At 48.9% G+C, this 143,786-nt stretch overlaps 1 protein-coding gene across 2 annotated transcripts; it reads right to left on the bottom strand.

The window, feature by feature from the left end:
- Positions 1–25,176: 25,176 nt before the first annotated feature.
- Positions 25,177–134,490, bottom strand: COL15A1 (collagen type XV alpha 1 chain). Of its 2 annotated transcripts, XM_058523629.1 has the most exons (41): positions 134,231–134,490; positions 134,067–134,152; positions 97,362–97,909; positions 96,143–96,217; positions 94,531–94,611; positions 89,907–90,096; positions 86,594–86,703; positions 83,945–84,100; positions 82,438–82,590; positions 80,187–80,336; positions 79,551–79,694; positions 73,723–73,782; positions 72,443–72,538; positions 71,132–71,257; positions 70,518–70,580; positions 64,688–64,723; positions 64,122–64,262; positions 63,872–63,940; positions 63,018–63,053; positions 62,829–62,912; positions 61,304–61,369; positions 59,255–59,290; positions 57,306–57,368; positions 54,803–54,871; positions 54,658–54,693; positions 51,955–52,008; positions 51,796–51,855; positions 50,245–50,313; positions 50,082–50,123; positions 47,222–47,267; positions 44,828–44,908; positions 44,343–44,392; positions 44,140–44,241; positions 43,079–43,223; positions 39,407–39,471; positions 37,938–38,066; positions 37,731–37,790; positions 36,936–36,995; positions 33,012–33,197; positions 27,322–27,437; positions 25,177–26,263 (listed from the first exon to the last, which is right to left on the bottom strand). In XM_058523629.1, exons 1-41 carry the CDS (start codon positions 134,239–134,241, stop codon positions 26,050–26,052), a joined length of 4,164 nt encoding a protein of 1,387 aa, XP_058379612.1. In that variant the 5' UTR covers positions 134,242–134,490; the 3' UTR covers positions 25,177–26,049. The 2 variants fall into 2 exon arrangements, with proteins under 2 accessions (XP_058379612.1, XP_058379613.1); XM_058523630.1 differs by lacking the exon at positions 64,688–64,723.
- Positions 134,491–143,786: the final 9,296 nt, after the last annotated feature.

The following is a 143,786-nucleotide window of genomic DNA, read 5'->3' as shown; positions in this document are numbered from 1 at the left end:
ATGTCCTCTGAGAAACAGCTGGCTGTAGTGCTCCAGTTCCCCCGCTGAGTTCCTCTGTTCACGAGGTGTTTTGGTCTGAGAATCTCTTACTCTCTTGCCAGCTCATAAATGCACCTAGAAAGATATATTTCCCCTGCATTTTGGCTTTTTTACCTGAGAGGGTCAATCCACCAGTCATCAGGAATGAAACTCCTACAACCTAATCTCCTCCATTACACAGACATCTTACAAATCACCATTGGGTTTTCTGTTGCAGCAGAATACAGCTGTAACTGTTACAAGTATCAAAGGGGATTCGAGCAAAAGCTATTTTGCCAATAAAGTACCAGAGAGATTCAGCTTCTGGCATTGTCTCTGCTGCTTCTCAAACATTAAAAATATGCTCACAGGCTGTCTATCCCCACTCGCCTCTGTCAAGCTGATTTCCCCAAATGCTTGGATTACTCTAAGAAAATGTTTTGTTTTGTGTTTTGTATTGTTTTGTTTTTGCTTAGACTTGTATTATGAATGTCTGATTTTAAACACACTATGGATAAAGAATTTGTCCTACGAATAAATGCTTTCTCTGCTTTGGGGAATTTATCAATTATTTTTTGATTAATTTTATAAATGTCCCACGGAGACTGGAAGACAGAAGCGGATTCTTTTGTGCATGTGAATTTGTGAGTGTATGTGTATGTGTGTGTATATTTAACCCTGGTAGTTCATCTTTATTTTTGACTGCTTGATCTGCAAAGTCAGATAGAGGTGATTAAGCTCTCCCCACTGCTTTCCCCGTTTCCCCGGAGACACATCCTCTGGCCTTCACCACCCTCCTTACCTCATCCTAGAGCTAAAAAGTAACACTGACTTCCTGGCCCCTGTGAGTTAGGGTTGAGGGCTAGCAGGGTTGGGCAGATTCTCTCTGATCCCGAGAAGCAGTCCCCCAGCTAAAGACTGTGGCTCTGTCTGCGCCAGTCTTGCCCTCAGACAGCTGGATGTTAAGCAGTCCCAGCCTCCCTCTCTGGGACTCAGCCTCGGGTGGGCTGACAACTAGGTTCTGCCTTGTTCCCGCATCCAGGCTGCTGCACTGGTCCCCCGTGTTGTCCACAATTCCTCCGCCTGATCCCGGTCCCTTTTATCATCCCCCTTCAAGACTGGAACCTCTGGCCCAGACTGAGCCCAGTGGAGGAGTGTTTGCTCCACACAAAGCTCCTAAAGTGGCTGTCTCTGCTCTTCAAGTGCCCACCGCTGCTCTTTGTCTGCTGAAACATCTTGCTCCTCGTTGGAGTCTCCAAGGCTGTCTGCCTGCATGTCATCTGTCACTCTTCCCTTGGTTGCCGCCTGCCCGACTAGACTCAGTGCCTCGTTAAGGTCCTGTACCGTTCCTCCAGGCTGGTCTGCCCTACCCAGTCGCCTCGTCGCAGGGGAGCCTTGCTTTTCCCCTGGGCAGCCAGGAAGAGTCCCTTGTGGTCAAGACAAATTGAGAGTTTTCAATAGGCTGCCACTGACTCACTCCCCCTTCTCCTTGGCTCAAATTTCCCTTTAATCACATGTTCTGAAAAAGCACAAAGGAAAAAAAAAAGGCGCAGAAGATATGGAGCGCACGCCCATGTGGCCTGTTTGTAGGAGACCTGTACAAGTTTAATTTTATACACACACATGCGCGCGTGCACGCACACACACGTTCACATGCAGATTTAGAGTTCTCCATCCAAAACAACAGCATCCACATTTGATGAGAGAATTCAACAGAAACACAGCCACCCTGGGGAGAGCTCAATCCAGATCTCTTTGGCAGATCAAGCAGTCTAAAAACAAGCAAGGATGACTACCAAGATTAACGATGCACACACATACACACATTCTCACACACATACGCACACTCTCACACACAGATTCACATGCACAAAAAGCAGAATCCACTTCTGTTTTCCAGTATCCATGAGACATTTGAAAAATTGATCATAAATTAAGAAACCTCGAGAAATTCCTCCAAAGCAGAAACGGTAGAGGATAAATCCTGTGTCCCTGGTGTGTTTAAAGTCGGCCATTCATAACAAAAGTTGAAGTGAAAACAAACAAAACGAAATATTCGAAAATAGTAAAAAAAAATTTCTAAAGTAACCCAAGCATGTGGAGAAATCAGCTGGAGAGGGAGGAGGAGAGACAGCCTGTGAGCATATTCTCACAGTTGGAGAAGTGAAGATAACACCAGAAGCCGTATTTCTCATGTGCTGTATTGCCAGTAGCTTTTGTTTGAATTTCCTTCGATACCTACAACAATTAAAACTGTATTTTACTACAAGAAAACACTGCCAGTGACTTTTCAGTTTGTCTGTGTAATGGGCAGGGAGGTGGAGAATGGGAAGGTGGGGGGCAGGGTGGATCACGGACATTGCAGAGGATCAGGTCTCCATCCGCTCCTGGTGAAGGGTAGCTCTTAGAGGCAAGCAGATTCCCCATCGCCGCCAGTGCAGCCTCCACTTGCCTAAGTGAGGCAAGCACCAGCCTTGCATAAGTCCTTCCTACCTACAGGGGAAGGGCGAAGGATCTCATGTTCATCTAATTATAGTGTCCTGGCCACAAGGAGCCTCTAAAAATTCTCTGGGCCAGAGACAGATGCCAACTATCTCCTGATGGTCTTTTGAGGAGGACATGGGAGATCCTAGAGAGGTGTTATACTACCCAAACTGAAAAAACTAGGAAGAAGGAGAGTGAGCCTTAGCAGGCTTGAAATCCTCTGCCCTTTAGTTTGGGTGCCCTGTGCTCCCAGTTCATCTGAATATCCCACTTTTTAAGTTAAACCAGCAGGATCTAGGAAGCCATGGTGGCCCAGACCAGCTTGAGAGTTCCCAGAGGACGTGAACCTCCCCTTTGTGTATCTCAATATGGCCCCAAGTGCCAAATGGCACACTAAGGACATAAGGCACCCCCTCTCCAATGAGAGGAGCTTACAGTTGATTTCATGAAATGAGAGTAGGCTGTTCCTTCTGAGCTCTGAGGCAGGAGACCTCTCTTCTAGTCCCGTCTCTGTCACTAATCTGCTGTGTGACCCATCTCTGGACCTCTTTCCTTATTTGTAGAAAGTATAAAGGGATGTTTGGGAAGAATATGGGAGAGTTCAAGCTGATTTCAATATCTGGATCCCCTGTATGAGCGGCCAGGGAGGAGGAACATTGCCTCCTGAAGCCTCAGGGTAGTCGAGATGCTTTGAATTACAAGAGAAAGAAACCCAACTCAAAAGATCTTAAGCAACAAAAAGAAAAAGAAAAAGAGGAAACTGGCAGCCACAACAGAAAAGACAGGGGCAGATGAAGTCATGACTCTCTTGCGTCTCTGTCTCCATCTCCCATCTCAGCCTTCTCTCTGCAGGCCTGTGCTTTCCTTCAGACATCTTCTCGCATGTGTTAGGGGTAGAGGGATAGCCTAGACCTTCTCCTGCCAGACATTCTTTTTTTTTTTTAATTTTTATTTATTTATTTTTTCCCCCAAAGCCCCAGTAGATAGTTGTATGTCATAGCTGCACATCCTTCTAGTTGCTGTACGTGGGACGCGGCCTCAGCATGGCTGGAGAAGCGGTGCGTCAGTGCGCGCCCAGGATCCGAACCCGGGCCGCCAGCAGCGGAGCACGTGCACTCAACCGCTAAGCCACGGGGCCGGCCTGTGCCAGACATTCTTAAAATCCCGGGGACAGACTCTGATTGGCCCCGCTGGGGTCAGGCGCCCATCCTTTGGTTGGGGTTTCTCAACAGAGAAGCCACTGGCCTTTTGAGGAGGACAATTCTTTGTTACAGGGCACTGTCCAGGGCGTTGCCGATGTTTGGCACCCCTGGCCACTAAATGCCAGAAGTGCTCCCCAACATTGTAACGACTACAACAACAAAACTGCATCCTTTCCCCCATTTCCAAGGCCAGGAGTGTGGGGTACAGGACCGCCTTATGTGGCAAATCTCTGCCGTGTATCAGTCGCCGAAGCCAGGGTCCCGAGGCACTGTGATTGCCTAGCCCTCGGCCATCTGCCCTCTCCTATGGTGGAGATCAGGACAGATAGGGCACCATGTTTGGCACCGCCCCCAGACCCCGGTGATTGGGGAGAAAGTCATTTCTCAAAGGAACTATCACCAGGCTCCTGTGGCCAGAAGTGATGCTGCTCAGACAAAGATGACAGCTATTGATCGCAGGCCTCTGCCCTCATCCCTGAGGGGAAAAGGGAGTGTTCCCAATGGGAGGGAAGGATTACCACCCTCCTCCCACCACCAGGCCCCCAGGCCTCAGCCGTTCAGCATCCTCAATCTCAGGGCTCCAGCTCAAAACCCATCCCCCTTCACCTGGCCTCGAGGCCCTCCTGACCCCTGTGTTTTTGACCCCCACACATGCTCCCTGGACTTTGACTTCTAAGAGGGTCAAGGCTCCCTATCCCCAGTCAGCACCAACAGTCAGCTGGACTGAACTTGCTGGTCCAAACAAGAGCCAGGAGGGAGGTTCTGTGGGCTAATAGCACCCAGGGCAAGTGCTGTTTCCCACGCAGGAACCTATCAGAACGAAGTCACGTGGCGCTTCCAGGAGAGCAGAGAGGCCCAGAGCCCCAGCCGCCTTCTGAGTTCTGAGAAAAAGGGAAGGCAGGGCTGTTTCTTCAAGAATCCTAGTGTCTTCATGGCTCCACAGCTGAGCTGAGCTGAGCGGATGAGGCACGAGGCTGCAGGAGTCAGGTTCTGGGAAGCATCTCACATGAATCAAAAATGAAGGTGAGGACACATGTTTAGGAGAGATCTCAGAGCACTGCTCAGGTAGAGGCAGACCATGCCAGCATCACCAGCTCTGCCCCCTGAGTCGTCACACCCAGCCCTCAGAGCACAGTTCTTGACTCCTCCTGCAGGCTCCAAAATGTAACCAAACTCCTTCCTTATTTCCAGTAAGATAGTTGAGACATTTAGATATTTTCCAAAGGAATTTAACTATGAAGCTAAGAGAAATGAAAGAAGAAAATGCCGTAAGTCCACCAAACTTATAGAATCTGTGTGTCTCAGCTTCTGGAAGGTTCTGCTCCAGAACTCTATTTGAGAATTCCATTTAGGCATGAGTCCATATTGTTCTGAGGTGAGTTCCTTCCTCCCAATTCCAACAAAAGCCAGTGTGGGGTCAGGCTCCCTTGAGGCACTGCTATCTCTCTCCCAGCCCTCATGGGCAGGGTTGAGGGAGGAGGGCAGGTGCCCTTGGAGGGGAGGGACAAGACTACAGCATGAGATCTTTCCACTCAACTGTTCTTCTTTCCTCCCTCCAACATGAGGAGGTCACCTCCTCTCTGCCTAGCTCTTTTTTTTCTTCTAGGAGCTCACAGTTTAGTGAGGGAGATGGTTGCATACAGTTAATTACCTATTGTGGTATTGTAACCCCAATATAACTGGGCCACCTCCTAGCCCCCTCATCGTAATGTTTCATCAAAAGGAACAATGGTTTGACTTCCCCAAAACACAAGAAAAGGTCATATAAGTTTTTACTGAAAAGAATAATTTTAATGGTACCAGAAGGATTACATTGAAATCTCTTAAATGTGGCCTGTGCCACCTCATCCTCTTCCTTCCTTCTGAGAGGCCCTCTATCCATTCTAACGTATATCCAGTTAGCTTTTTCTCCCTCCACTTCTCCCACTACCCAGATCTCCATCACAAAAGTCCTGGGAGTCTGGCAGGCGAATGTGGACCAGGTCTTGGCAGGCTGCCAGAGAGGGCGGTAGGGACTAGTGCTCCTGTCTGTGTCCGCCACGATGCAACAGGACCAGTCTCCTCTCTTACCGCTTTTTCCTCTGTCCATCCCCAGACATTATTGCTCCCCGGGGTCTGTCCCAGGTCTTCTCACTTTGACTCAATTTACGCCTCTTCCTGGACAGCCTCAAATGCTCCCCTGGCATGTACATGCTGATGACACCCAAATCCCCGTTACCCCCGGAATTCAGCCTCCTAAGTGCCCAGGTTCTTCCAAAATGTAAACTACACCTTGGGGGAACATAGAGCTTGAGAGAGACATGTGGTCTCCTACAAAGCTCTCTTCAGGGCAACAAAACCATGACTTTTATAAGTAGGTTATTGATGATGTAACTTGGAAATTAGCCTGTGTCTTATTTGTTTGGTTTTTGGTCTCTCCTCCCTCCCCAGCAAGTTCTGGCCTGGGATGGGGGTGGGGTGGACAGTGAATAGCCTTTTTGTGTTTCAGACCAGACTGGGCATCTCCGAAGCGTTTATTTGTAAGGTTTCCAGGTCCATCAAAGGATTTAGTTGGATTCTCTAACAGACAGATCCCTAACTCACTGGGTTATGTGTCCCCTGCACTGTGGCCAGGGAGTGACATGTCCTGATTGGTCTAGGCCTAGGATTTCTGCCCATCCCTGAAACAATCATGGTGGCAACTGGTTGAGGTTATGGTAATGGTTTAGGTCAGTCATGGACATTCCTAGACCCCATCTAAACCACAAGGCTATCCCACTGTGGGGATAGACAGAATAGATAGCAGGTGAGTAAGCAGCCAATGTCTCCTGCAAAGTTCCTCTTGAGCAGTGGCTTGCAAACATTTTTTGGAACATAATCCATAGTAAGAAATACATTTTAAATTGGGACTCAGTACACACACACACACACACACACACACAACTGGAACAAAACTTTCACAAAACAATATTTCTCCTTTGCCACTGGGAACACATGCTGATATTTTGTAGTGTTGGCTTCTTGACCAGGTAATGCTCAATTCTATTTCAACATTTTTAAATCCTTGTCTGAAACTAGGAGATTGACCTCACAATTCATTAATGGGTCACAGCCCACAGTTTGAAAAATGCCACTCTTAATGTTTGCACAAACTGCTTGCACTGTTTAAATGGTTGTTAAAATGTGTCATAAATTCTCCAGGAATTTAAGAGGGAAGTGTGTAAGGAAGTGGAAGTTGGGTTAATGGAGAGTACAAGGTCGTTAAGCGTATAGGGGTGGTACTTGCCACTTGTAACTTAGAAAGAAGGCCTTGAGAGAAGACACTTTTGAGCTCCGAAGTGGGACTCCAGCTTCAGGTAGTAAGGCAGTCTAGCAGGGCTTTCCCCCTGAATAGATTAGATTTGTGTCTACCAAGGACTCCACTGGAGCGGCAGTATAGGCATGCAGGACAGCTGGGTGCACTGAGATGTTTTGTTCTGTGATTTTTGCTACCTAGAACCCAATTCCTACCTCTGATCAGACTTCTTCAACCCTTTAGAGATCTTAGTGAGCATGCTACAGCCAGGCTGGCCCAGGCACCTCTTGTGCACAGGGCAGTGTCTGTCTAAGTAGAGGGTGTCAGGGAGGGGAATGAGGATAAATAGGCCAAGTACCCATTTATGTAAAGTTAATGATATACATGAGCAAGTAATATATTTTTAAGGATACATTCATATGATAAAGACAAAATTCAGAATAGTGGTTAGGGATTGAGAGAAAGATACAGGGCAGGGAAGCAGAGGGGCCTTCAACAGTTATGGTAACATTTTATTTCCTAATCTAAGTGGTGGATACATGGCTGGTTGTTTTATTATTTACTAAACATTAAAGAAGCAATGTAGCCACCCATATACACACACATATACCTATTGGTATGTAAGGCAAAAAATATAAGTCATGGACTCTATGCTTAATGAGCTCATAGACTCAAGTGGAAGACAGACAGAATCACAACTAATATATTACACAATGAGATCATAAGAAATATAAAGAAGCAATTCATTCTGGCTAGTTATATGACCTTGGGTAAGTCATTTTATTTCTCAAAGTCTCAGGCTCTTCAGATACATCTTATAGATGATAGATAAACAGATAATATGATAGATAATCGATAATATACATACACACATACATAATAGGTTTATTGTGAGAATCGATTGATATGTAATGCAAGGGAAAATGTCTGACAAACTGTGAAACACTGCAAAAAATATGAGATAATATTATCACTTTGGGCATCTTTGCAACTGTCTATTTCTTCTGTGAAACTGCTGTCCCACAGTTTTGTGCTCAAGTGGCAATCTGAAGGAAGCAGGTTGTAAGTGACTGTAAGTTATTCTCAATCTAACATATTTCATGTCTAGCACAATGAGGGATAGAAATAAAGAAGACACCGGCTACTACTGAATAGCTTGTGATTCTTAGAACAGGGACTTGGAGCTTAAGAGACTCGTGGGATGGCCAGACTAAGGGGACGAGGCCTTTGGACTAGCGGGCTATTGGGAGGGTTCCCCTTCCCTAAGGGCTCTCTCCCTCCAGTCAGCAGACGCCCACTGCCATTATCACCCTGGGCCCTGGCAGGCGCTGCTCCTCTGGCCTAAACATGGACATGAATCCCTTCCCCCAGCTCTCGTCCACCTAAGAAAGCACAGGAACACTCTAGGGCTTCTGATGCTGCCAGAGTAGGCTCTTATTTGGGATTGCCAGACCCTGTTCTTGCCCCTCTGCTGTATGAGACACCTAACTCTGGTCCAGACAGCCAGCACAGCTCCGCAGGCTCCTTGCTCAAGGTCCTGATTTCTGGCTCTTTGCCATCTTCAGGCGAGGAGTTCCACCTCAAGATTTCAGAGGCTTGTTCTCAGGAATAAGGTAAGAATTCGTCACTAACACTTAGGAGTCCAGGGTCAAGGACCCTGCAGAGAAACTGTCTCCTGAACTGAGGCTCCGAAGATTCTCTTGGGATAGACTATGTCTCAGAGCCTGGGGGAGACAGAGACCTCGGGTTGGAAGTCAGGTAGTTTATCAGCCAGATTTCCAGCTGAACAGGTGGCATGCTCAAATGGGGTAATTCAATGAGACTTTAATAAAAGGACTATTTTCAAAGGGATGGCAGGGTATGGAGAAACCACAAGGGAGAAGGCAGAACCCCAAAGGGCTCGTGGAGGCACTAGTAGTGGCAGGTGCCTCCCCAGCCCAGGCCTGACTACACGAGGAGAGAAGGAGCTACTGGTACCTGGAGAGAGAGTCTTGTGAAGGGAGCTGCTTGACAGGGGCTGAGCTTTTCAATGGAGGGATGCAGTCAGACCTTGGAGAGCCCATAGTCAGGGAACCCAGCAAATAAATACCCCGACTTCACTCTCCTCCCTCACTCTCATCTCCAGCTGGTGGCCTAACCTAACTGGGAGCCAAAGGGCAAAGGAACCCACTGCTGTAGTCCAGAGAGATGAGGTTGCAGGGCACAGAGCCAGATGGGTCTGGAGGAGCAACCAACCTACAGCCTCACTGTGAAAGTGGAGGGTAGACTGACAGGGGCCAATCTTGAGCAGCACAGCCCCACAGGCAAGATGGGGAAACCCAAAGGGTACCAGAGATGACAAAAACACAGTCCAGCAATCCATTCTGGAAGACCACCTCAGACCACAGGAACTCAGAGACAGAAAAGGCCACCGGGAGGCGAAGACATGTCCTTGATGGCTGAATTCAAATGTTCTGTGTTTAAACCAGGACAAAGTCACATCTTTGCAGAGATATTTTTGGCATGCAAGAATCGAATTCATATAGCAATTTCACTTGTAGCAGCACTGAAATTTCCCATCAACTGCTTTCAAGGACATTTAGAAGCAAATTTGTAGCACACTCTACTATTTACATTATTAAGCATCCTTGAGTGACTTAATGGAAAAATCTTTGTGCAACAATTCAGAAGACCACAGTGTTAGACGTCTCTCTGCCTCATTGGGTCCTTCAAATCACTCCTTTCCCCTCTCTGGCCCTTAATTTCCTTCTCTATAGTGTGAGAGTGTTGGCTGTGATCTCTAGGATCCTTTCTGATTCTGGCATGCTAAGATTTTAATAGAAACTATATGATCACAACAAGTCTTGACACATTGGTCTTGGCAATGATTTTTTACATAGGAAACCAGAAGCTCAGGCAACAAGAGCAAAAATAAACAAGTGGGACTACATCATACTCAAAAGCTTCTGCACAGTAAAGGAAACAATCAACAAAACGAAAATGAATAAAATGAACCTATGAAATAGGAGAAAATATTTGCAAATCATATATCTGATAAGGGGTTAATATCCACAATGTATAAGAAACTCATACAACTCAATAGCCAAAAAAAAAAAACCAATTTTAAAAATGGGCAAAGGACCTGACTAGACATTTTTCCAAAAAAGACATACGAATGGCCAACAGATACATGAAAAGATGCTCAACAACACTAATCATCAGGGAAATGCAAATCAAAACCACAATGAGATATCACCTCGCAACTGTTAGAATGGCTATTATCAAAAAGACAAAAGATAACTAGTATTGGAGATGTAAAGAAAAGGGAACCCTTGTATACTGTTGGTGGGAATGTAAATTGGTACAGTCATTATGGAAATAGTATGGAGGTTCCTCAAAAAATTAAAAATAGAAGTATCATATGATCCAGTAATCCCTCTTTTGGGTATATATCTGAAGGAAATGAAATCAGTACCTCGAAGATATATCTGCACTCCCATGTTCATTGCAGCACTATTCACAATAGCCAAGATATGGAAACAGTCTAAGTGCCTGTCAATGGATGAATGGATAAAGAAATTATTGTGTGTGTGTATATACATATATACATATAAATATATATACACATACAATGGAATATTATTCAGTCTTAAAAAAAGGAGATCCTGCCATTTGCAACAATATAGATGAACCTGGAAGACATTATGCTAAGTGGAATAAGCCAGACAGGAAAAAAAATACTGCATGATCTCACTTATATGTGGAATCTAAAAAAGTCAAATTCATAGAAGCAGAGGAGAGTAGAATGGTGATTACCAGGGGCGGGGAGGTGGGAGAAATGGAGAGATGTTGGTCAAGGGGTACAAAGTTGCAGTTATATAGCAGGAACAAGTTCTAGAGGTCTACTGTACAGCGTGGTGACTATAGTTAATAACACTGTATTGCATACTGGAAATTTGCTAGGAGAGTAGATTTCAGGTGCTCTTACCTCACACATACACACACACACACACACATAAATAGTAACTATGTAGAGAGGTGGATATGTTAATTAGGTTGACTGTAGTAATCACTTCATTATGTATATATATATATAAATATGTTGTACACCTTAAATATATACAATTTTTATTTAAAAAAAAGAACCAGTCATGACATATTACCACAGCCAACTTGGCAGTCACTATGTGATTCCATTTTGTAAGCTACGAAATTGTTTCTTTGAAATCTCCCTTTAAAATTGCTCCATTTCTCTGATGCAGCAAAGAGGCAAGAAAAAAATAATTGCTTTCTAGTGGACTCATGCCCATGAAAACAAACCCAAGTGTACCGCTGCTAAAAAGAATCCAGTCTGCCACACTTCCTATTTATTTGGCTTTGGAGAATTGGACAGAGGAGAATTGAGGAAGGCGAGATGCACCGCAGTGAGTCATCCCCTGAATTGGTGCTCATTTCCCAGAGCCTCCTGCAGGCCCGGCAGCGGAGGTAGAGCTAACCGGTACCACCTCCCCCACAGTTCATTTCTCCACTGAGGAAGACGTTGTGCTCACTTCCTCATTACGATTCCTGCCCACAAAGTTCATTTCTTGTTTGAGTTAGAAAAGAAAACAAAGCCAGCCTTGAATGCACACTCTTTCTTTGATTCCTGGCATTAAAGCTGACTTCCTGTAGAGGGATCAGTCATGTTTGCCTGACCAGTCCCTCCTTCCTCCTTTCTTAACAGGAACAGCACTCTCACCGTCTTCCCTTAGAGATCTGCCCCTCCCCTTCAACAGCCCTGGGGTTGATTCCAGTGGTGCTGCCAATCACAGATTCCTGACCCCTGGCCACAAAGATGACGAGGCAACCTAAGCCTGACCCATCATGGAACCCCACCGCCAGCCTGGAGACTGACCAAAGCTGGGCCAGTCAGCTGGGACTTCTATCCAGCAAAGCAGGGGGGAGGAGAGGGAAGCCTTCTCAGTGCCTCCGCATAGCTGAGCTAATAATATAAGCCAGGAGCTTCTGGTGGCCATGCCTCCTGTGCCTGTCCTTGCCAGGATGGAGTGATCCCAAGTAAGAGAAAATGAGGCCTGTGCACAGAGAAAAGTCAGGATGAGTGATGGAGGGATAGGGATGGGAGTAGGAAGGTGACAATATTATTCACTTATCTGGATATCGTGATCCCAATGCCAAGCCCATCCTTTTTACAAGAGCCAATAACTCTCCTTTTTCAGTTGAGTTAGGTTTACTTGAATTTCTGTCTTATGATCAAAGAAGGCTGAATAGTAGAGAAATTGGTACCCGCAAATGGGCTCTTGCAAGTAATAAGGTAACAGACCCTAAAATGTGGAACCGGCTCAGGCAAGGCGATGAAGAGCCACAGGGACGCTTCTTTTCTGGGGGGAGAAGCTGGCATTCCAGCCCACTTATGTGCTGGTAAGCAGCTGGGCAAATCTTCGCCAGCTGTTACAAGAGGTCTAGGTCACAAGGTGTCAGGATGTTATGGGTTGGCTATGCACTACCAAAAAGGAGGCTTCCAACGAAGCTGGGCTGTTTAACAGCAGGAACAGCAGGCAGATAAAAGAGAGGCTCCTTCTCCTTGCAGCAAGATTCCAAGATTGCGCAGAGTTTGATGATGTTTTTCCTTAAAGAACCGCAAAAGCAGAATTCTGTGGCTGGGAGGGAGACACCCTGGGGGAGCTGGAGTAAGCAGGGAGTATCTCATCTTGAAGCGACATTGACTGGAACACAGCCCAGGGCCGGTATGGACCTTCCTCAGCACTCGGAGCTTCAAGCCAGCTCAGGCCTGTAAGCTGAGTCCCCAGAAAACGGACCCTCCTTTACACCTGGGGAGAACAGCAGAAATCCCTCCACTACGGGGCCTTGTCTGCTGCTGCTCGGTGGAATTCTCCCAAGTCCCCCAAGAAGTAGGACCAATAGGAGGACAGAAAGAATGTGTTCCTCTGCCAGAGAAGCGAGTCTTTGCTGTCTTGTCCAGAAGGATGGGATACAGGTACTCGGCTGATGACAACTAACTGGAATTGCTTCCCCTTCCTCTTTTTTAAGTAAAATTTTGCAAACATACATGGAATGGTTCAAGATCTCATTTAACCACAGGTGGCGAGAGCATGAGTATGACAAATAGGCTTCTCAACTATTACCTGATCAAAGTATTGCTTTTTCATTTATTCAACACATATTTGTTGAGCACCTACTAAGTGGCAGATACTCTTCTAGACCCTGGGGATACAATAATGAAGAAAACAAATAATCAAAAACAAATCTTGCCCTTACAGAGTCATTCCCATACCGGGAATAGTACCACCATCCAGGCGACTGGCCAGGCCCTAATCCCAGGAATCATTCCCTCATACCTGGGACATTTCAACCTGGCTCCCCCTAAATTCATCGCAAATCTGCCCACTTCTCACCATTTCCACTGCTTCAGCCATAGCCCAGGACATCATCACCTCTCAGCTAAATCGCTGCCACAGTTTATTAACTGGTCCATTTGCCTCCAGCGTTCCCCCAAAGGCCATTCAGCACACAGAAGTTACAGTGGTCTTTCCAAAACAAAAATCAGTTCATACACTTTTAAACTTGATAGATCTTTTGAGATCAAAAATCTAGAGAGTTGTATCTATCTCCATAATAAAATGAATGCTAGCCACAGGAGGTGGCTATTTGAAACTCTTTTTGTGGATATAGAGTCAATGCTGGTTTTGTGTTTTCTGACAGTGGAAAATGTCATAATAAGTCCAACTATATAATTTGCTGCTTTAAAAAAATAAAACTAGTTGATGTCCCTCTCCTGCTTAAAATCCTCCGGTAGCTTCTCAGAGCCACCAGACATAAAATCCAAACCCCTTACAGGTCTAGAAGAGCCAGGTGACCTGCAGCTGCCTATTGGCCTTCCTTGTCTCACTGTCTTCTCTCCGTTTTACTCTCACTCCAGCTCCTACCGGCTTCTTTCTGCTGTTTAGACATACCAATTGAGTTTGCATCTCGAGGCTTTTCCATTAGTGGTTCCTCCGTGTTGGGATGCTCTTCCCCCAGATCTCTGCAAGCCGGCCTCCTTTCCATCGTTCAGAGGCAACAGGATGTACAGTGGGACTTTTCCTGTTGTCTGGGAATTCCAGCTAAAGCCCAGAGATGAGGACAAAGAGGCTATAGGCACACCACCTTCTCAAGAGAGCTGCCCACCATGGCACCTGATTCTGCTCCCAGGCTCACTAAAGGTGTCAGAATGTCCCTGCCCACTGTCCCCATCCCTCCTTCCTAATCATCACAAGATGACTGGGAAGGAGAAAAAGAGGGGAGACAGGGCAGAATCATCTGCACTGTGGGGAGGGCAGTGTTTGTGGGGAGAGGTGACCTTCCCCTAGGCCAAACACTGGGGAGGTTCCAGAGATTCAGCCTAGAGAGGGGGACCTGAGGGAAGGGGAGTCTGGCCTGCTGTTCCCTGGTTGGATATCATTTTCTAATTGGCCCTTAGACTTATCTAAGGTAGAGGAGGACTGGTATTGTTTCAAGATGGGAATAGGGGCAGAAGAAGACCTACCTGTACTCTTACTGTTGTCCTGGCAAGAATGGAAGAATTTCTGGTTGCACTAAGTGGACATTGTGGACGGTAGCTGGACTTCGACCCCACAGGTCCTCCAGAGGACCCACCAGCATTTGAATGCCTGCCACAGAGAGGGTGTCAGTGGCCACCGTCAGCCAGAAAAGTAGCAACACCCAACCTAGAAAGGACGACAGCTGTGGCCGGGTGAGTAAAGACACTCCTGTCCAATTTCTTCTCCTCTCCTTCCCAAACACACCTGCCCAGCTTTGAAGCCAGGTACCCGAGGGTTACTGTAGATACATAGATGAAGACGGTGGGGACTGAAGCCAGGCACCTGAGGGTTACTGTAGATACAGAGACGAAGACGGTGGGGACTGAAGCCGGGCACCTGGGGGTTACTGTAGATACAGAGATGAAGATGGTGGGGACTGAAGCCGGGCACCTGGGGGTTACTGTAGATACAGAGATGAAGACGGTGGGGACTGAAGCCGGGCACCTGAGGGTTATGGTAGATACTCGTTAAGAACATGATTGCCTTTTGGAATTTGCTGTTTTCTTGTTTAACCTGAGGGGTGACTCAGGGGTCTGGAGGATTTGTTTTGCAGAAGTAAGAGAATTCCTCCCGGGGAGGTTGCAATCATAGGATGATCAGCCCCCAGTTGCCCTTGCCACCCAGAAGTCAGATTGCCCAACGGCTTCTCTGGAGTGAAAGATTACCTCTTTCTTTCTCCAAAACTCCTCCTGCCAAGCCCCTTAGCTCTATAAAACCCCCTGCTTTCTTCTCTTGTTAAGGTGGATTTGAGAGAACCTGTCCTCCTGCCTTCTCGTTTTGGCCAATTCGAATAACCCTTTCTCCATCTCCAAGCACCAATGGCTCATCGATTGGTTTACTGCACATCGGGCACACGAACTTGAGATTAAGAGGTTTGATATCAAGCTGGGCCTTGAAGAAGGAAGGGGAAGGATATCTCAGAACCTGATCACCCTCCTCCCCCAGCTTCATTCCTAGGCATCAGGATTCCAGCTCAAGAATGCACCATGTGAGGGCAGGGGAAAGGGAGAAGAGATTTAAATAGTTTGAGATTGAAGTCTAAAAGTAGACTCGACTTTTAATAACCAGGAGGTCATGGCATCTTCCTGTGTCTGGCCTGGGCCTGTTTGCCCTCAAGGTGCATTTCTCACCATTTCTCAACTCTGCCCTGTACTGGGGGTGGGGCCCGATCCCTGCAGGCTGTGCTGCCCAGGATCCGAGTCAGCTGACTGCTGGCTACCTGTGGTAGGTGAGGGATTGGAAAGCAGGAGGAAGGGATCAATCAAGGCGTTTTTCTTCCACTCTCTCCACCTCCAGTGCAGTTGCTGGCTGTGGGCTCTTCTTCCCTTGTGACTCCTAGCTCAGCACCGTCCAACTTTTGCTGTTTGAGCCTCACCTCTGGGCTCTGGTAACACATCCTCCTCCATTTACCCCTCATTTGATAATATCTGGATAGCCTTTCTTGCCCTATTCACCTTCTCAGTTTTTCCATCACTCGTGTAACTTAGCGTCTGCATCACATTCCCTCTGTTTCAGATACTTAAAGTGCTTTTTGTCTTTTGAATGGACCTTAACTCATATGCCTCCCCGGAGGTTTACAAGGGTCTCTGCTATAAATGACAGTGCTATAAATACAAGCATAGTCGGGGATAGCATTTGTAAGAAATCAAATAGTTTTATATTGATCCCTTAATCAAGACATCTCAATACACCAGTTACAAACACCTCAACTCAAATGTCATCTCTTCAGAAGAGTATCTCAGCATCTCCCTCCCCTAATCACATCCCATTACCTTATTTTGTCTTTTTCTTTTTGCAATTTTTAGTACCTGAATTCATCTTATCTATTTATTTGTTTGCATGTTTATTATCTATCTCCCCTCCCACTGGAATATAAGATCCTTGAGGGCAGTTACTCTTCTTCTGTACCCCTATGTGCTCAATAATTAGCAACTGACTGACCAACATCAGGGCCAGGTGGAATGGAATGTGCAACCTCCAGAGACCCTCCGCCTGCAGCAGCTGGATGTGACAGCTGGGTGTCACTTCAGTTGTCAATTCTTCAGGGGATGAGTGCATTTTTATTGTACGTGAGTTCCAAGCATTCCTGGAATTGTATATATAGGAGAAAGAGAGAGAGTCTAATACCCCAAGGTGGAATGTGATGGATGTGTTTTACTTTCACTTGCCAATTTACCTTTTTTTTTCTTCTCTAGCATCCCCCTTTCTTTGAGGAATTGCTCCTATTCCACTCATAAAACTATCTAAGAATGCAGAATTTGGGGAGGTGAGCAGATTTTTTAATAATCTTTTAAATTTCATTTGTGGCTAGACTATTCAGATTTTCTATTTATTTTTGCATGAGTTTTGATCATTACATTTTCACAACACATTATCCATTGTATCTATATTTTAAAATTCATACAAGGAGATTGTGTATAGAATCTTTTAATTTTAAAATGATTTCTGTGTCAGTGGTTTATGGCCTTTTTCATTATAGTTTTGTACATATGTTTTTCTTTCTTTTCCAGAGGTTTGTTTATTTTTATTCGTTTTCAAATAACAGCTCTTTGTTTTATTTATCAATTTTACTGTGTTTCATAAACTTTGATTCATTCATTTTTGCTTTTTATCTTCATTAATTTTTTTCTCCTGCCGATAGAGGATTAAAGACGTTAAAACATGTCGTGTATACTGTTGTTGCCGTGACCGAAGCCGAAAAGCAGTACAGAACAATGAGGAGGGCGGGCCCTGATTTGAACCCGCCTCTAAGGAGGGGGTGAGGCTGGGCTGTGAGGGGAGCTGCAAGAGATGCCTCTGTGTCTGCACCTCAGCACCCTCCAGCTCATCTCTGATTTCAGCCACAGCTGAGGTAGGCAGTTCCCACTCACCTCCTGCTGCTGGTGTCCACCTGCAGACTCACGCCACTTGTCTTTCTCCATTCTATGCTAGGACCTTCTCCCAACACCAGGAAGCTTGCTGGGCTGGCTTGCAAGCCTGGCTCAGAAGTGCAGGGGAGTTAATACCCTGTGGGCAACCCTCAACCAATACAGAATGGCAGTCAATGGACAAATGCTCCACCCTCCTGTCCGGCAGGTGGACATTTTAGGGAGATATTCTGCATGCTTCTCAGAGGTCCTGGTGGAATTAAACTCCCATTGCTGACAGTAGTGACCTCAATAATGCATCTATAGATGGACTTTCCCCCTTCTCTGTCTCACTCCCCCTGTTCCCTCAGTCCTGCTTCCTGGGATCACCTGCACCAAGTCTTGTCTCAGGCTCTGCTTTTGGGGACACCAAAACACTCATCACCACAGTCTAGGAATCATTTGATGTGGACACAAGTAGGATTAATGGCAGAACTTCTAAGTCAGCCTCCCTCCTGCTTTGGGATGCCTTGAAAAAATCTGCAGTGTGTAGATGAACAGGCAACGCTATACTGTTTAAGAGCTGTGACACCAGAGACCAGGCAGGTTTGCTGCGGGCCCCTTAAATAAGGAGAACACTAAGAAGAAGCATCCTTACTCGAGGTCTGAGAAAGTGCCGTGGCATGGATCGACAGAGACCTGTATTGGTGACAGCTGGGGTGTTTCGGGTGACAGGACTACCAGAAGAGGGTGCTCATGTCAGAGCCCATCTCTTCAAGACCGCCATGACTCCAGCACAGCTCTCAGCAACACCCGCTCTCCACTAACTCCCAGTGGAACACTGACACCTGGGAGGTGAGTCTGGCTGAGGGACATCCCTGAGTTCTCCTTTCCCAGCAGGTACCCACAGATCTACAATGAGTAGAACTGATTCCTGGGCAAATATAAGCAACCAAGGAATATGTGAAGGTAGAAACATTGAAGCATATTTGAGGAAGAAAAGGACTGGACTTTGTGCTAATTTCACGCCTAGGAGATCAGACTTGTAATTTCGGCTTTAAAAGAAACGTGAACCTATTTCATCAACACAAGTTGGTAAAGTCAGCAGCATATTTTACAACCACTTTCTCAATAATTATTTAGCCCAACACTTCCCAAAACTCATTCATTTGCCTAATATCTTAACAATTTACTATCTGTACTATTCGTTACCTAACATTTTTCTTTAAACCAAAACACTTTTTAAAACTTAAATACCCACTTAAGCTTCACATTGAATGAAAATAAATGTGAAATTATGGATTTGGTGTTACCTATATTTTTCTAACACATAGGAAAATAAGCATATAACTATTAGAAAAAATCGCCTCAATCTGTGTACAGTATACATACCGAACATTGGGAAACATTGATTAGACATAACTATAAATTATCCTGACTTCGTTTCTCATTAGATTTCTAGTATATTACAATGCTTTCTACTTTGTGAGATCTTAATTCTCTGTGAATTTTCTTTCTTTCTTTCTTCTTTTTTTTTTTTTGAGGAAGATTAGCCCTGAAGTAACATCTGTTGCCAATTCTCCTCTTTTTTGCTGAGGAAGATTGGCCCTGGGCTAACATCTGTGCCCATCTTCCCCTACTTTATATGGGACACCGCCACAGCATGGCTTGATAAGTGGTGCATAGGTCCGCATCTGGGATCCGCACCTGTGAATCCCGGACCACAGAAGCAAAGTGCACGAATTTAACTGCTACGTCACTAGACCGGGCCAAATTTTCTTTTGGTTATAATTGTTCCACAAAGTTTGTTTCACAGAAAGAGTACTTTGAGTCTTGACATTTCTGAAAATATCTCTCTTTTGTTCTCAGTTTGTCTGGCTACAAAATTTTAATATCATAATTCTTAATCCACAGGATTATTTACATATTGGTCCCTTGTCTTCTAATTTTTAACATTGCAAATGAGAATTCCAACACCAGTCTGAATCTTTTTATGTATGAAGGTTTATAGGATTTTTACATTATCCTTGAAATTCAGAAATTTTACCAGCTATGTCCTTGGGTGGATTTTTTGCAACAATTCTGCCCAGGACTTAGTGAACCACTTCAATCCACAGATAAAACTCTTTTCAGCTCAGGAAATTTTCTGTCATTATTTTGTGAATTGATGCTTCACTTCTATCCCTTCTTCTTTCTTATTCTATGACTCTTGTTATATAAATACTGGAACACTATCTTTATCTCCCTCTCTCTTATTTTTTATCTTGCGAATTTACCTTTTTGCCTGTGTTCTGAGAGGATTATATTAATTCTTGTGAGTTTATCTGATAACTCACTAAATCGGTTTTCAATAGTATATACACTGCAGTTCTGTTTTATTTGGGGGCACATACAATCATGTATTTTATTTTCAAGCACTGTTTCTTGTGCTCCATTTCATGCTTTTGTTGCCCTCTGACATTTCACTGAAATACAAATTCAAATTTTCTAAAAGTTAGCTCCTGATTTCTGTAATAATTCTTTTTAATTGGCTCTGATCGATCTGCTGGTTCTCATTTTGAGGCTGCTGAATTTCCTCAGATGACTAACTGGTGCTTGTTGTTATTTGTTGATATTTATAAACACGAAAGTCTGTATTGAAAGGGATTGATACCTCTTCTGAGTACTGTCAGCAGTTGCACACGTCACTGTGCGCTCTCCTCGCTGCTCCCAGCCTGTCTCTGCCTCCAGCCCCTGCTGGCACGGACACATGGGCATCAGCATCAGGACAGATTCACAGGCAGGCCCTGCCTTTGCTGTGGTTGTCAGACATCCAGTCATATCAGGTTCGTATCTTCCAGAAAGTTCTCGAGGTTTCTGCCCAGTTGTTGTTCTTCTTTTTCCATAGTGGTGTTTCAGGGTTTTCTTTGTTTTTCTCTCATTTTTATTGTTTTTATCATTTCAATAAGATTTGGGAAGTTATTGTAAGCTCAGATTGTTATCTTGAAATAAAGCCTGCATGTTTCCCATTAGACTGAGCCTGATATAGCAGGTTCTGCAGTGCCGGCCTGTAGACCTTCAACTTCCCATTACCAGCGTCTGCATCTCTTTGCCTGACAACTTTTTCCGGCGGCCTGAGCCCATTCTGCCTGGGCCTGGCACATCAGAAGTTCTGGAATTTAATGCACTCCCACCTTTCAGTGACTGATGGGAGTTGGTGTATAAATACCACAGCTCCTTGATGGGAAACTCTGAGGTGCTTGCTCCACACTGGCTCCCAGAATCCCTAAGAGGAGAGTATCATCTGGTCACCCACAACAGTGGTGACCAGATGCCCCCTTTAAAGCCTGCCTTCCCTCCTCTGTCTCACTTCCCCACTCCCCCGTTGATTTGTCCTGGGATCACCTCCCACATAAACTACTTGCAAATGTCTCCTCATCTAAGGAAAACCCAAATCAAAACACTGACAGAGTGTGGCAGGCTTTCTAGAAAGTTCTCTCTCCTGGTGTGGATAATGAACTGGAGAGGAGAAGCTGGAGGCCAGGGGATCAGCATGGAGCTGTGAGCAGCAGTTCTACAGAAGGTAAGAGAGGAGCCAGCACCACTTTGTCTCAAAGGAACAGCATGTGCAGCAAAGCAAGAGTGCCTCAAGATAGTTTCAAAGTATCTTGACATTTAGAAGAATAGAAGTAGCCATCATGGAAATATCCAGACTTTGCTGAACTTCCTATCACTTACTTTATGTTTTTTTTTATTATTGTTGTTATTGTTATTGTTGTTACTATTACTAAAGAAGCACTCAGTCAATATTTGTTGAATGAATGAATAAATAAATGACTCCTAGGCTACTGGCTGGCTGGTGGTGCCATTCACTGAGAGAAGGACCAGAGGAAAAAGAACAGGTCTGGAAGGAGAGGTAGGACTGGCAATCTCCTCTATGAACATATCAGATAACAGGGCACTTTGGATCCTGTTTGGAACTTTGGGCAGGCTTAGGCAGGGGGATAATCAGACTATGTCACAGTTATTGTGGCATGTGCTCCTGTCAATCAGAAAGAATCCAGCCCCAGTGCCAGAGTTGAATCCTGGAGCCCCTACTGGGCCAGATGCTCACATTTTAGTTGTTGGATTATGGGGAGGATGAGCAGAGGGGCAGGGCAGCCAGGGTACCCAGGGGCTTGGGACAGTGGATATTTACCAACAACAGGTATAGCTGCACCAGTGTGTATAGATTGAGCCAGAGCCCTGGCTTAGAGACAGGCAGAGAAACAAAGAAGATTGGAAGACACCATCCAGCAAGGCTAGAGGAAGGACACTCAGCTCCTCCCAAGAGACATCTGGGCAGGCCAAGGATAGTGAGCACTTACTGGATGCTTACTCAGGGTCAGAACCCCATTCCCAGTACTTTGAAACAATCGACTCAGCGGAGAGTAGTTTCCATTACTATTTTACAGGCAGAGAAACTGAGCTGCAGGGAAGAGTTCAATGCAGGGGGTAATTTTTGGTAACTTGGAGACTTTCAGTAACTTGCCTATGATTACACGGCTAGTAGGTGGTAGAGCCAAAATTCAAACCCAGACAAAGACCTGTCTACACTCGACTGCCCTGTAAGTTGGAGTTCAAGGTGGAAGGCAAAGGGGAAGATCAGCCAGTGCCGATCAAAGAGCTTTGAGGAGTCTCAGTGGTGTCTTGGTGAACCAGGAGCTCAAGGAATAACCAGACAGGTACTTCAGCAGCTAAGTAGGCAGGGATTATACACATATACTTGCCTCAACTGGTAAGGTCTCCGAGGAGTTGGGGGAGGAGGAGATATATGAGATTTGAAATGGTCCATGGCATTAGCATGGGCTTGGTGGATTCGAAAAGTGGGAGCATCATTTATCTCTGTATCTCCAAATCCAAACATGGTCCTGGGTACAAAGGCATTATTCAAGAAATATTTCTGAATGGATGAATGAATAAACAAAAGACCTGCTTGGTCTTTCTCAAACACAGAGCTGATCCCCTCTCTCATCTTTTAAAATCTTCCCAAGGTGCCCCACCAGTTGCAGGATAAAGTCCAAATGCCTTATCCTAGAATTCAAGGTTGGTGTGATCTCACTTCTGTCTGTCATCCACCACCACATCCTCCACACTCAGCCTTCCCTGCTGCTGTGTGTGGTGGATTCTTTTTTTTTTTTTTTTTGGTGTTCTGAACCTCCTGAGCCCCCATTTTCTGGTCATTGCAAACCTAGCATTTTGGGTGAAGGCATTGTTCCTTCTGTACAACTCATCTCAGGTGGGGCTGCCAATCACAGTCATGGGCACACAACACAAGTGGGACCAATCAGAGTCATTTCCAGGAATTAATATAATCCCAGAGAGGAGAGAAAGTCTTCCTTTCCTCTGTGGGCACTCTCAGGGGTGGTGGAATAATGTAAGCCTGGAGCTGTCTGCAAACAACTCCTCCATTGGAGGGAAGGAAGTAGTATACAGAGAAAAGCAGAAGCAAGACAGACAGACACTCACAAAACACACACATACACACACACACACAGAGGGAGAGAGAGAGAGAAAGAGACTAAGTGACTATGTTGCTTGAGCCTCTTGCATTCCCTGTCTTTCCTGGTTTCATGAGACAATACATTCCTTTTTTTTTTCAGCTTATGAATTTGACTTGTGTTTCCTTTATTGACTAATATTTAACTGTACTGGATTGCTGACAGTTCCTTGAATTCCATGCTGTCTCCTACTTGTACTGCCTACAGGTCCAAGCAACACAGTACAAGCCATATAAAGTCCAGAGGGGGCAGGGAATCTGAGGGTGGCTCTTGTGATCCATTCTCCTTGTTTTCAGTTCTTCTTCAGGCATCAGCATGTGGCCACATCCAGGTTGGCAGAAAGCATTCCCCTGGACCTTCTCCTTCATGCTCTGTCTCCCCCACTTCCCATACCTTCTCAATCCCTTTGCTCCTTTGTGCCTTTCAAAGTCTGCTTCCTCATGGGGCCTGGCCACTTAATATGGGTTGATATGGGACAGCCACTTCTGTCCTTCTGGTTCTGCTTCTAGACAGGGGACCTTGGCTGCTACAGGCTTCAGACCTTGAGGGTCTTTAATATGGACTCAGAGCAAGTATTCAAAGACCTCTAACACTGTAAAGATTAACTACTTGTAGAATACCTTCCCTCTCTTATTAACGCTCCCTGCGAGCATTAGTCTGCTTCTCAGCCTTAAGGTACATTCAGGACTTCCAGACATAGGAGTAGAGTGAAGGCTTGGAGACTTCTCAGCCATTGTGTTCCAACTGTGTGACAAGATCCAAGTGTTAAACACACCAGGTGTTCAGAGGAGGAATCATGACAAAAGGTAGGCAGGTTCAGGGGAATGGAGGATGTCACAGATGAAGCAGCATCTGCATTGGCTACTGGCAAGAGGACCAGGCTAGACCTAGAGTGGTTAAAGCTTCCTCGAGATGGGGCAGGGCGTGAACAACAGCCTGGCAGAGGGGCCTACGTGGCTCGCTTAAGCAACCATGAGGACACCAGGCTGATGACTTTTGGCAAGTGACAGGAAAACTGATGTTCAGTGAAGGGTCTTGAATGCCAGGCCCAAGATTTTGACCGTCATTTTCAGAGTCTGAATGGGGCTGGGGTTGATTCAGGGCCTCTTCTGGGAGGGCCGGCTGGTTATGGCCTCCTCCAGTACACAATGAGGACCGAGAAGCCAGGGCATGAGCCTCAACCCTCCTTCTTGGGTTTAGCGAAGGAGTCTCTCCTCCTTTTGGCTCTCCCTGAACCCCCATCCCACCCTGCCCCTTCTGTGACCCAGGGCCAAGGTGGGCTCTGACTAAAACAGATGGCCTCTTCACTTCATGACCTCAGGAGCCTTCTGCTCCCTCTTTCCTCAGTTCCTGTCCAGGCCAGGTACCCCTCCCCCCAGTCACTAGGGGGGTGGGCTGGTTCTCAACACTCCACCTCTGGGGCGTTCCAACCTATCACTGTTTTCATTCCATGACTCATTAGAAAGATTCTCACCGCTGTTCCATTGAGGTAGCCCCTAAGTGGAGGTTCGGGCTGTCTGCTTTTTTTTTGTCCTCAATTTCCTTCCTACCTCGGGGACTATTAGGGTGGATTCACTTTGCCGAGTTTCTGGGCCAGGCCAGCTGAATGGGAGGAAATATCCCGGCATGCCCCTTGCCTGGTGATTCTGTTTCTCCTGCAGGGTCAAGCCAAGAGCCAGAGAGTCAAGACTCGGAGCTGGGAGGGAGCAGATAGGCAGCCCTGTGCAGTGGTTCCTTGAAAAGATCCTGGGCACTGGAGCAACACTGACCCTGAGTCTGAAACCAGCCCCACCTCTCCCCAGCTGTGTGACCTGGAACAAGTGACTCCTTGAGCTTCAACTTTTTTTTTTTTTCATTTGTAAAGTGGAGATAAAAATACCTACCTTGCAGGGTATGAGGAAAGGTAAATGCGATTTACAAAAAGTCTGATGTTATTAACTGGGAGCTGATATTATGCTTATTTTATCCCAACGTCCTCGAGAGAAAAAGGCAGACTTGTCCAAAGTCATGTACTGAGACAGAGTTCATCCTGTCTCCCACACTGGGTTCTTCTGCCCACCCCATGCTGCCCCCACCAAGTGGGGGACCACAGGCAGGAGCAGACGAGCATGATGGGAAAATCTTCCTGTTCTCTGATCTTCTCCTGAGGGCTACACAAGTAGCAGTGACAGGGTCAGCAAACCTGCCCCAGGGCCACTTCCACATCAGCAGTGGAGAATAAAGGAACTAGGGGAAAAAAGTCAAACAGAAGAAAGCGCCTGGAAAAGATGTTTTTATGTTCACTTACATGGAAAAAGAATCAAAGTATACAGCCTGAAGATATATGTGTCTTAGAAAATTCATCCTCATGAACCTGCTCGTTTAATCGCAGCGATAATTCAAGAGTTGCCAAATGGAAGTCATAAAATCCGGGGTGGGGGTTGGCTGGAAGGGCCGCCAAGGGAAAAGTGGTAATTATGTGCTATTTCTTTTCTAGTTTCAGATAATTTGGAGTTTAAACTTTTCCAGCAAGTCAAAGTTATATAAACAGATGCCATACTAAAATATGATTGTATAAAAATATAAAACTCCTAAAGCATGATGGCAATAATATTTTAGGAAAAAAATCAAAGTATGGTAATATCAGAAAATACAAATAGGATCATTTGAGCAGTTTTGTTTCTCTGTATGAACGGCAGTTGCAAATGATGGATGTATATTAAAGAATAAAGCAGTCGGTCTGCACATAACTTAGAAAGGGGTAACACTTCTAAACTGAGACTTTGCATGAAAACATGAAGGACGTCTTACACTCAACTGGTTAAAAGGAGGAAATTACTTTCTGAAGGATGCAGTGGGCGGAACGCCAAGGCCTTTCTTTCCAAATCGCTCTTACCCATGCTTGGATGTGTTCACACTGCCGGGGTTTCCTGCAGAATCTAGCACCAATATATGGATCAGATTTTATCTTTGATCTGAGTCCTTTATGCCTTCAGTTTTGAGTGTATTGAGGTATGTTTTCTTTGGTTGCTGTTGTGACGAATGTGTAATAAAAAACTAATATTTACAACATTTAAACATTTTAGATTTCAGTGTCAACTCTCCACATCAGAAAAATTGGAAAACTCTTTCAGAATCATCGGAAGGTCACTACTTCCTAGCGTCTGTCATGAAACTGTTTTCAATACACAGAACAATTAGCCTATTAGCACAGCTATATGCTTTCTGGTCCAGAATCTTCCCCGTGCTCAGTGGGGAGGCCAGCCCCGTGACTGCCATGTCCGCGGTTCGCCACGCTTCACAGTACTTATCCACTAGACGCACTCCATGGGTGCTGGAGCCGTGCCAAACGACCTTCTGGGGCCTAAAAAGGAATTTTGTCATGTTACTTTTTGAAACGATGTTTCTTTGTGGCATATCTCAGTGACCAAACTGGCATAAGTCTAGTGAATCAAGTCAAACTCCTGAACCCTCCATGGCCTGACCCCACGCCACCTCTCCATCCTGACGGCTCTTTCCACCTAGCTGAACGCACTATATTCCAACTATATCCAACTTGTACTTGTTCTCAAATCATACTCCCTCCTTTCATGAATCTGAACCTTTGTTCATGAGGTCCCTCCATCTGGAGTGGCCTCTCTTTCATTTTCAACCCAGTGATTCCTTCTCATCCTTCGAGGTCCACTGAATGCCTCCTCTTACAGAAAGCCTTCTTGATTCTCACCCCCAACTGAGGATGAATATTTCCTCTGTGCTCCTATCATCTTATCTGTTTCTCCATTTTACAATATCCTGTCTAGAATCGTAGCTAGTCTGTGTCCGTCCTCCCCCGTAGACTGTACGCCTTGTAAGGGTAGGGGCCATGTAGGTTTTTTCCTGTGCCCTCCAGGCCTGGCAGAGAGTAGACACTGAGGAAAGGTTTGCTGAGTTGTTCTATTCTCAGGAGCATACGTAGTTTTCAAAGAATTAGAGTGCAACTCACAGCATAGGGATAAAGGATCACCAAGAATAGCATTACTTACCACTTATTAAGTGCCTACTGCATGCTAGACGTTCTCCCACTTATCATTTTACACTCACAACACTTCTTAAGTGCCCACTGCATGCTAGATCTTCTCCCGCTTATCATTTTACACTCACAACAATCCTATGGTATAGATATGATTATCTTGCCCATTTGACAGGTGAGGCAGCTGAGGCTCAGAGAGTGGAAGTGCCTTGCCCAAGGTCCCAGATTAAGGTACTGGACTCAGGTCTCCTGGCTCTGAGGCCAGGGCTCTCTCCATGGCCCTCGGCTGCCTCATTGAGGCTTTATGCTGGCAGCATCCTGGAGGGGCAGCTGATAAAGGCAATCCATTGTTAGAATATCTCCTAAAACTGTCTATCATACCATATGCTTGGAGGGCTTCCACCCCTACTCACCAAGAAGGATCTGTCATTACGTCTCGGCCATCAAAGGAGTATATTGGAACATGTGTATTGAACTGACCTCCGTGGCCAGAAAAAATTGAGTCCCAATTATTAAAAAGTACTTGGCCCTATGGAGACAAAATACCACATTAGAATCATTATACCATCAGCCTGCAAATGGACTAGCTATTTATTCATTCTTCAAGGCACAAACGCCACCTCACACTGAAGCCCTCAACCCTAATCCCAGAGCTGGGATGGAGTGGAAACTCAGGAAATGTGTGTGGTTTGATTTATTATCCATCCTTGAACTGTTTTGGCTTTACTGTCTTATTTCTTGAGGTAATTTCTCTTATTATATGTGTATCAAGGCTCTTCCCCATGAAAAGTGTGTTTCAAGTTTTTATTTATTTATTTTTTATTGATGTGTTAGTTTATAACATTGTGAAATTTTGGTTGTACATTATTGTTTGTCAGTCACCATATAAATGCCTCCCTTCACCCCTTGTGCCCACCCCTCACCCCCCTTGCCCCTGGTAACCACCATACAGTTCTCTCTGTCCGACTGTTGGTTTATATTTCACATATGAGTGAAATCATGTGGTGTTTGTCTTTCTCTCTCTGGCTTATTTCACTTAACATAATATCCTCCATGTCCATCCATGTTGCTGCAAACGGGACGATTTTGTCTTTTTTTTATGGCTGAGTAGTATTCCATTGTATATATATACCACATCTTCTTTATGCAATCATCAGTCAAGGGACATTTGGGTTGCTTCCACTTCTTGGCTATAGTGAATAATGCTGCAATGAACATAGGGGTGCATAAGCCTCTTTGAATTGTTGATTTCAGGTTCGTTGGATAGATTCCCAGTAGTGGGATAGCTGGGTCATAGGGTATTTCTATTTTTAATTTTTTGAGGAATCTCCGTACTGTTTTCCATAGAGGCTGCACCAATTTGCATTCCCACCAGCAGTGAATGAGGGTTCCTGTTTCTCCATAACCTCTCCAAAATTTGCTGTTTTTTGTCTTGGTGATTATAGCCATTCTAATGGGTGTAAGGTGATATCTTAGTACAGTTTTGATTTGTATTTCCCTGATGATTAGTGATGTTGAACATCTTTTCATGTGCCTATTGGCCATCCTGTATATCTTCTTTGGAGAACTGTCTGTTCATTTCCTCTGCCCATTTTTTGATCAAGTTGTTTGTTTTTTTGTTGTTCAGACGTATGAGTTCTGTACATATTATGGAGATTAACCCCTTGTCGGATATATGATGTGCAAATATTTTATATTTGCACATCAAATAGATGTGTCTATTCATTTTGATCCTGGTTTCACTTGCCTTATAGAAGTTCTTTAATCTGATGAAGTCTCACTTGTTTATTTTTTCTTTAGTTTCCCTTGTCCGAGTAGACATGGTATCTGAAAAGATTCCTTTATGACCAATGGGAAATAGTGTATTGCCTATATTTTCTTCTAGGAGTTTTATAGTTTTAGGTGTCACCTTCAGGTCTTTGATCCATTTTGAGTTAATTTTTGTGAATGGCGAAAGCAGATGGTCTACTTTCATTCTTTTACATGTGGCTGTCCAGTTTTCCCAGCACCATTTATTGAAGAGACTTTCCTTTCTCCATTGGTTGTTCTTAGCTCCTCTGTCGAAGATTAGCTGTCCGTAGATGTGTGGTTTTACTTCTGGGCTTTCAATTCTGTTCCGTTGATCTGTGTGTCTGTTTTTGTACCAGTACCATGCTGTTTTGATTACTGTTGCTTTGTAGTATGTTTTGAAGTCAGGGATTGGGATGCCTCCAGCTTTGTTCTTTTTTCTCAGGATTGCTTTAGCTATTCGGGTCTTTTGTTGACCCATATGAATTTTAGTATTCTCTGTTCTATTTCCATGAAGAATGTCATTGGGATTCTGATTGGGATTGCATTGAATCTGTAGATTGCTTTAAGTAATATAGACATTTTAACTATGTTTACTCTTCCAATCCATGTGCATGGGATATCTTTCCATTTCTTTATGTCATCATCGATTTCTTTCAATAATGTCTTATAGTTTTCATTGTATAGGTCTTTCACCTCCTTGGTAAGATTTATTCCTAGATATTTTATTCTTTTTGTTGTGATTGTAAATGGAATTATCTTTTTGAGTTCTCTTTCCGTTAGTTCGTTATTAGCGTACAGACATGCAACTGATTTTCGTAAGTTGATTTTGTACCCTGCAACTTTGCTGTAGTTGTTGATTATTTCTAATAGTTTTCCAATGGATTCTTTAGGATTTTCTATATATAAAATCATGTCATCTGCAAATAGTGAGAGTTTCACTTCTTCGTTGCCTATTTGGATTCCTTTTATTCCTTTTTCTTGCCTAATTGCTCTGGCCAAAACCTCCAGTACTATGTTGAATAAGAGTGGCGAGAGCAGGCACCCTTCTCTTGTTCTTGTTCTCAGAGGAATGGCTTTCAGACTTTCCCCGTTGAGTATGATGTTGGCTGTGGGTTTGTCATATATGGCCCTTATTATGTTGAAATACTTTCCTTTTATACCCATTTTGTTGAGAGTTTTTATCATAAATGAACGTTGGATCTCGTCAAATGCCTTCTCTGCATCTACTGAGATGATCATGTGGTTTTTATTCCTTGTTTTGTTAATGTGGTGTATCACATTGATTGATTTGCGGATGTTGAACCATCCCTACATCCCTGGTATAAATCCCACTTGGTCATGGTGTATGATCTTTTTAACATATTGCTGTATTTGGTTTGCCAATATTTTGTTGAGGATTTTTGGATCTATGTTCATCAGCAATATTGGCCTGTAGTTTTTCTTCTTTGTATCGTCCTTGTCTGGCTTTGGTATCAGGGTGATGTTGGCCTCATAGAATGTGTTAGGAAGTGTTCCATCTTCCTCTGTTGTTTGGAATAGTTTGAAAGGATAGGTATTAAATCTTCTTTGAATGTTTGGTAAAATTCTCCGGAGAAACCATCTGGTCCTGGACTTTTATTTATTTATTTATTTATTTATTTTGTGAGGAAGATCAGCCCTGAGCTAACATCCATGCCAATCCTCCTCTTTTTGCTGAGGAAGACTGGCCCTGAGCTAACATCTATTACCAATCCTCCTTTATTTCCCTTTTTCTCCCCAAAGCCCCAGTAGATAGTTGTATGTCATAGCTGCACATCCTTCTAGTTGCTGTATGTGGGACACCGCCTTAGCATGGCCAGACAAGCGGTGTGTCGGTGTGCGCCCGGATCCTAACCCGGGCCGCCAGTAGCAGAGCGCGAGCACCTAACTGCTGAGCCATGGGGCTGGCCTCTGGACTTTTATTTTTTGGGAGGTTTTTGATTACTGTTTCAATCTCTTTACTTGTGATTGGTCTATTCAGACTCTCTGTTTCTTCTTGGTTCAGTTTTGGGAGGTTGCATGAGTCTAAGAATTTATCCATTTCTTCTAGATTGTCCAATTTGTTAGCATATAGTTTTTCATAGTATTCTCTTATAATCCTTTGTATTTCTGTGGTATCCATTGTAATTTATCCTCTTTCATTTCTAATTTTATTTATTTGAGAGTTTTCTCTTTTTTCTTAGTGAGTCTGGCTAAGGGTCTGTCAATTTTGTTTATCTTCTCAAAGAACCAACTCTTTGTTTCATTGATCCTTTCTACTGTTTTTTTGGTTTCAATTTCATTTATTTCTGCTCTAATTTTTATTATTTTTCTCCTTCTACTGACTTTGGGCTTTGTTTGTTCTTCTTTTTCTAGTTCTCTTAGGCATAGTTTAAAGTTGCTTATTTTGGATTTTTCTTGTTTGTTCAGGTGGGCCTGTATTGCTATGAGTTTCCCTCTCAGGACCGCTTTTGCTACATCCCGTATGAGTCGGTATGGCGTATTTGCATTTTCATTTGTCTCTAGATATTTTTTGATTTCTCCTTTAATTTCATCAATGATCCATTGGTTGTTCAGTAGCATGTTGTTTACTCTCCACATCTTTGTCACTCTCCCAGTTATTTTCTTGTAGTTGATTTCTAGTTTCATAGCATTATGGTCGGAAAAGATGCTTGTTATGATTTCAATCTTCTTAAATTTATGGAAGCTTGCCTTGTTTCCCAACATATGGTCTATCCTTGAGAATGTTCCATGCATGCTTGAGAAGAATGTGTAGTCAGCTACTTTTGGATGGAGTGCTCTGTATATGTCTATTAAGTCGATCTCATCTAGTTTTTCATTTAAGTCCACTATTTCCTTATTGACTTTCTGTCTGGATGATCTATCCATTGATGTAAGTGGGGTATTTAGATCCCCTACTATTATTGTGTTGTTGTTAATATCTCCTTTTAGGTTTGTTGCTTTATGTACTTTGGTGCTCCTATGTTGGGTGCATATATATTTATAATTGATATGTCTTCTTGGTGGAGTGTCCCTTTTATCATTATATATTGCCCCTTTTTTCTCTCATTACCTGTTTTATCTTGAAGTCTACTTTGTCTGATATAAGTATGGCAACACCTGCTTTCTTTTGTTGCCAGTAGCTTGGAGTACTGTCTTCCATCCTTTCACTCTGAGCCTGTGTTTGTCTTTAGAGCTGAGATGTGTTTCCTGGAGGCAGCATATTGTTGGGTCTTGCTTTTTAATCCGTCCCACCCCTCTGTGTCTTTTGATTGGAGAATTCAATCCATTTACATTTAGAGTGATTATTGATATATGAGGGCTTAATGTTGCTATTTCATAGTTTATTTTCCGGTTCTTTTGCATTTCCTTTGTTTCCCATCCCATGTGTTTCGGAATACCAGTTCAGTTTGGTAGTTCTGTATGATGACTCTTTTAGTTTTCTCTTTATTTATCATATATGATTCTGTTCTGATTATTTGTTTAGTTGTTACCTTGAGGTTTGTATAAAAAATCTCGCGGATGAGATAGTCTATTATCTGATGACCTCTTAGTTCCTTAGACTAAGTCGATTCAATCCCTTTCCTCTTAGGTCTTTATTTTATTACTGTTATTTAAAAAATTTTATAGTACATACTGAGCTTCAAATTTGCACCAGACTTTATGCAAGACTACATTGTGGGTGATATGGAGATGAATCTCTTACTCTTTTTCCTCAAAGAGCCCAGTTTCTTTCAGTTATTCGTATTCTAAGAATACAAATAATTTGAGTGAGTGAATGTGGTGGAATAGAACTTTGGGAAAGGAGATGGAAGGTGCTGGGTGTGGGGGCAGGATGGAGCTTGCTACCCTCAAGGCTCCAAATTGGAATCTTGGGCTCACAGAGACCAAAGGGTCTCAAAGTACCTTTGAGATCTAGTTAGAGGTCAGAACCCAGGATGCATGTGAGCGGCAACAGAGCCGTCCCTCTGTAGCCTTAAAGGAATCAGCTATTTCCATGGTACAACTGAGGGATCCTACAAGGCTCTGCCGTGCCAGTGAATGAGGGCAGAAGAATGTCTGCCAGCCTTTGGCAGCTTAGATGTGCTGTCTGCTCTAAGCATCATAGACCATCCAAGCAGAAAAGGCCACTGTAAATATGAGGAAACTGGGGTCCAGAGAGGGAAAGTGACCCACCTGAAGTCACACAGCCAATCAGGGCCAGGCTAGGCCTTGAACCAGCACACTTCTGATGATGTCAGGAAGTGGCACCTGCCTACAGTCCCTGTGGAGACTGATGCACCCAGCAAGCAATGGAAACAACATTTATTGTTACCTTTAGGTTCACTATTGGAAGGCTGTACCTCTCTGCTTTCCTCACAACTGTGGAGAGATCTTGCAAATGGGAAGATAAGAAAGCTCGGTAGGTGGACAACAGTCCTGCAGCCCTGGCCTGTTGGAAGCACTGAAAATCAGCTCGAATGTCCCCAGAAAATGGCGTGTTCAGAGCAACCAAGTGCAGCTGAAAAAAGTAAGGGAGAGAAAAGATAGAGCAGTTAAGGAGTTAAAAGCGAACTCCAACCCCATAACCATCTCATGTTCCCAATAAGACCCCAGACTTCTGGGGATGGAAGCACGTTAGATGTTACCCTATTCAACCTCTACCTGACGCTGGAGGTCCAGTCCCTGCCTGCCCATCTTCAGTGAAGGAGAGCTCAGGGCTCCCCAGGCAGCCTGTTTCAGCTCTCTGAACACCTCTAAATGGTGGAAATTTCTTCCACATACGAGAAAAACAAAACAAAACAAAACAAAATGCTGCTTGGACCAAATAAAGCTCTTCAGAGATCTGAATCCAGCCTGCAGGCAGGTCATTTGTTGATACCTCTGCGTCTGCCCCTAGTTCCGTTTCCTGTAGAGTTTTGGCTGGCTTTGGTCCTGGATCACAGAGCCACACCAAACTGTCTACCTGTTGCCCTTTCTTCCACCTCCCAAGTGGGCCCGGGCTGATGGTGAGGGGCCAGAGGGAAAACACATTGAAAGGAAAAGGTCGTGACATTTATTACTAAGACTGCTGGGATAGACTTTTTTGGAAACTAGGGGTCCTACAGTAACTCTAGCCTCACATCCCGGCTACCTTGGTCAGCAGCCCAAATAAAAGCCATTCCATAGGCTCTTTTCTCCCACACTTTCCCTTCCCAAAGCCAGCCTTCTCCTACAGCCTTCTCTTCTAGCCCTTTCTGCTGCACCCTCTGGAATACATCTCATAATCAAGGAGCAGTCATCCTCCTCCTCAGCCTCATCTCAGGAGTAACTTTTACCTCATCAGCACAGAGCTGGGAGGGCTGGTGCAGAACCCGGGCCCAAGTCTCCAGACAAGAAAAATATTTTGAATTATCTTAAACCAAAGGATGTGAAATGACCCCCATGTGCTGGGGCAGGAGGTGGTCGTGCTTCTCTCCCCATTTCCGTGTGGCCTCTCATGTCCAAAAAAGCCTTTGTATGTTTCCAGCTGGTTGCCCACAGCTGGCCGTGAACTACAATGTCCAGACTGCAAAGTCCTTGCACTCCTCCAGACACTGTTCTCCATCTCACTACCCCTTTCTTTCCCATTCTGAAGAGGACAGACTCCAAGCCTGCTACCTCCTCCAATTTCTTTTTTACTCATCCCTGGTTCTGCCTTTATCACCATGCTGGACAGAGGTCCAGGACCATCCCCCACCACCCCCCCCACACACACACTGAGACGAGGCTTCCCCTGTAGCCCTCCCAGTAGCAGCACTATATGCTCCTACATTCCCAGCCCTTAGGATGGGGAGGGGGCTTCAGCACACTCCTAACTCATCACCACCAGACTTCCAGCCTCACATCCAACCCCAGCCCTCTGATGCCCTTGCCATCTGGGTATACAGCCCCCACCCCTCTTTTCCTCCCCGTCATATCTGCAGACCACAGCACTCAAGGGAAGAGGCCCCATGGTCTCATCACCCTCCAACCAGTGTGCTTCTGGGGGCTATACCCAAGGGCAGTCACAAGAGGCCTTGATGGGACACAGCTTCCCTGACAGAGGGAAAGGTGTAGTGGGATGAGCAGGGCTTCCCTGCCCTGCCTCTGATGCCACCTATCTCCACCACTCCTTCTTTAAGGAGACACACAGAGAAATGTCTGAAATGATGGCTGTTTCTGAATGGTGGGATCAAGGGCTTTCGTGCACTCGTGTTTGTAGTTCTCTAACTACTAGAACATTTTTATAATGAATAGGTATCATTTTTATGAAGACAATAACGTTTCAACAACCAAATGTTAAAATGGTTATTTTGTGGATGGCTATAGTTTTGGTGAAACTATAGGAGATTTACTATTTTCTTCTCCATTCTTTTTATTCATTGTTGAAATTTTCTGCAATGAATATGTATTACTTTAGAATTTATAAATACTATTTTAAAAATCCTTTAGCTGCCGCCCTCACTTCTCTCCTTCATAGCTAAGCTTTTTGAAGGGTTATCTACACTCATTTCTCTCTTTCCTCACCTCCCATCTACTCCTCAACAACTAGAATCTTGTTGGCGTCCCTCCATGCTACAGGAATGCTTTTCTCTACTTTTAAATTTGAAGGACACCTTTTAGTTCTGTTGATGGACCTCTTGGCAGCATTTGACCCTGTTGGCTTCTACCATGCTTGGCATTCTTTCTTCCTCTCTGGCTCTGGCTTCTCAGTTTCCTTATCCTATCTCTTCCATCAGTTCCTTTTTGTTTTTGCTCCTCTCAGTCCAATCTCTTCTCACTGTATAGATTCTCTTTTGGGAATCCTACCACCCCCAGCACAATTGCCAGGGCTCTGCTGAAGACTCCCGAGTCTATATCCCCAGACCAGACCCACTGCGAGGTTTCACACCTTCATATCCCATTCCCTCCTGCTAGTCTCCACTCAGATATCCTACAGGTACCTCAGACTCACGATGCCCCAAATGAGTTCCTGCTTGGTGAACGGGAGCACTATAGGAAATGTGTTTCTGGTGTCTGCCAAGGCCATTCCTTGTTCTTTGAAAGTGCCCCCACGACACTTGCTAAAAAGAGTGGCCTTAGGCCATTCAATCTCATTCTCTTGGCCACTTTTGATTTGGCCGGGAGAAGGCAACTGACCCAAGATGACCCATATAGACTCTCTCTCCCAAGACTCTGAACTCAGTCAGGTGGTATTGGGCTCTGCAGCTGTAAGACCAGCTGCAGGTCTTAGCAGGATGGCCACCCAAAGCTGTGTGTGAGCTCTGTAGATGTAACCTATGTCCGTGTGATGGAGTGGGGGTGGAGGGGAGGACAGGGTCCCCAGGCCCTGTTGTACTTCCTGCAATTGAGTTCCATGAGGTTCCTGCAATTATATGAACAAGATCTTCACTTAAGCTAGTGAAAGAATAGAGTGAGAGTTTCTAATCCTAGCAACAAAATGACCCCTGGAAAGGAAACTATGACCACTCAATTACCCCAGCAGAAACCTAGGCATCACTCCTGATCTCCCTCATCCTCACTGACCCATATCCAATCAATGACCAAATCTGTCACTCCTGCCTCCTTAACTTCTCTCCAATCTGCCCACTTTTCTACATGTTCACTGCTGTAATCCTAGGTCAGATAGTATAGGAGCCATCTAACCGGTCTTTGGGCCCCTGGTCCTGTCCCCTCCAATCCATGTGTGCACTGTCACCAAGGTAAGTTCTGAAATGCCAATCTGATATACCCCTTTATTGCTTTAGACCCTTCATTGCTCCCCACTGCCCACTGGAAAAGGTCAAAGTCCTTAGCTTGGCTTACAGGCCCTCGATGACAGCCCTTGCCCTCTGCAAACTAAATTTCTCCCTTCTCTGCTCCAAACACTACTGCTTCAGCCAGACTAAAACACCTGACATGACAGAAAAGAACAGCACTTCCCCTTGCCTCCCTCTGTTCCACGTTCCCTCTGCCTGGAATTCCCACTCTCTTCCCCCTCCTGGCTCACACCTGCTCTCAATTGTCCTTTACGTCTTAGTTGAGAGGTCACCTCCTCTAAAGAAGGCAGATGTCCTTGACCTTCCTCACGGCCTCAGCATCCTTTCTTTGTCTCACCCAAACAACCTAGCACACTGTCTTGGAACTGTCTACTTTCTGTCTGCCTCTCTCGCTAGTCTGCACGCATCCAGAGGGTAGAAACCGTGTAACAAGCACGGGGCCCGGCACACTGTGGACACACATTCAGCATTTGCAGAGTAAACGCATGAACTGTACTTACTGCAGGCCTCTCATAACTGACACTGGAAAGAGACGTCAGTGGAGCCTGAGGCTGATGCGGCTGTTACATAAAAGAGGAAAACAAACGGTTCAGAACATGCATTCGATCCGTTCTTCAGGGCACACAAGGTGCAAGCGCAATGTCTCTTGAGAAGCTACTTTAAATAGTTTGTCATTGTCTTTGGGCCACTCTTAACTGTGACAAGATTCATGCTGGAATGAAAACATGATCCTCAGAAAGGGAGGGGATATTCTCGAGTCTCTTAGAAAGAGCACTGAACCAAAGAAGCAGAAGACTCTTGTTTTACTGCTAACTCATTCACTTAATAGAGCAAGTCACCTCTCTAGAGCGTCAATTTCCTCATCTGCAAAATGGGGGTGACAGTACCTGCCTCAAAGGGTTGATATAGAATTAAAAAACGGACAACGTAAGTTGCCAGTGTTCTTATCAGGCAAAGAAGTCTCAGAGTATCAAAAATTAAAGGGTTCTTCTAGATGGCTTATGCCGACCAATGATTTCACAGATGAATAAACTGAGGCCAAGAAAGAGGAAGCCCGTTGCCCGAGAGGATTCAGCTATGACGTGGGAATAGCAGGTCTCCAGCCTCTGGGTCCAGTTCTCCCTCCCCTCTGCTGTGAGAACATTCTGTTGGCACTTGGTAATCTCTGGGCTTCCACCAGATACTAAACCTGCAGAGCTGGCTGTCCAGGGTGTGGAGAGCTAGGAGCTGGACACCAAGGGGGACTCAGCACATGCTGACGAAGGAGCGAGAAGTAAGGCAGGGAAACCACTCACGTTGCTGGAAAGCGCAGGGGGCGGAGGGCTGTCAGCAGGAATGGGGATCAGGTCTCCCAGCTTTAAGGAAAACAGTACATTGAAAATGAAACATCAAATAGAAGCTGTTTGCTTAGTTTCAAAACAGAAAAATGGCATTTATAGGAGTAGATTATTATTTTTAGAGGGCATCTGGAGGCAGTTTGTTAAAGGAAGTGTAAGAATTACCTGTAATTTTTTCCAACCATCTCTGACACGAATGAAAAACTCGGTGCTGTCCCTCAGGTAGATGAAGGTCCCTTCTACAACCAAATGCGCGTTCTGCAGCATGTCATCCATGTTGCTAAATGCTGTGACCTGTCAGATAGTTTTAAATCCCCCAGTTATCCTTAGAGCAGTGGCACAATTTGAAAAGCTGGCCTCTTTGTAAAGTCAAATATGAGCCATCCCACCATAGTCGATGAAAAGGCTTATTGTGCGTATAGAGATATCTAACTTCATTAGTAAGCAAAGGACATTCTCTTTGATAAAACAAAAACACGAATGGCCTTGAAACACAAATCTAAATTATAACAAATGAATTAAAACAAAGAAGATAATATTCCGTGAGTTCAAAGACGTTTAAAAACTGTAAACAGGGTATTCTTTGTTGGATGTTGGATCTGGCAAAATCATCAATAAGTTGTGTCACTTCCATTTTTGCGAGCAGCTCGGTGGCACTGACATTGTTAAATGGGTTATCTCGTGCTGCTCCTTAAAGAGTTTCAAACTTGTTTTCATTTGGAATAAGAAATGCAAGCAAGTGAGCAATTCTACATAGGTCTTGAATCCTCTTTGCCAGGCTAGGTGGTTCCAATATTAAATAAACAGAAAATGAGGGTCTGTAATTTTTCTGTCTAGAAAACTGCCCAAGATTAGACAGACATCGTGGCCTATCCAGGAGCACACATAAAAGCTGCAAAAATCTATTGAAAAGCATCAAGTCTCAAAGAAATAGCAGCCAAAAGAACTTTTATTTTTCATTTCAACTGAGAAAGATTATAAAAAATTAATTTTCATCTAGCCTTGAAGATAATGATTTTGTGCATCAAAATGGCTTAGAAATCCCCTAAAGGCACCAGACATCAAAATTCTATCAACGACTGGATGCTTCTTCATTTGGCAGCCAGATTTTCCGACTAAAATCCAGCCAAGAGCAAGGAGCATTCCTAGGACTCCTGACCTCTTTGTGAGGCATTTGTCCTCTTTCTGTGCATCCTAATAACCTCTGCGTGCTATACCCTGCTCCAAAGATCTGCAGGGTAATGAACGTACAAGAGACATCCTTTGGCAGAATGGAGAAGGCTGAATTACCCAGAGTAAATCAGACCAGCACGGGACCTGCTGTGATATTGTTCACCCTCTTGTGCTTATGTTTTTTTGATGTAATATGACTGGTTCTTGTTACAGTTTAGTCAATTAAGGATTAGAAAGGTAGAACTTAAATCATAAATGATTTTGTATTCTGTATCTTTTTACTTAATAAGTCATCCCAAAAGATGATAAATACCTTCTGTTAAAGGAACTGCACCAATTCTATTGTCATGGAGATCTGATTCCAACATAAAAGGTGTGCCAGCCCCTACACACTGCAGCCAAAGTTCTAAGTAAACCCATCCAAGGTAGAAGGATGAATACATATTGATAATAACACTGACCAGGTTTCTGGATCCGGGAAGCCCTGGCTGTCCTGGAGGGCCAGGTGGGCCTGGAAGGGCCACGGCTAAGACAAAGCAGAAAAGGGAAGTTACAAAAAACCACGCTCTCCGACAAATGCCTCAGATGTGAGTGGGTCACCTGAGGGGGTGCGTGCACACCCTCATTCACAGGCTGCAAAGCGTCCCGCCCTGCAATTTCATCCTGGGAGTTCTGGGCCCCCCATGACTCAGCCACACGGACTGGTTTGGGGAAGAGCTGGGATTCTTGCTTGGGGTTTTGGATCAAGCCATGCCTAGGACTTTTCAGTTTTATAAGTGAATAAATTCTTGTTGCTTCTGTTGTTTGCATAAGTCAGTTTGAGTTTTCTGTCAACTGCATCCAAAAATACCCTGACTCATATGACTGACTTCAATCAAGAGACAAGCTGAAGTAACCACGAAGGGAGGTAACCACCTACTAACGAGAAGCAGCAGGCTCCGAGAGAGCCGCAGAAAGTACAGGTGCCAGGCCGCAGGAGGACAAGGTGGTGCAGTGACAGGAGTCCTGGCCTTGGGGCCAGGAGACACGGACTCAAGTCCCCAGCCTGTCAGTTTCCAGCTGTGTGATCTTGGGGAAACTGCAAGCGCTCTGAACCCCGGTTTCCTCACCTGTGAAATGCAAGCAGGCATTTCTTCTCCACGGGGCTGTGCTGAGAGGTGAGTAAAATACCAACTAGGAAGGTGCTTTGCAAATTGTACGGCATTCAACCAGGGGTTCTTAGCTTTTGAAGAGTCATAGCTTAAAGAGCTTAACTTAAAAAGCAGATTAAGGCTACTGCCCTCTTCCCCAGTGTGCATGTGTGTGTGTACACACGCACAAAAAACTCTACATCAAGTGTTAGTGGGATGACGGAAAGATCCCTGAGGCACGTCCTTGAGTTTTCTAGGAGACCGCAGTTCCCCAACGAAAGGCCCTTACCTTAGGCCAACATAAAGAAGTATTATTACACCTGTCCTTTGCTCTCCTTCTTCCTCCCCAATCCCCTGTCCCCGCCAAATCTGCAAAGCTCTTGGCAGAGTTAAGGGTTTTTTCAAGTCCCAGTAAAATTACTGTATGAGGTTTTTCAGGTCATTGTGAGCAAGTGTGCGGTTCCAACACAGGACTTGAGAATCCACACATAAGTGGTGGATGTCTAGTGGATACAGGGTCAGAGGACTTGGATTTGGACCCCTGCCATGTCTCCTACTAGCACTGTGATCTTGAGCAAGTCTCTTAGCCTCTCTCAGCTTCAGCATCTTTATCCGTGAAATGAGTTTTTAGTAATACCCATTTCATCTCCCTCCCAGGGCTGCTATGAAGGTTAAATGGGATGATGAATATGAGAGTGTTTTGTAACCGTGAATTGCCATACATTATGTGAGGGGCAATCCTTTTCAAAGGAGCAAGGAGTCCTGGGGCCCCAGTGTTGAGCTACTACGGACAACAGATTCTCTGCGTCCTGTACTCACCCTGTAATGTCCCTCCACCTCCTGCAATTCCTACTCATCCCCCAAGGCTGTGTGGGCACCTACAGTTTTAATCCACCCAGCACCTTCTTTCTTTGCAGGACAAGAATCCTCACCTTCTCTTGGGATCTTCCCCTTCACCTCTACAACCATTTGGTTCCAGAAGGAGCTGCCTCATTCTCATGTGATCCTAACTGCTGGCCACAGGTGACTGGTCCAAGGTTGGGCATCTGGCTCAAGACAGGCCAATCAGAATCCTTCCCCAGCACTTGCCCCATCCCAGGACTTTTCAAACTAACACTGAGAAAGAAGGCCAGAATTTCTAGCTGACAGAGGAAGCTGTGAGTTGTCGGTAACCTTACTTCCCACCATGCAGAGGATGTGGTCTGCAGTGAAGAAGCATGAAGCTAGCAAACAGAGAGAAGCTGAGATGAGAGATGGCCAGAGAATCCTCGCAAGGGCTGAACCCCTGGTTCTGGCTGAACCTGAGGTCCCGCTGCATGTCTGCCCCTCCCACAAATTGATCGTTCACCCCCTCCTTCACATCCAATAAATTTCCCTTTTGCTTGAACTAGTTTGAGTGACATTCCTGTCACTTGCAGCCAAAAGATCCAAGACTAAGTCAAAGCCCCAGCCCCAAAGTCACCTCCTGTGTAAAATTCTTCCCAATGCCCCAGACATTGTAGGTCTCTTCCCAGGCATGCTTCCACCACACAACCAAACAACAGAAAATGCCAACCAAACAACAGAAAATGATGCATTCACGCTATTATTGCTGCTATTATTATTTCCCACCATGGGCATAGTGGAAAGAATAGAGGTTTTGGAGCTACGCTGATCTGGGTCCTAATCCTGTTGGTGCCACTTATTAGCTGTGTGACCTTGGAAAGGTTCCTAAATGTCTCTGGGTCTCACTTTCCTCATCTGTAAAATGGGGATGCTAATACTTTCCTTGAAGGGCTTCATGAAATAAAGCTTTGTGTGATTTACTAAAATAAAATAATGAAGTGAAGTGACTAGCAGAGTCCCTGGCACTTGGTAAATGTTCAATAAATGGAGATTTTCTTCTATTTCACCCATTTTTCATTTGAGAGACTGTGGCCCCAAAGAGTAAAGAGATTTTTACCTAGAGAGTTAGAATCAGTGCTGGTCCTCAAGTCCCTAAGGCCCAGGCATCAAAAAGCAGCCAAGAAATTTCCACCCACACATGAAAAGAAGCTCAACGTCATTAGTCATTATGGTAATGCAAATCAAAACCACAATGAGATATCACTTCACACGCACAAGAGGGCTAGAATAAAAAAGATATAATAATAACAAGTGTTGGTGAAGATGAGGAGAAACTGGAAACTTCATACACTGCCAGTGGGAAGGCAAAACGTTGCAACCACTTTGGAAAACAGTCTGGTGGTTGCTCAAAAAGTTAAACATAGAATAACTATATGTTTGATCTAGTAATTCCACTCCTAGGTCTATACCCAAGACAACTGAAAACATATGTCCACACAAAAACTTATACATGAATGTTCACAGCAGCATTATTCATAATAGCCAAAAACTGGAAACAACCCAAATGTCCACCAGCTGATAAATGAATAAACAAAATGTGGTATGTATGTACGTATGTAGTGTGTGTGTGTGTGTGTGTGTATATATATATATATGTATCGCCACACAATGGAATATTACTCAACCATAAAAAGGAATGAAGTACTGATACACACTACAACATGGATGAACCTTGAAAACATCATGCTAAGTGACAGAAGCCAGACATAAAAGGGCACATATTGTATGATTCCATTTACATGAAATGTCCAGAACAGACAAATCCATAGAGGTAGAAAGTAGATTCATGGTTTCCAGAGTCTGGGGAGAGGAGGAAAAGAGAAGTGACTGCTAATTGGAACAGGGTTTCTTTTAGGAGGGATGAAAATGTTCTGGAATTAGATAGTGGTGATGGCTGTAAAATCTTGTAAATATATTAAAAATCACTGAATTGTACACTTTCAATGGGTCAATTTTATGGCATGCGAATTATATCTCAATTTTAAAAAAGAAAAGAAAAAAGGCTCCATCCAGGAAACAGCCCTCTGTCAGTGTGGCTCTGACATGCCACCCAGATGTGGTGACCCTGAGCATAATAGAAGGGGCAGCATAAATGAGGGCACCACCCACAGTACTAACCTGCTCCCAGGATAGCTGGAGGTCCTGGTGGCCCCGGAGGTCCTGGTGGCCCAGGGGAACCAGGTCTTCCAAAGCCAGGTGGCCCAGGCAGCCCAGGAGCACCCGGGGGTCCCTGGGGCCCAACAACAGTCTCCCCTTTCTGGCCCTGTCAAGGCAAGTACACAGTAAGAGAAGAGAGAAAGCACCATTAATCACTAGAAGCCCCATCTATTCTTTTATGAGGACATTTGTAAGAAGTCAGTAAACACCAGCTATTGTTATCATTATCCTCAGTCCTGGGCACAACTCAGGTGGTGTAAGACCTGAGAGCAGCAGCCCAGTCATTATGTTGACTGACTCTCCAGAGAACCCCAGAGAGCTCTGGACTCAGAAGTGCCCTGGAGATCGGCTAGTTTAGGCTTTGCATTTCACAGATGAAGAAGCTGAGGCCCAGAGAGGGAAAGGGCTTGCCCAAGGCCTCAGTGCAGGTTAGCAGCAGAGCTGGACGTGGAACCCTGGTCTCCAGGCTTTGCTGGGTCTACCCTCATGGTGAGCTCTGCGACTGGAGTTTGCTTGTGGTCCCTGAGGGTCAAAGATCTCATAACATTATTGGAGGCATAACTTGAATTTCTCTTTTGTGACCTGGAGAAACTTCTCATTCTAAGAACACCAAGCCTACCTAGAGACTCCTTCTCTGATGACATTTCAGAAGAATCAAATAGTCCCTCTAAAAATATCTCCCTCACCTTCCATTCTGTCTCCATGATCCGATGTGCTCACCATTAATAACTCTTTGTGTTGAGCAAATTTTCCACGACTGACATGAATAAGGCAGTGTGGTTAGTGACCTGGAAGTTACCTGAATGCATATAGCTTTGGCCAGCTCCCTTTCCTCTGTGGGCCTCACCCAAGCTCCCCATCAGTATCCCCAAGTATCGGGGAGGGAGACAGAAGCCCAAGTCCTGCCTCCAGCTTGTGGTGCTGTGACAAACCCTTGCTCTCCATCTGCCTAGGCACATTTCGGGGCATCAGAGAAAGCTGTGATTCATGGAGGAAGATGATGTGGAGGGGTCACTACTCACAACCAGGCCTGGATTTCCCGGCAGGCCTGGAGGTCCTGACACAGAGAAGTCACTGTTAGAGTCTCCTTTTTCTCCTTTGATCCCCCAGTCTCCATTCTCCCCCTGAAAGCAGAGAACATTCAGTGAAGCAGGATGAATCAGTCTCTGACATCAGCCCAAGAACTTGGAAACACAGGCCAGAAGTTTAGTAGAGAAATACTCACCTTCAAGGTGTTCAGAAAATGTCTCAGGTAGGCTGGATCCACTGGAGGGCCTGAAAAAGAAACACTTTGTAAAATTCACAATCAGAATCTCAGAAATTTAAAAATAAAAGTCGGCAACCAAGTTGGCCACCATGATTATTTTGTAGTGGAAGTGACCCCACGTTGGTTTAGCTAACAGATGGGCCCTGGGCTTGGAGGCAGAAACCAGTCCTGGCCCAGACCCCACAACCCAGACGCTGTGGGACCCCGGGCGTGTCCCTGGCCTTCTTCGGGCCTCATTTTGTATGTGAGGCAAGACCAATTAGAACTGCGGGTCTCTCTCGACAACGTTCCATCTTGGACATGTAGCACCCATGACTGGGTCTCTCTGGAACTCCATGGAGCTTGCAGTCAAGGGGGTAATGTAATTAGTCTTACTTTCTTGCTCAATTGGATTTCTCATGAACAAAAATCAAAGGCAAGATCCAGAACGAGAGTTGGAATACCTGGTGGTCCCTGGGCCCCCTGGTCGCCTTTTTCTCCTTTTGAGCCAGGAAGACCCCAGGATCCTTTCTCTCCTTTAACACCTGCCATCAAACACACATTTAAAAAAAGAGAGTGAAAAATCACCTTCATTCTATATAAAACATTTCTGAGACAAGTTTTCAAACTGAACCCGTTTAGCAAAGTCCACTCAACAAACAAAGGCCTATTGAGAAGTCATAGGGTATAAGACCCTTTGCTAAATGGTGGAGAGGGCAGAGGCAGGTGCAGCAGACAATTCCTGACCTTGAAAAGCTCAGTCTCAGTGGGGAGACAGACAGCGAAGGGCAGTAAGAGGCAAGATGGAATAAGCGCTACCCTTAGGATACCAGCAGTGCGTGGGGGGCGCCCAGCAGAGGCTGCAGTTAACTCTCTCTTGGCTGGCTTCACGCACGTCGCCTGAGGCTCAACACCAAGTCAAGCTTCTAGTCCCATCTCATCTATGCCTGTGCAGCACAGTGTAAGGGGAGGAAAGGAATGTCCCAGGAGTGCCCGCGAGGAGAACTAAGGGTGCTAAGGATTCACTTAGAAAGTTGGAAGAATGCCAATTGTCCGGCACCTCCCTCTCCCCACAGGACTTGGGAGAAGCACTGTTTCTGCAGAAATGGCCTTACGGCCACCCCTTTTCTCCTAACTCTTTACACGGGAAATGAGGCTGGAGGAAGGAAGCCTTCTGGGAGTTCAGCATTTGGGAAGGGAAGCGATCCCCTTTCCCCACCTTGATGGGTGGGGTGGACACTAGATCTTTGAATTCCAGTTCCCAAGAGGTGTGAGAGATCAACCAACCAGTGCTCTCAAGCCTGGAGGTGGGGGTACACGGTGTAGACAAGGTAGGGGGGTTCAGGCTTTCCCAACGTGAGGGAAGGAATGGGAGTATCAGAGGCATGATGCTGCCAGCTGGGGGTCAGCTGGGAGATGCAATCGCACCCAGTAAGGCCTCACCATTGCTGGGGAGCTGCTGGAGCCAGGACCTGGACAGCGGGGCCACGGGGCCTCCACCCACCCACAAGGAGACTACAGACAATGCCCAGAGAAGACACTGAGCTCACGTGGCTGCTCACCCAAAGGAGAAGGAGTAACAACCCACAAGTAAGTGCGAGGACAAAGGGCTCATGGGGCTGTCTCATCCAGAAAAATCTGTTCCCTCCCTTTACCCCCTGAGGGGCCCACGGTGAAGGAACCACTGGGGATCCGAGAAAGCAAATCCAGCACCACCCCCTCTCCCCAAGGTCCACCTTGCACCAGGGGAAGGGAGAGCCTTGAATTGGATCTGAGCATGCAGTGTGAGAACAGCCTGGACTTTGTAACCAAAAGCAACAAAAAAACCCACAGGGCCAGATATCAGCATAGAGACCACCACCTGGCGGGCTGCGGGTGACAGAGCCAAGCTAGAAGTCGGTATGGGAAAAAAAAGACCGTCCCCTGTTTAAACTGCAAGTGTTCAGATTTTTCAATCAAAAGGGGGACAAATAGCATGGCAGGGTACATGGGGACAGGGGACCAGAGTGACTGCTCACCTGCACGCTCCTGTCTCCTGGCCTATCCCCCCTCTGATGTGTGGTGGATAGGCTCCTACAGAATGTGCCGATCAAACTTACTAATCAAACACTCAGAATCAGCGCTCCTCACACTTTATGTGCACACACTTCAACCGGGAGCTTGTGAAAATGCAGCTTCTGATTCAGCAGGTCTGCGGTGGGCCTGAGACTCTGCATTTCTAACAAGCTCCCAGCAGATGCTGATGTTGCTGGTCCAGGAACACTGAAGCAAAGGTCTTCTGAGCTCCCACGGCCCTCCCTGCATTAGCTCTCAGTATATTGCATTATAATGATTTTTTAAATAGTTCCACATAACAGTGTCTAAGGGCCTGGGTGGCAGAAACAGAGTAGGAGTCATCTGTCTCAGCCCAGAGCATGGGATAGCACCAAGCACGGAGAAGGAATCAGTGGATGCTTTCTGAAGAAACTAACAAACGAATGGACAAATGGAGCTCTTCCTGCTACCTATGAGGCCCAGCCAAGATGTGCTATCTAGGAGGCCCGGCCAATATCAAGTCAGGGGAGGCTTGAGCCTGAGCCCCTCAACCTCGTCTACACTGTGTGCCCTCATCTCTAGGCTCAAGAGCACTGGTCGTTGATTTCTCACACCTCTCGGGAACCAGGAATTCAGAGATCTACAGAGGTGCCTAGTCCCACTGCCTTGGCTCAGCTCCCACCCTTCCCGCCACAGAGTCAGATCTTCCTGACCACTTGGTCTACGGTACGCCCAGCACTGGGCAAATAGAAACCACCTTCTGCAGAGTCATGAGAGTCAGGAAATGTCTCAGAGAAACATGAGACGAAGAAGGGAGTGTGTACCATGAAAGGTGATGAGTTCTGAAGTTCCAGGATGAGCGGTACCAACCTGGAGAGGGAGAAAAGCAAGGTCATACACTGCAAACCCTGTCCTAGTGTTCATGTGTGCAGGTTGCCACTGTTTCCTGTCCCGGGGGCATGTGGCAGGAGGGGCAATGTCATGGAGTCAAGCTTTCCTTTGGCTCTGGAGCCCCAAAAGGCCCTGAGCTCCCCAGCAGCCCTCAATGTACCCTCAAGCATCCCAGGCCTTCAACTGGGGGACCCATCTGTAACTGGGTGGGGTGGACAGACCAAGACCTCTTGGCCAAACAACTCCGCAAAGGGGAAGCCCAAAGTTTTAGGACAACCAATCGTGCCAGTGTTGGCTTGGCCAACCATGAGTGTTCTTGCCTCCTTTCCTATCAATTAAGACGGATTCATGTGAGAAGTCAAGCATCCGAGCCAGTGATGTACCCAGCCATGGAGGTGGGCCAGCTGATAGCTTTGCTACTGTGTATAAGCAAGGACGAGCATAATGAACAGGAGCTGATGGTAGTGGTAATTAATAATGGGGGGTTATCATTAGATTGGGGGTGCTATTTTGGACTCCCCATTAAGTGCCAGGGGTCTGGAGTCCAAGTTGTTCAAGATAATATTCCTTCCCAGTTCATTCCCAGATTCTTGCATTTCTTTATCTGTTAAAACAGAGCCACCTGTGACTCTGCTTTTACTAATCCGTCTTCACCTCTGCCCAGTTGATACGTGGGATCAAAATGATTTTCCAGGTGCCAAGATTTTCTTATGCTTTCGGGTGGAGGGTCACAAGATGCTCAGGGGTCAGCAAGAGAAGATAGGGGATGGGGAAGGGAATCTTCCAGGAAAAACATTTCTAAGTTAAGGATGAAGGCTGCAGCACCAAGCTGGTCTCCTGCAGCTAAGCTGATAAAGTTCCCCCATTCCAGGTGTGAGCTGTAAATTGTTTTGGTGCTATAAAGGGGCTGAAATCAGAAGGGGCTTGTGAAATGCCAGATGGGAGAGGGAGCATTACTTTTTCAAGTGTTCATTTTGAGAGCTGGCCAGGAAACGTCCACGCCCCTGCCCCCGTGGTGTCCAGTCAGGCAACATGAAATGCTCTGAGCTCATCTTTGGCTTCTTTTAAGTAAACTCATGAGCCCGAAAGGCCATGGTTACTGCAAAGGCTCCTAGCACAGGTCACGGTAATCTCAGGAGCATTTTTAAGACACTCTCAAGTTTGTCAGGTGCTGACTCAGGGTTGGTCCATTTGAAGCCTAAAGTCACGTCAGCTGGGAGGGGCTTCAGGCATTAACTCATGGTGGGAGCTGGAACGGGCCCCACACCTCTGCCTCTCGGGGCTGCAGTCTCTCCTTCTATATGATAAGGAGGCAGAGGTGGGATGCAGCCATCTCTCAGGAGGGTCCCTCCCGCACTAGTTTACGTTTCCCTTCAGGCCATCGGCATCAACAGGACCTGGGTTGCTGCTGTCCTCACGTAGACCTGGAAGCCAGCAGGCCCTCTGGTCACCTTACACACGTGGCTCCTGTCCTATGCCCTCCAGGCCAGAGTTCCCAGGCCCTGGGCTGAGGGTGCCTCAAAGTTCAGACACGACAGATGTCTAGGCAGATACTAGGCCAAACTGCGTCACTTTAAAGCCTCTGACCGAAGCCTCATCACCCCCTCCCCCAAAGGCATCAATTATGAACCCACTTCAAGGGATCTTTCTCAACTGTAATTTGCAAGCTCCTGAGAACAGAGGCCACGCCTGTCTAGCTCATCCTGTGTCCCCAGGGCCCAGCAGAGTACTTGGCACTCCATAAGTACTCAACAAATATTTGTCGAATGAATGGGAGAATGATTATGCACAGTTCCGTGACTAATGCCTAAGCACAGGCAGAGGCCACCCTCCCTGCATTTCCCACAGAAACAGGACTCTCCTAACACAGGTGAGACCTCAGGGACGGTGCTACTGACTAGCTGGGCCACGGGGCACATGCCTGACCCCTCGGAGTCACAGTGCCTGTACCTGCTGCCTGGCGGTCAGGGGACCTGAGTGATGGTCCCAGCTCCGTCAGTCCCGTGACCTTGGACAAGTGAGCTTTGCTGAGTCAGTTTGTTTCCTCATTACAAGGAGGGAGACAGGATCCCCGCCTCTAGTCTTGTGTGCTGTCAGTAACATGACAACTGGGAAAGGACAGCATAAGTCAGGTTTGGATTTTATCCCAAAGTGCAACCAGTGCAAGAGCACTGGTTGGAGTTGCTTTTTTTCCCTCATCCGTATATATATATTTTGTGTGTGTGAGGAAGATCGGCCCTAACATCTGCCAATCCTCCTCTTTTTTTTTTTTTTTTTTGCTGAGGAAGACTGGCCCTGGGCTAACATCCATGCCCATCTTCCTCCACTTTATATGGGACACCACCACAGCATGGCTTGACAAGCAGTGCATCGGTGCACGCCCAGGATCCGAAACGGCGAACCCCAGGCCGCTGCAGTGGAGTGTGCACACTTAACCGCTTGCACCACCAGGCCGGCCCCCCATCTATATTTTTAAGGGTTCTATGTCCCCCCTTATTAGACTGCTCCAAGCATGAAGCTAATGTGGTTTCAATAACAGAAGACACTGCTTTTTTGATTGTGTTAAAAGAAACACTGTCAGTGTGTGCACCCTTAGAAGATCCAGTATATTTCATTGCCACAGTCCATTATCTAGAAGCTTTTAGTCACTGAAGGGTCTATATGTAGGTGATAGAAGATATCAAAGAGGACACTGATGGACAGAAGGGCCTCAAGACAAAGACTGATCGTCTTCTCTGAGTTGCCTTCTGTGCCAAAGCCTGCTCTTCAAGGCGGTGACTACATGCTACTTACTGGCGTTTTGCAGTGCGGCCGGACTGGTACTGGGAAGATGGCCTGTGGGAAGTGGGAAGTGGGAAGAGACAAGAGGCCATCAGGAAACCTGATTCCAGCTTAGGCCAGCCTGGGGCCCATTCCCCGCTCCCCCACGGAGGCCCCCCGCAACACCCCAACTTACTCCTTTGATGTTAATCACAGCTCCAGGGGGGCCAGGGGGGCCAGGAGGACCAGGTAAGCCAGGTGGGCCCTGAAGGGAGAAAGGAAGGCCATTCCTGAGTGTCTGCTGTTGTGAGCACAGAGCAGCTGCAGGACACTTCCCCTCGGGTTTGGGGACACAATGAGGGTCCGTTACAGCCAAGTAACTTCTCCCATGGGTGGCCAGTCCCTTCCACAGAGCATGGCTACACCCGTGACCGTGCCGCATCCTCACAGCAACCCATGCGGGAGGCAGCAGAGCAACAAGTACTACCCCTGGTTTACAGACGGAGATAATGAGGCCCAGAGAGGGGAAGGGATCTGCTCAACAGCAACCTACGGCAGAACTGAGATCAGAACCCAGACTCTGACTCCCAGAGCAGTGCTCAGCCGATACTGAGCCCACCACCTCTCCATCAGGGCACCCCTAGAATGGAAGGGCAGTGGGGTGGGGGTGGGGGGTCCTTCACGTGATTTGGTACCTGGGAGAGTGCTTAAAAAATGCAAAAATAAATGCAAAACTCTTGCTAGACAGCAGAGTCCTTTCCAAAGCCAGGTCAGCCTGGCCTTAATACCATGCAACGTTTTCTCCCCCAAGCCCAGAGCCCTAGCGGGACCTTGCAGCCAGAGGGTGAGGCTCTGACTACGGGCGTGAGGAATCCAGCCCACACGGAAGCTGCACTGACCATCCTAAGAGAAAGCGGCAGCGTCTGCTCTACCGAGTGGCTCCAGCGGGTGTCCTGAGTGTGGTCAGCACCCCACTGCCTCAGGAAAATTGCCTTTCTGCATTTCTGGACATACGAAGTGGAGACAGAGTAGGGCAAACAGAGGCAGCAACAGACTTAGAGCTGCATTTGCATCTTAGCGTGGTGCCTGTTAACTGGTTGACCTTCGGTGGTCACTTAACTTCTATGGGCCCCAGTTACCTCTGGTGTAAACAAGGGCCCCACAGAGCGTCACTCAGGATAGGTATTATCAAGACGGAGATACTGTCCTTCAAAGCACTTCGTAGAGTCTCTGGTACATAGTAGGTGCTCAGTAAATGTTGGCTTCCTTATTCAAGACCCTGGACCCTGCTGATGCCCCAGTGTCTGCCATCTTGGGAGGCCGTCCCTAAGTAGCTGGTCTAGCTTTGATATGCACTCACACACGTTTGCTGAGCCCCCAGTGACATGCAAATCTCTGGGACTGTGTGATGGAGGGAAGACGGGATATTACTGAAGTCAGAAGACCCGGGACTTGAAACCGGATTTCCTGAACACGCCCAGGTCGCTTCCCCCCACTCTCGCCCTGGGGTCCGGATGAGGAAGCTTATGCTCCACCAAGGTGCTTTCGGTGGCAGGGAGCCTCCTGAGAGCGAGCCGGAGGACAGGGCTGGGCTGGAGGATCTTTGGACGTGGCAGCAGAGGAAAAAGAAAAACATTCCTGAACGTTCCATCCACCAGCCCCGCTCACTGGGCCCAGCACTCTCTCACCGTCCTCTGGACACTGGCCCCGGGTGGCGTGGGGTTGGGGCAGAGGTCGTGGCACTCACCGGCATCATGACCCCTCGATCTCCTTTGGCGCCCTTGAGGCCATTCAGTCCTGGGCGACCCTGAAACCCAGAAGAAACACCTAAGTAAACCCACTGCCCACCCGCCAGCCTGGCCCGTGTCCTTCCCTCTCACCCAGCCTGAGGAACGCTGACACCTACAGGTCGTCCGGGGAGGCCAAATTCTCCTTTGTGTCCCGGCGGTCCTTTGGGTCCCTGGAGACAAAACAAATACCACATTAGAAAAGAACAGAAACTCAAGGGCCAGCAAGATGGGGCCCAGCACGCCTTCGTGGGCAGTGACCGCGATGAACCACTGACAGGAGGAAGGAGGGCAAAGAGCGATTACGAAGTATCCACCTGCCTGGCTCCTTGTCTCCCGGCCTCTCTGCTCTCAGCTGGAACCCTGCTCAACCCCTCACCAGCCCACACCTCCTGCAGGCTGCACCCTATCCCAGACTCTGGACCCCACCTCTCCCAGCCACTCAGGGCTAACGTAGGAGCCAGAGAGCAGTCGCTCAGGGCCTCAGCTCCCAGGTAGCTGGGGGCTGGACCAGCTCAGAATGTGGGCCTTTGCCCTACGTCTTCTGTCCCAGGGCTCTCCGTGTTCCCCACTGGAATAATGCAGCCCTGACTCTGCCCTCATGTCAGCCCGGCCTGCTAACCTGCTCCAGGACCTGGTTCTGGGTCCGTAAGGACCAGGGTCGTGGTCTGGCACCCCAGTCCTCCAGATGACTGACCTGACCACTGGACCCTATTCATTCCAGTGCTGGCTCTCCACGTCCGTATGCTTCCAGAGCCACTGCCCTGTTCCAACCTTCTGCAGGAACCCTCGCGCCTTCCGGTACCCGAATTGCATACAATGCACTAGCTCCTCCTAGAACAAGCTCCACCCTCAGTCTACACCTTCCCACTCCTGTGGCTGGGTCTGCCCTGTCTCCTAGAGGGTGATGGTTTAAGCCTGGAGCCCTCCAAGTCTCTTCTTCCTGCTGCCATTGACATATACAGCCATGCCTGGAAAATGGCAAATAAAGACTGAATTGAAATAGGCTCTGGATGTAAATTACCCAGCCCACATTACTCTGAGGGAAAGACAAGCAAGAACAGTAGGAGTTAACAGGGCACAGGCCACTTGGTGGTATGTTCTACTGCAGAGCTTCTCAAACATCAATGTGCAAAGGCGGCACCTGGGATCCTGTCAAGATGCAGATCCAGTAGGTCCCGGGTGGGGCCTAAGGCTCTACAGTTATAACAAGCTCCCAGGTGATGCTGATGATGCTGATCCACGGGCCATGAGTAACAAGGCTCCGTTGAACTTGTAAAGGAGTTGTATTAGCTACATTAGTTATACTAGTCACAAGGGCCACAGCTAGCCCTATGGCACCTTCATGCAAATTGGAAGAAGGTGCCCCCTTACCGTCTGTGCTTGGCAAGCTGTGCACAGGTAAGCTTCAGATGGGAACATGGGAACATCCACCATGGCCATCTGCAGCAGCCTGCTGGCCACTGCGAACTATTGGTATTTCCCATGGTATTGGATGTTAGTAAGTGGTTAACCAGTGTTAATACAAGACTCTCTCACTCTGCCTTAGCCCTCAGCTACCCCTCTCCAGGGATTCCATTCTGCCTGACTTAAGGGACCAAAGGCCTCAGAAGGTCCTTTGAAGGATGCACCTTGGAGGTTATGGTCCATTCATCAAGGATGTGTGTCTTTTAGAGAAATGAGAGGTCCTTTCTCCCAGGCTTGAAATCCAGCTTCAACCACACCAACTCCATGTGTAATTCTCCAGCCCAAAACATTTCAGAAGAATGGAGGTGTTTATTGGAGCCAGTGGGGCACGGTGGGAAAAACCTGACAGGCTGGGTTCAAATCCCCCTGTGCCACTTACAAGCTGTGTAACAGTGGGCGAGTTACTTAACCTCTTTGACCTTAGTTTGCTCGTCTATAAAATGGGATTTCTGATATTCACCTCTTAGTGTGGAGAGGATGAAATGAGATGGTCTGTGTGAAGTATCAGTACAGTGTCTGACCCACAGTGGATGTTCCACCTGAATTCTCTTTGTTCTTTGGGAAGGAAAGGGAAGTTTAGGGTTCATCATGGAGAGAATTGGCTTAAAAACTGTTCAGCAGCCCAAACGGGTCACAGATAGAGCAGAAAGGCAGGAAGGCCCTATCATATCATCGAGCACTAATTCAATACCCTCATGTACAGATGGGAAAACAGAGCCCAGAGAGAGAAGAGGACTTGCTCAGGGTCTCAGCCACTGAGCAGCAGATCCAGGGCCAGAATCCGAAAACCCCGGAGAGACTCCCTGGGGTTCCTTTGAGGGGTTCCCTGGGCAGCAGCAATCTGCAGCTGGTAAGACCCACGGTGTTACTGTGAGCGCTCACCACCAGCCAGTTCTCCTCTCCTTCCTGGACACACGGCTAAGCCACATTTCTGAGGTCCCCCAGACATCTGAGTTCTGGCCAGTGGAATGTGCTAGAAGTGATGTTCATCATCTTCCATGGTCTCTTCCCCCTCCCCAACCTTGGCCTGCCTGCTGGAAGATGCCAGTGTGGCCTTGAATCCACCAAATGGCAGAGTCAGGGGATACCAGCATCCTGGGTCCCTGAGTCACTGCTTGGAGGGGAGACGCCCAACTAGGAACAACCACAGCGGACTTCGCAAGAGTGAGAACTCAGCTGCTACTGGTTAAACCACCGAGATTCTTATTTAACCGCATTTAGCCCACCCTAACACACTCACATTTTGCCACCTCCCTTTTGTTTTCACAACTGAGACAACTCAGTCTAACTGAGTCAAAGGATGACAAATGCTTCAAACCCCAGCCCAGACCCAGCTGAGAGATGCTCAGGCTTACCATTGGTCCCGGGGCACCATGCACTCCAGGTTCACCCTAAAACAGGAGATACGGACTCGTCACTCAGAGGAACACAGTTTGCAGCAGAGACAAAGCTGTGACCCCGAAGCAGACATGTGCCTTCAGGGTCTGGTGACATAATTACCTTCTTCCCCCTCAGGCTTTCCAGAGGAACGTCCCCAGTCAGCATGGTGCCCGGCTCTCCCTTCTCGCCCTGCAATTCAGAAAACCTTTCGGTGAAGCTGGGCCTCCTCCTCACCCTCATCCAGAGGCTCACTGAGGCCTCTCAGTCCTGCCGCCAGGATTTCTCACGCCTTCATCCCGCCCTCCACCCACTGCTCCGACACGACCTCTCACTAGAGTACCGCAGCAGCATCCTAAGAGACCCTCTGGGCTGTTCCCTCCGTGCACCATCAAATCACTGTCCGAAAGTATAGGTCGGGGGTCCTGCAAGCCCCTCAGGGCTCCCACTGCTGGCAGATCAACGTCTTCACTCTCAACCCTCCAGGAACCAGCCCCAACAAGGTCCTCCCCACCTCCTGCTGCATGGCACCCTCAGGGAACCTCTGGCTCCTAATACATTCGGTGACTTGCCTTCCTAACAACTCGACTTGAGATCTGTTCCCACCAAGAAGCCTTATTCTCGTTAAAACATCTGAAATCGGGAAAGAGATCAGAATATCAACACTAGGGGCCTCTCTCTACACAGGGGCCATGTCTCCATGTGGAACTTTGCCTCCAAACTCCAGACTCCTGCGCAACACCTACTTCATCAGGTAGAGTTATGTCAGTTGTTGGGAAATAAAGAGATGGATAGGCTGGTGGCAGGGACACAGGGTCCAGCCTGAATCCTGGCCTCAGCAGAGCCATCTACTATCCCAGGAGGCTTCCCTAAAGACACGTGTCCAGAGGAAGGGCCAGGCAGAGGAACCTTCTGTATCACTCAGAGGTTTGGCCCCAAACTTCAGGGCTGGCCCCTGGGGTGCTGGGCTGGACCACACTAAAGTCTCCCTTCAACAGGGCCAGAAGCAGCCAGGGCATTGGTGCCAAAGCAAGCAGAGCAGCCTCTTCTCTTAGTCCCCCTCAGTCCACCCCTGACATGTGGATCTTACCACTCCGCCGGTGAGGAAAGGCAGTCCTGAGCACGCCAGCAGCAAGAAGAAGCAAGCACAAAAGCATTAGAGGCAGAGCGAGAGAGCGCGTGCACCGCGAGGGCCAGAGCAGAGCCGCCGGGGCACCCACTCCAGTTTTCAGCGTGGCAAGGGATGAGGGGCGGGGATGGCACGTAGGTCCCTCTAGACCCATCTGACCTCGCCACATAGGAACAGAGTGTTTAAAGCAAGAGCGGCTCTTGCTTGACCGGGCCTCTTCCCAAACCAGAGATGCTGCTTGCCATAGGCCCGCAGCGGCAAAAAGCATCCCAAGACATCGCCTCATGTGGTGCCAAACTTAGACCCCTTCGCCCAGCACACTGAACCCCCAATCCCTGGAATTGTGCTCCCCCACCCTCTGGAATTGTGGGGGCCAGTGTGGAATGGTGGGGAGAGGGAGGAAAGAGAGCAGTCTAACACTCCCTCCTCTTGGAGACACATCCACCTTCCTCGACGCCCCAAGGCGGGCACAGGAGTTGCTCCCATTGGCTTTGCACAGTCCTCCATTACTGCAGTGACCATGCTCTCTGGTGGCTCTTTGCATGTCTGTTCCTCATATCTTATTTCTACATCCCTAGCGCCTAGTACAGGAGACGGGCTGGCACATCTTAGGGACTGGGTATAAGATGGATGAGTACATAAGTGGACAGATGAATAAAGGAATGCAATCCAGAGTCTCTGCAATCTGTTTATGGACGTCGCTCTCCCTTTTATCCATAAAAACCTCTGGGAAGTTAATTCTAGGAGGCAAATGTGGAAGGGGACAAAGGTCAGCTCAGTGTCCTGAGTTCTTAGGAAGTGTTCTGCATGCTAAATATTGACTCCAAAGATTTTGGGCCATCCACCTGCAGAGGCCTCAACTTACAATTTCTAAATATTAGTATTCATTAGATTCATTAATTATACATTCTTTAATCTCACAAATGTCTTCAGTGCCACTTATGTACCAGGTCCAGTGCTAAGTACTGGAGGAACAGAAAATAAACAAGGGTGCAGCCCACCCCCAGGGAGCGCACACCCTCACACACACTCTCACTGGGGGGCCCGACAGGCAGTAGACAGAGCGTAGCACACGTGATAAGAGCATTCAAGGGAGTGTTGGGTTGAGTTTTTTTCCAAACTATGATGAAAATCAATTTCTCCACCTACAACCCACCTTTACCCTGGAGGAAGCTTGAGATTATAAAAGTTAACAGCTGGGGAGCAACTGCTACTAGGGAGTTTCTTTAGGGCATGAAGAAAATGTTCTAGAACTTGGCAGTGATGATGGTTGCACAACCTTGTGAATGTACTAAAAATCACTGAATTCCACTGGATTCACTGTTTAAAGTCTTAAACAAAAGCCCAGTTTAATTCCACTGAATTAAACGGGTTGATTTTATGGTATGTGAATTATATCTCAAATTTTTTAAAAAAGGGAACAGCTACTTTCAGTCAATTTGAAATATTTAGCAAATTCTAGAGCACCATCCCACCAAATACCTGGGCCCTGCTTACCTGTTCTCCTTTTAGTCCTGGAAATCCAGGCAGGCCAGTGTCACCTTTTGGTCCTCTAGGGCCCTGGAAGGAATCATTGGAGGGGATTTTGTTTTTGTTAAGATTAAAATGCTTTAACCAAATGAAAGAATATTTTTTCAAAGAGTAGAAAAATAGAGAGTGCCATCCCCCTGGTGGTGGAAGTCACAATTAGCCATGATATTTTCCTAATTCTAAGTCATCTAGAAATTGTGGTCTGGTGGAAAGACGACAGCACTGTGCGTCAGGAGGCCTGGAGGCCCTACGCCTCTCTGGACTTTGGTTTCCTCCGATGTGCTCTATTGAAACCTGGTCCTGCTGCCTCTGCTCACCCCATGGGTCCTCCGGGCCATCCTGCAGCCTGCCTCCACCGACCATTCACCTTCTATGACTCCCACCCCTTCTCTGGCTCCCTGTTGCCTCTGGGGTAGGATGCAAACGTCCCAGCCTGACACCCAAACCCATCCCAGCCAGCCTCAGCACCTCCTCTCCCACTCCTGAGCACACCACCAGGGCTGAGCCTTTCCCCTCAGCCTCTCTGCACTGCTGCTCATGCCGTTCCCCCTGCAGGAATACCCATCCACCCCTCTGCAGAGCCAAATTCTGCACACCCAGTCAGAGGTGACCTCTTTTCAACTCCACCAGACTCTTAATATCTGTGACAATGACTCACAGCCAGACGTCTGCCCCGAAAAGGCGTTCCAACACTTTATTGCTATTTAGCTTTCACAAGTCCCTGTCCTGTCTTCTGGGTTAAAGCAGTGGCCTTCAAATATTTGTGATTATTATTTTCTATCAGTGAATCTCTTTTCATTCCTTTTTTTCAAATAAAGTCTTAAACAAAAGCCCAATATACAAAATACGTCAAATGGAGCTTCCCTGACCGGAGGCTGGTGGCCTGAATCCTGCCCCCGTGGCCCCCACCTCACTCCCTGAACTGGCCCTGGAGGCTCCCTTGGGAACACAGAACCACTCATTGAGAGGAAAACGTGTTCTGGAACATGCCACCGGTTTGAAGCAGCCAAGCTGGGGCTGGAGCTCAGAGGTCTGGCCTCTTCTCTTCCTAACTCAGAGGTCTTCTCTGTGGCTGCCACTTTCACTTGTTTTTTAAGGTCTAGTTCATGTGTATTCTTAGTGTCAACATAGGATATGTTCCTTTTAGAAAATATAAAAGTTCAGAAAAGTATAAAGAAATAAGAAAAGAAATCACTTATAATTCCACCACCAAGAACAAATTTCTATCACATTTTTGATAAATTTCCTTCACGTATCCTGGAGGCAGCACATGTCACCCGTGGGCATCAGACCTTTCAGAGCCGCAGTGTCTTGGAGAAATCGTGCACATTCCACAATGGAGCCAGGCCTTGGGCTTCAGCACGGCTCAAACTTTCAGACAAAACTGATCACTTTCTATGCAGAAATGGATTTTCACCTACCATGGTGGAAGGCCCACAGTGTGGTGCCCACAGACTGTTGATTATTGGACTTCTAGTCTATGATCCCCCTCCCCCATCCTCCATCACCACCATCTTATCTCTTTGATCTACTTGGACTGTATCTACTGGAAATGCTTAACTCATCCACTCGCATTCCTAGGAAATCAACCGGCTCCAGCCGGCCCTGGGGAAGAGGGAGATGAGGAAGACCCAACCTCCACAAGCTGTTCACAGTACAGTGGAGGAAAAAAGACCAGGGCACAAGTAACTGTTATTCAAGGCAGAAAAGAACCATAGCATAGGCGAAAATAAAGCCCTGTGGGACTCAAGGTAGGGAAGGGTCACTCCAGGTGAGGGGCAAGGAGGAAAGGTCACGTGAACAAGATGGCGCTAGAGCTTGGTCGTGCAGATGGAGGAGAACGGCATTCCAGGTGGGAGGAACAGAATGAGCACAGCCACAGGGCACAGAGGGCAGATGGCTACTGTGGTACTTACTGGAAATCCTGGCAGCCCAGGCATGCCCACTGGGCCCTGTAACACATCAAAGACAAAGCATGAGGGTTAGGTGCCAGCAGGAACGCTGTGCCTCAGGCGCCCGCTCCCTGCCAGCACCTCCCAAAGGCCCAAGCATGTTCCCACATAGCGGGGCCCACGACCCATTTTACAGAGGAGGATGCTGAGGCCCCAGAGGGGAAGGAACTGTGCAGTCACATAGCTAGTTAGAGACACAGCCAGAAGCTGTGCCCAGGAGCCCAGAGTCCCCTCCCCCAAGCCAGAACTCTCTGCACTTTAAGTGGCAGCCTCGTCCTCTGTGAAATTACTCAGCATCTGAAACCTCTGGGGGCGATGAACGCAGCACCGGACCTCGACAAATACTCTCGGACAACAAGTTCCCAAATTCCGAGTGAGTATTTGGGGGGTAAGTGGGGACATGTTGGTGAGACTCAGTTCTTTTCCCTCTGTAGGAGTGAGAATTTTTAAGAATCAGCCATTATAAAGGCCCGGGCAAAGAGTGTCTGTGGTTCACCCCACATGGGGCCAGGACTCTTCCTCCTGCCAGCCAGATACCCACATACCTATTAAAAGCGTATGAGTTTGGCAGAATATGTACACAGAGGGAGATGGCTGGATGGCAACAAGTTTCTCAAGGCACTGTATACACAGCAGGGTGGAAAAGCATAAGGGCATTGGCCAGGACTCGAGTCCTCTCAGGTCCTCTCAGGGAGGGAACTGCCTCTGAGAAGGAAAAAGCCTGATCCTCCGTTAGGGATGAAGGGGACCCTGGAGGACAGCGACTGGGAAGGAAGCAGGATGCTAGGGGCTCAGAAGGGAGAGAAGGTGGGGGCGCAGCAATGCAGGCAGAAGAGTCCAGGGACTCAGAACAGAGATGCCGAATCTTCGATTTTAGGCTATCAGTGTTTTGCTTCAGTATCAACCCACCTAACAAGCTAAACCTCCAAAAGTTTGGGGAAAACCAACACCCTCTGTGAAATTACTTTTGCTTGTTAGCTGGTTTGCTTTAGGGTTTGAATATTGGGGTGTTTGGGATGATTTTGGTAGAAATCAAGGAAAGGGAGCCCCTTTGGATGTAGTTCAGAAGAAACAGCGAGACGACCCCCCAACAGAGGTCACTCAACAGAAGGAGAAACGGGCGCCAGAGGAGCCTCCCAGATATTTGCAGAAGCCTTGAGGAGGGCACCGAATTTCCCCAGGACGTGGATGGTGGGGGTTCAAGCCAACCTCACTGGGACTGCAGAGGTGGGTGGCCCCCAGGACATCTGGATTGCACAGCTGTGGAAGTATAAGCCTCAATCTCCATGTTGGCTTACACAGAGTGCCATAGTTTGCAACCATCACCTCTTGTAAGCTGCCCCAAAAGCTGGTGAGGTGTTATCAGAGAAGAGGATCAGAAGCTCAGAGTGGTGTGTAGTGGAAACGGGGCTGGAACCCCAGGGCTCCTAAGACCAGAGCTCTTTCCTCTCCCTAGCTGTGCCAGCAGATGCTGGAAGACGCAAGGGGGATTTATTGCACAGGCTCCAGGAGGAAGCTTCCTTCCTCTTAGGGCTTGTTGTGCCATGGACCCACTCTGTGAACTTGCAGAGATAATGTAGCTTCTTTGGTGTTCCTGATCTCTAAAATGGGGCCAGAAAGACTGAAGCAAGTCACATTCCCTCCTCGTGCACCCGTTTCCCAATTAACACAAGGACAGGTCTCTCTAGGCTCTTCCTGTTCTGTGACATGAGATCGTGTAGACAAAAGCGTTGCACAGACGTCAATCGGTTTGTGACTTATGGTTCTCTGATTTCCATTACACAGATTTCCGATGCATGGGACTGGGAGCCTCCATGCAGTGGACCAAACTCCCCACATGACCAAATCAATGTGACAGCAACTTCTCAGACACGCAAAGTCCTCTTTCCTTTCTACTTTGATATAGTCTAGCTTTATGCTTCAGGAGCTAAAAGGATTCCAAACCAACCCAACTTAGTTTTAACAGGGGCATGTGGGTGGCAAGCGCACTCTAGGGCAGCTGGGGATACACACCGGACGCCCGATGAGCTCAGGAATGCCCGAGAGATTCATGAATCCGTCGGTGACGTTGATCAAAGACTGAAAAAGAAAAAGCAGACCATGCGACAGAGGCTGGCACGTGTTCCTCCTTGCTCCTGGCGGCAAGGCTTTAAATGAAGTCACCTAGCAGGGCAGAACACGGGCAGACATGCTAACCCCCCAGACCCACTGCCAACACACCCCTCCCTCCCACTTCTTCCAGAACAGCTCTGAGCTGCCTTATCACTTTCCTCTCTCCAAGAATCTTAAAATTGCGCAATACATGAATGCTTTCTCTCTTTTAAAATTTAAAAAAAAATTTAAAAATTCAGAAAGCATGTAGTGTTGTTGGTGTGTGTGTGTGTTTGTCCACACAATTGTTTTATATAAATGGCATCGGGCTGCACGTGTTATCCTTCAACTTGTTTTGTTTTTTTTTTTAATAATTTTATTTATTTATTTTTCCCCCAAAGCCCCAGTAGATAGTTGTATGTCATAGTTGCACATCCTTCCAGTTGCAGCATGTGGGACGCGGCCTCAGCATGGCCGGAGAAGTGGTGCGTCGGTGCACGCCCGGGATCCGAACCCGGGCCGCCAGCAGCGGAGCGCGCGCACTTAACCGCTAAGCCATGGGGCCAGCCCTCAACTTGCTTTTTTGACTTTGATCTTTCCATGTGGAATTTTTGGGCATGGACGTTTTTAATTTTAACAGATGGCCAAAGAGCTGTCCAAAGGAACAATGACACCTCCACCAGAAACACATGAAATTACCTATTCCCTCCACTCTTACCCACACTTGATATTTTTCAATCATGCTTTTCTACTCTAGTCATCCTTTTTCCAGTTATGTGGGACTTTGTCTTTTTGTTGTCTGCCAGTATGACATCATTTCTCTCAGAAGGGCCCTGATTTTTCCAAATGTGATGTCCTAATACTAAATGGCCCGTGATCTGGTCCCAGCCCACACCCCAGTCTTCTTTACAAATTTCCATTATTCTCCACCCGCCCCCATGCTCATCAGCTCCCTGTGCCTTGGACACACCCATGTTTTTCTATTCTGTGCTCTGGCACAGAGTGTCCCTACCACCTGCATTCCAGAAGTCCTGTCCTCCATGCTTATCTGGTAAAATCCTTCTCAGCTTTCAAGTCCCTGCTCAAAGACACTTCCTCCAGAAAGTCTTCCTTGACTTCTCATATCCCAAACTGTCTTTCCTCCCTTGTTCCCCTACGTATGTTCCTTTGCCGCTCAGTTACAGCTCTGTTACAGCCATTTTCCTGACTACAAATGCTGCCAACCAAAATAGAGTGTTCCAGAAGCATGAGGTGAGAGAACAGTAGTAACCAGCTAGGAACAGACAGGTGGGGCATGCTGACAGGTGGAAACTCCAAGGTCAGATGCCAGCTATGTGACCCCTGCATAACCAGCAGCCCTGAAGGCCCTGAAGTTGTGGACAACCTCCTCTCCCCTTTAGCAAAGGCAGAAGACACACAGCCTCACTCTGACCTGGATGGTACTCACACTAGACAAGACCTCAATGCGCCCTGGCGGGCCCCTGGGCCCAGGGGGTCCCACAATGCTGGCTCCATCCATCCCTCTGTCACCCTGGATACAGCAATGAGAAAAGAAAAAAAACCATTGTACATGGTTAATACTCCTAGAACCAGACTGGAAACTTCTCCCACCCCCACCTCAGATCCACGACCTCACCTTGGGTCCCTGGTCTCCTTTTTCTCCTTTGGGACCCTGGCAAAACAAACAAAACAAATAAATATTCTTTGGTTTTCTTCTATTCACTTGGCTCACTCTCTATCTCTCCTCCATCTTCCCATCTCTCCCTAAGCTCTCACATGGATTTTGTCCCAGGCGACGGGAGAACAGAAGAAGGGCACCTTCCAGGGTAAGAAGGAAGGAACATCCCACAGAGAGTGAGAGGACCAGAGGCCCTCTCCCAGCACGGGGTGAGTGTCCTCTTGACCCTGAATCTCAGAGCCCTCTGCATCTGGGGGATGGGGGAACGTATTCCTATTTGATCATGGAGGTGGCTGTGCTGCTCCCCTCTGCGAGGCCCTCTTTGCCCTGGACTGGACTGCTCAGCTCTGGGGCCCACTTGACAAAGGTCATGAGATCCCGGAGTTGGCCCTCTTTAGAGCAGGCGTCATAGCAGAAGATGAACCACACCTCCCGGGACTAGACATAAGGGGAGGGGCCCTTGTCAGGAGCACGGGGTTCTGAAATGGGGCAAAGTGTGAGTATTGAGTGGGGCAGCAGGAAGGAGGCAATGAAGCAGAGATGCTTAATGGTAACGGACTGGAGAGAGAGAGAAAGAGAGAGAGAGAGAGAGATGATTTTCAAGTTTCCCCACATGATGTTTTGTGCAAAACTTCTGTGCTGCTCCTCAAAGAAACAAGCTGTGAAGAGCACCTGGTCTCCCCATTTTCCAGCTGGAAGCGGGAGGCACAGAGGGGGTGAATATTGAAAGTAGCAGAGCCAGGAGGGCACCCCACAGCCTCCTCACTCCAGCCCGACAACCCTCAAAATGAAGGTTTCAAAAGTCAACCCACACTTGAAGCCACCGGTCCGGAGATTCTGGGTTCATGCAATAGCCTGATGCTTCCAGAGCCTTCAGTATCCTAGGGAAGGAAGAAGAGTGGGAATTTCAAATCCAATTCCTGAGCATCTCCTTGTGCCAGGTGTGGTGCTGCGAGCCGGGGCTCAGTGGGAAGTTAGCACTCGGACCAGCGGTCAGTTAGCTGCTCTTGCCAGTAGTCCTTCATGCACATTGTTCTTTAACCACAGAAAGGGGAAAAGTACCTCAAATCCAAGTCCCATTGCACATCCAGGGCCTGGGGGCCCGGGGGGTCCAGGAGGCCCTGGGGGTCCCATGACCCCAGGAGTGCCCATTTGTCCGTTCTTCCCCGGGGGTCCTGGTAAGCCTCTGCTGCCGGGGTCACCCTGTAAGGAAGGACAGGCTGATTATCCAGCCCTGGGTTCACTCACGGAAGGAAGAACAAACACGCCTGAGTCACAAAATCGTTCTCGGAACTTAATTAGGTGGATGGATTCTCTGATCACGATGCCTTAACATTACAGAAACAGCTGTCTCCCTGATTGACAGTTCACTTGGAGATAAGCTGACGCACTCATCTGAGCGCGTTTGTGTGGAGGGGGTGAGGAAGCGGAACACGTCGCAGGTTCTTCACTGCCCTCCTCTCCAGCTGTTCCGCCCTCCCCGAGCAGTTCCTTTGAGACGCCTTTCTCTCCGCGGGATGACGTTTCTATGATCAATACTCCAGCCCGACAGACAGTCCAATTACAGTAAACCCAGGGAAACAGGAGGGAAGAGGAGAAAGATCTTCCTTTTCCTTTTTTTTTTTTACCTTTTCACCAACTGAGCCATTAGGCCCTCTTGCTCCCTGAAAATAAAAAACAAAAACCAAGGGCCAATTAATGTATATTTCATTAGGTAGATTCAGAAGAAAATGCAGAATTGTAGACTCTTAAGTAGCAGGGTATTCAAGTGGGACTCTTCCTGTCCCAGTTTTGGTTGGTGTCTCAAAGCTGAGCACATTACAAGAGTTGTTAGTTGGCTAGGCAGGCCATGAGGAAAGCATTCAACTATTAGCTCATTTCCCAGCTCAAGAGTAAAAAGCTTAACCAAGGAGAGATTGCAGAGGAAGAATTCCCTTGGAGAGCTGTGAGTGTACCAGGAAGTCCCCTTCCCCAACCCTCCCAGGATGGAAGTAAACGGCTGCTTCCCCCCGTCGAGCCAACGGAAGGGGCTTTGAGAACTTGATATGTATTCCCTAGGCTTTTGGAGATATGTGGCAGGATGACTGACTCTCTTCTAGAAAAATCTAAAGACCAAAAGCTGCTGGAGCAGCCTCAGAATGGGGAGTGGGTGTTGCTCTAAAACAGGTTGTGTGTCCATCCCTAGAGGGGCCACAGTACAGGTTTCCTGGGGGGGTTGATGTGGATCCCACAGAAAGGAGCCAGCTGTGAGCTCTGAGCAGAGGGGAGGACCAAGGGGGGCCGATGGTCAGGAGTGGTCAGCCACAGGGGACACTGCCCCACATCCAGGGACTGAGGTTGGGGACCCCCAGCTGGAGAATCTCCGAGGAAACCACAGAAGCACCTGCAAGAGAAGAGGCCAGCATTCCATGGCCACACAGAAGGCCCCGACACCTGATTATTACGTCTCAAATCCATATGACAGAGTGGATGATTCCAAAATAGTCATGCTCAAAAACAAGATGGCAAGGGACACCGAACCTGAAATACTGAAGAACGCCAAAGAGAAAACGTGGGAAGCTGAAGCCAGAGGCTTCGGTCGTGGAGAGAAACCACAGGGAGAAAAGTATCCTGCAGCCCGGAGCTGGGTGTAGCTGTGGCAGGGAGAGAGGGGGAAATTCTGGAGCAGCACAGCCATCGAACCCTGCTCACCTGCCCTCACCTCCCACGCCCACTCCCAGGACAAGAACAAGAGTTGTTTCCTGGAGCAAAGGGAGAGAGTGGAGCCCTGGTTGGCTAAGGAACCCCGGGAGGCCCAGGAGTACTCCAAACTCATAAGATCAGCTGATGAGGTGTCCTGCTTGATGGCACACCCTACTCCTCCCACTCCTTTCCTGAAACCGGCAAGTCTCAGAGGAGCTACTGCCCAACTCCCCAGCCATCTGCACAAACAGAGGTAGACAACAGACTAAAGAGGGATTCCAGTTTCTAAAGCAAACACACAAGCAAGAAACACCAGGCATCTGAGGGAAAGCAACACTGTGAAAGAGGCAACAGTGTCAACATGGAATGGACACTGGAGGGAACAGAGTTAAGAACACATCCTAAGTACACAGTATATATTCTCAGAGAGAAAAGGGAGGACATTACAGCCATGAAACAAGGACAAACTACTATGAAATAAGAACAGAGCTTAGGGAAAAGAATCACTTAGAGATCTCAGAAATAAAAATATACGACCATGAAGGGAAAAACTCTGTAGAAGGGCTGAATAACAGAAGAGACCATCTGAAGAGAGACTTACAGAATCAGGCTACAGATGGCCTGGACATTATGGGGTGGCGGGAGGAGAAGGCGTGCTGGGAGAAGGTGGCTGGGCCTGGTCACTTCCCTGCCTGCCAGCCTGACACAGGAGAAACTAGGCGTGACCGTCCACCCAGGGCAGAGACAAAAAGAATTGGGTTCCAGTTGTACTGCCTAATCCGGAGGCTACAGTATCTGTGTCCGCTTCTCTTGGGTGAGACCAGCCACGCCGTTGTCTGCTGCCTGTCGCAATCTGTCCTTGAAGGCGCCAACCTTACGCATCTTTCCAGTAACAAGTCAAACCACAGACAGAGTTATTGTGAAATAGTAGTTAAATTAGCCTCATCTCTTGACTTTTGGACTCCATCCTCTGAAGACCTTATGTTGTGTTGCCATTTGATGCTGTTAAAGAAAATTATGTTCTTAAAATGAAAAACAATATTTTTTCAATTAACTTGCTGACTCCTTTTAAGTTAAGAGTAGGTCTTGCAGCAGTTTCAAAGGAAGTTCTAGAAGATGTTTTGGACCTTGATTTATCTGTTTCAGAAGCAGATGATTTTATCCAGTGTGTACATGTGAAGAGATAGTATTGGGACCCATTCCATTGGCTCACAGATTTGGTGGCCACCATTTGGGAAAATGAGCAGATCAGCTTGCGGATGGAAGGGCTCCTCTTTTTGGAATTTACATGAACAGGTAGAGTGAAAAGTGAGGGCTCCAATTAAAAGGGTCAGCAAAGACCCCACACTCCTGAAATGGTGATGGTGGTGGTGGACTTCATTCCTCAGTGAGAGAGTTGTTGTGTAGTGGGGCTACGCACTGCCTTGGAATTCCAACCCGCAGAGCTGCAAGTCTGGTTGTGATGATGAAGGATGGAGAGATCAGCTCTACAACGAAAACATCGTGCAAGAACGAGGTGCAGGAGAGCTGCACGCTGCAAAATCACAGTTTAGAATTCATTAGAAATTTCCACTCATTATGGTAACTGGATTTGATAAGGACATTATTAGACATCGTCATACAGGAACATCAAGAAACCTCATAAATACGTGGATTTCTCCTCTGTTGTGGTATCTGAGATGGCACAACTTACTGCCTTGTGGATGTCTGTCGTTTTGCTCATGATGTCTGTTATACTGATAACTTCAATTTGTTACACTTACAATTGACTACAGTCTATTTGGTTTTATGGAGGTCTACTACCCGGATTTCATACCAAACACACCCGATGGTGATGAAAGAAGATACAAAATAGGAAATCAGGCCGATATAATTAATTGAAACAAGTTGTTACAAGCTCTAAACACATTACTGGGCCCTAGTTAAGAGCAGCTCGCAGCTCAGGTTCTTAAGGGGTACCCCGTTCTTTATCATGTAAGATCTAGAGAAGGGCTCAAAGCAAAATTGGGATTACTTGGAGAAAAGGAAGGGGATGATGATTTCCTTGTATTTCTCTTACATCTCACGGTAAAGGCAGAAGCTGGTTTTCCAACGCCAAACAGTGACACTTCGGCAGCTCGGTGAGATTTCTCAAAGCCAGTTGCTGGGGACTCAAGGTTCCTCAGCAACTCTGGGCACTGAAGAAAATTTCAAAGCACAAACTCTTTTTTGACTGGGTGTCCCGGCACCTTCTGAGACTGAAGAATACAATGAATGATTCAGATTGTGAAAGACGGAGAAGAATGACAGCTGTTAATCCTAGGTATGTACTGAAGACCTGGACGGCAGAAGCCACAGTGCAAAAGGCAGAAAGGAATTGTACAGAGGCCCATCTCCAGCACGTTCTTCAGCATCCTTTCCAGAAGCATTCTGTAGATGAGAAAGCAGGCTACTCTTCACCTGTTCCTTTATGGGCTAAAGATCTCAGAGTAGCTCTCATCTTAATTTGGGGAAAATAAATTGAGGAATACTTCTACCATCAAACTCAACATAGAATAATCCATTTGATAAATTCCTAATGACTATCCACATTTTGACGACAATCCCACATTTGAAAATAATGATTATATATAACAATATTTTTTTTCCAGCCAAATAAACTGGACCTTATTCTTTGGGGAAAAACCCCACTTTAGACAACTGCTTAGACTGGTCAATGTGTCCTGCAAGAGAGAAGAGAGGCTGATCTTCCGGCAGCGTGAGAAAAGGCCTCCCTACAAGTGTCCATGCAACCATGGAAAGCATTGCCTGGGCAGGGAATGAGTCCCTCATCACTGGAGGTGTGCAAGTTGAAGAACGGATATTGTGGAGAGGAGTCAAGGATCAAATGTATCATTGGATCTTATGCGGTGTTACATCCCTGCGATTACTCATTTTCTTTAGCACTTTTTTGTTATTTTACAACGACACCCTGCTCCTCGGTTTACCTTTTTTTTTTTAAGGTAAATGTCATGCGCAAGATTTCCCTCGAGGTCTCGAGATGCAAATTTCCAAGTCCTTGTAGAGTCTGCTTTTATTTGACCAGAAAGCATAGCAAATTTCAGGTGGAAAAAATGTGATTTTTCTCCAACAATTCTCCTGGGCCAGCCCGCCGCTCTGCGCACAACCAAGTCTCTGAGCAGTTGCGGAGTGCATCTGCGCAGGTGTTCCTGTGCGGCTGTGGGAGTGGGTATTTTTAAGTGCAGGAGGACCATGGGCGGGGTCTGTGGGGCGGGTAGGGGGAAGCTGGTAAGAGGAACCGGGAAGATGAGTGTAGGTCTGTGATGTTTCCTGCAAAATTTAATTTCTTATGAAATAGTTGGTACACGTAAAATGAGTTCTATAAAGCTCGACAATTGTTTTTCTTCTTTTTCTGAGAAATGAGCTTTCCACGAAAATCGAGTTACTGTTTCAATTAAAATAAACACGCTTGAAAGCTGACGGAAACTGACAATTCAGTTCAGTGAAGATGGTGGTGTCTAGGGAGTCTGCATTTTCCACGACTTCTTCCGGGTGGGGTACACAGAAAGCCCCCACTGGGACAGACCCCCAGTGAAATGCATGACAGCATGACTAGAAGGAGGCTCACCTTATCTTTACGGGTGCCCTTTGCGGGACATGGCTTATCTCATCACTCAGGCTGGGAACACGCAGGGGCAGGAACCCGACCCCCACAGCACCAAGCAGAGCTTACAGACAGGAGAGGAGAGAGGTTTCAGAGAAAGAGGAGAGGGAAGGTATGCAAGACACTGGGAATGGGAGATTAAAATGGTGCCTGAAGAGGTTTCATTCATTCATCAAAGGCTCACAGAGGCCCCCCTAGGTTCTAAGGATGCACAGAAAGTACCAGTGCTCTTGTTGGTCAGGGCGGGGTGAGGAGCAGACAGGGAGGCTAACAGACTTGGTGTCATTGGCTAAGAGGGGTCCCAGCAGAATAAATAGTGTGCTAAAGGGAAGTGGGGGCAGGAGGGGTGCTTTCTGCTCATAGAGAGCCGGGAGAGCTTCCCAGAGGATATGTCTGAACTGGGCCTTGGAGAATGAGAAGAGGGAAAGGACATCCAAGACAGAAAGAAAAGTGCGTCCCAAGACCAGGAGGCTGCAGAGAAGGAGCAGCCCAGAGCATGTCAGTAGGGCAGGCTGGCTGGTCCAGAGGGCATGTGAGGGAGCGGTGGGAGATGGAGCCAGAAAGGGAGGTCAGGAAGGGCCTTGAAGGTCTCCACAAGATCAGGGTGTTGTCCTGCAGGCAGCGGGGAGTCCGTGGAGAGGGCAGTGACTGATGAGAGCCTGCTGGAGGAAGATGGACTGGGCAGGGGGGTGGAGGCTGGATTGTGGGTGGGGAGAAGGGGGCACCAGTGAGGACCCTGATGCCACACCATGGGCGAGGAGAGATGAATGTCAGATCAGGGTGAGAGAGAGGTGAGAGATGTGGACTTCAGACTGGCCAGTCTTGGCAACGGACGGATCATGACAGGAAAGGGAGAGGAGGGAGGAGGTAGAGAAGACCCTTTTTTGAGTCCAGGCAACTGGGTAGATGGCAGCACCATTCACTGAAGCTGGGAATGTGCAGGAGTGGGCAGGGAAGATGCTGAGTACAGGTTTGGGTATAAGAGCCCCAGGATGGGGACATCTAGCAGGGAGGACCAGGAGGGGATTAGATAGGGTCATTCACATAAGAGGCAAGGTCAGGCTTAGAGGTCAGGGAGAGACAATGTGCGCCTGGTGGCTTCCATGGTTGAAACCCTCCCGCCTTCCCCATACCTTCTCCCCTTTCATTCCAGGAAGGCCGGAGGCTCCATCAAGTCCAGGCTGTCCCTCAGGGCCCTGGGGAACATCAATGAGAATCAGCTCACAACATCTCTGATAAGAATCAAATACAAACTCTTCCTGGTTGGGGAGGACCTGGTGGGTGAGGCCAATGGGTCCAGGGCCTTGTGCCGGGTCCACGGCAGAATGCCCCCAGCTTGGCCACTGCTGGCCATGCACCCATGGACTAGTGTCCTTCACTCTCTGGATTGCGTTTTCTCCTCTGTGGGGGAAGTCAGCAGCAGGGTTGGACTAGATGGTCTCTGACGGTCTCCCACCCCAGGCCCAGCACTGATGTCCTATGATTCCAAGATTCTACGAGTCTGCATTTCTTATCCTAACTAAGACAAAGCAGCAAAATAATGTGTAGGAAGATGTTTTTCTTGGCTGCTGCTTCTTATGAGTCTTAGCAATGACTCGGCTGAGGAGGATATTTGTTTACAAACGTTAGCTAGCTGCTCGTTCCCTGTCTTTAAGCCTTAGTGCTGGAGCCTGCAGTCTGTGTGCCCCTCCCTGGCTAAAGGAAGCCCTGTGGCCACAGAGAGAGGAAGATGACTTCAGTGGCTCACCGGGGGCCCGGGTTCACCAGCAGCTCCATCCTCTCCAGGAGATCCAGGGGGTCCCACGAAAACATCAGTTCCTGGTTTTCCTGGAATCCCAGGTAAGCCAGGTGGGCCCGGGGGCCCTGGGGGACCCTAAAAAACAGACACTCCATTAAGAAAGAGTGGGGGAGGGGATAAATATACACTGAGCATGTATGTTCCACCCATTCTCTCCATTCCTTACAATAACCTCACACGTAGAGACTGGTGTTCCCACTTAGCAGATGGGGAAACTGAGGGTCAGTGAGATGGTGGGACTGGCTCTAGGGCTCACACACTCACAGCTAATTACTAGAAGAGCTGGAATCTGAATCCAGGTCTTTCTGGAGCCCATTATATCACATTTTCTCCCTAGATTATGTATACAATAAAAATTTAGTTGGAATTTTCAGAGGCGCTCTGGCTAATTTAGTTTTCTGATTAATGAAGAAGTTGGTTAAAAACTGGCTGTTGTTAACCCTTGTTAAAAATCTTCCTGCCGTGTACTAGTCTTCTCAGCCTCTGGCTGGGTTGGCTGATCCCATCAGCCTGAAAGACCCACCTGGCTCCCGTTCCACTCATCGGGTGGGCCCAGAACCCTCCAGCCCTGTCATGGCGAGTGGGCAGAAGGGCAGCCGAGTGGAGCCTTCTAGTTTGGGATTCGGCACAAGGGCTCAGAGGAAGGGCTGGAAATGAGGTTGGAGACCCAGGGACAGAGGTGCTAGCTGCAGCTGGAGAAGGGAGGTGCTCCCCGGGGAGGGGACCAGGGACCAGTGGAGGCCCAGCCTTGGGCAGGAGGCTGGCCCACCTGGGAAGCAAGAACAAAGAGGGAGAAGGAGTGGTCTGAGGAGGTTGGGAGGGGGTCGCCTCAGGGTAGGGAGGATTTCAAGAAGGTTCTGGAAGCCAAAGTGTGAAATGCTGCCTAGAGAAGGGGCCAGCAGGTCTCTGTGACGGTTAAGAGGTGGAAGGGGGTAGGGCAGAAGCCAGGTTGTAGAGGTGAAGGTCATGGGCATACTTGCTGTGAAGCAGCCTGCTGGAGAAGGCTGCCAGGGAAATGAGGCAAGTAGGGAAGTGGAGGTCCTGAATATAAACTAAGGCTCATGCTCACTTAAAACAAAGCAAAATTGATCAAAGTGGAAAATGTGAAACATACACAAATGTAGAGTGAAAAGTATAATGAACTCCCAGGAGCCCACGCCAGCCTCAGCAATTCTCAGCAGTGGCCAATCTGGTTTCGTCTGTATCCGCCCTGCGGCCCTCCCTCCGGGATTACTGGGAAGGCAATCCCAGAACACTCACTCTCAACAGCTCCTCCTCGCTGTGCGGGAGGTCACCAGAGCCAGAGCTGAAGTCCAAGCCCCCGCCCAGGCCAGAGCCCTCAGCCTCCGCTCCCACCTGGAGAGAGAAGACATTCTCACACCTTGGTTTCAACTGCCATTCTCCAAGGACAGTCATGTCACAAAAGCTTTCCCATTTTCTGTTGCCCCATGACTGCTGTGCCAAGTTTCCCCCCTGCCTCCTCTCCCACTCTCCTCTACTGCGACTCTCCTCCCGCCCCACCTCCCAGCTGTGCAGCCAACCCCCAGCCAGTCCTCAAACATACTCCACTCCTTCCCATCTTCTCTTCAGCCTCCTTTCCTGCCTTTCAAATCCCTGCTCACCCTTCAAGGCCCAGTTCCATGCTCACTTCCTCTGTGAAGCCCTCCCCACCCCATTTTCAGGCAGAGTTCATCTCTTCTTTTCTGTGTTCCCACTGGCCTCTGCTGAGGTCTTGATTTGGTGTCAGGACCACCTGACTTGAAGCTTAGTTGTGTGTGTGTGTCTGCCAGCCCCTCTAGACTAGGACTCCTCCAAGTCGGCCCAGTCCTATGACACATCTGGGTGCCCAATGTCCAGCAAGAGATCTGGCACCGAGAAGGCACTCTGTGCATATTTGGTGAATGCCATCAGTTCCTCCAAAGAACAAAATGGAATTTCCAGAACACCTTGCTGGTACTTAACTCTAGAAGACAGGAACCAGGCGAGGCCTAATTCAATCATTGAGGGTGTGTGGGGAGCACCAGTTGAGAGGCTCCAGGGAGGAGCTGGGTTAGGGGTTAGAGCCGGCTTTAGGAAGGAGGCGGCGGTGTGTGCATGTACGTGGGAGAAGGGAGGCAGGGAGACCAGTTAGGAGGCTGTTGCCATCATTTGGGGGACAAGGAGGCATTACACAGCTGGACGGGGGACTTACTAGATGGCGGGCGGGGGGCACTCAAAGACGTTTCCTGCTTTCTCTCTTGGTGGCCTGGGAGATGGGGTGCCATCCCAGAGATGGGGACCCCGGAGGAGGAGCAGTTCTGGGGGCATGGTGATGAGTCCCGTCTGGGACGAGTTGAGTTTGAGGGACCTGTGGGCCATTCAGGATGCAGGATATAAACAGGATGTAAACAGATTCTGCTCCTGAGCTCACTGAGGGTTCTGGCAGAGGCAAGAACCCCGAGGTCTGACCAGAAGGCACTCTGGGCTGACAGGAAGAATCCGCCTGTGGCACCCTCAGCCCCTGCTCACAGTGTGTGTGACGAGCCTGGTGGGAATCTCACCGTGGGTCCAGCAGGCCCGGCGGTTCCAGCGGGGCCAGGAAGCCCCTCCTCAGTGTCACCCTAAAGAGAACAAGCTGGTCAGAGGAGCCCTGGGCACCCCTCCCGCTGTCCCCTCCCCTCTCTGTAGAAACTGTGCTCATCTGTAAGATGAGGCTCATGCAGGCGTGAAGAAGGCACTGTTCTGTATCAGCCAGCCTAAGGGGCACCTTGTCCCACTTGGAACCCCACTGAGTGGTTTCTGCACCACACTTGAGGGTGTGTGTGGTGGAAGGAACCCAGCAGAGTGGACAGGCGTTGCACATACACCCCTCTTGTCAGCAGGGACTCCCCCCTGGTCCGGGTCCTGCTGGTGCACTGATGTCCAGGCCCAACACGGCCTTCCTCGGAAGCCGGTCCTGCCCACCTCGCTCCTCCCACCAGCCCTGTAGCCTTTTGGGGCCTTTACTGCTCATAGGGCTGCCTCCCTGGGACGGTGGGCTCCTGGAGGACAGGCACGGTGCCTGAATCACCTCCAGGTCCCAGCACCTGGCCAGCAAAGGCTTTTGGAGTGACAGGAGCACCCATTTGGAAAGGATAAGAAAACAAGAAAACGAGAAAGGTGGCATCCTGGGGGGCTTCTGGCTGTCAAAAAGGGTCCAGAGAAATGGGCAGTCCTGACAAATAAGGTGACAGAATGGCCTGAGCCACCAAAAGGAATGGGAACACGGACAGTGAAATCCCATAAAAACTGTGTGGTGTGATGCCCTCTCTCAGACACCCTGCTGTCCCCCAGAACCCTGCTGGCTTCTGAAGTCCACTGAGGCGGCCAGAGCAGGGAGACCCCAGACCCCAGCCCTCCCTTCCCTACACCCCCACTGGCAGCCTTGTGAGGCACCAGGGCTGGAGCACCCTCTGCCCCTGGGGGACAGCCTCAGGCAGCCCTGGGAGGGGCAAGGAGGGCAGAGGACCAGGGCCAGAGTGGAGACGGGAAGGGTCCCAGAGGCAGCCAGGTTGCTGTCTATGGCCAGATCAGGCTCCTGGGGCAGGACCGCCCCACAATGTGGGGCTCCTGGGGGCCGTGGCCCAGGTCACTGAGGGCACATCCCCTAGGCCACAGTTTTAACATCACCAGTTGCTTCGGTAGGAGGAATTTGTTATTTTTCTGTGGTGACAGACACCAGACAAAGCATGTCCACAAACACTGCCTCATTTCATTCCAGCTACCCCCTTGTGGGGTAGTCGTCCCCACCCCATTTTACAGATGGAGAAACTGAAGCAAAGAAGAGATAAAGACCTTTCCTGAAATCCTACAGCTACTCAGAAGCAAACTTAGGTCTCTGGTTGCCTGAAGCTCCTGTCTGTGCAACCCTTTCCCAGGGAGAAAACCAGGGCAGACTCCAGAGCTCAGAGAGAACACCAGAAATGGAAGGACCCTCCAATTACAGATAGGGAAACCGAGGCCTGCAGAGGTCAAGAGACTTGGCCGAGGTCACTGATCGGGAAGAAGAGACGTGGCCGGAACTGAGCCCCGTGCTGTTTTCGTGATTCTCCCAGAGTCTCAATTCGTTCTCTTCTGGGCTCAGTCCTCTTACCGCCTCTACTATTCCCTTGATCAGAACTGATTACATTAATGCAAACAACATGCTTAGGGCACTTGCTCAGAGCCAGTGTGTTCCCCGGAATGGTCACAGCGCCAATCTTTTCTCCTTTGGGCCCAACCTGTCCTTTCATTCCCACATGTCCTCTGAGCCTAAAACAAGATGTGGTTAAAACCTGGTCCACGGCTTTGGGACATGGAGCTGCTCCGCTCTGACGTCGGTCCCTGGTCCTGGTGAGTGAGCTGGGCATGAGCTGGGGGCTTGCTCTGGGCTGGGGGCAGCGAGCCCCATGAAGAGAGGGGTGTGGCTGTCTGGTCTCTGCTGTGTCCCCTGCACCCAGCAGATAACAGGCTCTCGCTAAGTATTTGCCAAATGACTAGTGGGAAAATCTTAGAAATGGCATGACCTCATTTGGACCATGTGGGCTTTGCTGACCCACTTCTGGCTCATATCTGAAGACGGGTGGCTGTGAACAGTGCAAAAAACAAAGGGAGAAAGTCCAGGCACTAAGGTGCCCTTCCCTACTTGACTCCTGGGAGCTGTGTGATGTTGAGCAAACCCCTAACCCTCTCTGGGCCTCATCTGCAAAATAATTCTACCTACCTAATTTGTTGAGTGTATACTATGTGCTAGATAAAGTTTTCCATATATTTCATGAAATACATGATATTTATGTATTTATCATGATAAATACATGAATAAATTTCATGTATTTATCATGATAAATACATGAAATGCTCATTTCATCTTCACCACAATCCAAGAGGTAGGTGCTCTGCTCCCCATTTCATGCATGAGTGAACCGAGAGAGGTGAAGAAACCTGTCACAGATGTGTGGCAGAGCCAGGCCTGGATGCCCCTCGCACCCACTGCCTTGGGTGACTGTGAGATTCAAAATGATCCTGAAGATATTCCAGAGTGGGTGCTCTCTTCACCGTCCTTATCGTGCTTTTAAACCACGTGCTCAGGACTCAGGGCACCCGTTTCAGTTCATCGCAGATTCCTGACACAGGCCCTTGGGGGATCTGTCTTCATCAGTTAGGTGCCAGGATGAAACACCGTGTGTCTGTTTCTCCCTTCCTCCTTCCTCTCTCCGTCTCTCTTCCTGCAACATCCTACTCTTCTCAGAGCTTTTTAGAAGCCCCACTGTACAAGTCATAAGCCCCATGGCGGGAACACCACAATGTATTAGGAACCTGCCAACTCCCCACAGTTCTACCACTTTGACGCCACACTGCTGACATTTAGGGAGGGTATTTCCTTCCATGGTTTTTGCATGTGTCTATTTTTAAATAGTTAAGACCACACAACATACTCAAGTTTAAAACCAGCTTTTTTCGCTTAACATTATATGGTAAGTACTTTCCCCCATCATTAAATACTCCTAATAAGTATAATGTTAATAGCTGCATAATGTTCCATTATTTGACTATACTTTATTCAACTAACCCCCAATTGTTGGCTAGTTAAACTGTGTCCAATCTCTTCTATTATGGACAATACTGAGATTAACATCCTTGTGTACAAAGCATTTCTACATATCAGAGTATCCCCTTTAGGTTCAATTCCTAGAACAGAAGTGTCTGGGTCAACAGTGTGCAGTTTGGTGGTTGTTAATACGTGTCAACAAAGAACCTCTCAGAAGTCGTGAGCCAAGCCCATCAGCACTCCCACCAGTCTCACCAGACGCCGACTGCTCAAAGCAGAAAACACAACGGATCCAAGGACAAGTGACCCAGTTTCTCCAACAAATCAAGGGCAAAAAAGAAAAAAGAAGGTGGGAGACAATCATCGACTAAAAGAGACTGCAGAGACACAGCAGCCAAACAGTGTGTAGACCTCATATGGATTCAGATTCAAAGTAAGTGTAAAAGGCACTTTTCGTGTGTGTGAGGAAGACTGGCCCTGGACTGACATCCGTGCCCATCTTCCTCCACTTTATATGTGGGACGCTGCCATGGCACGGCTTGATAAGCGGTGCATAGGTCCGCACCTGGGATCCAAACCCGCGAACCCTGGGCTGCTGAAGGACAGCGTGTGAACTTAACCACTACACCACCAGGCCAGCCCCTAAAAAGGCACTTTTTTAACAACTAGGGTGTTAGATAATATAAAGGAACCATTGTTAATTTTGTTAGACGGATGACATCCATCATTACCATTGATGGGTGACATTGTGGCTAAGGGAAAAAAAAGGTCCTAGATCACCCTATTAGCAATACACATGAAAGTATTATGAGTTAAATGATCTGATGTTTGGGGTTAGTTTTAAAATACTCCAGGCTACCCCTCCCCTCTACTCCAAAAAGAAGGCGGAAGGAGGTGGAACAGATGAAGCATGATTGGCATAATGTTGATAACTGTTCAAATTGAGTGATGGGTATGTGGGGGATTATTATACTATTCTAAGTTGTTTTGTGAATTTTTAGAATTTCCATAACAAAAAGTTTTTGAAGAAGAAAAAGGAGAACTGGCTCTACATAAAGGTGCATGGCCGGCCAGTACTGCTGCCCCAGACGTGGTGTCACTGTGGGGAGATGTGGTCTGGGTGGTTTGCATGTCCCTCGGGGTGAGGAGCAGAAGAGCAGGGGACTGTGTAGGAGGTCACAGCGTGTGAGCGAGGGCCACAGGCAGCACAGCCCACCCGCTGGATCCTGTGTGAGTTGCCCAGTAGAATCCCCTGGGCATCTGAGCCCCTGCCCCAGGGGCTCCTCAGTTGGTCTGGCCCTGGACTCGGCCACCTGCAGGGTCTGAAGCTTCCGGGGTGTCTCTAAGATGCAGACAGTGTTAAAACCAGAGCCCCTGCTCTCCTCCCTCCGTCTATAGATGGTAACACCGGGCCTCAGGACACCACGAGTCAGTGGCATCTCCGGAAGGGGGAGCTCAGCCTCCCGGCTCCCAGTCGGGGGCCCTTCCACCGTACCACACTCTCAGGGAGGCTCAAGAGCATGAGCCCTGCAGGCCAGCACACCTGGGTTCAAATCCCAGCTCTGCCTCCTGGAGGCGGGCAACGGTGGGCAGGTTTCTCTCCTTCCCCGTCTCACTTCCCTCACCTGTCACACGGAGGCTGTTCACCTCGTTCCTGAGAGTGGTGGTGTGAACAGAAGCAGATAAACTTGGAACACAGAGTGCTTAACATATGTCAGTGCAAACGGCTTATTTCCTGCCCCCCGACTGTGAATTCCTTGGGGACAGGAACGAGGTCACACTCATCTCTATCTCCACGTGTCTGGACTGAGGCCCTGAGCTCTGCGTTGAGTCAACGAGTGAATCAATGAATGAATGGACAACTCTAAATAAAGAGACAGTAAGCCACGCTTGATGACCACGGGGCCCCGGAAGAGGCCGGTGAGCAATGGGCATTCAGGACTCCCAGTGGGCTCTCCAATATCCCGTCCGCAGCCCCTCCCCTCACGGTCAGCCCTGGAGTGCTGTGGCCAAGGGACCACATGCCTGTAGCCCGAGTCCAGGCTTTGAAAGTGCGCGTGACCAAGTGTTACTCAGGGAACTGATGCACCCAAGCTGGTCACCAATGAAATATTTTCCTTTAAAAATATTGACATTTGAAGGGCAGTTTCATTCATTCACACAAGCCCATGCTGAGGACCAGTTCTGGGTTTCCTATTCCTAAAAGACAAGGTTACAGTCCTTAAGTGGTGGCAACCCCATGCCCCATGTGTACAGAGCTTTCCAAACACTCCCTGACCTGCATTCCCTCACCTTCTACTACAGACGAGGAAACTGAGGCCCAAAGAAACGAAAAGAATTTGCGTGAGGTGGCATAGTTCCAGCCTAGAATCACAGAAACTCACGTTGGAAACTCACGTTGGAGGGATTTGAAGGTCACCCTCACACACACCTTTGATGCTTCCATTCCCTCTATGGTCCCTGCCAAGTCTTACAAGCTTCCCCACCTCCAGGATGGGAATCCATGACACCTGAGATGGGCCTCTGCATCTTTGGACAGTTCTGCCTATTAGAAAGTTCTCATTTCAATTTGAGGGCAATTTGGGACATGAATCCAGGTGCCCTAGATTTTTACCTCTTGCTTTTTCCTCTGCAAACGGCAGGCTTCTTTGTGTGTTCCCAGGTTGGAGGTCCCTCAAAGGCCCAAATTGGGCATTTTGTGAACCAAAAATGAAAACCCAGGTCTGAGAAAGCCAGGGGCAGGCCCCTCCCAGGACTCCAACCTTTCTTTCCCTCCTCTGTGAGACTGGCCAAGTCAAATCTTCACGCCTTGATGCCACTTACCGGAGTGACCCGTCTCTCAGGAGCCACTGTGGGTATGGGGAGCGGGGGCCCCTCGGGCAGAGTGCCACCCAACTCCTCTGCCCCGGCCACTGTAAGGGGCTCCTCTGTTGTGGCTGCTGCTAAGTCTTCTTCATCATCAGGACCCTGAAAACCAACAAGAGGAATCACGTCACCTCACCCATGATGCAATGTGCACAAGGCTGCCAGTGAGTTTTGGTGACTGTCAGTTCCATGGCGCCAGCCCAATTTCGAAAAGTTTTCTTACCTACAACTGTCATTACCCCCAACACTTCACAGAAGCTCAGACTCGCACATCCCCTTCTGAAATACTCATCTCCTCTAAGCTTCCCTCTCCAGTGATGGAGCACTCACCACTCCGCTCCCCCTAGCAACCCCTTCTGACTTTGGACTACTCTCTGACAAAGTTCTTCTTGGACAAAGCTAGGAGGCAGTAGGGTCGGGACTCCTCCATCATGCTCCTTCCACTACACCTTCCTCCCTCCAGCTGGAGCCTACCTAGCTATCTGCTCACAACAAAGCTGCAGTCGCCTCCAGGAAGGCCGCTAATTGCTCCTGTCTCATGACGCTGACCTCTCTCCCCACGGTGAGCCAAAGAGGATGCTAGGTGACACTTACAGAAGGGACCACCTGCTCAGCGGCCGCTGTGGGGGTGAGGGGAACCAGGTCATCCGTGGGGACCCCGCTGGCCTGCTCTTCCTCAAAAATGCTGAGGGGCACTTCTGATGCAGCTGCTGCTGTTGTCAAGCTTTCTTCACTGATTGGACCCTGAAACAAAAGTGGCATGAGGGATGGGGCCGCTCGGTCCACACCCCTGGTTCAGGGGGCGTGTGGCCGCAGGGAGGAAACTGTGGGGCCGTCAGATAATGGGCATTCCCAAAGTGCCCCTCCGCTTGCTCGTTGAAGACCACGCCTTAGCCTGCAGACTCCTCGACCTCCAGGTTAGAACGCACCTCTCAGGGCATCCCCTCCTTTCCCCGGAGTCCCCTCCAGCACACCTCTGCCAAGTGCTCTGGCCGTGGCTTGCACAGCTTCAGTAACGGGGAGCTCACCACCTTAACAGGCAGCCCTTCTGTTTCCAGACAGCTCTGCTGGTTAAGTTCTAGTTTCTACTGAGTTAAGACTTGGTAGAACTGGGACCTGGTACCTAGTTTTCTCACCCTGTGACAAGTTCTTTGCCTTTAAAGAAGAAGTGTGTGTGTTGGGGGTGGGAAAGGAAGGACAAGGGATGAATGATGAGAGATGAAGGAGAGGAAGAGACAAGGAGAAGGAGGAGGAGGAGAAGGGGGTGGCAGCCACTTTAATAATTAAAATAATCCACGTAACTGCCAAGTGGCCTGGAGAGCCGTCAGCTGGTCAGGGCATCCCCTTCCCACTGCAGAGTTCCCTGGATGGACGTTAGCCTGGAGGTGAAAGGCTAGGGGAGATGTGTGGAGTGATCTCAGAGGCCAGTGTCGTTGACATGTGACAGCCTGACGACCCCTCCGTTCATGCACTCACAGCCATCCACTGAGTGCCCACGACTTGCAGGGATGAAGGCAGATCAGTGAACAAGCTGCACATAACCCCTGTCCTCACAGAGCTTACAGTCTGGCAGGGAGCCAGAGACGAACTACCTACCAAATTTATTATTATTACAATTATGATGAGGCCTTCCACGGAGGAGTTTGGGGAACCGTGAACGTGTCTGTGGCGAGACTTCACAGTCTGGGATGACACCTCCCTGATGAAGTGGTGTTTGAGCTGGCCTCTGAAGGATAAGCAGGAACCAAAGGAGGGGCGGAGGGAGGAAGAGGTTCTAGGCAGAGAGGAGAGGGTGCGGGAAGATTCTGGGGCAAAAAGGGAAGAGGCATGTGCATGACACTGAAAGGTCAGTGAGGTGGAGAGCTGAGAGCCAGGGAGATGGCGGCCCTAGCTGTGGTCAGCGAGGCTGGCCAGGCCAGACCTGCAAGGCCTTGTAGGCCAGGCGGGGGGCAGGATCTTCCACACAGAGGGCTGCCCCCACCAGGGGGAGTCGGCCAGGCAGGGGCCTTAGCCACCTTCTGGGCTGGGGACATGGTGGCTCAGTCCAAGGGACTGGCACTCGAGAAGGACAGAGGTGCGCAGGTCCATGATGTGTGTAGGTAGAAAAATCAGCAAGACTTGGTGCTTGATGAGATGTGGGAAGTAAGGAAGAAGGAAGAGAATTCTGGATTAGACAACTGAGGGATGATGGTCCCACTCATTTGAGGTGGGAACATGGGAGGAGTGGAAATGAGTGTAGATTTGAATCTGTTGAGTTTGAAGAACTTGCAGGACATCCATTATAATGACATAATAGGGACAGACTTGCCAAGTGTCCTGGAGTACTTCCTGCAGGAGTTGGGAGCAGTGTCTCCACGCTGCCTGAGGAGAGGGCTGAGAAGGGCTGGCGATGCCCTTGGACCCTGCTGGAGCCGGCCTGCACCCTGACCCTCCACTGCCCTCTAACAGCCTATGCTCCCTCCCAGAAAAAGGCCCCGGCTGTGCCCCCCCCCCATCGCCTCTTCCACTCACACCCCAGCACGCCTCCACTCTGGCTCTGACCCCCTGCATCAGCCCTGGGACTCACGCCCACCTCACTGACTCACCCACATGCCCCTGGGCCCAGCTCCCCACTGGCCTGCTGGGGCTGTCCTCTTGCGCAGCCCCCAAGCCTCCAGCGGCTTCACCACACGCTTGCCCAGGCCTTGGCAAACCCGACCTCTGAGGGAGTATCTGGTCAGAGAGGTGCCCCCTCCCCACTCAGGCTCCTCTGGATTTGCTGAACAGAAGGAAGACCGGCCCTCTGAGAAGGCCTGGATCTGCTCCCAGCCATGACCTCAACCTTCCAGCACTTTACATTCCTCACCAGAGCGACCCCTTCCCCAGGGTCGTGGGTGGACATGGAGAGGATTGGTCCCCCAGTGGGCACACTGTCGGCCTCTGCTTCCCAGGCAGTGCTGACGGGCACCTCGGCCTCCTCGGCTGCTGTTGCTGCCGAACCTTCCTCAGTATCCAGACCCTGAAAGGAAGACGTCAAGAGGGACCACATCAGGGATCCATGCGCTGTGGCGGGAGGCAGCAGACAGCGGGGCCCCTCCCGCCCCTGCATCCTGTCACTCCCTCACCTCCAAAGCGCTTGTACATCCAAGACCTCACCTTACACTGCAGTCCCGAAGGTGGCGCCCACACAGAAACCTGGACCTTGCACACCACCCAAGGTGCGTGCCCCCTTGTCACTAAGCCGCCTGCACGGTTCATCCTGCTTCTTCCTGCCAACCTCAGTGACATGGAGCTCACCAGCATCCCTGCCATCTTCCATCCACTACTCCTGAGAGTGAAGCTTCCGCTGAGCACCTGAGGCGTGGTGCTGGATAGAACACAGGTCCCCCGAGTGCACAGCCTTCTTGTTGAGCGGTTGGCTAGCCTCAGTGACCACTTGCTTGCCTCACTCTCCTCAGTGCCCTCTGGCTTCCACCCCTCCCCCCCACATCCCTAAAACTGCCCTCCTCAAGGTCACCAATAGTCATGGTGACAGACCCAAGGGATGCTTCTCAGGCCTTTACTCACTGGAACTCTTGGCAAGATCTGACATTGCTGACCACACCCAGAGGGAGCCAACACTACCCCTTGCCCAGACCCCGACACAGCCTCTGAATCCACGCCCCTGCTTCCAGCCTTGCTTCCCCCATCCTTTTTCCACTCAGGAGGCAAGGTGACTTTCTAACTGCCTAATGCTACTCTGACTATGTCACGTCTTGTTTAATACCTCTCAGGGACTCCCATTTCTGCTGCATACACTCAGGCTCCTATGGCTTCTGTGCTCTCAGAGGCCTCTCCGGCCTTGTCACCCCATCCCGCCCTGCTCACACCTGACCCTGCAGCTCTGCTGCACTTCTTTGGGCTTTGCATGTTCATATGGATGCCTCCAGGCCTTTGCTCCTGCTGGCCCAGCTCCTGGAACACCTGTCTCGCTCCCATCTGCTGGGCTCCTTCCAATCACCCCCTGGGTCTCACCTCCAGCATCCTTTCCCCAGGAAGGCTTCCTGGACCCCCAAGTGTGAATTCTGGGCCCCTTTTCTGTGCTCCCAGAGCATTCTGAGCATGTCCTGTCGCACCTCTTACCGCTCTGCCCCCAGGCACCGGGTCTCTCCTATTTCCCTAGCACCTGGCACAGCGCAGCGCTCCAGGAACATCTGCTGAATGAGTCAACACGTGCCTCAGCCTCCAAATTGGTGTCTGCTTGGCCTCGGCCCCAAAAGGCTGTCACACTGCATTTTGCAGGCAGATGAGGAAGGCCAGCGACTGCTCCCACCCAAGATGCGCACCATGCCCCGGAAACAGGTGAAGCGGAGCATGTGCTCTGAGCTACTTACTGAAGTGACCCCTTCCCCAGCATCCTCAGTGAACGTAGAGAGGGTCGGTCCCCCAGTGGACACACTGCCGGCCTCTGCTTCCGCAGCAGTGCCGATGGGCACCTCGGCGTCCCCGGCTGCTGCTGTTGTTGCCAAACCTTCTTCAGGATGCAGACCCTAGAAACGAAGGCAGCACAAGGGACCAAGTCACTGGGCCCACGGCCCTGATCAACGTGCCTGTGGCTGGAGAAAACAGACTGCCCACGCCCATCCATCAACTTGCATTTCCGTAGTGTCTTTCCGCCAAAGCACTTTTTTATCTATGACGTCACCCAGCTCCAGAGTCACGGAATCCCAGGGGCAGGAGAGACTGCATGGCACTACATCTCCTGTTAGATTCCAGGGGTGTGTTTGCACCTGCCAGTGACCAGATCACTGCCTCCCGAGTCCGCCTGCTCCAGCTCTGGGCTCTTCTATCTGACACTCTGCCTCCCTGTGACCTTCCCTATGTGCCCATCCAGAAGCCACAGGAACAAGTCAAATGCCTCTGCCCAGGACGGCGCTTCAGAGATGTGCAGGCAGCACCCCGTCCTCCTCAGCCTTCTCCAGACTGGACACCCTGCTTCCTCTCTTCCCCTGTGACTCAGTTTCCTTGGGAAATGCACAGGCAGATTCTCTGAAGGTTACATAGCAGATGCGAGAAATGGCAACAGAGAGCAGCTTTGGCTGCTGGTGTCACCTAGCTGACTATGCTTTATCTCAGTTTTCCAAAGTTTTTTTTTTTTAATTTAATTTTGGATTTTTCTTTTCTTTCTTTCTTTTTTTCCCAAAAGTAGTTCTTTTTGATACTAAAAACACTAGGCTGATCAAAGTTAGAGACAGATTTCCTTGCTGCAAGAATTCTCAGAGATGATAATAAGAGGAATATAGACCAGAACTTTTCCCAAACTTTTTTTTTTTTAATTTTTTTTTTTTTATTTATTTTTCCCCCAAAGCCCCAGTAGATAGTTGTATGTCATAGCTGCACATCCTTCTAGTTGCTGTATGTGGGATGCGGCCTCAGCATGGCCGGAGAAGCGGTGCGTTGGTGCGCGCCCGGGATCCGAACCCGGGCTGCCAGCATCGGAGCGCACGCACTTAACCGCTAAGCCACGGGGCCAGCCCATCCCAAACTTATTTGACCACAGAATCCTTTATTTATACAACCTATTAAGTCCTTGCAGAATTACTGTCGTCCCCCACAAAAAAACAGAGAAACACAATATCACAGGATTTTAAAATGAGACTCTTTCTAACTCAACGTCATCTAAAGCCCCAAAGTCCAATTCCACAGGCATCAGGTAACCTCCATATTCTAAAGAAGGAGCCAGACGACTTATGCGGGACTTGCTGAGACAATGAACTAGAACGGTTCCACCAGCGTTAGCCCATTACCTGTCTCTGGCTATGTAAGAAAAGGTAAGGATTCACTCCGGGGTTGAGTGATGAGGGAGGAAGAACTCCTCTGGAGGGAATTTTCCATGAGCTGTGGCTTTTCCTCTCCCCTCTCCCACTACAAACCATTTGGTGAGCCGGATATGCAGTCCTTGGAATGTGGGACACAAAGGGACTGGTGCCTGATTCTCTCCAGGGAAATACAAAAGGCAAAAGCAGGGAGCCATCTAGACCCAGAGTGGAGACAGAGACAGAGACAGAGACAGAGAGACAGACAGAGAGACAGAGAGAGAGGTCAGTCCTGTAGTGTTTTCCTGGAGATGGATAAGATATGACCCCTCCCAAGGGAGCTGGTTAAAGCCATCTTGAAATGGACTCTACCCAAAGGCCCACCTAGAGGAGGAGGGCAACCAGCAGGGGTGGAAGCCCCGGCAGAAGTTAAAAGCCGACAGCGAGCTTGGGTCCCAGGTCCCCTGCAGGAGGACCTCTTGGGAATCACAAAAGCCCCCAAGAGAGAAAGTTCCAGCAGGAGGAGGGCGGGAAGGTCATGAGAGGGAGGAAAAAGTAAGAAAATAGAGAGGAAATCCCTAATCATGCCTCCCTTCCCTGGCTGGGTCCTGGCTGTATTTGTATTTTTATTGATTGATATTATGCAGGACTGGGCTTTGGAAATACCTGTGAAAACAGCCTGTTACCAGATAGTGACGGGGAGCGTATGAGAAGTGTCTGAGTTTTCATCCCAGGATAGCAGAAAGAATGAGCTGACACGGTAGGTGTTTAGCAGAGGCCGTGGTGAGAAAAATACATTTGCTTTAATTTGGCACCCTACTGTGTCTGGCATTTAAAAAATTGGCTTTGGGTGAAAAGAAAATTACCAAGCAATAGAGTGGACACAACTGCAGTTAATCTGATTCTGTCTGGAAGGGGCTCAAAGGGTGGAGGGGCTGTGCATCTTCACAGCTGAGCAGGAGGGAGCGGGTACTGTGGTGAGGACAGACATTCATCCCCAGGCAGGTGTGAGGACCAGTTGCACTGCATATCCTCCCCCTGTCCTGGAGCATCCCTGGAGAGCCTCTAAGCCCTGGGACTCCTGCCTCCTCTGTGCTAGTGGGAAAGAGGCAGTCTCCATGACGTTCAGCTAAAACCCCGGTGGTCCTCTATGGTGCCCAGTACAAGTCACCATCAAGCAAACAAATTTACAACTGACTTGTCAAGTGAAATGTACCACTGACTCACTTCTTCAGTGACATGAAAGAAGGTCCCATCCCCCGAGCCAATGTCCGTGATGGGGGCACCGTCCACAGTATGAACTCCTTCCAGCGTGTCGTTCAGCATCTCACCAGACCCTACGGAAAGCAGGCATTCTGTAGTTAATAACTGCATTTTGCAGTCTTGAAAAAGAATGAGGTATCTCTTCGCCTACTGACTTGAAAAGATGTCCATAATACAGGATTAAGAGAAAAAAAAAAGTTACAGGAAAACAGACGTAGAAAGGCAGTTCCACAGTTGTTTCGATCACACTCTGACACCAACTGCAGGGCTGGAATCTGCTTTGCCACTTACTACGAACGTGACCCGTGGCGAGTCGTCTACCCCGTTCCTCAGGTTCCTCACCTATAAATTGGGGCTAATATTCCTATCTCATGAGGTTATTTTGAGGATTGTGTCTTACAAGGATTAAATAAATTAATGCAAGAAAAGCATCGAGAACAGCCCCTGGCATATAGTAACAATCAATAAATGTTCATCATCAGTGTGGTTCTATATTTGTCAAAGGGAAAAGAACTATATATGAATATACATGTTTTATCATTATATATACAATTATATACCATGTATGTCACGTAACTATTATTATTATATAACATATACAATATATACATATACATGTATATGTGTGTGTATGTATATACTTGGCTAAACTACAATGCTTAATATTGGTTTCCTCCAAAGGATAGGAGAGGAAACCACTATTTTTTTGGTTCACACAACTCTGCATTGATTGAACTGTTATCACAAGCAAATATTTTTTTTGCAATTTAAAAAACAGAGTCCTAAAGCAAAAAAAAAAAAAAAAAATTATACCAACACAATTGCATGCCTGTCTCGGGCTGGGCCCAGGCTAAGCATATCCTGCACGCTCTCATTTCATCCTCCCACGGCCCGTCTGTCTGTCCTACCTAGAAGGCCCTTCCCATCACCTCGCAGCCAGTGGGCAGAGCCAGGAGAGACATCTCACGTTTTCAGTCTCCCCTGCCACCCCGTGGTGTGTGTGTCCTGCTCTGATCCGGACATGAACACCTTATTATTATTAACCCCACTTTGCAGAGGAGGAACAAGTTCCCACCGAGAGTAAGTGGCTGGGAGGGGCCCTCTCCACACAGGCTGTGCTCAGGTATGTCCCATGGTGAGGACAGTGTCAGGGGAGGTGCTGAACCATTCAAGAGAACCCACACGCCTCTGAACGACTGAACGCCAGGAGTCATCAGCCCCTCACAGCCACTCTCTCTCGTCCTCCCTGCTCTGACCACCAGGGGTTGCTGTGCAAGCAGCTGGCGGGACCCCAGGCCTCGGAATCCCCACCCTTTGGAGGAAGGTGGTGGGGGTGGCATGTGCTCTGGGCCAAGGTGGTGTCGGCGAACCTTGGAATAAAACTTTTAGGGGGCTTTCCCTAGCCACGGACGGGGCTTGGGTTCAGGCCCCTTTCTCCTCATTATCTGAGCTGTCGACCCAACAAGAACGGAAACATTTCAGCCAGCTCTGTTATTTCCGTTTGGCCTTTTATCTGCCAGAGAAGGAGTCGGGCTGATCCAGGGAACAGGCAAGCTGTGCTTGGATCTGGATCCCAGTCTGCATTTGGCTCCCACCTCCTCTGCACTCACCCCTCAGTCTAGGAGAGGCCCTTGCCAGGCCCTGCAGCCTCTGCCCGCTCCTCGCCCCTCCCCAGAGACCCTAGTTCCACTCAGGAGAACAGCATTCGCAATTTACAAACCACTTCCAAATCCTCTGCTGCACTCGATCATCTCATCCCCAGGAGGCCGGGACTGGGAACACTCCCAGCGGACAGTGAAAGAATCTAAGCCTCGGAAAAGTTAAGCAACTTGCCCGGGTGACAGCACATAGGTGGCTGAGCAGGGCTTCCAGCCAGAGTGTCTGCTCCTCAGGCAATTTTTCCACAGCAACACCCTGACTCCTCGGTGTCATTATGACTTTATTCAGCCATTATACAACCTTTTCTATTCAGTACTGTACACTTTCTCTCACCCCCAGACTTCCCAAGGCTAGCTGTTAAAATAACATTCATTTACCGATGGCAGAAGTAGAAAGAACAATGATGTATATGACTGTAGAAGACTTGTAAAACACAGAAGTACAAAAAAGAAAAGAAAAACCACCCAAAATCCTACCACCCCGAGGTAACTACTCTTAGCATTTTGTTGTATATTATTCTAACACACACACACACATTGCTCTACATAGCTATATAAAAATAGATAAAGATAACACATATTCAAAATTAGGATCATAGCATATATATAGTTTTGAAATCTGCTTTTTTTGTGGAGTACACCCTGAGTGAGCCCCTGGGTCATTAAATAGTCTGCATGACCAATTTCAGGGCTGCACATATGAATGAAATACAATTTGACCAACCCACCCCTACCGTGGGCAGGTCGGGTTGTTTTCTGACCTTGTACCTAAATCTCCATGCTCTGGCATTGACTATAACTTCGGTCTGAATGGCTGCCCCTCTGATAAAGGGCAGAAAACGCAGCCGATCTCAGGCCTTGGGCACACGTCAGGCTGCTGCCTGGGGATCACAGGGGACCTCGGGCTTTTGCCAGGCTCCTCTGCATGGCTGGAGGGACAACGGGCAGGGATGAGAGCCCTGGATGGGCAGCCAGGAAGCCAGCCCCCTCCAGGGCCTGCGGCTGACCTGCTGGGTGCCTGTCCCTCTCTGGCCACCAGATTCCCATGTGTGCCCCCCAGGAGTTTAGATGACCTGATCCAACCTGAGAGTTAGGCAATTTGTGGGGGAGGCCAGAAAGGGTGGGCACTGGGTCAGTCCCACCACTCGCTAGCTGTGTGACTGTGGGCACCTCATTTACCTTCACGAGTGTCTGTTTTTCCATCTGTAAAATACTGGCTAATAATAGCAACTAGGAGAAGCATTGTCAGGCCTGGAGATGAAGTATATAAACACTTGACAAGTAGGTATTTAATAAACAGCAACAGTTATTACAAGCTTTTCTGTTGAAGCTCAGGCCTTTCTGGAGGGGTGGAGTCTGGGGGTTAAAAATTCAGGGATGCAAGATTAAAAGCAGCTCTGCCATTTACAAGCCGTAGAACCTCAGCTAGATAACGTAACAGCTCTGTGACTCGATTTCCCCATCTTGTCTGTGGAAATGAGGATGGTGATAATTCCTTCCTCAGTGGGCCGAGGGGAAGGTTAAACCAGACACTCTATGTTCCACACATCACCCTGGCCAGGCACACAGTCGTCACTCAATACAAGACTGCTACGTATGAAGGCACACCAGGGACTTGCCTTGCTCAGGGCTGCTGTGCAGGATGACACTCAAGTTGGTGGTTTCTGGGGTCCCCTCAGGTACAGGCTCGCTGAAGTTGGTGGTTTCCGGGGTCCCCTCAGGTACAGGCTCGCCGGAAAGCTCCGCATCCTCAGAGAGAGGGGATGGAGTTGGAGGTGTGTTTATGGGTTCAACTTTTGCTTCTTTAGACTGAAGGGAGGAAAAATGAAACGGAAAGGATTTACTTGGCAGGAAAACAGAAAAAATGGCAGTGAATGTCACTGGAGAAAATCATATATCCACAAAGTGCTGAATAAACCCAGAAGAAAGCCTGGCCCTGCCCACTGTGCCCCTGGGCAATCGCTGAACCTCCCAGGGCCTGACAAAGGTCATTAGGGGTCATGAAATTCTGTTCAGTTTACAGCCACTCTGCTAAACTCGGCTGAAGCTCTTTGAGCACAGGGACCACATTTCTGTGATCCCTGCATCCCGGGCCAGCACAGAGAAGATGCTCAATAATGAGGGAATGAATGAATGAACAAATGAATGAAGCAGGCTGCACTCCATAAACGCTGTATAAATCCAATCCCAGATGTGCACTGAAGGCCTATGAAATGAAAGATGGGTGTGTGACTTCCTTCCAAGGAAACTTCCGTGCAGCTTTTCCAAAACCAGTCAATGTCTTAACCAAGTTGAGCAACTAGAGAAAAATGAAGAAACAAACAAAAAACCCCAACAGTTGAAAACATAGAGCAGTTCAGAGATCTAGGGAGAAATCCTGATGGGGGGGGGTCCAACAACGATCATGACGTCACCCCCAGACCCAGGATCAGGTAGCACCTCCTGAACAGTCTCATCGCTTTCTAAGCTCAAGGGTTGGGGGTGGTGGAAGGGTCCTGCTGACCGGTGCTGGACCCATGGTGTGAACAAGAAACGACTAAGACCTCTCGGCAAACTCCCAGCAAGGCAGCCACAAACACCAGCTCAAGGGCAGAGTGCGAATCTGGTGAGATGACCCTCGGTGGTCAGGGCCAGGCATCTGCCTCGAGCAGGTGGCTGCTGGTTTTCAGGAATGAGTGTGGATGGGGAAGCAGTGTGGCCTGTGACCAAAGAGGAATGTCAAGTCTTACAACTTGTTATTGAAAGTGTACTGATTTGCTGAGCCCCCAGTCTCATTCACACAATCAGGTTTACTCATTCAGCAGGTATTTCCTGAGGGCCTACTGTTTGCCAGGTCCTTGGCTGATCCCCCTGACACGGAAATGAATAAATAAAACATGGTGTCTGCCCTCAAACTGCTGGACTGTGGGAAGACACAGACCCAGACCCAGACACAACTAACTGTGACTGAACGTGACCTGTGAGAGAGCAGAAGTGAGAGCCAAGCGCGGGGAGGGGAGCTATGGCCTCCGACCGGGGGCTGTGGGCTGGATCCTGTAGGATAAGAAGGAACTGGCCAGGCAGACAGAGGGGTGGGGAAGGGCCCTCAGGCCAACAGAACCACAGGAACCAAGGCATGGACGGGGTGGTGAAAGTGCTTAGTGGGTTTGGGAACCTGAGCATTCGGGTGTGGCTGGAAGGGAGGTCCTGGCTGTGGACCAGAACCACCTGCACAGCTTTTGTAAGTACAGATTCCTGGACCTCACTCTAGATGGACCAAATTTGAATGTCTAGGTATGCAGCCAGGCAAGAGCCTTTTTTAAGACTCCCCTACTGCCCCTACTTCCATCCACACATACACATGACTCTGATTCACAGCCAGAGCTGAGAACCACAGGGATATTAATTCTAACTCAGCATAAGATAGAACTTTCCAGAAATGGAAAAGTGTCAGCAGAAGCTAACTTAGCTGCAGGAAGAATGGAGTCGCAGGGACTCCTACCCTAAATGGGGAAGGAGATGAGGAGGGCTGGCTTTTTAAGTCCCTGACTATGCAGGCAGCCCATGATTCAGTTCGCTGGCCATGGCTTGTGTCTTGGCGGGTGGCAGGTTGGAAAGGATGAGGACAGGGAAGTGAGATTCACTCCAAGAGAGAAGCCAGACAGACAGGGCAGAATGTCTGGGAGAAGAGGGAAATTCCCCTGCCCTGGAGGGGTGTCAGTGGAGGGAGCCATGAAGCCCTCCCAGGAGATGGTGAAAGGGACAAGTCCCCAGCTCGGGGTTGACACAACTGACAGCACCCTGGACCTGGCCGGGGACCTGGCTCCGCCACCTCCATGCTAGGCAGCCTTGGGGAACGAAGCCCTTTACTCCACGCCTCAGTGTCTCCTCTGGGGAATGAATGGAAAAACACTGCCCTGCAAACAAGTCCAGGGGAGTGAGAGCTCTGCAGAGCGATGCTCGGAGCATGAGGAAGGGATTCTAACACCGGGAACAGACAAGGAGCATCCCAACCCACAGCTCCAGGACCACTGGTCCCACACCCACAGCCCGGGGGGAGTACTCTTAAGAACTGAGAGCAGCCACAGGGGTGTGGCGTGCCGGCAGCCCCAGCCACCAGCCAACCAGGAAGCAGGTGGTGGGGAGGGGGCCCCAAGAGGAACGGGGCATTCTAACACACCACCCCCCGAATCTGCACAATAAACCCATCAGTCAATAGTAAAAACAACAAATGTTCACGGAGAGCCGCCGTGTGCCAGGCACTGCCCACGTGTTTCACTGGAGTCAATTTACCCGACTCTCAAACTGACCCTTGGACACGGGGACGCTCCATTCTAACCGATGAGGAGACTGAGACTGGAGAGGTTCAGTTACCACTCCAGGACAACAACCAGTAACCAGCTGAGGTGAACTCACACTGGGTGGGACCCCAATCTGTACCAGTTCTCTCAAAACCACTGGGGAGACTGGGCTGAAGGATCTAGGAAGGAAAGTAGTTGGAGTGCCGCAGAGGCCCTCAAGTCCATCAGATCACTTTTCTTCTCCAGACGCTTTGGGGATTCACTCCTCACCCCCTCCCACTGCAGTGCCCTCCCACATCTGCCCTGCACCTGCGCTGCTGTGGCCCGGGGGAGGCCCAGGCTTGGGTCCTGACTCCACCACTGAGTGAGCCAGCAAAGCCACTCTCCCCTCCTGAGCATCTGCTGCCATCTCCCTTGCAGGGTCATTGCAAGGGTTAAACCAAGCACCAGGTACACAGTGGGTATCTAAAAATGCCGGTCCTCCTCCTTCCTCTCCCATTTCTCTACCCCTGCCCAAAGCTGCTTGGCTCCAGTGCCCCCTCCACCAGAAAGCTCCCCTTGACCAGCCCCTGCCCCCATGATCACCTCATGCTCTCAAACCTGCTCCCCTTTCCTGTCCCTCTCCAGGGCCACTGTGGGTTACTGGCATCTCTCCCTGAGCTGGCCTGGCTCCTAGCTGTGAACTGGTACCCTGGGAGGCAGCATCAAGCTAGAAGACCCAAGGCATCACCGCTCTGTGCCCTATTGCCCTGCACCCTGGACATGCCAACGGGGTGGCCAACGGCTGACAGGCATACAGGATTGTAACACTTCCCAGAGCAGCCACCATCCCCAGGCACTGCCTAGGCAGGCACCCTGGACCCTTGACTCCTCCATCCTAGCTGCCCAAGAATGGGCCACGGTCCTGGGACTGAACCTCTGCAAGACCACCCAGGCCAGAAGTATAAGGTAATGGCCTGAATGGGGCATCAAATGACTGGTGTTCTAGCCTCAGCTCTGCCCAGGTACCCTAGGGTCAGTCTCTTCCCCTCTCTGGGCCTCAGTCTGCCCACCTGTACAAAGGGCAGTTTTCCATACACCTCTGTATAGAAAGAGGTGCCCTTTAAGTCCCTCCAGCACTAACAGACTATGGTCCTCTCCTGCCCAAGCCACACCTTTGTCCCCAGAGGTCTATAATTTCTACCCTCTGCCTTATTTCTCTCTCTCCTTCTTCCATCAGAGATGAGTTTATAGAGTGAGCCAGACCAGCTGAAGAGATTACTAGGGGTTCTGTGCTCAATGACTCATACATTGCTGGCTGTTTTCTTAAAAATGGGCTCCTGGTGTCTCCACAGGTCTGACTCAGTGCTTTCGAAACCACTTCCTTGTCTGGGCCACAGGGCACATTCCCAGGAGGGAGGGGCCCCCGCCACTGGGAGGATGGCTGCCTTTCCCATGGGGCCAGAAGGCAGCTCCAGAGAAGACTTTGCGTCTTGCAGGAGTTGGGGCCCTGACTTCCTTCTCAGAGCCAGAGCCTCGAGCAAATGCGCCAGCAGCCACTGTTCAGGGCCACTTCCCTCGTCAGGCACTGAGCTGAGACCTGACCCTGCACTGCCGCCTCTGACCCTCGCAACAGCCCCATGAGAAAGGACTCTGCTTATCGTTTATGGAAGAGGAGCTGAGGCTCAGAGAGGCTGAGTGAGTTACCTAGGCTCACAGAGCTGGGAGGCGATAGAGCACAGCATTTGCCTTTGGACAGTCCTCTCATTGCCACAGCAAAGCGGGCAGCAGGTGACTGGATTCCAGTGTACTGGGGGTTTTGCAAAATGCCCATTGGCCTGTACCTTCCTGACCTCCCCAGAAGAGCCAAAGATTGAAGTCACGGATCTGAGAACAGAGACGTCAGACTGGGCTCTGGGCACCCTCCTTCACTCTCAGCCCCTAAGAGCAGACCCAGAGACCGGGCGCAGCTTCCAGCACTCACCGGGGCTTGGGTGTAGGTGACGGCTTCTAAGATCTCAGCTACTCCGTCTGTCTCCTGGAGCCCGCTGGTCTCTCCTGACGCCTGTGTGGGGACAAATCAGGCCGGGCAGAGGGGGAACAGTTTACAACCGGGAGAGTCACAGAAACTGAGAAGAGTGGAGGACGGTGTGTGTGTGAGGGAGAGATGACAGAGACAGAGTGGACTAAGGGGAGAGCGCGTGTACATTGTGCATGCTTGGCTGTTCTTGTGTTTCCTTCCACATTTTAATGCTCAAATAAACAAAAAGCTACAGTCACTTTACAGTCTACCTAACATACCTAGTTTCATTTTGTCCCGGTTCCCTTCAATCTCTATCAAAGGCACTCCCAATCTTCTCGTGGCTGCCTCCAGAATTTTCCACTGGGAACCGCTACATTTGAAGTACGTCTTTCTCTTGCTGCCTAATCTTTGTAATTAGCCTTCCGATGGCAGCCAAGGAGCCTGTGCACCATGATTTTGTGAACAATCCCTTATTCGTGGACTCTTGGGTTGTTTCTGCTTTTTCAATACTAACAGCAACATGGAGATGAAGGAATGAATACACATAAGGTTTCCTTTCTCTCAGATTCATATGAAGCCGGGATCGTAGCCTCAAGGAGCACAAACATTCTTACAGAGCCACACTCCACCTCTGAAGGGCTTTCGGACTAAATCAGTAGCATTTTTTACTAAATGAATGAATGAAAATGTGTGTTTTGTTTGGAGGCTGACACCCCCCTCAAAGAGCCACAGAAGTTCTAGGAATATGCCATGCTCTGCTTGCCTCTGACTCTCTGCGTCATGGCTTCCGTCTGGAATGCCTTTCTTCCTCACCTGGTAACACCTGCTTGTCACTGGACAGGCATCAACTCCTCACTGACCTGTTCCTTGTTCCTCCTCTTTCACCTTCTTGCCCCCATCCACCCCGCAGAGTCTGGGTTTCAGGAGCTCCCCCGTGTTCCATCACACTCAGCTCTGTCACTGCATTTGGGTGTGTAAGTGAGTGTGAGCAGCTGGAGGACGGGACAGTTCCCAGTGTATCCCTTTGTCTCTAGCATCCCCCAGGGCTGTCACCCAGCAGGCGCTCAGTAAATCCTGGATGGGTGTTGGGAAGAAGAGAGAGAGGGAGGAAGGAAAAAAGGACCCATCTTTTTTCCCTGCCCACCACCCCACCCCTAACTTAGGAACTGATTCATTTGCCAAGCATAAAAGCTAAATTTAGGTTCGTTTTTATAGGAATTTACACCACCCAGAACGTCTTAGAGTTTTAACTTTGATTTTAGAATCCTGACACCCTCTCTTGGCAGGAAGTTTGGAAACCAGTCCATTGACTGGCACAGCCATGGAAGAACCTAACACCTTAGGAGAAACACAACCCCTCACACCACAGAGATGGCTGAAGCTCTTAAAAAAAAATAAAATAAAGCCAAAAAGCCCAAAATAGGACTTGAGGCCGCACTTGCCAAGATGAGAGATTTTAGAGACTCTGTGACGTTGGGGATGAAGAATTGCCTGGCTCTCAGCCCTTCCGGCCGAGGCTGCTGGAGCTGCAGGGCCACTGCAGGGGCGGCGGGGGAGTGCGAGGGGGGCTCACCGAGGATTCTTGAGCTTCACACAGATCCTCAGGAGTCCTGGGGTCAGCATGGATGGTGAGCTGCTGTATGGAGCCCTAGGGAAAAGCAGGGGCATCAGAAGCCACCACTGGCACATCTACAGCACGACCACCAGAAACACGATTGTTTTTGTAACAGAGAACAACAGACTGTGAGAATGTGCTGCCTGTGGCCCTGACAAGGAGACCAAGCCACCTCTTGGCCCGCTCTCATTCAGAGGGCTCTCCTTGGGCCAATGTAACATGAGTCCCACTAACTAGAGAGGCCCTGGGAGAGTACTGTGTTCAAAGGGCAGGCTAACACAGCAGCCTCCTAACTGGTCCCCGGGTCCCCAGCTGTTAGCAGCAGGCCCATCTCTCCTCTCCCAGAACGGGTTTTTCCCCATAGCCTGAAGCTGCTCTGCTGGAAGGCCTCGTCCCAAGAAGAGCTGCCAGCCAGGCTCCCTGCCTCCCTCTAGCCTCCTCTCCCCACACCTGACAGTTCGTTCTCCACGACGCTCCCAAAGCGAGCGTTTAAAAATTGTTAGTCGAATTTTGACTTCTTAAAATTCACCATCTTCCACTGTACTACAAATAAACCCAAACTCTGCCCCATGGTACTGTCTTGTATCAGTGAGGTGAAGTATCAGTAAGTACGTGTGCCGACTAAATGAGTAACTACTATAACACAGGGATTTTATTTAGAATAGCTTATTCGTAAAAGCCCATTTTGACAGTAAAGTCCGTTTTCTCATATTTTTCAGGGCACATTGTCCAAAAAGAGAGAGACAAACTACCTCTCACTCAGGCATTCTAGCTTATTCCACTTTTGCAGAAATTACTTTAAGGGTGACTGCCACTCAGCGCCAAAGATAAGATCACTGAAGGATGTAACAATCCTTACTCTTTATACAATGCCTTAAAATGCACACGACGCTCTCACACGGGCTGTCTCACTCCACTCTACAACCCATGGCGTAGGTCTTCTTCTCCCCACTTACAGACACTCAGAGAGGATCAGAGAAGCAGGTAGTGTCTAAAATCATCAGGCTACCCTGAAAACTTAAGACTGGAACACAGGTTTTGGGTTCCGAGCCTTGCCTTCTTCCCACCCATACGCATGCCTCTTTGAGGACACAGAATAAAACAATAACAAGAATAGTCACTTGTGTTTCTCTCCTGGTGCCCAGCAGCTGCCCTGATCTGCAGGATTCGGACTCACCGTAAATTTGTCCAGCCCCGTGGCTCCTGCGTTGCCCACGAAGATTCCCGCACTGGGCTCGAAAGCCAAGGGCCGGGAAGACCGCTGGAAGAGGACATGGCTGTGCTCCTCACAGCCCACGAGGAGGGCCACTTCTTCGTCCCGGACGATCACGGCAAAGCGGTTCCACCTGTGGGTCATCACGGGCACGAGGAAGGCGGCAGCCTCATGGGACACGTGGGAGCCAGGCTCCGTGTAGTAGAGGATGACCCGCTGGCGGCCATCCTCCACGTCCGAAAGCCGCAGGCCCAGGTAGATGACCTTCTGGAAGGCATCAGTGATGGCAAAGAGCACTCCGCCTTGGGCACTGTTGGGCTTCACTGTGACGCTGATGGCAAAGTCCCTGAAGAAGGTGGGCGGGATGAGGGTCCTGGCCGGGCGGCCCACGTTGGCGCCAGGCCCAAAGCTGTAGGCCGGGAAGCCACCGTAGCCCGTAACAAAGGACACGGATGAGGGCAGCGGGACGCCGATGAGCTCCGTGAGGTCCAGGGGGCTCTGGGAAGCCAATTCTGCAGAGAGGAAGAGAGGGGTCGTGCTTCATACATATATTCTCCTATGCTTGGAAACGAGGAAGAAATTAAAAGTCTCAAATGAGATGGGATCCCTCAGGAACCCCACTGTAGTTTCCTATTTATTGTTTTTCAAACTTTCTTGACAACGACCCACAATAAGAAATGCATTTACACGGCAACCCAATATGCACATTTAGATAAATACATAACTGTAACACGGAAACAAAAGTTTCATAAAACACTATTTATTTTTAATACTCACCAAGCACTCTGACATTTTCCTTTCTATTTAATAATTTTTTTCTCTTTTATTTTATTAAAAACATGATGGAAACAATCAACTAAATTGATTTCACTACCCACTAATGAGTCGTGACCTGCGGTTTGGAAAACATTTAAAAATATTTCCTAGAACATTCCTAGACTATATAATGTTCCCCATCGACTTGGAGATTTTCTCCCCCATTTCTTTCTTAAAAAACCCGGTTTTGTTTTGTTTTATTTTGAATGAGGTCTGCTGTTGAAGTGCCTCAGGGTGAGGAAAAAGCAGGGATAAAGTGAAGTGTTCCCAGACCTCAGGATAATTGAAATTTGCATCACTGTCATGGCCCTTTGTCGTTGTTGTTGACATCACCGTCATCATCATTGTCATCATCATGGTCATCGTCCTCATCGTCATCATCACCACCATCACCATCGACACTCCGAGCTCTCCCTCTGTACCAGGCTCATCACATGTCACTCGTCACATGCATTAGCTCATTTAGTCCTTACAACAACTCTATGATGTTAGCTACTATTATCCCCATTTTACTTCGGAGAAAACTTAGAGAAGTTAGGAAAATTGCCCAAGGTAGGTTCCTCCCAGGGTTCAAAGCCGGAGCATCTGACCTCAGGTGTTCTTAATCACCACACCCTGGGGGGAGAAATAACAGGGCTCCACTGTGGTGGCCCAGAAAGGACCCCAGGCTGAGGAGCCTTGGTCCACCCAACCGTCGTCCCCGAGGAGAAGGCTGGGGACTGGCTTGGGTGACAGGCACCCACTCCCAAGGTGATATCCAAGGTGCCAGCAGTGAGACAGGAAAGCAGGTCCCCAGGAGAGGTGGACAGGACCCCTCAGGCAGGACCGTGGGCAAGCAGGACCCTTTGGCCTCAGATGGTCTCCAGAGAAGACTCAAGCCACTCGAGGGCACCGTGAGTAAAGTTCCACCTGATGAATCAGCCTGTTTTCTGGTTTACCAACTTGCCCCGTCCTACTGGACAACTAACTAGCCATGTGACCTTGGGTGGGTCAACCGTTCCAAGGCTGAGTGTCTTCCTCTATGACATGGGCTTCATGAGAAGGAGTAAATGAGACCATCTGTGTAAACCCAGAAACACAATAAACATTCGTGACTCTTTCCTTTTATTACATCCACTCAACAAGCCCAAGAGGTCGATGGGTGGGCTATTGCCCCCACTGTGCTCACGAGGAAAGGGAGCCCAAGATGAGGGCCTGGATACCCTGCCTCTGTGCCCTTGAGCTCCCCATAAAGAATAATAACGACCAGGTTTTTCATACATGATTTTACTTAGTTGTCATTGCAGCCTCAGAAATTACTGCTGTTATCACATTTTACAGATAAAGAACTAAGGCTTGGGCAATGAAGTGACTGGCCTGAGGTTACACAGCTAGTAAGTGGTGGGATGTTTTCCAGCTATGGCTGGTCTGACCTCAGGTTGGTTGAGTGCCTCAGCCTCACTGAGATGGGGGCTCTCTTACAGGGGTTCTAGGTGGAGCTCAACCTAGTCTGCCCGCCCTGGCAATGACCTTTCAGCGGCAAGGAGGATGCAGTTGAAACTCTGGGTGGTCCAAGAATTCAAACTTCCCTAGAGGATGGGGGAGAGAGATGCCCTGCCTCCTGTGCCTCACGCCAGAGCACCCACAGAGAAGCTGCCCACAGGCAGCACTAGCCTCTGTGTGTGTGCGTCACAAAATTATGATGAAATATTTAGGACATATAAAAAAGTATAAATAATATAAGATATATAAAAATGGTTAAAATGGTAAATTTTATGTATTTATATTTTACCATAATTTTTAAAAAGAGTAATTAAATGAGAGGATTAAATGAGATGATACAAGCTGCTGGCATATGACAAATGCTCAATAAATGGTGGATATTATTAACATCATCAGCATCATTATCACCCTCATCATCATAGACTTTCAGGTTCAGAAAGCACTCTCAGAGGTCACCTGATACAGCCTCTACCTGAGACGTGTTAACCCTGCACTGTCCAGTATGGTAGCCATTAGCCAAGTGTGGCTACTGAGCACTTGAAATGGGGGTTGTCCCGGTTGACATGTGCCGTAAGTATAAAATACAAACTGGATTTTGAAGATTTCATTTGGTAAAATATCTCATTAATAATGTTTATATTGATTACATATTGACATGATAATTGGGGGAAACATTGGATTAAACAGAAATATTATTAAAATTTTTTTAAAAAAGGAATATAAGTAACAGGCATATGCCCACCACTCTGCTTAAGAAAGAAAATATCAATTCAGCTCAGGCTCTCATGAACTCTCCAATCCTAGTCCCCTCTCTGGGGCAGCCTCTCTGGGGGCCTCAGTGTTTATGATCCCCATGCACGTCTTGGTATGTTTTCCACATGAGGATGTGTCTCTAACAGAATGTGGAACCACTGTGCATGTCTCTAAACTTCATATAAATGTTGGCACGCTGCACGTATTCTTCTGGCACTTTTTTTCCCACTCAACATTGTATTTTGGAGATTTATTTTCATTGATACACATGGCTCTGGGTCTTATATTTTCACAACAGTACTTTATGGTGTAAATAAGCCATAATGGATTTTCTGTTGATGGAAAGTGAGGTTTCCATCACTATTGCAAACACTACTGCTATGGACTTTCTTATGCGCATCTCCTCGTGCCTACCTGTGCAGGTAATTCCACCACCTGGGGAGGGAATTATTGGATGACAGGGGAATTTACACCTGCAATTTCACCGAATGCTACTAAAATGTTCCCTGAAGCAACTGTGCTATTTTTTTTTATGGAGACATAAATTGACATATAACATTGTGTAAATTTAAGGTATATAACATGTTGATTTGATATATTTATATATTGCAATATGATGACCACTGTAACTTTAGCTAACACCTCCATCGCGTCACATAGTTGTCATTTCTTTTTTGTGGTGAGAACATTTAAGATGCGACTGTGCCATTTTCCACGCCCATCAGCAGTGTACTCTTGCAGACATGAGGGGAGGGAGGGAGATGCGATTTGGGAGCGGTCCATGGGGCTTTTCAACTACAGCGATAATGTTTATTTCTTAAACCAGGGGATACTCAAAAGAAATATTCATTGTAGTATTCTTTATAAAAAATGTCATGGCAAATATGTCACAACGTTTTAATTACAATTATCCATCTTCAACAAAAGAGCAAATCTGATTATGTTGATGCCCCGCTGAGAAGTCTTCTATGGCCATCCATGGCTCTCAGGGTCAGCGACAGGCTGCTGCCACCTGGCTTGAGAAGCCTTCGTGGTCTGGGCTCAGCCACACTCCCTACTCCCCAACATGTCCAGACACAGCCCCTGGAGTGCCCCATGCTGTCCCAGGTCCTCCCGCTTCTACACCAAATGCTTGTCCCTCTGCCACCCACCCTCCCTCACTCACTGATTTTGCCAGAATAACTCCTTCTCATCCTTCAAGACTCAGCCCCGGCCTTACCTTCCTTGAAACCCCTTGTTTCACCTCCTGCACCCACACCCTCCGCCTCCCCCTCTGGGGGCTGCATTAGATGCCCCCTCAACACACACTGGGGTCCTCCATCACAGCCCTCAACACACTGCATGCCACTGTTGGGTCACTGTCTCTCTCCCCATTGGACCATGAGGACAAGGACCACACCATTCATCTCTGTGTTCCCAGTACCCAGCCCAGTGCTGATGAATGAATGAGTGAACGAATGAATGAAGTCCAACTACCTCATTTTACAGAAGGCGAAACTGAGGTTAAAAGAAGGAAGGGGTTTACTGGCTACGATCTCAGATCTGATTCTCAACTTCTCCAGGCTGCAAATTGCATTAAAACAGAAATTAAGTAGGACAAACCCCAGAAGGCATAAATAAAAAGATCAATAAATTTGGTTAAATTTAACTACACAGAAACTTTTTAAGTTCTGCATAGCAAAGAAAAAAAAATCTCCACAGTGTCAAATAAAATCCCAAACTAGACAAAAATATTTGCTAGACTTATCACAGACAACAAACGAATTACCCTAATACGTGAAGCAACGGAATAAGCAGGAGGGTGAGAGCCCAACAGAAAAATGAGGGAAGAGCAGGACATTCTTTCCCCAGCAGAAGAAATAAAGATGGCTCTTAAACAAATGAACAGACACTCGACCTCACTCATAATGAGAGAAATACAAATTAAGACTACAAAAAGTGACCATTTTCCCTATCAGACTGGCAAAGATCAGAATGTTGGGTAACATGCTGTGTTGGCAAAGGTTTGAGAAACAGGCCATCAGACATTGCTGGTGGGAGCACCAACTGGTGTCACATCTGTGGGAAGCACTTTGACAATATTTATCATAATTACACGCACCCGTGTACTCTATGACGTGATTCTGCCTTCAGGTGACTTGGAATCATAAGTGACCCAGAGCTGGTGCCCCTCCCATGATGCCCCAGCTGCCCCAACCCCTCCAGTAGATATATTTTTGTTTTGTTTTGTTTTGTTTTTGTTTTTGTTTTGTGAGGAAGATCAGCCCTGAGCTAACACCCATGCCAATCCTCCTCTTTTTGCTGAGGAAAACATCCCATGCTGGGCTAACATCCGTGCCCATCTTCCTCCACTTTATATGGGACACAACCACAGCGTGGTTTGACAAGCAGTACGTCGGTGCGCACCCGGGATCCGAACCCGCGAACCTTGGGCCGCCAAAGCAGAGTGCGCGAACTTAACTGCTAGGCCACCAGGCTGGCCCCAATACTTTTACAAGTTTTTTTTAACAAATAAGGTTGCATATGTGAAATATAAAGCATGTACGAAGATACTCGTAGCACTGTTTAAATGTATCTAAATGTCCATCTTTGGGAATGGTTAAATAAATAATAAATTTTGATATCTTCATACAGTGAAATACAATGCAGCCTTTAAAAAGGTGTGATTCCTCAGGTAGTAATATGAAACAATAAGATGGATTGTTTTTACTTAAAAACAAACAGAAAAACAAGGTGCAGGAGAGAATTGCTACCAGTTGGAAATACATATATTAATACATATTAAATACACAAATATATAAAATATATTTTAAAATAGACATCAGACTATCTCTAGAAAAATATACAAGAAAATGGGAGCCGAGCTTATCTCCAGGGAAGGGAGCTGGTGGCTGGGGGACAAAAGGAGACTCTCTTCACTGAATACTCTTTTGTACTTTTTGAATTTTACACAATGTATACGATGTGACAATAAAGACATTTTCCTATTTTTAAAGACATTAACTCCTTCCATCCCCTTTCAGAAATTATAAAACCTTTTCTCCTTGCTTTTCCTCACTCAGATACAGCCTGTCTTTGCATAGCAAGAAAGAAAACAAGTGAAAAGAAAAGAAATAGAAACAAACGCAAACATGCCACTGAGATTTCTTTTCTCCCTCCACAGTTTCAAGATAAAAACAAAACCAACCCAAGAGAGCCGTGCTTTCTTCTTCCTTTATCTGATGCAGGGAGAGCTTTTCCTCCAGCTCCTCCCTCTCCTACTGAGAACAGGAGGGACGCCCCTTTCTGGTGGGACGCTCCAGGTCTGGAGAATGCGTGGTTCCATGGGGAGCACATGGGCCAGAGCCTCATCCAGTGGCTTGTTTCCAAGTGGTGTCCAGGGAGTTCCATGGACAAGGAGGGGTTCAGTGGACCCGGGGGCTGAGAAGTCCCCACCGGGAAGCCTGCTTAAACCAGCCCAGCACCACCATGGCCAGTATAGCCTGGGCTTCCATGTGGCAATCCTGGGAATTCTTAGTCCCAAAAAAATTCTGCTAAAAAAAAAGAAATCACAAGTCTACCCAACCTCTTTGTTTTATAGACAGGGAAAGTGACGGTCAGGCAAGGAGTCCCATGACCAGGAGACACAGCCGGGAAGCGGCAGATGGAGCAGCGAAGCAAGGACGGACAGAGGGGAGGTGTGGTTCTGCCTTGGGATGACTTGGAATCAGAGGTGGCCCGGAGCTGGCACCCCTCCCACGATCTCCGGCTGCCCCAACCCCTCCAGGCACTGGCTGTTGGTTGGCCAGCTGGAAAGTGGGCAAAGGAGGCAGCCTGCAGAGGAGAAGGCTCTCGGTGTGGACAGTGCTGGGTTCAGATCCAGCCTCTGCCATTTACCAAGTGGGCAGCCTCTGGGCGGATAACTTGACTTACAGGTCACATGGGGACAGTCCGCCCATCTCACATGTGGGGACCAAAGAGATGATGGGGAGGGTGAGTGCTCAACAAATGGTAGCAACTGGTCTTCTATTCAATTCAAAGGTGTAAGCTTTGCAAACCCAAAGTCTGCAAAGAGATCCTTTCTAAACCCTCTCGCCCCCTGCTGCCCAGGCCTCGGTCATGCAAGGGAGGACAAATGTGCAGGCGCTGGGCCACAGGCCTTGTTTCCACTGGGGCGGCCACAGACGGAGCCAAGCCACAATGTAGAGGAAGCCCAAGTCAGCCCAGCCCCGCTCTCAGCAACCCCCACGCACTGTCCCCAAGGCATGGCGCAGTGGGGAGCGACCCCTGGCCTGGAGTGACCCGTGCTCAGGGCTGCGCCTGGGCCTGCTGGCTCATTTCCCCTTGGCCTCTGGCAGGAGGGCCACCTGCTCAGGCAGCCACCAGGGAGGGGAGAGAAGCCAGGGAGCCAAGACAAACAGGCCCAGCAACTGGGTCCATAGGCTTGTCCTGGGATGGCTCTGTGCTGGGCGGGAAGCGGGGGGTGGAGGTCACAGCTGGTGGGAAGACATCCCACCATCCTGGAGGGGCAAGGCTGCAGGGGGCAGTGCTGATGGCGGGCTGATCGTGGAACTCTCTGACCTCAGAACCTCAGGCCCCTTCGTGGGAGGGGCCACACTTCTCCACAGATAACGTCTATCTCATAGGAGAGTTGTGTGACTTGAGTAAAATAATACACTCATAATGCTCAGCACACAGGAAGTGCCAGGCTCAGAGTCCAAGGCCCTGGTGAAGGTTAGAGAGGTCAGGCTGGGGTCCCACATCCAACAAGGACCTCACTGCACGTTCATTCATCACCTACAGATCCTGGCTCCACAATGCCGGGTCCACAGGCTCAGGGAGCCCCCCAGGGACGGGGCACACAGCCATGGGGCAATGAGAGAGGCCCAGAGGGGGAGGCAGGCCTCTTGAGCTGAGTCCCGGCTGTGCCAGTGACACTGTCTGTGCTCTTGGGCAAGCTGCTCCCTCTCCCTGACCTCAGTTTCCCCGTCTGCACATGAAGGAGTTAGACAAGATAAACTCTCAGAGCCACATCCACTCTGACATATTCTGTGTATCTTCACTGCCTCTAAAATACCTCCTGGGGCTGAATCTGACCTCAGTCTTAATCTCTCATTTCTTCAATGCACAGGGATAGCGTCATTTACAGTGGGAGTTTTTCAACCCACTTCTCTAATTCATGAATTTATAACATTTATAAAGCCCCCACATTGTGCCTTGTGTGCTGCTAGGGATATGGAGCTAATCTAGAATGCAGGCTCTCAAGAAGCTCATGATCTAAGTGTCTCAGTTAGCAGTCATCTGTTCATGCTACTCACAAGCTCCAAAGCCTTCAGTGGCTCCCTAGCGCCCTCAGGATCAACTCAAAATTCCACTCAAGACACCCTCTACTTCATCTCCTCATTCTCCCCCTTTCTCTGTCTTTCCTCATCCTATTCCTTCTGTTGGTAACACTCTTCCCCATCTTCTCACAGCCGAATCTTTCTAAGCTCACTCAGTTGCACCCCAAGACAGCAAAGCCCCACCCCCACCTGATACACAGAGCTGCAGGCATCAGCCCCTCCTCTGAACACCCACATTAGGACTCGGCCCAGAGCAGGCACTCAGCGATGTGGCCCGAGCAAAGGAGACAGACAGATCCCTGCAGTCTTTGGTTCAAGCTCCTGAGCACGACTCTGAGGTGGCCCCTCCCGAGGGCACAGGGAGGAGGAATCAGACGGCTTCAGAGATGGACGGGGCAGAGGAAAATCTGAACAGTCACCACAGGATGCGACTTTCCTCCCTGGGGTCCAAAGCCAGTTTCCACAGAAACCAGGGCAGAATCCTAGCGATGGAGAAACAAACAGGACGAGTTCAGGTTTCCTTCTACAGAGATGAGAGCAACCTGGCCAGAGGAGGTGAAGAACAGGAACCCTCCCCTCTCCTCCTCTCAGCCACAGATTCCAGGACATCTGACCTCTCTCCTCCCCAGTCAGCCTCAGTTTCACCTTCCATGTAATGGGCTGGGTTGGCCCTTCCATCTGTGGGGTCTTGTGCAGTGCCTGGGGCTAGCCTGGGCTGTGGAGCCTTGCCTCCCTAAGGAACTGTATCTGGCTTTGCAAAGCTCCATTTTGCAGATGATCATCTGGGACCTGAGCCCAGTGCTCGCGCTTGTTAGCATTTAAGGCCCAAAGGGGCTAAGGAGCGTTCCTCTGGCTCTTGGTCAACAAGGGCTGCGGAGAAGCCAGACAGAGGCCTGACCTGGAGGCTGAGGACATCCCAGGATCTTGCGAGGCAGCGGCCCCTGGTGGTCACACGGAGAACTGTGCCTCCACGAAACCCAAGGAAGGCTCTCCAGGCTGCGGCTGCCAGGGACACTGTGCTTAGAGAAACCGGGAGAACAGGGATACCAACAACAAATCAGAGTCAGAGGTCTGGCAGGGACCCAAGAGAGCAGATCTGAGGTCACACAGTGAGCTGTGGCCAAGCCAGGACTAGAACCCAGACGCCGACCTCCCATCCTCTGCCCTTTTCCTACACCGGCTGCCTGGGAAAGCAGAAGACGCCCCTCCCCACATCTCTCATCTCCACCTGTGGCTGTGAAGACCCACGGAACACTTCAGTCTTCAGTCAGCTTAGACAGGGTCTCATTCAAGCTGGTCGGTGTATTCCCGCTGTGGGCAGGGCCCCAGGGTCCAGATGATCCCTCGTTGCTGAGACCTGGGGCCGGAGCCAGCAGGCTAAGGGGATAGGTAAAGTGGGGATGACTGCCCTGGGGACCCCAGCAGGGGCCCTCTGGCCTGGATTTCCCTGCATTCAGCCCCCGGAGAGAGAGGAGGTCCCCAATGCCTCCTTTGCTGCTTGTAGCATGAACTGGAGAGACTCACAGAATCCAAGCGTCCCTCCTCCTTGCTCCTTCTCAGGCCATCTGCCTGGGAGGGGGACCTTCTTGCATCTTCTCAGGACTGTTCTTTCCCTTCTCCTTGGATACCCCTACAGGGAGGTGGCCCCTGAAGACTCTGGGTGTATCGAAATCTGACCTCCTGGCCTGTGGCTTCTCTTCCGCTCATCTCCCCAGAGAGACCGGAAGCTGGGAGTTCAGCGAGCCACAGACTATGCAGAAACAGCGCAGCTCACCATCTGGAGACGGAGTTTCCTCCACTGCACACCCGTCGAAAGTGCATCTGGGTTCTGCTTGCACATCTCCACTATTTATGAGCTCAGTCCCCCCCATAGCAACCCTGACCACTGCTGGACAATTCTAGTCTTCAGAGCTCTTTCTCCTGCTGAGCTGAGGCAGTCTCGCTGTAGCTCCCGCCTGCCTGGCTGGGCCTAGCTCTGCCCTCTGGGACCACACACAAGTCTGTTTCAACCTCCACATCATGGCCTCTCAGATGTTGCACAAGATGGTGGAAGGGCCTGGTCTGGGAGGCAGACTCCGCCACCAACTCAGTGCATGACCCTGAGCAGTCCCTTCTCCTCCCTGAGCCTCAGGCTCCTCAGATGTGAGGCTTGACCCAGATGGTTTCCAAAGGCCCTCGCCAGGTCTGAATGTCTCCAATTCTGCATCCTCCTCATCTCCCGTCTGTTTTCCAGTTTCTCGAACCACCCTTAACCGCCAGTTCCTTCAGCCCACAGCCTTCAGGCCTGGAAGGAATGACTCCCACAGGGCCCAGGACAAGCCCAGACCTCCCCAGAGACTTCCTCGTCTTTGGACAGCATGGCCTGGCCTGAGGCAGGGAGGGCTGTGCCCGGGAGAATGGCACAGGTCTGCCTGTGAGGAAACATCGCCCCTCCCAGGCTGGGGTCCCCGGGGGCTCCCGGCGCTACCTGACTCCCTGCCCGAGGAAAACGAACACAACAGAATTCATGCTGCATGGGAGCCGTCTGCACCCAGCAAAGACGCAGGAGGTTCTTAGAAAAACCTACCACCAATGCATTTCTTAGAAAAAGAACTGTTTCCCTGCCAGGGAAAAAATCCTGGATCAACTTAGAAGGGAGACCTGGGCTTGCCAACAATCAAAGCCCTCATTTTTCTGAATTACAGAAGAGCATTTTTCTACATGTAAACTTAGAACGCCTCCGTCCCTTTTCCGGTTTTCATATATAGCATAGGAATTTTCCTGCTCAATGAAGTTACTGTGTGAGCTCTCCTCCCTCTTTTTCTCTCCGTCTCACTCGCCTTGCTCTCTCAGGCCTAAACTGAGAAAAGGATGGTTTTGAAGGGGCCTAGAGGTGGGCAGAGACTGGCAAGGTGTGGGCACTGCAGCTTGCCTGTGCTGCCTGGCAGCTGGAAGGAGCTGGGCCCAGCCGAGGGCCCCAGCAGGAAGGAGACATCGTCACCCACCCAGCACCCTCTCCAGTTTCCAAAGCATCCTCTCATCTATTCCTTCCATCAGGAGGGAGGCAAGGCAGGGATCACTCTCTCATTTCGCAGAGGAGGCAGTCAAGCCCCAGGGAGAGGAAGTCACTCACTGGAGGCCCCAGCGCAGGAGCCGGCACTGAGGACCCACCGCTGGGCTCTGACCATTACAGCCCACTGCCTCCCGGGCTTCCCTTGTAGCTCTCCCAGGCACACACCTTAGTGTCCCCACAGTCCCCATCCATGCCTCCACCCAAACACCCTCATCTCTCTGCATTCTGGTGGTTAGTTTCCTTCCTTCTCTGATATGATTAGCCATGGGGTCCTGGGCATGGACCACGTGGACTCATCTCTCGGTCCACAGAGCCAGCACAGAGCCCAGCAAGGGTGAGCTAGGAATGAAGTGAACAACAAGAAACAATATCATCAGCAGCTAAGATTTACTGTGGGCTTGCTGCCCACAGGCACTGTTCCAAGAGCTTTCCATGAATTGTTTCATCTTCACACTTGATTCTCTGTGAGGCAGATAATATTATTACCCCCATTTTACAGGTTAGAAAACAGAGGCTTGTGGCAGTTAATTACCACCCCAAGGCCATGAGGATAATAAGCAATTGGAGTCAGGATTCAAATCTGAATAGGCGGTATAGTGCAGTGTGAAGGTTCCAGCCCTAGCCACACATCATAGTCACCAGGCAGGTTTTAAAAAGACAGAGGTCTCCCCTCCTGCCTGGCCCCATGGACTCAGAGTCTTCCAGGGTCTGGCCTGGGTGAGTCTGATGCCCTCTCCCAGTCAGCAGCTACAGGAAAGGGTTAATGCCCTGGGCTTCGGTATCAGAAAAGACTGCACTTGAGTCCTGGGTCTGCCACTAAGTGGTGTGTGACCCTGGGCAGGCCACTTCACTCCTCTGAGCTGTAGACTAATCTGTACAGTGGGGCAGCAATACAGACTGGCTCCCAAAGTCATCATGAGAAGGGACAACACAGTGAGGACCGGGTGTGAGGCCCAGCTAACCTGACTGGGGCTCTGTCAGTTCCCCTCACAGCCCCCTCCAACTGTTAGCCAGTAAGGAATTAATAACACAATTGGATAAGTAGGCCCAGCGACTAAACAACTGAGGAGTTTAGCCTGGAGAGTGCGGTGTGACACCCTCATTCTGTGACGCAGGTCTGCTCAGCACCACCCCCTACACACACACACGCACACACACGTGCACACACACACTAACCCCTTGGGCTAGGCAGAGATCAACTCCCGTGCAAGAGCCACACGCGAGCCTCAGGAAGCACGCAGAGGTCCTGCTGTCTTGCTGCAGTGAGGGCCTTCAGACCCCGTCTCACCCCCTTCCCCAAACCTCTGTTCCCGGAACCTGGGTACAGAGCCGCCCCCAGGACCACGCGCACCAGGGGGCATGGTGAAGGCCGGCAGGGCTGGGCAGGTGTGAGCAGCCACGGTCATCGGGGAAGAGTTTTGTAGTCAACTCCTCTCGGTTTACGGACCTTCCTTTTCCATTTGGGGAACAAAGCCTCTTTGAGTGTGATGAGGGCCTTGAATCCCGAGGATGACATCAACTGGAATGAGTCACCACTGCCCGCAGGCAGCTCGGGAGCACTCAGCCCCGGGCTCAGCTCTGCGAGGAAAACTCCTGGAAAAGGGGCATGGAGGAGAAAGGGACTTCCGGGGGTACGTGATGGGCACCGGGCGGGAGCACAGAGGGACCTGCTGGAAGGGGGCACCCTACAACCCACAGCTCCTGAAAACTCAGGCAGGAGTGTCAGGCTCGGCACTGGGAAGGGACACAGAACCAAGTGCTGGCAGGGCAGGCAGGGCCAATGTGGACATCTGGAGGAGAGGGTTTCAAACTGCATTCCCCAGGGCCAGGGATGGGGGTGCGGGGTGAGGGAGGGAAGGACATAGAGGAGGCCACCAGCAGGAGGAGGGGAGGCTGCAGAGTAGGCTTGTCCCCTAACACACACACGTATACAGTTACATTGACACTCACACACATTCATACACATACTCTCACCTATTCACAACACACCCATGAACACACACACACTGATACATATATTCACACACACACGTTCACACTCACACACACATACACGCGGACTCACACACCTTCACCTACACTCATCCCACACACACACTGGCACATTCACACACAGTCACATACACACACATCTACTCACACATTCGTTCATGGATTCTTTCTCACACATTCACACACACCCACCCACACTCATACACACGTGTGTTCACACCAAAGCAACTCAGACTTAATTGGTGTACTGTGTTGGGTTCCAGTTACAGCCCCATTTGAAGAAAAGGTTCTGCAGCTGAAGTCAAACCAACCCGCAGAAACCCCGACCAGAAGCTGGGGCGTGGCGAGGGACGGTCTCCGCCCAGGGGCCCACGGCGAGTCTGCTGCCTGCTCTTTCTCCTCTCACCACCTCTTCAAAGGTCTGGAGACCTCTGATGGCACTTCCCACACACAGGTTTCTCTGACGGGGGTCCATTTTCTATACTTTCCCTCTAGTCAGTAAAACCTTCTCAGAATATCAGATTGGGGTCACGTCTTCACAAAGTGTTGAACCCAATTACCTCCCTCTCTTGGAAGCAAAGCTAGAAACGGCTGATCAACAAGTACGAACAGCTGACCTGCACAGGTGATACCAGCGCTTGGCCCAGGGCCTGGCCCAGGGTGGTGCCCAGTCAATGCTGGCTTCACGAACGTCTGCGTGAACGGGTGACGACAGCTCACGTGTATGGAGTCCTTACTGTGTCCTGGGCACCGCGTGTTTTACCTGCATAGCAGTGGCCCTCAACCCTGGCTGCACAGCTGAATCAGTGGGGAGATGTGTTAAAGTACTAACGCCCGGGCCCCCTCCCAGACACGCTGATTCAGTCGATCCAGGCGTGGCCTGGGCACGGCGGTTTGCACAAGCTCCCCAAGTGATGTTCATCACAGCCCCCAGTTCTTCACAACAACTCCTGTTGTTCCCAACCTACAGATAGGGACAGAGGCACAGAAAAGTTAAATACTTTGCCCAAGGGCACACAGCTATCAGGTCCCAGAACAGGTGATGTTAAACCCTCATCTGTCTCATGCGAGGAGTTGAGCCTCCCTCTGCCTCTTTCCGGGAATGTCAGTCCAAGGCTGACCCTCTCCAGGGAGCACACCCTGACTGCTCCAGCCCTCAGTGACCTCGGGCCTGTCTGCCTCTCTGTTCTCATTACCCTGACTGCCCTCCCCATTGCTCTTAGCATCAACACTCAGCACCTCCTCACCAGCTACCAGGAACAGGCTCTGCTGCCAGCGAGAGACAGTCTCTCATGAGCTTCATCTTCTGAGCAGATCTGGGACGGCTGGAGGCTCTGGTTTTGCTGGCCACCAGGCAGCCACTGCTCTCATTTTGGCTGATCTGACATATTTTCAGAGCTGGAAAAAAGGATCTCCAAGCAGCATGGTGCTGGGGAGGAAGACAGCGAGCTCTGGCTTCAAATCCTGGCTCTGCATTTAAAAGCTGTGCAACTTTGGACAAGACACTTCACCTTTCTGAGCCTCAGATTCTACATCTGTAACATAGGAAGAAGGCCATCTACCTTAGGAGAGAGTTTTGAGATTGATCTGAGATAACAGACATAAAATACTGAGCAGAGGACTAGCAAAAGTAGAATTTAATGAAGCATAGTGGTTGTGGTTATTGTCATTATTTCAATGACATAAGCCTTCTTTTCTCTCCCCTGAACTATTCTCCATAATTGCCATGAAATGGAGCTTTAGGCTATTTTCCCTCTGGGTCTCAGTTTTCTCACCTGCAAAATGGGGTGATACAACCTCCTTCGCTAGGTTGCAGTGAGGGTCAAAGGCGGGTCTGAATGCGAAAATGCTTTGTCAAGGGCAGCCTGCTCAGGTGTAAGGACCAGTTAACATGGACAGGGGGCTCCACACCGGTGTCTGGGGGCTGCGAGTGCTGTTTTTCTCAGATTAGAGAAACTTGAACATACTGAAATGCTATAATTTGGCCAGTGTCACTTCATAAGCAGACTTTCCTGCCCCAACCTGGGAATGGCTTGAGTAAAATGGGGCCAGTGGAGAGGAGCTGGAACCTGCAAGTTAGCCCCCCACCCCTTCCCCCACCCCCAGGCAGGAAGCTGGGGTCAGGCCTAACTGCAGCTGCTAGAAGAAACAACTACACAATAACAGTAATGGCCCATGTTCACTGTCGTGGGTTGAATGATGGCCCTCCAAAAAGAGACGTCCATGTCCTAATCCCCAGAACCCGTGAATGTGACCTTATTTGGAAGAAGGGTCTTTTGCAGACACAATTAAATTAAGGATCTTGAGATATAGAGATCATCTTAGATTATCCAGGTGTGCCTTAAATCCAATGACAAGTGTTCTCATAAGAGACACCCAGGGGAGATTTGACAGAAGAGGAAGGGACATTGTGAGCACAGAGGCAGAGACTGAAGTGATGCAGCCATGAGCTAAGGCATGCTGACGGCCACAAGTGGGAAGAGGCAAAGGACTCTCCCCTGGAGTCTCCAGAGGGGGACGGCCCTGCAGACACCTTGATGTTGGACCTCTGGCCTCCAGAACTTTACAAAAATAAATTTCTATTGTTTTAAGCCACCCAGTTTGTGGTAATTTGTTACAGCAGCCAAAAAACCCAATACATTCATCGTATGCCAATATGACCTAGATTGGGTCATTTAACACAATAACGCAGTGAGGAAGGGGTTATTATCACCTCTATTTCATAGATGAGGAGACTGAGGTGCAGAGGGATTCCGTCACACAGCTAGTAAGTGGCAGAGACAAGATTTGGACCCAGACAGCCTGGGTTCAAGCTCCAGAGGCTACCTGTTTAACCAGCGGTTCTCAAAGTGTGGTCCCCGGACCAGCAGCATCTGCATCACCTGGGAGCCTACCAGAGCTACAAATTCTCCGGCTCTGATCCAGACTGACTGAGCCAGAAACTCTGCGGTGAGGGCCATGCCCTGTGTTTGAACCAGCCCTCCAGGTGACGCTGCACATTCAAGTTTGAGACCCACTGCCCTACACCGTGCTGCTGAGGTTAAGGCGGTGGCCTAAGACGGAACGGAGGCCAGCCGTGGGGAGTCATGGAGCAGGGGATAAGAGCAGGCGGCCAGCAGGAGAGAAATCTGCTGCAGGGCCGAGACCTAGGCACAGGGCTGGGCTGGACTCCAGCTGCTTCCGCCAGGGGACAGACCCAGGCAGGGCCCCAGCCGAGATGGGGCTTCCCTCTGACCACAGCACAGCAAATGAGCGCCTTCCCAGCCAGGCTGATGGGAGGCTGAGGCCCCTGAGTGACTACACCCCACTGGTTGACATCAGGAGGGCCGAGGGCCTGGGCTGAGGCGGCCAAGCGGCCCCAGGCTGGAGGTAAGCAGGATGCTGAGGGGCTTGGGAGCTCCAGCCCACGGGCCTGGGCGTGTCGGGCGAGGGTTCTGCAGCCAGGAGGAAGCTTGTGGCCTCCAGTGGAGCTGGTCCCCAGGGAACGCCTGTCCCAGCAGGAGCCCACGCCTTCCCGGAGGGCAGCCCGCAGCTCCTTCTCTTGCCTCCCCAACATTCCCGTGCCCTGCACTGCGCTTAAGGAGCCTGAAGACATCCAGGGACGTCCACTCCAGCCACACTGGGAAGCTGGGCCTCCTGGATGCCTACAAATGAGTCATACCATCTTGCCAAGAAACCCTCCCTGGGTGAGTTCCCAGGAAGCTCCAATTTCCCACTATGTTATTATCTGTTGACTTGCCTCTGTCTCCCACCGGCCTCTGAGCCTTCGGCGGGGCAGGCATCCTGTTCTGGTTTCATCTCTGTATCTCCCAACTTCACTCCCACCCTTCTAGCACAAGGCCTTGCCTGGAGTGAAGAAAAATTGAGCACTGATGGATGAATAATGAATAAATGAACAAATAAAGCACAAGTGAATGAATGAATGAGCTCAGTGGATTCTGGACAAGGGTGACTGTATGCTGGTCTTACCATATCCTATTGATTGTCATCAATCACAAGGAATTCTAATGAATGCGAGCTGTTGTCATGGTAATCCCACCAGCACCATTTAGCTCAATATGCACTTAATAGCCTAGCTCTCACCTGACCCCACTGTTGAGGTACAATATAATATTAATAGCCACACAGACGCTTGATGTGAACTTTTCTCAAGGCTGTGACCTTCCATCCTTCTGGCTGACCCCTAAGCAGGAGGGCTCTGAATGACCAGGCTCCTGCAAATGCCTGCCCTTGGCTCTCACCCACCGACTGCAGTGGGAACGCCTCTCAAACACACTGGCCTCCTAGACTTCAGACTAAATTCCAGCTGCCTCCACCTTCCCCTCCCTGAAACAAGGCTCTGCGTGGGGATGTGAAGAACAGATGCATCCTTTTCTTCATTATGTGCTGTTAGGGTTTTGAGGTTTGGCTGGAGGCGTCAGAGAGGTGCTCACAGCTTATCTGGGTGATAGAGCTGGGGCCACTGGACAAGATGGGATTGCAGAGGCCAGCCCTCAAGGGCCCAGGAGCAGAATGATAAGATTACTGCTCCTCGCTGCATCCCCCTAGCCCCGGGGATATAAGGCATTGGGGCGGGAGGGTCATCAAGTGGTGGGAGGAGCTTGAAAGAGTATTATAATTCTGGCGCTTTCTAAGTCTCTGAGTAGGGCATGGCCTCGGGTGTTTCTTGAATTCTTTGGCGTGGCTGACACCATGTGGTCAATCAAACCTCTTAAAGAATTGCTCTCCACAAGCCTCAATTCAGTCATGATTTGCATTACCCCAGCCACAAGGGAGCATGGATTCCTGACAGGGAGGCAGGAATGGGCCTCTCCGTCTTTCACTCTATCCTGGTCCCTGTCGAAGGTTCTGGCGTTGACCACAACCAGCGCCCCGCGGCCAACCTTGTCAGGACTTGGTCCTGAGCTGGACTCCAGAGATTGAGAGGACTCAGACTCTGGTCCCCAAGTAGCTCTCAGCCTAGTAGAGGGTGCAGGACATCAACACAGGGAGTCCTGACACAGTGGCCTGAGCTGAAGGATAGGGCAAGTGGTGAGCATGGCGGAGCGAGCAGAGCACAAGCTGACCCACAAAGTGAGGAAAACCAGGGGTATGCGAGTGGTTCTGGGGGATGGGAGCAATGGGACCCTTAGACAACCTCCAGCATTAGAGCAGAAAGGAGAGAATAGGAATCCAGATAAATACAGATCTAGACATGTTAAAGCGACATGCATTAGCTCATTTAATCTCAGGACAATCTGATAAGGCGGGGACCTTTGCTCTCCCGTTTTGCAGATGAGCGGACTGAGGCTGAAGGAGATCCAGGCCACAGAGCGGGTAACTGGGGTGGGTGGGACTCACAAGTGGGTTGTCTGAGGTCCTTCTCAGTTCTTTCTACTCCTAATCACTTTTTCACTTAGGAGATTGGAGCCAGACTGTGGAGAGCCTTGAATGTCAAGGCAAGGAGACTAAAATTTATCCCACAGGCCATGGGGCCGCTTGGCAGGGTTCTGAGGAAGGCTGCAGTTGACCATTTTAGGAGGCTTCACCACTTCACCCTGAGCTGCCCCTGGCAGTTGGGCCCCCTTCCTTTCCCCTGCCAAGAAGAGGGTGGAATTGGGCGATTTGGAATGTAGAGCGAAGGCGGTAGTTTGGCAACAGCCAGAGACATACTTTCCTGCAGCCTCTCAGCACTTGGCATGTTCTGCCCTGGGCAACATCAAGCTGCCCTGGGAACGGCCCGGGCCGTCCCAACAGATGAGCCTGTGTGCATGCAGACAAGGCAGAGAGGCAGCCGGCAGAATGAGCCCACGGCTTCAGCAGGCACCATAAAATCTCGCCTACACTGACCGAGGCTGATGGAGGCCTGGAGAGCCGGGGTGACCTTCAGAGATGGGAAGGACCTCAGGAAAGACCCAGTCCGATGTTCCCAAGATGAGAAAACTGAGGCCCAGACTGATGATGTGACTCGCCCAAGTGGCTACAGCACATCAAGTCCCCACAGCTGTCTACTATCCAGGCCACTCTCATTACCCTAAAGAAGACAGGCAGGAAAAGTGCCCCACATGGTGCTTGTACACAGTAGGTACCCAACAGGGGAATGGATGCATTCGAGTCTGTAGAGGGGGCCTGTGGTCCACACATACGATGACTCGGATGCTGTTGAGTAGCGAGAACAAATGACAAAAGAACTTTGTCCACAGCTGTTATCAAACACACTGCTGCTTTCTGCAGATTTTCCTGCTCAACTGTGCAGAGACCTGCTCTCTGCGGGATGCTGGAGCCCCATTTGGCTCTGAAATGGGATTTGAGTTTAAGGGAACAGCCAGAACAGATGGTGACCCTAAAGTCATATTTTGAAACAGGCCAACTCTTGTTTAATCTAGATGAAAGTACAGCTTGGCGGCCTCCAAGTGTTTGCTGCAGGAAGAGCCTCTGCACCCCCAGAGGAATGGGAGGGGGAATGGGACCTGCCAAGATGAACATCCAGGAGATGCCGCCACCTGGAGACCCAAAACTGAGGGGGACCTCGGGCGGAGCCGAGGAGGACGAGCCTCACCCAGCAGGTGCAGGAGAAAGCACACAGAATCCGGCACCAGAGAGACCTGCGTCCAAGTCTCTGCTCCACCACCGACGAGCTGGGCACCTTGGGCCAGTTCTTGAACTTCTCTGAGCCTTAGTTTCCTGATCTGGACACAGAGATGACAATACCTAGCTCTCAGGGTGGTGGTGCAGGGTAATGTCAGGTGCCAAGCACATCTTGTTCATCCGTTCGTTCATTCATTCATAAATGTTATCAAGCACCAGCCACCACGTGCCTGGCACTACTAATGTTGGAGATCTAGGGTGAACAGGACAGACATGCCCCCTGCTTTGTGGCATGTATGGTCTAGGACTGAGCTCCTCATCCCTGGGCGGGGGGTGCAGTAGAATCACCTGGAGGCTTTAGAAGACTGATGCCTGGCTCCCACCCCAATCGGATTCTCTGGGGATGAGGCCCAGACTTCGCTATTGTTTAAAAGCTCCCCAGGAATGCTGTGCAGCAGGTGAGGCTCATGGCCCAGGGGAGAGCCCTCATGCCCTGAACGCCTCTCTCTTAGGCTCTGTCCTGACCACTCCTCCAGCTTTCCCTGCTGAACGCCTGACACGGCCCCGGCAGGAAGGACCTCTACCCAATGTCCAGGTGAGGAAACCAATGCTCCTTCTGAGCAATTTGCCCAAGTCACAGAGCCAATAAATGGAAAAACTGGGATCCGAAGTCCATTGGATGTCTCCTAAGCTCAGCTCTAACCATACACTTCCAGGCACAGAAGAGACTCAGCATACGTGAATTCCTGCGCCCTGTCTTTCCCCCAACATCCCCGAGTATGGGACAGACTGACAACGCATCCATGGTCCAGCAGCACTCCCACCCACCTGGACATCAGAAGACCCAGTTCTAGACCCAGTTCTACGTTTAGCTGTGTGACTCTCGTCACATCCTTGTTTTCTCTGAGCGTCCAGCTTTCCATCTGTAATTTAGGAGAGCTAGGGTCCCGAGAGTCCAACATTTTCTGGGTCCTCAAGGTTCCCAGTGGGTTTTGATGGAAGCGAGGTGTCTAGGGGACCTGTGGGGCCTGTCAGAAAGAAGCCACTGCTATCCAAGGTGCATGAATGGCGAACTGTGCCTTCTCCCACAAGGAGCCACTATGCAGCACGGACCACACTGGGTAGGAGGCTGCCTCCAAAGGGCGATTCTTAGAAACCCTGAACTTGAATGGGACTGGCCAGCCTCCCACATGCATATGCATGAGCAGCATTTTTCACATTCTGCCCAAACTTCCCACGCTAACGCAGGCCCACACACTTATTCCTGGAAAGGTAACGCAGACTGGGAGAGGAAAGCTTTGGGTAGCCTTCAACATATACACTTCTATTGATTCTACTAGCATTTATTGAGCACCTGCTGTATGACAGGCATTGTTCTAGGTGCTGGGGACCCAGCAGTGACAGAGAGACAAGTTCTTCCCCTTGGGGCGTTGACAGTTCTAGCGCAAGAGCTTTGGAGAGCAATGATCTGCTTCTTGTCAAGAGCCAAAAAAAAAAAAACCTTAATGGAGCCTTCCACACACAAGTGCGTTAGCTATCTGTAGATGGAGAAAATGTTTATACAAGAATGGGTTCCGGCACCCATTGCAATAATTGTTAGCCTCCCCCACAAGTTGGGGATCTCAAATCTATATAGAACATCATCTCCACTAAAGCCTCCTACCACCAGAGAGAGGGGACCCTCTACCTCAGGGCCTAGGCCAAGCCAAAGAGCCTCCCAGAGCTGGGAAATTTAATTTAAGCCTCCCGCTCTATATTTATTTATTTATTTATTTAATTTTTTGTTTATTGCAGTAACATTGGTTTATGACATTGTAAAAATTTCAGGTGTACATCATTGTACTTCTATTTCTGCATAGATTACATCATGTTCACCACCAAAATACTAATTACAACCCATCACCACACATGTACCAAATTATCCCTTTCACCCTCCTCCCTCCCCCCTTCCCCTCTGGTAACTACCAATCCAATCTCTGTCCCTATGTGTTTGTTTGTTGTTGTTATTATCTACTACTTAATGAAGGAAATCATACAGTATTTGACCTTCTCCCTCTGACTTATTTCACTTTGCATTATACCCTCAATGTCCATCCATGTTGTCACAAATGGCAGGATTTCATCGTTTCTTATGGCTGAGTAGTATTCCATTGTGTATATATACCACAGCTTCTTTATCCATTCGTCCCTTGATGGGCACTTAGGTTGCTTCCAAGTCTTGGCTATTGTGAATAACGCTGCAATGAACACAGGGATGCATGTACCTTTACAAATTGGTGTTTTCAAGTTCTTTGGATAAATACCCAGCAGTGGACTAGCTGGATCATATGGGAGTTCTATGCTTGATTTTTTGAGGAATCTCCATACTGTTTTTCATAGTGGCTGCACCAGTTTGCACTCCCACCAGCAGTGTATGAGAGTTCCCTTCTCTCCACATCCTCTCCAACACATGTTGTTTCCTGTCTTGTTAATTATAGCCATTCTGACAGGCGTGAGGTGATATCTCATTGTAGTTTTGATTTGCATTTCCCTGATAGTTAGTGATTTTGAACATCTTTTCATGTGTCTGTTGGCCATCTGTATATCTTCTTTGGAGAAATGTCTGTTCAGGTCTTTTGCCCATTTTTTAATTGGGTTGGTAGTTTTTTTGTTGTTGAGATGCATGAGTTCTTTATATATTTTGGAGATTAAGCCCTTATCAGAAGTATGGTTTGCAAATATCTTCTCCCAATTGTTAGGTTGTCTTTTCGTTTTGTTGATGATTTCCTTTGCTGTGCAGAAGCTTTTTAGTTTGATGTAGTCCCATTTGTTTATTTTTTCTATTGTTTCTCTTGCCTGGTCAGACGTGGTGTTTGAAAAGATGTTGCTAAGACCGATGTCGAAGAGCGTACTCTTCCGCTCTATATTTAAAAACACTTAACGTTTTGCACTCCACTCCATAATATCTGTGTGCTGCTTCTTTTAATATAAAAGTCTTCTAAATTATTCCGCAGTTATTACTGGACTCCCCACTCCCCCATCCCAACTTACTAACCGCTGAGCAAAATGGATGCAGGAAATAAACAGTGTGGCTTTGCCTGCCACTGTCACACAGCCAAGGACCGCGAGCACACCCAGTTTGAGAAGCAGGTCGCTAAAGGAATGGCTGGGACAAGAGGCGGGTAATGCATCATCCGTATCCCACCATTCCTAAAGGGAGTGCTCCCCTATGTGAAAACATCTAAACACTTCCCACCCGTTATTTCTCCAAGACCTCGTTTCTGTTCCCCGGTGAGAGAATTCTGCATTGTGTTTATGGACGTGCATTCTGAGTACAGAGATCCAGAGACAAAAGTCAAGACAGATAATATCAGAGCTGGGCCAACCTCTCGTTTCACAGACAGGAAAAAACGTCTCAAAGCCGAAACTAACGAGTCTAACTACAGACGGCAATTCTTAGAATCCTTTCCCCATGTGACCTTCCCGACCTCTCGGCCAGGCAGCTGTGACAGCCCAGGAGGCTCGGGGTGCCCGAGGCAGGACCAGAGACGGCGCTGGCTCAGCGCTCTCCCTCCAGCCCTGCTTCCCTGTCATTTTCCTGCAAGTCTCTTAAATACACTTCTCTTGTGCAACACAAAGCTAGAGAGTCTGTGCCCCCACCCGAAGCAATGAACTCTCCGCTAAGTAGAGGCAAGAGGACAGCAGGAAGTAGGACCCAGGGGCCCTCAGCCCGTGGACTCCTGGGCTGGGAGCCAAGATGCTCCCCCAGGGCCAGGCTGGGAAAGCAGCTACTGGATGGAGGTTCTGCTTTCATCCCGGAGACTCCCCCTGCAGCCTCCCCTCCATCACCAAGCTCAGGCCGCACGCAGGCTGCTGCTTCAATCCTCTTCTTATTCTGTCCCATCTGGAACAATCCACTCCTCTTCCAACCCACTAGCCCCATCCCTTTTCCTGGCTAAATCTCTTCACTCCTCACATTTAATCTTAAATGTCACTCCTTGGGGAGACTTTCCTGACACTCCAGTACAGACTGGAGTGGCCAGGTGTGTCCTTTCATAGCTCCCTGTACTTCTTCATAATGTTTTTTACCATTTACAGATATTTAGAGTTTTTTGTATAATCCTTTATTTAGTGTCTATGTCCCCCCATTAGATTGTATGTTCCCAAGGGTAGGAACCATGCCTACCTTATTCACCACTTTATGCACAGCACATACCACAGGTTCCTGTACAGAGTAGGCAGTCAACAAATATTTATGCAGTAAAAGTGAGTGAGCAAATGAATGAATGAAAACCTACCAGGCTATGACAGGCAGGGTGGCGATGTCTACTGAGGCCAGAAACTTTAAGATTAATTCTGTCCTACCCACCCACCCTTGTAAAGTCCTTGCTTAGCTGTATTTCACTTTTCCCACATTGGAGTGTGGCTGTTTATCTCCCTCCACGAGGAGGGCAATGATTCCAAAGATGAATGACATTGTCCCAGCCCTCCCTGTCCTTGGCGAGATGGATTGCAAATGAATTCTGACCCCTGATGGAAGGAAACAGGTACCAGCAATGCTGAGAGAGGCCATAGGAGGGTTTAGGGACCACGTCAGCCAGCATTGAGGCGGAACCTCGTTACATGGCCATTACCCGTTACTGAGGGTCTAGCATGTGCCAGGTACTGTCGTAAAAGCTTCAGGGACACGATTTCATGTACTCATCACAAGATCTCTGGGATAGGTCATATTATTATCTCCACTCTACAGATGAGGAACCTGAGGCTAGAAGAGGATTAGTAAACATCCAAGGTCACCGCTAGGACGTGCAAAGCCTAGAACTGAACGAGCTCCATCTGATGCTTGAGCCCCAGCACTTCACCACCACGCTGCAAAGGCTGCGTCTCCCACTTCCCTGTGCACACGCGTCACCCGGGCAGGGCCTGGGGAAGGTGGGACTCTGACACAACAGGCCTGGGGCAGGACCCAGGGCCCTGCATTTCTAACAAGCTCCGGGTGATGCAGATGCTGCTGCTGCAGAGATCACACTTTGATTAGCAGGTCTGTAAAGGAGAAGAGGCGAAAGAGGAATTCAGTGGGGCAGGGAGAGTATTCCAGCCAGGGGAAGGCGCTAAGCAAAGGCTGAGAGAAGGGAACACGCTCGTGGAATTCAGAGACCAGCAAGTAGCCAGGGTGGCCTGAGCCCGGGCAGGGCAGGGACGTGAGGGGAGAAGAAGCCTTGAGCTCCAGCCCCAGGACTGCGCAGTTGAAGGTGCTGTAACGGAAAGCACAGAAGGGTTTAGGAGGGTGTACGATGTGATGGGGCCTGTGTTTCAACGAGCCACTCTGACTGCAGTGAGAACACGTGCCAGAGGACGGAGAGATGGGAGGCCCTATTTCTGAATAGGCCTGAACCCAGAGGGGCACAGGGATGGAGGCGACAGGCTGGATGCAACCGACATTGCAGAGGCAGAGCCAATTTCTTTGAAACAAAGCAATAGTGCTCCTTCCAGGTGCCAAAAATGTCTCAGCCACTCCATGCACTGGAGCAACAGTGCAGAGATTACAAAAGCTGACAGCAGATATAAACTCAGGTACATACAACTCCAACAAATTCTCAAACAGAACTCCTCTTAGAAACGGGGCCCACCAACCGCTTCTCCCAATCCAGCCACACAGTCTTGGTGGCAAGCTGGCCTTTTCCTTTCTTTGCAGATTAGGTATCTGAGTCCAAGGGTGGAAGTGACTTGGTCAAATTCCCATGGCTGGGCCCAGCACAGAGGAATCCTACTGCTAGGCCCGTGCCCTGCGGCTTAGAGAACACAGAGAAAATGAAGACATTCAGCTGTAATTTGATATCAGCTCACACGTGTAAATATTAAACAAGCAAAAGCACTCCATTTCTTAAACTGGAAGCTCATATTCTGAGGGGAAGAGGGTGACCCTGAAACGGAGCTATCTACTCGGGACAGTTAAACCTGAAATAAAATTAGAAAATGTGTCACACGGAAAAACTGCAGCGAGAAATGGTTTCCTTTTTTCCCCCTTTTTCATTCTGTGGGAGAGTGAGTAATCTGGCATTTTAACTAGACGGGGGAGAGAGCAGCTATGGTCTCTGCTTTGTACCAAATACACACAGTTGTTGGGCACTGTTGTGCATACTGACTCGTGGAATGGGATGCAGTGAAGGATGTGAATGGGACTGAGTGCTGCTGAGTTGAATCACTGCCCCAAAAGGCTGCCAAGTTTGGCCAAACTGAGCTCAGGTATCCTAGAATATTCAAGCTGATCGTGCCTTTAGGGACTACCTGGTCCAACCCCTTCATTTCCCAGATGGGGAAACTGAGGTCCAAAGAGAGACAAGGGATTTGCCTAAGACAAAAGAGGGAACAGGGGAAGAGCAAAGCTGAGCCTCTGGACTAGTCTCCACTGTGCCCCACTCCGTTGCTTTATTTGCCTCCGGCATACCCTCAGTGGTGGTAGTGACCTGGACGTAGCCAGCTTCCACTGGGTTATTCATTCAACAAGCATTGCCTGGGTACCTGCCAGGGGCCAGGCATGGTGCTAGGTGCTGGGAGTACAAGGGAGAATAACCCCAGTCTGGACTCTCAGGGTGGCCCTCCCCACATTCCAGGCACTCTGGGGGCTGTGTGGTTTGAGGTCAGGCTGTGAGGAGAGAGACTCCAGGAGATGAGGCCAGAACAGCACATTGGTTGGACTTCAGAGGGTCCCAAATGCCATGCTAAGGAGTATTACAATCAGTTTCTATGGCTGCTGTGACAAATGACCACAAATTTAGTGACTGATATCAACACAAATTTATTATCTTACTGTTCTGTAGGTTAGAAGTCCAATACAGGTCTTACTTGGATAAAAAATAAGGTATGAACAGACTGTGATCCTCTCTGGAAGCTTTAAGGGAAAATCCATTTTTTTGCCTTTTCCACCTTTTAGAGGCCACCCACATTCCTCGGCTCATGGCCCCTTCCTCAGCATCTTCAACACCAGCGAAGAAGGCTGGTCAAGTCCTTCTCCCATTGCCTCTCTCTGACCTCCTCTCCTGCCTCCCTCTTCCACTTTTAGGGACCTTGTGATTACACTGGGCCCAGCTGGGTAATCCAGGATCCTCACCTTCTTTTAACGTCAGCTGATTATCAACATTAATTCCACCTGCAACCCTAATTCCGTAATTTGCCGTGTAACCTAACATATTCATAGGTTCTGGGGACTAGGATGTGGACACCTTTGGAGGGCCATTACTCTGCCTACCACAGGCAGTTAGCATGGGAAGATGACAAAGGGTGTTAAGGCAGGGGTGACACAATCAGAGCAGGTTTTACAGTGCCATTCAAACGTTAATATGGTGTGAATCACGAGGGATCTAGTTAAAACGCAGATGCTGGTTTATCGGGTCTGTGGGTGGGACTGGAGAGTCTGCATTTCTACTAAGCTCCCAGGTGATGCTGATGCTGATGGTCCGTGGATCATATTTGAGTAACAACAAGTTAGAAGACAACTGTGGCTGTAATATGGGGGATGGAATGTAGGGTGGAGAGAATGGAGGCCAGGAGACAGACCTGTGCACTGAAAATACAGACAGAACTAGCCAGCCACTAAGACTGTGGGGCTGGAAGGGGTGAAGCAGCGGCTGACCCAATTTTAGATGGACTTCTGTGTGTGACGCTGTTGAAATTGCATGCAATTTGGTTCAGCTTGTCATCAGCTTTTGCACTTCCGTGCTACAGGATAGAATGGTTATAACTTTTCAGCACCTGAAGAGCATACCTTCATTTTTCTTTCATGACATGTATTCTATCCCCGACATATCTGTTATACCCAGGCCCTGCTCTCCCCCCAACTCCAGCCCCTCCATCATTGGTGGCAGTGGGTGGCTGTGGGTGGTCTTCCAGCAGGGCTGGGGGCTCACACAGACGTTGCTATGGTCAAGGGTTCATAATGCTGGGTTTTCACTAAGATCTCCACAGTCTCAGGCTTTGAATGACTCATTCATTAGTGTATTCAAACGCTCACTGTGTCTGGTTGGTGCCATGTCAGATGCTGAGGAAACATGGATAAACAAAATCTAGAGTTCCTGCCCTCAAGGAACCACAGTGATGTGAGAGCAGGGAAGGAAGGAGCCATTGAACTGGTCACCAATTACAGGCCCGATGCTTATCTCATTATTCCTCACAGTAGGAATTATTGTCCCAGTTTACAGACAAGGAAGAGGAGTAACTGGCCCCAGGTCACTCACCAGGAGGTAGCAGAGCTGAGATGTGAACCCAGGACCTGGGATCCCAGAGCTCCTGTGCATGAGCTACACCCCCGAGAATCCCTCTGGGGTCCTGTGCCAGCTCTGCCACCCACACACCTGTGTTGCAACCATGCACCTTCCTCTCTGGGACTCAGGATCACCACCTCTGAGCGGAAGCCATTGGACTGCATCGGTTGTCCTCAACCCTGGCTGCACCTTAGAATCACAGGAGGAGCTTTTAAAACCTGCCAGTGATTGGCCCTCACCCCAGACAAATTAAGAATCCTGGAAGAGGGGAAGGACTGGGCATCAGGTTCCTTCTGAATCCCCAAGGTGATTCTAAGAGGCAGCCAGGGTTGAGAACCACCCAGGTCCTTGTGACCTGAGCTCTCACACTCCAATTTCCTGAAAAACTCTCTTTTCTTCCAGCCCTTACCACAAGGCACATGCAACATGGATGAATGAATGGGGGAGGGAGAGCAGGGAGGAAGGACTGCCCGACTCCATTCAACGAAGGACAATTTGGAGCAGTAATGCTGGCACTGCCCCTTTAGCTGTCGTCATTTTCTCCTTCTGGATTAGAGAAATAACCCCGCAGCAGTGGACAAAGGTGGGGTCAGCTAGGTATTCTCATACGCTGTTGCACATGAGAGCAGGGAGTGTAAATTACTATTGCCTTTCCAAAGAATGCAATAAAAGCCTTAAAAACGGGCATGCACTAGACCCAACAATTTGTTTTAGGAATATGTGCTGGAAAATAATTGCAGAAAAGGTCAACTACAGAGCTACAAGAATAGAGTCATCACAATAGTGTTTATAACAGTGAACAACTGGAAACAGCCTAAAGGGGCCTAGTTTAATTAGGGGACAGCCGTAGAATGAAGTACTATTTCAATTACAAAGGATGTTAGGAAGAATATTTAGTGTTCCAGAGGAAGTGTCTAGAGGATTAATGAAAAAAACTCCAAGCAACAAAATACAACGTACAGAATGATCCACTCATATCATATGTGCATGTTTAGGCAGGGAACATAAACTTGAAAGATGATCCACCAAATGTTACCAGGGTTTATCTTTGAGTCATGAGATAATATGTGACCTTTGTAAGCTCCTTTTTTTCCCATCTAGATTTTTACAATGACTATTATTTTTATTATCAAAATTCTTAATGTTATTGAAAAAACCAATATCCTCTTTCAAAGCTTGCTGACCTCCCTCTGCCTCCCCCACCTTCTAGTGGAAATGCGCGTCCCTACTTTAGCAGCACGCAAACTTGCTTGCCCTTGCATTAGGACGCTCAAGACAAGCTCCCTAGCATTCAAGCCAGCTGCTGCACGGTGGTCTCTATCACTGGACTGTGGGTCCCTCCCGGATGGGCACTGGGTCCAGTGCAGCTCTTTAGTCACCCCACCACCCACTCCAAAGGGCCTCGGAAAGAGCAGTCAGCCAGGAAATAAGGGAGGAAGACAGAAATCTACAATAGTAGCCAGAACGCAGAACAGGGCAGACGGTTTTGAGGACTTCAACAGACGTTTGCTTGGGGAAGAGGCTAGTTGCAAAAGACCTGCTGGTGGTGGAGGGGCTGTTAAGCTGGGCCCCGTTTGAGTCCCTCAGTGATAGGAGGGGTGACTCCCGGAGAGGCCTAAGGCAGAGCTGCACCCTGCAAGCCAGACTCTAGCCAAGCTCCCCAAACCCAGGAACGGGCTCCCCCAACACCTGAAGTCAGGGGTCCTGCTCACTTGAGAGAGACACCAGGTCCTCAGAACAATTTTCTGCCCTGTCCAGTCCTTTAAGTCATCCATGGCATATACCAAGTGTGAAATGAATCAGACTGGATCAAGTTGGCTTGAGCTGGATTGGACTGGGTTGTGTTGGGTTGGGTTGAGGTCTGATGGGGATAAGGCATGGGTTGCACTCATTAGGTGACCTAGGCCTCATGTCTCCTTCGTTAGATCTTGCCCAGAAAGGATCTGGAGCTTCTTGCAGGTTCTGTTCTAACCCTAGACTTTTTCTCTCTTGAGTTGGGGTGAAGCAGAGGAAGGTGGTCACTCCGCAAACGCGGCTCCTCTCAACACCTCCGAGCCGTCTCAGCACCCCTGGGCTCTGTGTGGACAGCAGTAGTTCAGGCCCCACAATCTGCTGCTCTGACTTTGAGGCCTTCGGTGCTCACCTGCTCTCCTTACTGCACGTCAGAGTCTTAAACTGAATCCTATTGTAGGATTGCTCCCCTTTCTATAACCCTCAGCTGCCCACCACCACGACAAGACTCCCAGGATCCAATCATATCATGAGACAATTATGTGATAAATCAATCTATACTAAAGAATTTATGACAATGAAGAAGGCAGGGGTGACCAGATTTTAAAACATATTGCAAAGCAACGACCATCGAGACCATGTGGAATTAAAAATATATACATATGCACAAGACAGTGACTAATAGTGTAGAAATTCTAGAAAAAATTTTCTATCATTAAAAGAAAAAATTTTAGGGGCCGGCCCAGTGGCGTAGTGGTTAAGTGTGCACGCTCCGCCCCAGCGACCCGGTGTTCCCAGGTTGGCATCCCAGGTGCGCACCGATGCACCGCTTGTCAAGCCATGCTGTGGCAGCGTCCCATATAAAGTGGAGGAGGATGGGCATGGATGTTAGCCCAGGGCCAATCTTCCTCGGCAAAAAGAGGAGGATTGGCATCAGATGTTAGCTCAGGGCTGATCTTCCTCACAAACAAAAAAAAAGAAAGAAAAATTTTATATGGTAACCAGAAGCAACACAATGATGGAGGAATAGTTCACATTTTAATTAGCATTTTGGGGAATCCTGGGTACTGCTTTGGAAAAGAACTGACTTCAGGTTACACCCTATGTAACCTATGTAATCTACCTAATCTATAGTTCATTTTAAATGGATCAAGCTGTAGACTTTTAAAGAAAACTGGAAAATAAGCTCATCTAGTTAGCTAGCAGGGAAAAGATAAATGTACAACTTCTGACAAAATAGAGGCTATCAGGAATAAGATAAGTGGGGATAAACTTAAAAAATTGTTTATACAATTAGATGGAATGAAAAAAAAGATAAAGAGTAAAGGAACATTAGTGTAAATTCCAGCCTAACTAGTTATTGAATTTACTAAAAGAAAGAAAACTAAAAGCCCCATAATGTACCCTGATCCCTCAGCCATGGTCACCCCACAGCTGGCAGAGCCATGGACGCATCAAGATGACTTACACACCACAGAGGACACGGTAAATTGGCGCATTCTCTCTAGACCACAGGCTGGACCTACCCATTCGTCCCTCTTTTATTCACTGGAAGAGTTTGCCAAGCGCCCACTCTGTGCCAGGCCCTGTGCTAGGTTCTGGGATTCAGAGTTGGAAAAGGCCCAGTCCCTGCCTCTTGGGGCTTCCCTTGTAATAGGGGAGGCAGACGAGTAGTTAATGGTCACGGTCCAGTCTGAGGAGCCCTGTGGCTGACAGACAGCTCATAGACAGTGTTGGCCCAGAGAAAGACACCCAACACGGGTGGCAGAGCAGGAAGGCTTCCCAGAGAGGAATCTTAAAGGATGAATCGGGGGTTTCCAGGTGGACAAGGGGAAAGGCATTCTTTAAGAGGGACAGGCCTGTGCAAACACAGAGGTGGGACATCACACATCTCATTCTGAAACCTGCCAGTGGTTCCGTGTGAGCCCAAGTCAAGAGGGGCTCTGTGTGAGCGGAGACCAGGAGGCAGACAGGGGCCAGACCACAAAGGGCCCTCTGAGGCAAGGAGCCTGACTCCATCCCAGGTACAATGAGAACCCCGCGAGAGCAATTAAACGGGGAGTGGCATGAGTAAATCTGTATCTCAGAAAGATCCATCTAAATATATAATAAGAAGCATCCAAGTAGTTCTGTTCTTTGTTAGGCGAGTCTGTTTGGGGGAATCTAGTCAAAGGAAATAATCCAAAAAGAAAACAAAGGCCATTTGTCTGAAGATTTTCCCAGGAGCACTGTTTATCATAATGACAAAATGGCCAAAGTCTGAGTGGCCAACTCTGGACAAACGAGGCATGACCCCACCCTCAAGGTGCTCCCATAGGAAAGAAAGATAAATAAAAATATTGACAGTGCAAGGGGGACAGGGCTGATGCCTGGAGAGACAGGTGAAGGGCTGTGGGGGGTTAGTGATGAGAAAGTTCAGCTGGACAGACCCAGGGAAGGCACCCTGCAAGAGGTCCCTTTAAGGTACCTTGAAGCTAGTAGGTAGGATTAGGCCTTAAAGAGAAACGGAGGGTGAGAAAGTGTAGTCTAGACAGGGAGATGAGTTCACACCTTGAGCAAAATCCCAAATACACATGGGGAGCTGCGAGTGGTTCAGTGTGCCATCACTCTGTTGTAAAACACAGAGGCACAGGATTTATCACGGGCATTCCCAACTTTAGACAAAACCAGGAAATTCAGCCAGTAATTAAAACACTACAATCCTGTATATTCATACAACCTCTAAAGGTATGTGAGCCACAGCAGCTCATAGATCAGGGCACAGGTAAGGCAGGCGACCAGTGATGTGAAATCCCAGGTGGGACTTGTACCCACTTCTCTCTCACTCAGGAAAGCACAGCAACTGCCAGCGAGGGAGAGGGGGGTGATCAGAGGGAGACCCTGAACCTGCTCTGATTAGTATCCAGAATTTCTCTAAAGAAGGTCTACGAATGGCCAACAAGCACACGAAAAGATGCTCGACGCCACTAGGCAGTAGGGAAATGCAAATCAAAACCACAACGAGACACCACTTCACACCCACTGAGATGGCTGTAATAAAAAATGGAAAATAACTAGTGTTGACAAGGATGTGGAAGAATTGGAACCCTCACACACTGCTGGTGGGAATGTAAAGTGGTGCAGCCACCGTGGAAAATAGTTTGGGAGTTTCCCAAAAACTTAAGCATGGAACTACCATATGACCCAGCAATTCCAGAGTTAGGTATATACCCAAAACAATTGAAAACAAGTACTCAAATCTTCGTACACCAATGTTTATAACAGCACTATTCATGATAGCCAAAAGGAGGAAACTATCCAAATGCCCCCATCAATGAAAGAATGGATAAACAAATTGTGGTATATCCATACAATGGAATATTATTCAGCCATAAAAAGGATGAAGTACTGACACATGCTACAACATGGATGAACTTGGACAACATTATGCTAAGTAAAAGAAGCCAGACACAAAAGGTCACATATTGTATGATTCCATTTATATAAAATATCCAGAATAGGCAAATCTATAGAGACAGAAATCGGTTTAGTGGTTGCCAGGGGCTGGTGGGGTGGGGATGAGGGGAATGGGAGTGACTGCTTAATGGAAATAAGGTTTTCCTTGGAGTGATGAAAATGTTTTGGAACTAGATACAGATGATGGCTGCACAGCATTGTGAATGTACTAAATGCCACTGAATTGTACACATGGAAATGGCTGGTTTTGTGTTACGTCAATTTCACCCCAATAAAAAAATTAAATCAGCATATCCAAATGTCCAACAAATATATGAACAGGTGATCAACTTAACTATCAGGAAAAATTAAAACTACAGTAAGATTCTAATATGTACCCATTAGAAAGGCTGACATTCAGCCCAGTGACAAGACCAAGTGCTGGTGAGGATGCAAAGAAATGGGGTCTGTCCTACCAGACTGGTGGCCGTGTACCTTGGTACAAGCACAGTGGAAGACACGCTGCCATTGTCTGCTCAGCTGGAGGATTTGCATACCCTGTTACCCAGCACTCCACTCCTAGACATAGAGCCAACAGAAATGCGTGCACATGTGCACCAATAGAAATGTACAAGAATGTTCAGAGCCACACTACTGTATTAGCCCAAAATGGAAACAACCCAAATGTTGTTGGAGAAAAATGGATAAATAATGTATGGCATATTAATACAGTGGACTATTATACAGCAATGAAGATGAATTAACTACAGCCACATGCAACAGCACAAATGAATCTCAAAACTTAATATTTAGTGAAAGAAGCCAGACACCAAAGAATACAGTCTGCATTTATAAAGTTCAAAATCAAGTAAAATGGAACGTTAGAATTTGGGGATACATGTTTAGGTAGCAAAGTTATTTTTTAAAAGTAAGGAAGCGATCACTGTAAAAGCCAAGGTGATTACCTCCCAGGGGAGGAAGGGAATAACCATAGCCAAGGTGCACGAGGGAGCTTCTGGGGGGCCATGCTATTTCTTGACCTGGGTTATGTGGATCTTGGTTCTGTGATAAATCATTGCACTGTACTTTTTGCATGCACTTCTCTGAATGGAGGTTATATTTCACAATAAAACAGTTTAAAGAAAAGTAAATAATTTGCACATATCAGCACTGTATTATCAGGAACAAATTACTTGTGACATCATCTTCCTGCCCCTAAAACAACCCCCTTATCATCTAAAATGGCAGGTATTCCAATGACACTGTAACTTTACGAGCTCAGCCCTGACCCATAAGGGGTGGGTGCAGGGGACAAGGGCCCCTTTGACAAAGGTCTCTTTAAACTGGGTGGGCCAGGAAACCCTCAGGAGCTGAGAAGCCTTGGGACCTTGGGCCTCAGTTTCCTCATCTGGAGCACAGGCTCAGTCCCCACCTCCTGGAGTGATTGTGAGGACTGGATGAATGAACTATGAACGTGCTCACACTTCTGCCTGAACACACGAGTGGTTTATAAGTGTCAGCCTTATTAAAGTGCATGCAAAACTTGGTTTGCAGGAGGATACTTCCCATGTCTAGGAAGAGTCTCTTCAGAGTCCCAAAGGGACGCTGAGTGCCCATGAGTCGCACATGGCCCTCCCCGGGCCCTGTTCGCTCCTGAGTTTCCCGGCACTCCCTTTTAACATTAGGGATGGGAACAGGACTTCCTCAGTGTTAGAAACAACAGCCCTGACCTGACATCAAGGGATCCAGCCTACAAACGTGGGAAGAGAGAGAAACACCAAAGTTTCTTTCCCCAGAACCCTCTTTCTTTGGGGGCTGGGGGTTGCAGCAAAGTTCACGGAAGCCCACGGAACTCGAAGTGGCCCTCTGCGGCCGAGTTGGCAGTACCCTATATCACATGCAAAATTGCAACGTTCCGGCACAGCCCACGGCACTGAGAAGCCAGATCTGCGCTCCAGCTGCCCTCTGATCTGAAAGAGACGCCAGGCTGGACGCTGTGGCAGGAAAAGCTGTCATCGCGTTCAGGTCTTGCTCCCAAAGAGACAATGGTGTGGGCTGTCCCGGGCTTCCTCAGGCACACAATGAGGTACCCAAGGCCACCCACTCAACCCCATTTCCTTCAGGGGGACTCCCCCTCTCCCCACACACTTCTACTGAGGCTGTGCACTCAACTCCTAAATCCAGACAGGGTCAGAGGCTACTGTTGGGAGAGTGTGGCTCTCCTGCAAAACCACATGAGAAACGGTTTGAGCAAAGAAGGATCAGAATCTAGAGATCTGGGTTCAAGTCCTGCCTTTTGGACTGGCCACTTCCTAAGCCTCTCTCCCCCGCAGTGTCCTCTTCTGTAAAAATGCCTGCACTGTTTTCCAACACAGCTACCACAAGGATCAAGCCGTAATTTCTATCACTTATTCTGTGCCTAGTATGTGCCAGGGTGTGGAGAGCATACTATTTCTAATCTCTCTTTTAATCTTCACAGTATCCCTAGGAGGTAAGGTGGTCTAATTATCGCCTTTTTTGGATGAGGAAACTGAGGCACAGAGGGTGAGATTCGTTGCTCAAGGTCACTCAACCCAGCCACAATTCAAACCCAGGCAGCCTGACACACCATAACCGAAATCTATTTTAACTCAGACCTACTTTTCATCCAACCGCCTCTGGGTCCTGGTGGGGAAAGTGAGGCACAGGGAACAGAAAGGACCAGATCCCCTGGCTCCCAGCTCTGCCCGTCACCCGCAGCGCCACTGCCCGCGGTGGATGGGACTCCCTAGGTAACTCAGCGCTGAGCTAGGCATGGGGCAATTCAGTCCCGTTATTTCTTGCGCCGCAAAAGCGCCAGGTGTCTGTGCTCGCGGTTACGCTTCCACACCTGTGTACAGAGAGGGCACCAGACCTGCCCCGACGGTGAGCCGGCCGGCACGCACGACCTGAGCGCGGGCGCTGGGGGAGCGGGAGGTAACCGTCCCCGCAGAGCCGCTCGCGCTGTCACTCTGCTTCCGAAGTCCCTCTCTGCCCAAGCTGGAGAGGCCGCGCCTAGCTCAGACATCTCGGGCGCCCGGACGGCGCGCCGCCCGCCCCGGCTGCCCGGGGGCTCCCGGCCGCGGCTCGAACCCCCGCACCGCCCGGGGAAGCCGCGGCAGGACGGCCAGTGCGCGCTGAGCGGCGAGGACTCCCTTTTATGTCCAGGAATGAGGCGCGCACCGCAGCCGCGCCCGCCGCCAAAACCAACTTCCCCGGGGTGCGGAGGCGGCCGGGGCCACCCTCAGGCCGGGTCGCTTACCTGTCGCGGAGCGGGTCCGGGTGACAGCCGGGAGAAGCGCGGAGACGGAAAGCAGCAGCAGCGGCCGCCAGCACTGCCCGTTCCTCCTGCAAGAAGCGGCCAAGGGAGAGAAGGTGAGGCGGGCGGGAGGGGCGCGGGGCCGGGGCGCGGGGAGCGCGTCCTACCTTGGCGCCATCTCGCGGGTCTGCCGGGTCCCCGAAGGCGCCGAGCTCGCGGAGGGCGAAGGGGCGCTGCGCGCGGGCCGCCGCTCGCCCTTCCTGCAGGGAACAAAGGCGGGGCTGGGCAGCGGCGGGCCGGCTCCGGCTCCCGGCCCGCGCCCTGACTCACCCGCGCTCTGAAATCCGACTCCGCCGCGCCCTGCTCTTCCCCGCGCGCCCCACCTCGGGCAGCGGCGCGCACTCCCGCCGGGGCTCCTGGCCGCGCCGACGGCCTCCCCACGCCCCTTTCCCCTTCGACGGACGCGCGCTCCCCGGCCGCCGCTGCCACCCCGGGCGGCCTTATGTAACCTGCGAGAAAAGTCCCGGGCCCGCGCTCGTCTGGGTCAGCCAGGCACGGCTCCCTCCCGCCCTCACGTCTGCCCCTGTCGGGGCTGCCCCGCGGACGAAGCACTCTCCTTTCAGCGGCCCGTGAAATCCTCTCAACAGCCCAGGAGGCTGGAATCGGGGATTTCCCTACATGACGGACAATGAAACTGAGGCTCAGAGAGATGGAGCCAATGTCTCAACGTCACACAGCTGCACTGAGCGCCTGACTGCTGCGCCCTGCCCTGCAGACCTGACACGCGAACCCCCTGAGTGGACCCCCTTGGGGCTATAGTGATGGTACATATAAATAAATGCAGCAAAGATAATCATAATAAAATTTTTAAATATACCTAATATTCCGAGGTTTTCCTCTCTATACCTTGCTTGCACCCCACCCCCACCCCCACCCCCACCACTGGAATGTAAGCAACAGGAGGGCAAGAGTTTACGTTAGTTTTGTTTTCTGCCTAAAACAGTGCCTGGTAGTAGGATTTGGCGATAGCATTGGATGAATGAAGGAGCACGGTCTTAGGTGAGACACCAGTCTAGGTGCTGTGATGATGCGGGAGAGATGAACCAGTCCCAGCCTCCAAAAGCCGCCTGTGGTGTGTGTGTATGTGTGTGTGTGTGGGGGGGGTCACAGGGCAGACTGTCCCACCTGTACAGAGCTTAGCACAGGGCCTGGCACTGGCTAAACCCTCAAATGGTGGCTTTTTATTATGACGATGGTGACCACCAAGCTCAGTAGTGTAGGACCTTTGGGTGAGAGAAGGCATCACTGAGGTCCGCTGAGACCTGGACAGTTCTGAAGCCAGGCAAGCCCCAGGGGCCTCTCTTCTGATGCACCAAGTAGCCACCGTGGGCTTTGGCTCTGGTTGATTCCTGGTTTTCATTTCCAGAGGGCAAGTTACCACCTGCCAAATGAAAAGGTAATTTCAGTGAGCCCCGCAGAAATGGGATGGGGATGGACATGGTAACTAACATTTATTGAGTGCTGCTTATGTCCCAGGCCCTGTGCTAAATGCTTTTCCTGTGTCATCTCCTTTAGTCCCCACAACAGCCCTGGAAAGGTGGTACTGCAGTGATCCTCATTTCACAGGTGCCAAAGCCGAGGTTTAAAATGTGCCCAAGCTAGTGTATGACAGGTGCCAACACCCGTGCTCTTCACCACTCAGTCGTATTAGCTGTCTGTGAACAGGAGGATTAGACCCACTCCTCACCCTCAAGAGAAAAATTGCACTGGAGACACAGAGCACTCAGGCATGAAAGGGTTCCCACCAGCCCTGGCAGGGAAGTCTCCGCAGGGAGCTCTGGCCCAGGGGTCAGGACCCTGGGTTGCAGTCCAGTTCTGGCCCTGGCTGCAGAGTGAAGTTGGACAAATCCTGCCCTTGTCTGACTTTTTATTTCTTCATCTGTATAATGGATATAATGATCCTGATGTGGGCGGGTGACTGTGGGTCTTGATGAGATAACTTGCATGCCACAGTGCTCTGTCTACTGTAAAGTGCTGTACAGATGTGAGGGGTCAGGTCTGGGATTAATCTAAACAGTCTTCAGAAAAGGAAGAAATTGGCATGACCTGGAGAAGGCAGGAGAGGCTTCCATATGGGAGTGAAGTTTACCCAGGCTCTGGGGTCTGTGGAGGTTTGGGGGCAAACAGGAGGGAGGAAAATGCAATACTCAGAGGGTCACACACCCAAGTAAATGGATAAGTAAATGGATAAGAACTACCTGGGTTGGAGAGGGAACCAGCAGGCAGGGCAGTGCTGGCGTGCTAAGACCTTCAATGGCAGGCTGATTGATGGGTGTGCACGTGGCCTTGAAGGCCATGGAAATCACTGGTGTTTCCCGAGTATTTTGGAATTCCAGAACATTTACTATTGGATGGAGCCCTAAGAAACCTAATCCAGCCTTCTCCTCCTATCCCTGTTTTGTTGATTGAGAAACTGAAGCCCAGAGAGGACATGCAATTTACCAAGTCACCTATCCAGTAAGTGACAGATTGACAAGTCCCAGAGCCAGGGCAGAGATACCATAGAGAAGGAAGGAATGGGCAAAGTCTTCGAATGTTGCAGAGTTCATACAGGTTCAGGAGATCCTTAAAGGTGGTGAATTCCCTGTCACTGGAGAGACAGACCCCTTAACAAACAAGAGGTGGCAGAGAAGGTAGGAATTACGAGCCTGGGCTCTGGGTGAATCTTGGCTCTGTTATTTATGAGCTATATGAAATGTGGGCAGATCTGTAAAGTGGAGATGACAGAGGTTCCTTTCTCCTAGGTTGCTGGGAGGATTCAAGGTGTTGCTGAGATAGAAGCATTGATCAGAGTCTCTGGTGCAAGACAATGCTCAATGGATGTTAGCCTCTATTATTGGTGGTGGTGATATGCTGGCAAGAGACCGATGAGAGAGGCAAGACGCTGGCCCCAGCTCTCAAGGGGTTGAGGCACCAGCAGCCAAGGCAGCTGTAGAGCTGAGATGGCCCCACATGAAACCAACACACAAGACAAAGTACATTCTAACAAAATTGTCCTTCTTTCTTATTCTGTTCGTGTTCTCTGTGAGTATGAATTCTCTCCCACTTGCAGCTATTCTGTGCTGGACATGCCCTATTTTATTATGAATTATGAATTATGAATCATAGGAAATTTGCTATCTTAGTTCTATATGTCTCTATTGCTTATACAGTACCCCATCAACTGGGAATATAGTTGACTTTCTTACAACTGTATTTCTATATTGCTTAGAAAGTGCCACACCAACTACAATTATATAATAATCCTATGGTTCTGTTTGATAGTTAAAGCCAGAGGTTGTGAACTGGTGGCCATGGTCTCAATTTGGCCCACAGATATGTTGTATTTGGCCTGCCTGGTGTCAACCTCCAAATTAAATTAGTTAGCATTATTTGATAATTAGGTAATTTTATATTAAAATCCAGATTTCTGGCTTCTTTTTAAAGTTTTGGAAAACCTGGCAACATGGAGCTTACATTCCCTGTGCCAACGGTTGATCGGCATTGAAAAGGGGCTGCTGCCTTCAGTTAAGGCAATGATCTCTAGTTTGCCATGGTCCCCAGCACTCCCTATTGTTCTCCAACACCAAGGCTCAGAATCATTTGCCATTTATCATCACACAGCATTCTGTCTTTTCTTATAAAAAAAGAGAAAAGTGGAATAGATTGAGTGTTCACGTATCTATTAAAAATAGGTAAAAAATAAGATATGTAGATAAAGTGGGGAGCCATGTTTCAAGAAAGACGTGGAAGAATGTATTTCTAAATGTTTACTATACACATAAAGTATATCTACATTGAAAAAAATGACAACTAAGATGCTGTTGTGAAACAGACCTGGTCCCCCTCAGTTATGTATGTTACCTGAAGGATGAAGGAATAGCTGCATTTTGATTGATGGGCTTGACTGTGATCCAATTTATCAGTCCAAGATACCATATGCATAAGGCAGCAGGTTCCTTTACTACTCTGGCAGGGAAGTCCTGTGTGCACACTTCATAGTTTGTTGGTTCTGTGTAAGTATCTGATAACATCCAATTCACTGGATCTAAAGATGAAAGTCCCCAAAGCACATTTGTCCCCTACAAATGACTGGAAATAGATGCCCATTAATATGGCTAATTTTGTGCCTATTTCACCTGGGAAGCCAGACCATGTTCATAGGCAATAGGGCTCTCATTTCAGAGTTGGGTCTGGAGGTGGGAGCTGTGAGCCCAGACTGATGGTGGACAGGGAGTGTGTCCAGCCTGGGAGCTGAAGGGGGACCAAACGGTTCCAGCTGCGGGTGTGGGAGGATTGGGGGCAGGATGCCAAGCAAGGCATTTCACCTCCTGCCAGACTGTGTTTTGAGGGTTTAAGCGATTTCCTTCCATTCAACGTGAAGTTGTAGAAATAGCCAAGAGGAAGCTTCATGTCATACCCAAGCTGGTCTAAATTGTTTACCACGGGTTCTGTACAATCTGAGAGGTCAGGACGTGTAGAGACACGGGCATCTGATCTCCCACCTCTTCCAGGACTCAGCTAAATCAATGGGCTGTTCCCAAGTGTCCCAGAAAATTCAGTCTCTGAAAGCATTCTTCGGACTGCCTCAAGCAGCTGGAAGGGGCCCTAAAATCAGTAAGATGCATCCCAAATTTTGTTTTGGGAAGAAGTTACCAAACACATAGTACACATCTTTCTGAACCTGCTTCTTCAGGACGCGGGGATAACACCTCCCTTGTGAGGCTGGGGTGAGAAAGTCCACAAGAGGCACTCGTCTGGTTTCATGAGCAGAAAAAGCAGAATAGACTTCACTTGCTGACTAGGAAAGAAATTACTTGAATAACCAGAGAAGAGGGCTGTCTTTTGGGTAATCAAGATAAATCAATGACAGTTTAAACCCCCAACTGCCTTTATGGAGGACCCTTTTGTTCTGATGGGCACCTTGATGTGTTTGGATGGGTGAAGGGGAGCATGGGCTGAGAAGAGCCCATTTGTTCTGCATAAGAGAGAAGGATGAATTGGAAAATCTGACAGTCCTAGTGGGAAGAGGACGAGAAAAAAAGGAGGGGAAGTGTGTCAGACACTTCTTGGGTGCCCCGTCCGCACCCCCTCTGCTTTTATCATCTGTGTGCACTGTGGGTGTGGTCCGCCAACCCCCAGCACCAGCTTCCCTTCCCCGAGTGCTGTCTCTGCTCCTGGAGCCTGCTCTGCCCACAGCACAGCAGACTGGAGGTGCTGGAGAATTAACACTGACCCGCCCCCCACAGCTCTCAACCAATGATTGATGGGAGCTGGTCCCCCAGTTGGTGGGAACCCCTGGGCACCCAGAGTCCCGTGTGCCCCTCCCAGCCCCTTGCCCCATGGCCACATTGAGCACCTCTCACTTCCTGCCCAGGGCCTTCCTGTGAGGCTGAGGTCTGACACACTGCATGATCCACTCGGCGTGAGCAACCTGGAAATGCAGTGGAAACAACACCCTGTGAAGCAGTTTTAGCCAATGGAAGCCAGCAGATACATTTTTCTCCCTTCCTTACCCGGATGCAGTGTCCTGAGAAAATCATTTATAAGGCATCTCAGAAGATGGTCTCACAAGACTGAGTAATCAGTCATTTAATGCCTCTTCTCGGCTCTTCCTCCTTCCCTGCCTCACTCTCCTCCTCTTTACTTCTGCTCCCTAGCATTTTACTCCTTAATACCAAAGAGACACCGAGGACTGAGTAACCCAGGATGAGACAGTGGTGGAGTGGGCTCTCACTCTCTCACACTCTTGTATCTTAACAGGGTAGGTATCTAGGGTGGTTGTCACTTTCATCTTACCAGGTCCAGTTAGCGTGATGTCACCAATATATGGGACCAGCATTATGATCTGTAACATGTCAGGATGACAAGGTCCCCATGGACTATATTATAACAGAGAACAGGAGAGTTAACATAGCCCTGGGGCAAAACCATGAATATGTACTACTCTCCTCGCCATATGAAAGCAAGTTGCTTTTGATTTTCCCCACTGATAGAAACTGTGACTGCATTTTCCAGATCATGTTGCATCCCAAGGTCAAAGAATACTAGACATATTCTAGTAAAGATACCGTATCTAGCATGGCAGCTGCAGTTGAGGCTACCATCTGGCCAAGGTTATGGCAATCCACTATTATCTACCACAATCCATTTGACTTTTGCAAGGGCCATACAAGTGAATTAGTGGAGCTATAACAGGACCCACCACCCCTGCACCATTTAAACCTTAATAGTGGCTCTAGTCTCTGCAATACTTCCTGGGAGGTGGTATGGCTTCTGATTTACTCTTGGAGATGGAGAAAGGGAGGTAGTTTCAAAGACTTCCACTTGACCTTTCCTCCCAGACTCCACAGCCAAGCAGCTAATATAAAGGTTCTGCTAGAAGCTAAGTCTCTGAGTTTGAGCAAAGGCCTAAATAGATCTAGAAGGCACAAATAAATTATGTGAACAGGTAGCCCAGACTCCCATGTCACCCACCACTTCGCACCAACACCCCTTCTTCAGCTCACACTTCTGGCTTTGTGGGTGGTTTCCTAAAACCAGCAAACAGAGAAGGAAAGAACTAAGGCTGCTTCACAGATGAGTCAGCGTGATATGCTGGTGCTAGTTGAAAATGGACTGTTGTTACACTGCAGCCACTTCAAGAATGGCCCTAACGAGCAATCATGAAGAGAATTCCTTCCAGTGGGTAGAATTATGAGCAGTAGACTTGGTCAACCACTTTGATGGAGGGAGAAGTGATCTGAGTCACAGATACATGTAGATGCCTAAGCAGTGGGCAAATATCTTGGATGTTGGCCAGGGGCCTAAAAGAGAAGACTGGATGACTGGGGGCAAGGAGATGTAGGGAAGTGTTATGTGTATCGACTTAGGGGAACGGGCACAAAATGTGCTGGTCTTTATATCTCACAGTGCTCACCAGAGAGCAACCACCGCAGAGGAGACATTCAACAACCAGGCGACAGAATAACTCATCCTGTGCATGTCAGCTGGCCTGTTTCCCTGGCTACCCCAGGGCTGACATGGTGGAGCCTTAAACAGAGTGACAATGATGGCAGAGTAAATGCTATCAAAGGCCAAACAGCATGGCCTATCCCTTTAAGGTAGGTCTAGCTACTGACATTGTGGCATGCCCAACCTGCCAGCTGCAGAGACTGACACCCCTCAATATGGCACCATTCCTCAAGGAGACCAGCCAGCCATGTGGTGACAAGACCCCATCCTGAGCAATGCTTCCTCAGCAGCATTGATACCTATTTGGATATAGGTTTGTCTTCCCTGACCAAGTGCCTTTGCCAGCACCACCATCCAAAGACTTGTAGAATGCTCGATTTATCAATATGATGTCCCATGCAACATTGTCTCAGATGAAAGGACCCATTTTACGGCAAAAGAGGTGTGATGATGGGTGAATGACCAAGGAACCCACAGGTTTTAGCATGTGCCACATCACCCAGAAGCAGCTAACTTAATACAGTGGCGGAAGGGCCTGTTAGAGGCACAGCTAGGGCACCAGCTTAGGGACAACACGGTGTAGGGTTGTGGCACTTTCCTGCAGAATGTGGAACCCTTGGTCAATACATGGTGCTGTGTCCCCATTAGCTAGAGCACTTGGGTCTGGGAGCCAAGGGATAGTAGTAGGATTGAGCCCTTTCACCCTCTCTCCCAGTGATCCACTGAAAACCTAGGCTCTTCTGGGGTAGAGGCGCTGCTTTCCAGGAGAAGAATTCTTCCAGGGGATACAGAAAGGCCATTGAACGTGAAGTTGAGACTACCACCTGGTCACTTTGAGCTGCTCATGCCAGTGAGCCAGCAGACAAAGAAAAGAGTGGCTGTATTAGTGAGGATAAGGAACCTGATTACCATGAGAAGTGTAACAGCAACTACCTTATGGGGGTAGAGAGGAGCTCAGGTAATTTCTTGGGGTTTCTTCGTGCCTCCATATTCCATAATGATGGTGAATGGGCAAATGAAGCAATCAAAGCAACTAAGCGATTAGACCCTTAAAGGATAAAGGTCCAGGTCACCTCACTAGGTGGGCAACTCAGACCTTCCAAAGTGTGGGCCAAAAATAAAAGAAATCTGGAATGGGCGATGGAGGAGGGAAATGGGACGGGCTGCCACCAGGAGACTGTAGCATGTTTCACTAACTCTCTTGCCTAAAATCTTTTTGGAGATTTCAGTTGGCTATAATCTTGAAAGGGACTCTCTGACTGATTGGACTTGTACCTCTCCTCTTATAAAATAGGTGAGAACATCTTGTTCTCACAGACTTGAAGGCCCAATATCATAGTATAGGAGCTGGATCTATTGGGAGATTACGAGCAAACCTCAGTGGTATAAGCGGTGGACCACTTCAAATCCTCTCCACATTACCTGCCTCCAGGTGGCCATTTGTTCCAGCCACAACCATTGCTGCAGAGATCAGCTCAGTGTGGACTCCAACCAACCATGGGCACAGCCTGTCATGCGTTATCTTACAGCCACACTGTGTACCTCTCTCCTCCATTGGACTTCTCCATTCATCTTGAGGCACGAGATGCTGCAGGATTCATTTAGTGCTCGCACATAAGCAATTTGGAAATGCAAAGGAAATAATATGTGGCAAACTTTTGAACAATGAGAGATGCAAATCAGTGAATAGATATTTCTTCTTTCCTCTCCCAGATGAACCACTCTGAAAAGCAGCTTCTCAAAAGAAAATCCCACAAGAACGAGAAATTGTTTACGTGTGATACCTCTTGTTTGCTCTTCCTCCTTCCCTGCCTCATTCCCCTTCCCTCACTCCTAGGACTGTGCTCCCTAAGAAAGTGGCAGAGAAGCCTTTGCCTCAGGCTCTGCTCTCTGAAACCCGGGTTAAGGCAGAGAAGTGCAACATTACAGGCACCATCGAGATAGAGGGCGGAAGCTCTGTGTGACGAAGCAGCCAGGGAAACATTTCCAGCGTGGGCGTGGCCCCAGAATATTTAAGAAATCATAAATCTAATGGTCTGTTTGGAGTTGTTTTCATTCCAGCAATGGAAATCCTGCCTGCAAGTCCCTATCCCCCAGGAAAACAACAACAGAAGCCTTCAATCAACTTTACCAAACATACAAATGCTTTGTGAAAATGTTGTTTTGTGGCTGAAAGATGAATTCCATATCTTGGTCAACAGAACAGAACAAAGGCTGCACACACGCGATGCTGTGACAAGCTATAATTGGAGCTAGGTAGAAACAAGAGCTCAGCATCAGAGGTAAGCATGAGAACTTTAGCTTTCTGAGAGTTTACTTAGATATTGAGGGTAACTCTGGGCTTCCAAAAGTCACAGAATGGGGGAAGCAAAGGTCATTTCCAAGGGACAGAGAGGACCCCATTCAGCATCTGACATATGAGCAGTATAGAGTATCCAAAATCAGACTATATAGGTTTAAATTCATGGACTGTCCCTTACTGGCTGTGTGACCTTAGGAAAGTTATTTAACCTCTCTGTGCCTCAAGTGTCATGAATTGAAAAACAGTTATAATAATCCAGAGCTGTTGAATGCATCAAATTAAATGACTCTGGCACATAACACTCACTAAGCAGTTTTCTATTTTGTTATTATGTAGTCCTTTTGTCTGTCCAATATAAATAAAAGCCCCAAACTTATAGTCATAGAATATCAGATCTAGAAGTGTGCTCAGAGATCTATAAGCCAGCC

The sequence above is a fragment of the Diceros bicornis genome, chromosome 28 (assembly GCF_020826845.1).
Source record: "Diceros bicornis minor isolate mBicDic1 chromosome 28, mDicBic1.mat.cur, whole genome shotgun sequence".
Taxonomy (NCBI): Eukaryota; Metazoa; Chordata; class Mammalia; order Perissodactyla; family Rhinocerotidae; genus Diceros; species Diceros bicornis.
Note: the sequence above shows the minus strand (reverse complement) of the source record. Positions and strands in the feature narration are given on the sequence as shown.

Excerpts from the sequence above, each read along its gene's own strand:
- COL15A1 (XM_058523629.1), bottom strand. Across the intron at positions 96,218-97,361 it reads CGGGGCTGGACAAATTTACG|GGCTCCATACAGCAGCTCAC; the intron begins GTGAGTCCGAAT and ends GCTTTTCCCTAG. Across the intron at positions 36,996-37,730 it reads CCCCTGCGCTTTCCAGCAAC|CCGCATCAGCCTCAGGCTCC; the intron begins GTGAGTGGTTTC and ends TTTATGTAACAG.